General features: G+C 36.4%; 1 protein-coding gene and 1 pseudogene across 4 annotated transcripts; both read right to left on the reverse strand.

Moving 5' to 3' along the window:
* Positions 1-4,731: 4,731 nt before the first annotated feature.
* CCDC172 (coiled-coil domain containing 172) lies at positions 4,732-70,572 on the reverse strand. Of its 4 annotated transcripts, XM_078077073.1 has the most exons (10): positions 70,437-70,519; positions 69,860-70,003; positions 69,604-69,689; positions 46,020-46,136; positions 44,686-44,851; positions 35,566-35,667; positions 35,109-35,211; positions 15,623-15,710; positions 14,722-14,787; positions 4,732-5,214 (listed from the first exon to the last, which is right to left on the reverse strand). In XM_078077073.1, exons 2-9 carry the CDS (start codon positions 69,936-69,938, stop codon positions 14,752-14,754), a joined length of 777 nt encoding a protein of 258 aa, XP_077933199.1. In that variant the 5' UTR covers positions 69,939-70,003; positions 70,437-70,519; the 3' UTR covers positions 4,732-5,214; positions 14,722-14,751. The 4 variants fall into 4 exon arrangements, with proteins under 4 accessions (XP_077933199.1, XP_077933201.1, XP_077933200.1 ...); XM_078077074.1 differs by lacking the exon at positions 4,732-5,214 and having other exon boundaries at positions 13,065-14,787; positions 70,450-70,572; XM_078077072.1 differs by lacking the exon at positions 4,732-5,214 and having other exon boundaries at positions 13,065-14,787.
* Positions 35,723-35,845, reverse strand: LOC118538392 (U2 spliceosomal RNA; annotated as a pseudogene).
* Positions 70,573-101,905: the final 31,333 nt, after the last annotated feature.

Below are 101,905 nucleotides of genomic sequence, written 5' to 3' on the forward strand. Positions count from 1 at the left end.
CAAAATCCACTTAAAATCTGTGCATTTTATTGCATATGAATTACGTCTCAAAAAGTGATTTAAATTTAAAGAAAAAACAACTGCAAAGAAAAATATGTTTCACATATCAACACTATACTTTTACGCAAGCCAGAGAGGATTTTTTCCTTTAAAAACAAAAACAAAAACATGTACTTTTATTGAAGTCATCATAAGCTGATTTATATTGCCTTGTATGAGTCGATTATTAAATTTTAGGAACTTTGTGAGCCAGCTGTTAAGTTATTGTTATCTTGAAATTAGCCACAGTAGAAGCCTTTACAACAGTACATTACAAATCAGGGCTCCTCCCACCCCCAATGCCTCAGTGAGCTGGTTTACTAGCACACCACTGTACTTATGATTTATATTAAAATAAAGATCTACTTTGCATGTCATGTTTAGAGTTATGGTCAATAAACAAAGCAAACTTCCCAAAATATAGTTCTACAAAAATCATTTGTATTAATGTAGACTATCAATATCACCATGCCTGCTCCCCTTTTCTCCCCATCACGTGTGCTCCCAAGTAATAATTTCAACTCTTTTGGCTGTTCATTTTTTTTAATTTGCCTTCATGTCACTAACATGCTGCTGTTGCTTATTTTTTCAGTTTTGGCACTATATACTGATTTCCCACATGAAAGATATGAATTTAGTCTTCTTTCTCACAAAACATCTGCCACCATCACAAACACACTTCTTCCCACTCCTATCCTTCCAACATTGTGTTATACTTTTGGTTAGATCAATAGTCAGTGTTTAATATGATTATCAAAATATCCACAGCTGAGCTATCTAGTATTATGATTAGTATTACTTATACTTCCTTGCACAACTTTTTGTTTTCCCTGGAGTTAATGATATTCTTGTGGTTTATTTGCTTAGTTTTCTATGTACTTATCACTGACCAAAACTCTATCCAAGTTGTTTAAAATTCCTCTCAATATTTCCAACATATCAGGTATTGTAGCAATTCCATTTTGGGAATACATCTCTGGAGGTATTTTCATTTGGATTGGTTGCTCTCTAGGCCTGGTGCACAGCTATGATCCTGGGATTTATCTTCCCTGTATCTATAAGATTCTCACTACCTCTCTTCTGAATTTGGTAAACCAATTGTTAGATCAGTCATCCAAGTATTGCTGTTAAGTTCAAAGCATTCTGACTCCTGATCCCTTAGAGGTGACCTATTTTTCACTTTGCAACTTCATAGGATCTTATCTTTGTCCTTCATATTCTGAAATTTTGTGATGATGTCAGTTGGACAGCAGGTTGAATGATTCTGTTACGCCCTTAATGGGTTCTTTCCATCTAAAAACTCAGGTCCTTTAATTCTTGAAAAATTTCCCTTTTTTTTCTGCTCTCTTTCCAAACCCGTATTCTTCAGATACTGAACAAAATGAACTGATTCTTGACTCTTATCTTTCTTTCCTATTTTCTTCTTCTTTTTTTTTTTTTTTTCTCTACTTTCTGGGAGAGAAAATTGAAGATGGTTGTATTTAATAGCTCTATTTTATCTTTTTGCTCTTTCATTAAAAAAAAACCCCTCCTGCTAACATTTTAAATTTCATTTATTTTGTATCTTATAATGGCAAATATCTTCTCCTATCTCTCTGAGGATATCAAATACTTTCTAAAAGCTTTCATCTCCCTGAGTAATCTCTTCCAAGTTGCTTTTCCCCTATTTGTTTGGATAGGCCCTCTTCTTGTTAAAGGAATGTCTTGTGGATATTGACTGCTTCTATTTAAGAATGAGGCTGTAAAATGTTTTAAAATCTCTTTGGGGTACCTGGGTGACTCTGTCAGTTAAGTTTCTGACTCTTGATTTCGGCTTAGGTCATGATCTCAGAGTTGTGAGATCCAGCCTTGCTTTGGGCTCTGTGCTGGGCATGGAGCTTGCTTAAGATTCTCTCTCCCTCTCCCTCTGTTCCTTTTCCACCCCTACTTGCCCTCTTGCTCTCTCTCAAAAAATTAAATTAAATTAGGGTGGCTCAGATGGTTAAGCGTCTGCCTTCGGCTCAGGTCATGATCCCAGGGTCCTGGGATCGAGTCCCACATTGGGCTCTCTGCTCAGCGGGGAGCCTGCTTCTCCCTCTGCCTCTCTCTCTCTGTCTCTTATAAATAAATAAATAAAATCTTTAAAAAAAATTAAATTAAATTAAATTAAATTAACTTTCTGGACACATGGGTGGCACTTGTCAACTGTGAGTTTCACTCTAAGGTCATCTGGCTGGACTGTTTCATTGAAAAATTTCTTTCCTTAAGTCTTTTCTGTTGAACTTGTGAAATTCCTCAGAGAAGGATATTCCAATCTTTTGTTTGGAGTGGTATGGTTCTCAAACTTGAGTGTACATCAGAATCACCTAGACATCTTGTTAAAACACAGATTGCTGGGCCCCACCTATACAGTTTCTGAGATAGAGCCCTAAAATTTGCATTTCTAACAAGTTCCTAGACGATATTGAGGCTGCTGGTCCTGGGACCATACATTGAGAATATTGGCTGGCCTAGAGGATATAAATTTCATTGCCCAAATCAAGGCCTAGTTTAAAGTGTTGGGCTTACAACATTTAGAATGTAAGCTTTTCTTAATCCCTCTGTTTTCAGTAATTGTACTCTATCCTCAACAGTGCCCAGTACCCTCTGTCCTGAGACCTTCTGTTTTATAGTTCCCAGAAAATAAGCCTAAAATCTTATGCCAGAGCTGGGAGGGTGCTATTCTCAGCCTGAATGGGGACTAGGACCTGAGGATCTCAGTGTTTCTTAAACACACATCCAACCAATCCCTTTGTTTTCAATCCCACCTTCACTTCTACTTCCAGCGGTACATAGTATTGCCAGTTTCCAAGTGTTTTGAGAATTCTTTAGGGGCAAATCAAGGTGGTTTTCATCTTTTTTTCTGCCAGTTTGGGATCTACTTTCTCAAGTTTGCTAAGTCATCTCCCAATCATCCATCTACTTCCAGCTTCCAAAATCATACTACTATCAACTCTTCTATATCATTTTCTCTTTGTTCTTTAGGCTTTCAAAAAAAAAAATCATTTTACTATCATATTAGTAGAGTTTGGGGGAAGAAGCAGAGGTAAAAATTTGTGTTCAGTCCGCTGCCTTCAACTGGAAGTTAGAAAAGTCTTTAGTATCCAACAAATGATATGCCTAGATTAATTATATCTCAGAATATAAAAACAACAAAAGCAAATTGAACCATCCCCAAAAGTTCTGCTAGACTGGTCAGTTCAGTTGTTTCAGACTTGGCAAAAGATGTAAACTATGTTTGCATAGGACAATCTGTTTCACAGCTTCAGACTGCACCTCTCCCATAGCCAAGTGTGTCATGGGTCTGGGATACAAGCCAAACATAGGAAATTCTGGTGACTCAAAGCAAGAAATCCAAGTATATGAACCAGAAAGTTCATCTTTGCATATAAAGAACAACACTAAAAATATTAAGACCATGCTAAGGTACACTATCTGTTCCATACTGTCTTCTGCCCAACAACAATTAAAATGACTAGGATTTTTATACATAATGTCAGAATTATGCTAGTTCCTTTATATACTCTCTCTCATAGAATCTTTACAACAACCCAACACAATGGATATTATTTTACTCTTTTATTACCAGTTAGGTAACTGAATTCCAAAAGAATTAAGTAACTTGCCCAAGGCCAAATAGGAAGGGCAGAGCCAGAATGGGATTCTAAAGCTACCGCATGACCACTTTTGAAATTGGGTGAGTTAAAAGCAAATAAAAATATTTATCTTGAACACAAAACCAAAGCTGATTTCATAAGGCAACACAGTGTTCTTGAATTAAGTTTTTTTTACAGATTTGGAGCACATCTTATTTTGTGTTGGTGTGACCTATAGAGCACCCACCAGAGCAAAACTTTAATAGTCATTAAATTGAAGATGGTTATAATATATTTAATAGCTCTATGAATAATACACAAGAACAAGTTCATTCAAGATTATTATAGACATGTCTGTTAAGTCACTAGACAGATTTCTGCCGTGGGAAATCAACAGGACAGAAAAGCCTTCAGAGACACACACACTTTGTTCCTTATCATTACTTTGCAATATTTTCTTTTTAAATAAAAACAGATTCTACACATTTGAACGAACAAAGTGGTTTTCCCGAAGCATACTTTGAGGGTGGATATTTTAGCTTTAGTTTATAAAGGTCACTCTGAAGTTTTATGCTCTTTGGGGAGTCTTCCAAATGAAGATTTTTACCAGAGAAGAGAGATTCAGTGAGGGACTAATGGTCACATTTTAAAACCTAAAAAAGGGGACCGAACTTCTTTTATTATCCATGAGTGAAAGTAACCCAGGAAAACAGATAAACAAGGTAAGACTGGACAATAAGAGTAGAAGTGGAAAATAAGAGAAAAAAAATTATAAAAATGTGTTTGGAAGAAACTCAGAAAGGAAAGGCAAAGATGTTAACATTTAGGATGAGAAGAAGATGAAGGAGATAAAGAAAAAACTGCTTAGAACTGCCCACGAAACATCTTTGTTACAGGACTACGGGACCCACTTTGCTGGGAAGGGGAGAAATAACTCAATGACATTATGTTTTCACTTTATTGCAGGCCAGGAGATAGGCTACAGAATCATAAAAAGCAAAATGTCATTAACTAATACTAAATTTTTCATTCAATTTAAAAGGACTTACTAGGAAACCAAACACAAAATGTGCTGTACAGTTGAGAAGAAAGCTTAGCCTGTCTTAGAGAGCACAAATATTTCACTGATGTGCTAGGCAGAGTAATACCCCCTTCCAAAGAGGTCCACATCCTAATCTCCAAAACCTGTGAATATGTAAGTTACACGGCAAAGAGAAACTAAGGTTGTAGATGGAGTGAAATCTTTAATTAGCTGACCTTGAAATGAGGAGATAAGCCTAGTTTGCCCAGGTGGGCCTCAAAATTACAAGGTCCTTATAAGTTGAAGAGGAGGGCAGAAGAGGGAGACCAGGGAGACTCAACATGAGAACAACCTGGCTTGATGGGCTGGATGGAGGAAGATGGAGGAAGGGGCCACATGCCAAAGAATGTAAGCAGCCCCAGAAGCTAGAAGAGGCAAGAATCTATAGATTCTACCCTAGAGCCTCCAAAAGAAATGCAGAGTTGATGACATCTTGCTTTCAGTCCAGTGAGACCCATATCACACTTCTGACCTCCAGAACTGTAAGATAACAAATGTGTGTTATTTTAAACCACTCAATTTGTGGTAATTTCTCAGCAGCAATGGGAAATTAACACAACCGGCATGCCCACGTATGTAAACTCATCATTAGTCTTATCTTACTCTCTAAAGCCAGCCAGTCAGCCTTCACTCAACAGTGTGCACAGTAAAAATGAAACTGTCACCAGTTTTTGTTAGAACAAAAACTGACTCCGTTTTTCAGTTTCAAATAAGTGTATTCCCAGTTAAGCTTAATTAATGAGGTTTTATGAAAACAGAAATCAGAACTGAATTAAACATGTGTAAGTAGTCTGTTTCACACATCATCATCATTGCATAATACTGTTGTAGTTCGGCCAACTCTGATGCTTTCTACACTTGCAGAATAGATTAACCAAATGTCCTTCCCTAAGAAGAACTTCTTCCACTGGTTTGTATGTATACATAAATTCTTTAATTCTGGTAGTCTGTCATCAGCTATTTTTTCTATATGCTTACTCAATTCCTTTTAAAATGTTCCCATAGTACTGAGTATCCCCAACTTCCCTTTTAACAATATCAAGTTGCAACTGTGAATGGCAAATGGTAATTGGTTGTACTGAGAGCAAACTTGAATTTTTTTTTTTTTTGGAGGGGAGGAATCACCAGGACGAGAATTTGAGAAAGAAATAATTGTAGGTACCTAGTGTTCAAAAGTTAATATTAACTTATTTATTTATTTATTTGTTTGTTTCAAGTTTTTATTTAAATCCCAGTTAGTTAACATATAGTGTAATATTAGTTTCAGGAGAAGTAGGTTGTTTAAATCTTAGCAATCACCTTCCCTCACCAAGATTACTGAAGATTATTAGGGTCCAGGCCCATCTATAAAACTTAATCAACCCACTAAGTATGTGAAGTGGAAGTTAATCATATACATGAAGTCTTTCACATTTACTGGGTACCTGCAATGTGCAAGGATCTTTGATATGAGTTCGACATGCAAAGATAAATGAAAATTCTTGTCCTCCTATAGTTCACAGTCCAGAGGAGGCTAATAATTATATCACTGCTGGATAATACTATAATGCACATTTAGTAAAGGTTCGGTGGGGCACAGATGGCATCCTCAATTTGCCTGATGGTACGGGGAGACACTTGGCAGAGAAAGAAACACTGGTGCAGTATCTGAAAGGAAGGAATATTCTTATTCCAGTTACTTCCACACTTGCTGGGAAGGAGGAAGCTGTGGCCACCACTGGAGAAGAGGTAGTTTAAGAATCCCTGGTACTTAGTTAAGTGCTCTCTGCATCTATGAAAAAAAAAATCTCTTTGTTGCATCTCTAAACCCAGGCAAATTAGTACCTATGTATCCTGAATTGGGAAAGATAGCATTTATTAGAGAGGACTAAATTTAGGTAGTCCCGGGTTCAAATCTGCTTGGAAACTGTCACTGCATTATCTTGGTAATTTGCTTAGGCGTGCAGCCTCTGGTTTCTTGGCTAAAAAACAATCACCAACATTCCCATCTTTTAAGATAGTGGTGAAGATTCGAGCTGGTTTATGTAAAGCACCTAGTATAAGAGATCAAAAATGGAATTCTGAATTTGGACTCTAACACCAAAACACACGCAAGTCAAGTGTTCACAGATCAGGAAAAACACCAAACTCCTCAAGAATCACTGCCAAGTTTAACCGATGCCCCTCAGAAAAATCAGCAAAATGCAACAAAATGAAACCCATCTCCTATTTCACTGAAGAATAAATCTAGCAGCTCTGAGTCTGAATTGTTTTGCCATTCCCCACAACCCCTTAATAATCCTCAGGTAGACGTGCAAGTTCTGTAACCAAAAGGACCTCATCTTAGTCACCTTTGGTCCCATATCACAACTATGATTTCTTGCTCAGTAGCTGCTCATTTTTCACCTTAAAATGTAGAGATGTATAGTCAGTCTGCATGCATCGAAATGACAGAGATTATACATACTTGGACATTACAATTTAGAGTTAACAGAAACACCAAGAATATATCCCTACTAAATAATTTATAAAATATTTTATTTGAGAAAGAGGAAAATCACTCAAAGTCAAGTCATTCATTTAAGAAATAAGCTATTTGAATACATACTATGTGTCAGGCACTGTTCTATGTACTGGGGAGATAGTGGTGAAAGAGACAATTTCATGACACTTATATTCTAGTCTGAAAGATAGTGAATGTGACAAAATTGATAAATAAGAAAAATAGTAGGATAAGTGCTAAGAGACAAATCAAACATAAAAGAAAGGCAGGAAGTATCCGGGAGCCTACGCCATGGTGGTAGCCACGCTGTGATGACAAGAGCTCCCAGATTCTGCATGTATTTTGAAGGTAGAAACAAGACTTGGTGATGGATTGGACACATGAAATACTGTCAAATATCCAACTATTAGGATATTCTTGGAGTCAACAGAGATTCACCCCAATTTCCCTTCATCAGCAGAACTGTGCTAGAAAATATTTCAATCACTTAACTCATGAAACAACATGAATTCTGTAGATGATAAATGATAAGGAGATAGGAAGTTTAAAGTCAAGCTTTAAAGAAAACACATATCTGGTGATTAAAGGTGCTTGGCAGGTCAATTGCCAAAGATCTTAAGTAGAATGACTTCACTTCATTTGATGGACCAACAATTCACGAGTGAATCTTTGAAGACTAAAGACAAACACTAAATAATCAAGGTTAACAAACTAAGAAGTTGTATAATCAAGAATATGATTTTACACCAACTTTTCATGTGGTCTCAGAGCAAAAGTCTTATATTTTTTAACTCAAAAATAAATAAAGTGTCCTGATTAAACCAATTAGGTTCTTTTAACATTAGCAAAAGTAGAAACAGTAATATTACTAAAATTTCACTTTTACAGCCCTTTAACTTTATATTTTCTCTTGGATACATGTGATATTAATTTGAAAATTGGTATCATATTTAAAAATTATATATGGAACGACTGGAAATTATATATAGAAATTTAAAAGTTATATCTACATAGATGGGGAAGGAGGGAATAAAGGAAGGAAAGAAAGGAGAAAGGAAGGAAATCTCACTTGTTTATAAGGATTTGTCATTCCCAAACTTCCTCCATTTTTATCTCAACTTGTCCAAGGTGGTACCAAAGAAATCCAGCAGATGGCACTCATACATTTTTCTAAATATGGTGCTGAATAAAAACAGGATTGCTTAAACTTTGTATTTCAGACCAGAAAGACCAAATAAATCATAGTCAGAAGCAAATGCATTTTCAAAATTTTCTATTACCATGGAGAAATAATGCTTTTAAGCTACTCTAATGCACATTCATAGCTTGCAAGCAACTTACAATTTTCACTTCCTATTCTAGCAGCTGGTGGAAAGTAAGCATTCAAAGCCATTACCTGCCAATCAACAGCTTGATAATAGAAAGCTGTAAGTAAACACTGAGAGACCCACAAACTTTCTCCATGAAGGGATATGGGATCATTATTTTCTTCTAGTTTCCTTTGAATGCTTTTATTGGTTGTTCCACAAAGATAGGTTCTGAAATTAGCAAACATTATTACTGCCAATTTTTAGCTAAGTAAACAGAGTCTCAGAAAGAGTAAAAAATGAGGGTATAGAGTAATTCAACCAAGAAAGAATCAACAATAAATGAACTCAGTTTCTTTAACTAGAGAATCAATAATTTATACTTAAATTCTCAATTAATAAATATGGGTTAAATGAACAAGTTAATTCAAGCCGTATTTCAACATGTATTTATTGAACACTTCCTAAATTCCAACAGTTTCAGGCTTTGAGAAAAAAAGTGGTATGTAAGACCAACAACACCCCTGCTCTCATGGAACTTGTGTTTCAGTGGTTAGAAATAGAAAATGAAAAAACCAAACAAACAAGAAAGATATCAGAAATGACAAGTAGTATGAAGAGCATTAAACTTGAGTGTGTGATAATGTGACCAAGTGATTACTTTAGAGCAACTGTTTAAAGGAGGGCTTCTCTGAGGAGGTGACATTTCAGCTGACCCTTGAATGACAGAGCAGACAGCTGTACAGAGATCAGGAGGAGGAGCAGAAGAAAGTTCCTGAAATGATCCCAAGACCAGAGTGAGTCTGGCCTATTTAGAGAGCAGAAAAACAGTGTGGTTGGAGAGGAATTTTCAAGGAGAGTGGCATGATATGAATTCTGAGAGGTAGCCAGGATGGATGGATGGGTGGAAGGAAGGAAGAATGGATGGAAGGAAGGGCATGGAATAGAAGGGGAACAGAAAGAAATGAACAAGAGTACTAATTTCAGGTTAATCAGAGATTCTTTTATATGTTGATCTTTCTGGAAGTTTTCTATTAGTTCACAATCCTGCCTTAGCAAGCACTGAAAAATGAATATAATTCTCATTATTTGATATTTTAAGGTGCCATCCCTTAGGTTATCACCTTAAATTATCAATGACCTTCAGGGTAACACCAACAAAAATACATCTGTAGAAAGTGTAATAAAGTGGGATGAATAGGTATTAATTTCAAGAGATACCCAAGAGGTGAATCTTCAATAATACTTGAGTCTGTTTTGTACTGATTTGCCCTTTCCTCCTCATGGAGAGTAAAAGATATTCTTAGTTAATGATTTACATGTACTGATTCTGATTAATCAATGTTTTCTGGTACCAAAAGGGTGATTTAAATGATTCTCAAATTTCTCTTATCTTCTAATATTTACCTGTTGTGTAAGATTTTATAAGCAAATTTTCAAAAGCAATGTATTTTTAAGGTTGTTGGAACTGAGGCCCAAGCAATTAAACTGTAAATAAAGAGACCCACTGCCTTCTGTGACCTCACACAAATCAGATCATCAATCAAAATCTCAGTTCTTCCTGCAAACACTGGGATCTATGCTTAGACTCCAACTAGAATCTCAATAAAAAGCTTTGATTTTATTGGGGGTAAAATTGTTTTTATAAATATAACCTTGATATTTTACAAATTTTAATTGACAACAGAATTTAAAGCTGACATTACACTGACCTTAGGATTACTCCCATGTCACCCATTCCCAACCAGAAGTTTCCTTGTCTAAAGTCCACAAAAACTATCAACAACCACCCCCATTTAATGATGATTTGAATTTGCAAATACTTTCTCTCAGCAATCACAAAGGCATATCCAGAAATATTCATTAGTAATTGTATTTGCATCTATTAAATGTAGATTAAGAGGATTTTATTTTAACAAGATTTTATTTACCAACTAATTAGGATGACAATTTATTACAAGTATGAAAATAATTAACTTAGAATTAATAGAGTAGTATAGCTTTTCTGGTTGTAAGAAAGAAAGAAAATCATTTCTCTCCCCTCTATGGGCCTTGTTTTGCACAGCTACTTATATCAGTCATTGTTATTAATTTCACATTTTTACTTACTCTTTATTTCCCAGACATTTGAATTCTGGTGCTGTCAATCTCATAAAGGTCTTTTAAAGATAAATGTGCTATGTATCAAAAGCAGTTGTTTAAATAAGCTTTCAATTCTGACAGCTTTGCTCTTGCTACTTTTCATAGCAGCAGCTAGGAGAGCATTTTATCATCAGTCATGGCTTTCTTTGTCATGCTTCCTTTTTTTCCCTCCAATCAAAGTAAATATGTTCTTACAACTAGCATTACCCTGCAAAACGTTTCCTCATGTTTAATGAATGTGACCATCAGTTTAATGAACAACAACAAATAAACAAATGAAATTCCCATACTCCCTTATAGAACAGGGAGAATGATTACATTATTTCCTTTATATATTAGTCAGTGTTGTCTCAATATTGTCTTTTGGTCAAATGTCAGTAAAATAAATAAAAAATTAAAGCTCTTGAGGCATGGTGATTAGATCATTAGCAGGCCAAGCAAAAACTTACTTAACTTGAAAAGGTAATGTTAGAAAGTATAAATGCAGCTAACTGTACATTCTTAGCTCCGACATTTTCAAAGATAACTTCATCTACCCCGCTCTTCCATTAAAAAAAAAAAAAAAAAATCTGTTGTCTTAAGATAAAAGGGCCACAAAACTCCAAGACTTAATCCCTGCTTCAGGCTAATGACAAAAAATATTTTTCATTTTTTTAGTTCACATCCTGAAAAAACATTCCCTTGACAGAAAATGTTCTGAACTAGACTCTGAAAGGCAAATGTATTTGCTTCACTTCAGTTTTTCAGGATGACAAAGGAGAGAAGAGGAGTCAAGAAGAAACATAAAAGTTGACCTAAAAAAGATCTGTTTCAAATATTAAAATATTTTTTAGGACATTGAACAACTTCAAATTTCAAATGTTATGCTATAAATAAATATTTGAATGACAGAACACCTTACCCTTGTACACCCAGGATTAAAAATCATATCATATTTATTTCCAATCATGTCACTGAACTGCTACTGTTTTCTGGACTGCAAATAAATGCCTTATTCATAATAATGTGACACAGTTATGTATGATTGATTGGTATGAAATAGAAAGGGACTTTGTCCTCAGGGTACACTTAGAACAGGGCCTGTCCCATGCAAGCTCTCAGTCCATCTGCAGCCAGCCAGCTAAACGACCCTGCTGGTGAGAGACTCAGTAGATTTTTCACAGCATAATTTCCACTCCACAATAAATTACCAATCCCAATTGCCTCTCTTTTAAGACATTTCTAGATTTCAATTCATTATAATTCTATGACTTCAACCTTATCTTGGACTTTTAACAATCTCATCATGGTCTTTCAGGGTCCAAGGAGAAAAAAGACAGGCAGACAAAGTACTCCTCAATTTTTGTTTCTTTTACAAGAGAAAACACTACTATTGACAAAACAATGAGTAGTATAGAAATCTTATTGATTGTATATACCTTACAGCTTTTCCTTTTCTTTGATTTTTCCTTCCATTTCAATAATCAAGTCAGGGAAGGAAGAAAGGAATTTCTAGTCTAGTGGTCACACTCCACATCCTATAATTTTGTTGCTGTTTTCCCCCTAGCCAAATAGAGCCATTAATCAACAGGAAAAATATGCCGCAAACTACCTATATACATCCTCATATTATCCCCAACAGAGAGCTGAGAATTAGAAAGTTGCTCCTGGAAGAACTTCCGTCACAATAAAGAACTATGGTGGTGTGCCCAGAACCTGGGAGCACTCTTACTCTGGGTTAGTTTGAGCCTTGGCTATAACTAAGTATAAGGAAAATGTAGTGAATTATTTGCTTAATGAATGAGCATTCATTTAAGAACTGACCTTCTGTATAGCCAGAGTCTTGCTTCCCAAATAATTACAGTCAGTCTGAGACACATTTTACCCAGAAATTTCAGTTATTTTTCCCACTTAAGAGGTTTATGAATATGGTCTTAAAAAAACTAAAAACAGCCCAAATCTACTGCTGATATATTATATTGACAGTGCAGTTTAGTTTAGTACACTGTGATTTCTATTGATTGTTGTATTTCCTTTGTCCAGTGAACCTGTTCCTTTGATTACATTGATTCTAGTAGTCCCAGTTATTTTGTTTTTTGTTTTTTGTTTTTTTTTTTTGTTTTTTTTTAAAGATTTATTTATTTATTTATTTGACAGAGAGAGACACAGCGAGAGAGGGAACACAAGCAGGGGGAGTGGGAGAGGGAGAAGCAGGCCTCCCGCGGAGCAGGGAGCCCGATGCGGGGCTCGATCCCAGGACCCTGGGACCATGACCTGAGCCGAAGGCAGACGCTTAACGGCTGAGCCACCCAGGCGCCCCAGTCCCAGTTATTTTGACTTGGTATCACATGGGTAGTGCTTTATATCACTCTACCTTGTAGTGCTAAAATAATCATACATGTGATTGTTTAAAAATTAGTTTAAGTTTTAAAATATATGCATTTTAAAATAATGAAGATGCCGAATCTTCCATTTTTTTCTCAAATTCATTTCATATGAATCCTGATTCCGTTACTGAATATTTAATCCTGGTATCCTATATAATACACATATGAAAAGATAGTTGTATCTGTAAAGAGTTTATTCTGTATATACGTCATTGCATGTTAGTTATGCAAATATGTGGCAGATCTGTAGTTCACATTAATATTTAGCTACAAAACCAATAACGAAAAAAATTACTGGTAATTGAAAAAAGCTTTATGTGTAAACTCAAACTGTGTATTAATAATATAATACACATTTAATAAGTAGATATTCATGAGACTTAGAATTTAGATAAATGGACTAAAATAAGACAGAACTGAAGTCATGACTAATCCCAATAACCATTTCCTACTCTATATTTGCATATAAAATAGAATGTAATTCCCTGGTACCATTAATTTTTTTCTTCTTAGGCGAAAGTAATTTACTATCAAATATTTAAGGAAGCAAAATAAGAAATCACTTCTGAAAGTGCAAATTATTTAAACAGATGGCAATTGCTACACATCTCAAAGGAGAGTTTTGACTTTACTAATTTTTACAAAATAAGAGTGTAAAACAACATATATAGAAAGCTATACCAAAATAAACCTTGCTCTGAAACTAGACTACCTTATCAGTAGAGAGAAGATGTGTGTAAACATTTCATAGTTGATGTTAAACTCATTCAACTATAACCACAAAATAAAACATGATCCTAACATTTTGTACTCAGTACTTTGAAATATATCCCCAAACAGGTTTTGTCTCCTTCCGCACACCCACCACAATTTAGGGGCTTGTTGGACAGTTTCAATACACTTTTATAGAAACTAGTGAAAATACACCTATCTTCCTAGACAGGATGGCAAACCACAGAAAGCTACGTGATGTTGTGAATTTGGTGGAAATGCCAAGGTTTGATACAAACATGAGTTTTAGTTGCCATGTTTCAGTGAAAATGAATCCTGAGGCCCCTCAGGAGATTATGTACATCCCCAAGTGGATGACTTATTTCATTCTACCAACATTGGCATCAGGAAGAAAACTGCCAGGCACAAAGACTGGTGAAGGCCTCAGGTGCCCCAGACTTAACTCCACAGACACATCTAGAGAAAAGAGGAGAAAACTGGCTTTTGCAGATGAAAGGCCTCCTAGGACCTCTGTCAACAGACATCTTACTGATGAGAGAAGGATTAAAATGAAGTGAACATCTTTGTTGGTGGAAATGGCAGGGACAAAACCGAGTCAATAATCTGATCATTTCTCTCTCCCAGGGTTTGATTAGACCCCAGGTAAACTGCAACAAAAAATGAACAACATCAGAAAGTACAGATCAGTTTAAGGGTCAGGGGAGATAAGAAGCCAGAGAACACAGTATCTACCTGTCCTTTCTTCTTCCTTTAGAAACAAAATCAAACGCCATAAGGAGCTTTAAAGTTCCAGCAAGTAACAAGAGAAAAAATTACATTTTTAAAGTGCTAATATACCAATTCTAGATATCAACAACTTTGAACATTCTGGACTTCACATTTTCCACAAAAATCTGTTGTAATGGGCATCTTCGTGTATCTATCACAAAGATTTGATTCTAAGATACTTTCATCAAACCTTGGATAGTTTTGGTCAACTCTCCACAAGTTATTTGTTTTCCTGAAGATCTTTCTGTGCCAATGTCTGAAAAGAAAAATATAGTAATTATTCATGAGGAAAATTAAATTCCTAATGAAGGAATTCCATAAAGTTCATGTAAATTTAACACAACAATAACTGGGCATTTCTAAATTTTACTTTTGAAAGTTTTTATAAAAAATATAAATCCTGACATAAGCAATTGGGACATTTTAAACAAGAAATGTTTACAGAAAATAAATACGAACCAATGTAATGTACTAAATTAAAATTACATTTTAACATATTTTAAAGCTAGCTATATATTTCTTCCATTAAAATGGAGTGTGGCAAATACTGCATTCATTTTATAAACAACCAAAGTAAGAGGTTAAAAGCAATTTAAAGTGCTCCCACACAATCCGAAAATAAGTTTCCGATAATTGAATCCAAAGTTCTTGAGATCATAAAAATCTGTAATAAGAAAGTTTTAGGATCAAATATAATAAAAGTATAATTTATGCCTATCAAAAACAAAAAGCTTTTAAGCATTATGATAGTTAAACTCCTTCAGTGCATTAATCCTCTAATAACTGTTTCAGTCAAGAGAATGTTGGGAGGTCAGGTTTGGATTTTTTTTTAACTTAGTTTGAAATTGTACATATTCTCTTTGAATATAATTTGCTTTATGTAGCACCTAACTCTCCAGGAACTCAAAACATTTCAGGGATTTATATCCTGACCTTAGTTTTGTTCATTGTTGCTGTTTTATTTTTTGTATCTAGTAAAAATCCATGTGAAGGGCAAACCACTAATTCAGTGATATGTATCCCAGCAAACCCATTCTTGCTAGTAGGGAAAATAATGCTGAACAGAAGTTAAAGAATCAGTGGTGGCTTACCAACTCCAAAACTTCTATTTCTGTTTGGAGAGCTTCACAAGCACTTTGTATGTCATCTTCCTTATAAAGTTCTAATTCTTTTTTAAGTCTGTTTTAAAGGAAAAATTCACCCTATGAGTTCAGCAATAAGCTTTTATAATAATTTTTTTATTATATGGATAGCGGCAGATTTGTAGCTTCTATCATCAGAATTTTAACACTAAAGAATTTGGAAAGAAATTTTAATTCTCTATACTTCTATAAAGACTGTATAAAATTCTGAAGAAGTACAAAACTTCCATAAAGAAAATAAGGCAGACTAAATAAATAATAGGCAATTTTAGATTAATTAAAAGAGCAACATAGTTTAGTGGGGAAAAATATAGTACTGTCTGAAGAGCTCTGTTTTAGTCTTAGCCACTAACAAGCTGAAAAACCCTGGCTAAATCATTTAGCCTCTCTAAACTTCACCTGAAAAATTTTAATTACAGGAAAAAATGACCTCTGAGATTTCTTCTTGAACTAAAATTAAACATTAACCTTATAGTACACATATGCAATTAAAATATATTTTAATTTTAGAATGAGAAAGCAACATCAATATTTCTTTCTTCCAATTAAGTCTTTAATCCTTTGAATATTCATAAATTTAAAAAAGTATTTTATGTCTATATTTAATGTAAAAAAATAGTGAAAAAACGGTCTTCTCTTTCTAGCATTAGGGCTAATATTCCTTCCAAAAAGAAAAACTTAAGCAAAAGCCATGAACTGTGGCTGGAGAGGTAGAGAGCTAGGGCAGCGAGGCGGATGAGGCTGCCCTGAGGGAGCAACACTGATCTCACAAACCTAAGCCAACCGGGCCAGCCACAAGGTGAAGACCTGAACCTCTTCTGAGCTCCAACCCTTAAGGAAAGTCTGAAAGGGGCTCTAGGTCAGTGGCATTCCCTGTATACTAGCAGAGGCAAAAGAAAATCCTCTTTGAAGGGAAGTTTAACATATTTAGACCTACAAGCTTCGCACAGATCAAGAGGAAACCATGAGCTCACAATCAGAGATCACCAAGCACCCAAGAAGGCAAACCACCATAAATAAAAGTCAGCAGAGACAATAAACAATAACTTATGTCCATAATACACGAAGAACTACGAGTCAGTAAGAAAAACACAACACAGTGGAAAATGGGCATACCCTCCCCAAACACACAAACCTCTACCAGATCAAAAGATATACAACGGCTAACAAAAATAGGAAAAGATGCTCAACTTAATTAGTTATCAAGGAAATACAAAAGAAAAACACAATGAAATGTTATTACAAACTCACCAGAATAGCTAAAATGAAAAACAAGGAATTCCAAATCTTGACAAGGCTATGACTAAATGCCATAGAGGCTACTCCTTTACACTTGGTTGCAGAATGAAGATGACAAGTGTGGCTAACTCCCAGTGAACATGCATGTAGTGTGAGCGAGAAATAAACACTCATTATTCACTGACATCTTAGAGTTGTTCGCTTCTGAAGCATAATTTAGTCTAGGTCACAGAAAAAAATATAAAAAATAATTGGAGAGTCACCAGGAACTGAGCATTGAAGGCCACTAACACCCCAAAAACTAGAGGCACTAGGCCTCCTGATGGAAAAACACCACCATCTATGATATAGCTTTGCCAAAAAAATTCAACCTAAATTTGATCAAGTTTTTAGATCCAATTACCAATTTACAAAAAATATATAAGTCAAACAAACATGTTTAACCCTACAATGGGAATATAATCAACTATAAATCAATCCAAATCGAGGGAAGCCCTACAGGATAAAAAATTTAATTTCCTCAACAAATAAATTACAAGTTAATTGCTGTTAATTATTTTATGTGTAATAATGGACTCTAGTTATGTTTTTTAAAAGTTCTTATTTTTTAAGAGACATAATAAAATAATTATATGACATATATGATTTGCTTCAAGTAATACAGGAGAAAAACAAGTAGAGATAGAGATGAAACAAGATTGGCCATAAACTGATAACTGTTAAAGTTGCGTGATGAGTACATATGATTCATTATATTTTTCTTTTTTACCTTTGTATGTGCTTTAAATCCTCTATAATAATTCTTTTAAGAAACAGAGTTTAGCAAAGATAGTGGCCAACATACAAAAACCTGTTATATTTTCATGCACCAGCAATAAACAATTAGAACATGTCATTTAAAATAAACACACCATTTACAACAGCATCTAAAACTACAAAGTACCTAAAATTAAAACTTATCAAAGATGTGCAAGATCAATAAACAGAAAATCATAAAGTTTTATTGAAAGATATTTAAAAAGACAAATTGAGATATCCTAAGTTCATAGATGGGAAGTCTCAGTTTCATAAAGATATAAAGTCTCTCAGAAGTAACTATAATAATAAATGCAATTGTAACCAAAATCACAACAGATTTTCATGGATATGATAAATTGATTCAGAAATGTATGTAAAAAGCAAAAGGCCAAGTATAGACAGTATACTCTTGAGAAGACAAAAAAAAGACAAAGGTTGTCCCACCTTGTATCATGACTCATTATAAAGTAACAGTAATTAAATAGTTAAAATGGAATAGTATGCATTTAGTAGTTCTGAGTAGTAATGAACGAACTGACCAATGAAACAGAATAGAAAATAGAATATGAATTACATCCATGATCTATTATTATTATTTTTATTTTTAATACAAGATGTGACATTGTAGATCACTAGAGGAAGAAGAAACCATTGAATAAATGTTGCTGGGACAACTGGTTATCCATGTGCAAAAAAATGAAAATAGATCTTGTTGTACATATAAACAAAATCAATGCCATATAAACTAAAGACAAATGTGAAAGGCAAACCCTACAAATTATTAGAGAAAATACAGGACAATATCCTTTTGATCTTAGGTAAGTAAAGAGTTCTTAAGGCACAAAAATGCTAACCATAACAAGAAATGACAGATAATTTCAACCATATTAAAAGTAGGAACTCTACTAAAGCATAACAGTATAAAGAACTCCAAAAAACAAAACAAAAACAAAAAGCTTCATAAATTGGGAGAAGAGATCTCCAACGTGTAAAAAACAAAATCCAGAATTATGAAAAAACTAAAAATAAAAAACTTCTAGAAGTCAATAAAATCAAATACCCGAACAACCCAGTTGCAAAATAATTATGAGGCATTTTACAGAAAAGGAAACACACGATCTATAAACAGATGGAAAGAAGCTCAATCTCATGGGTAGTCAGGGCAATACAGATTTAGCCCACAAAATACCGTCTTATATCCATGAGATTGGCAAGAGTTTTAGTAAGTCTAAAAATAAAGTACTGAAGAAGATGGAGATCAATGGGAATTTTTATAATTTGCTAAAGTAAATATGAACTGGTTTATTCATTTTGGAAAATAGTATGTTGTTATCTTGTAAAGTTCAAAATTCATATGCCTTTACACACCAATTCTACCAGGCATATAACCTAAACTCTTACACATGTGTATCAGGATAATCACAAGAGCATTGTTTGTGAAAATAAAAACTAGAAATAATCCAAATGTGTATTAAAAGGAAAAAAACTGTGATATATTCACACATCTACGTTCAATAACATGGATGAGTCTTAGAAACAATCCAAAACAGTATCATACCATTTTTACAGAACTAAAAAATAAACAAAAATAACCAATATGCAGACAGATCATATATATAAATATATGGCATAATTTTAAATAAATCACAATGTAACAAAGAAAATCATATATAGGGAAATGGACTAAATGCAATATCACACATACACAAGAAAATGAAACAACGTAGGACAGCAATTACATCTGGAAGGAAGGGTATGGAATAAAGGAGGAGCCCATGGCTAATGCAAGTTATCGGTTTTAAGTCTAGTTTAGTTCACAGGTGCTCATTATATTATTACACTTTACAACTTACACATAATTAGGGAAGAAAAACATAATAATTGTAGGGATGGAAGAGGAAATAATACCCTGTATATGTGAACTTCATTGTGTTCTGAACTTTTATGAATTTAATAGTAAATAAGAATTCTGAAGGAATGCTCAAGTAGGAAAAATAGAACAAGTTATTAATTTTGAGCATTAGATGTTTACACAAGCATAAAAAGCCTTGTAATGAATATTTTTAAAGAGTAAGTAGAAAGTTAAATGGAGAATTACAATGTACTGTGGAGAGCTATACAATGTACTTCAGGCTTCATTTGAATATATTTATCTTTTTGAATAAAATGGTAGCGATCTTTCTTCCACCATACCATCCATTCTTGCTCCTCCTCCTTTTCATTTTAAATGAACTGCAGGTTCTGTAACGTTTTTCATGCCATCAGAACTGGGCGGTTGACCACTTTCCCTTCCAGTTAGCTAACCGTGAGAATGAGAGACTACTGAAATTAAGGAGGGCATTTAGAGCGAATTATTTCACCATTCAGCATATAATCAAACTGTAGAATTTAGATCTGCACTTAAAAAAAAAATTTGCTGTTGCTAGCTTTAAAAGAGGCTAGATAATAATGGTATGAATATTAATACATTTGCAGTTAGCCAAGGCTATATAATGGTAAGCAGATATCATGCTTCAGTGCATAGACTGATTGCCTACAGGAGTCAAGAAGGACTTCCTTCACCTGCTGCACAGTAACTCAGAGCAGTTTGCGTTGGTTATTGTCACCTTTCTCTGAATCATCAAATAATGACGAGGATGGGCCAATACTGCTAGTTAGTCTTGCAAAACTTATGTTCCGTGTATTTTTATGATTTCCTGCACATTCCAATTTTTTCCAGTTACTTCTAAGTGCTATAGAAAAGCCTTTACTGAAAGAACACTCTTTTTAGCTACAGAACTGGACACAAGTACTATTTAAGTAGGAAGAAGGAAAAATTTCACCCAAAGTCCTAGTACACAGACTCAAATGATAATAAAATTTAGGTATATTTTATTAAAAAAAACTTAATAAAAGAATACTCATTTTAGCTATAGAGCTGTACACAAATACTATTTCAGTGGAAAGAAGGAAAAATTTCACCCAGAGTTCTAGTACACAAACTCAAATGATATTGAAATTTAGGTATATTTCATCATAGTCTTTTGTTTCCATGTAATGGTGATTATGTAATTTTACTTCCTAGTTTTTTTTCTTTTGCTTAATGTTATCACTTACATTTTCCTCAGTTAATTACATATGCTATTAATACTATATAAGAGAAATATGTTGTAGTCCAAGTGGCTACACCAGAATTAACTTAATCATTCATGTATGGCATAGAAATTAAGTTGTCCCTATTTTTTTTTCCACCATAAATAACATTTCTATGAACACCTTTGTGCATCAAGTTTCCTCTGTACTTAGAATTATTTTCCTTCGGATAGAGCTTGTAAGTGTAATTTTTAGGTTAAATGGCATAAACATTTTTAAGATGCTTACAGTGATTTATGTACATCAAACTGCATTTAAGATATAGGCAATGTACACTGCCTCAGCAATGTATGAATTATCTCTGTAGCACACCCTTGCCAATTTTGATATGGTCATTTAAGAATCTCTTTCAAAATTTGATAGAAAAATGATAATCAGTGGTTTTAATTTGCATTTAATAGATAAACAGTATAACTGATTTACCATTTGACTTATTCGTCTTGGTATCCTTACTAACTTGTATAACGTAAGATACAAAATATGCAATCAATGCATGTTTGGTGGGTAAATACATGAATGAACACTATTGATTTTAGTGTCTCCTGACTGATTTTTTATCAGTTGATTATTTGGCAAGCTGTTATCCTTGTTTGTCATAACTACTATAAATTTCTCCCCATTTATCATTCCATGATGCTGAACTTCTTTGACACATGGAATTTTAAATCTTATATGTTAAGTGTATTAATTTTATCCTTTTTGGTTTCCTTAATCACACCAGAGGTTTACTAAGTAGTTCTTTCTACTTTTTGCTAGTGTTTTCCTGCTTAGAAGGAGGTAAAAGAGGGATGGGCCCTGCCAGCAATTCCATTATTTCAAATCCTGGGTGAGCTGAATTAGGCATCTTCTTTAACTACATATTTCCTCTAATCTTCCTACCCCCCTATACCAAAAGGGGTAGTTTGTAAAGGTAAACATATGAAAATGGAAAAAAAAATGTTTTCTATTAAAGACATGAGTGATTTTTGAAAATGATTACTTTAACATTACACGTGGCTTCTACAATAAACAAAATGATTTCAAAGTTTAGGGACATTTACAAATAGTCACATTTACATCAGAATATAACGTTTAAAATAATCAGTTGATTCCGTCATCAAAATTTCCCTTGTATTTACTTAGAAGTTTTAATAACTATAGTATGTGCCAAGAATTCACAACACAGGAGATCTCTATTAGCTTGAAGGCTACATAATCAATGCTATAGAGACACTTCTGTTAGTGAATAAATGATGAAGTTTTACTAGAAAAGATGCAGAGTCAACAGAAATATTCAACAAAATACATAGCTAAGAATAATCCCGGAATTAAATGGGGATTTTCATATTTTATAAATGGTAAAAAAAGAGAGAGATGGCATGGATTGGCTACAGGTATATAATTATTTGACTAGTATATTCCAGAAACTTTAATGCTGAGATCTTATTACACTTACCCAGTTTGAGTTCATTCTTGTTGATAGTACAGAGTACTGCAAAGTACCTGGGCATTATTTCCTCAGTGCAGCCGGGATAACAATTCTTATTACTTTACTAAATAATGCTTGTTCTAAATAATGTTATAGAAACACTCCCACAAGTATTTAAAGATACATGTATAAAATGTTTTCAATTATGAAAATTTAGAAACTCATATATCCGTCAGTGGGAGAAAGGCTACATCAATGCGGCATTTCCCTACATCGGCATTAAAAGGGAATGAAGTTGATCAGCACAAATGAACATGGGAAGTGTCTATAATATTTTGCTAAGTAAAAAGCAAATTACAGACCAGTAAGTCTGATCCCATTTTATGCTAAACACACACACAGCTCGTATGTGTGCTCTCACACACACACACAGATATATAAACTCTGAAAAGATACATGTCAAACTTTTAACAATGGTTACATGGGGTTTCTAGAATAAGGTAATAAGAGAGGAGACTTTGATGTTTTACATTTTCATAGTGTTTGAATTTTGGATTCAGTCAACATAGCCTAGTCTCATAATTTAAAAACACCTATATACATTTGGTAAAATAAAAAAATGTAAATGTGTGTAAATATACATATTTATCTGCGTATCTCTTAGAGAGGTTGGGAGTGTTTCAATACCATCTTCTTATAAATCGAAGGCCTTCTTATAAATTGAAGGACCATCAGTGTGATCTCTACAACCAACTTAACTGGATGACTTTTTCACTGAAAAGGCAACAGCACTGACTTACTACTTCATATAAATGCATTTAGAGTCTCTCAGTAGGAGGTGAGTATTAACTTTTGTGAAGTTTCCATTGCAAATATCTCTTCACAAAACCACACTATCTTCAAATGTTCAGAAGGAAAATCCCATGCTGTTGACTTTGCAGCTTCATTTCTGAAATAAACTTCCTGTTGTATTGAACAGGCACAAATAGTGGTTATAAAAAATGTAAAAGCATTCTAGAAAGAAGTTTCATGGGTAAGGAAAATGCCTGAAATGTTTCAAGTTGTCTGGTATGTCACTATTTGGAGCAAATAAAAAGTCATGATCAAGAGCTGTATTTTGGTGACCCTGGTGTTGGGCAATAATACAAAAATAATAGGTGTTGGGAGTTTGAAAGGGCCCAATATATAACAGTCTTCTTTCCTGCCCAGTTGAGAAATAAGGAAAGCAGAAGATATCACATTTACTACGAATATAGCAGATACTGGAGAATGAGGCTTATATCTACAAGCAAAGGGCATACTAATATTGAACCCCAGAATTAGACTAACTTAACACACACATTACAGGCACAATTGGATGCAACAAGCTTTCTCTTATGGATTCCTAGCACTTTAAAACTTAAGGGATAGAGGAGCAGAGAGGAACATACGCTCTCTGAGGCAGGCCAGCTTCTAAAGAAATAGGGAAAGAAAAGGGGCTGGGCTCAAGTTTACCCTTCCAAACTCAGCAGTCAGATTGAGTCACTCCTCCCCACCTTCCAAAAAGAAAGGAGGGTGTTGGGGAAAGGCTGGGAGGATTACACCTATAAAGCTTTTTCCACATGGAAGAAAAAATCAGGAGCGGAAAAAGAATTCCATCGGGCTATCCCAGTGGTGAGAATATACCACATTTTTGCAAACAACATAGAAAATATGTGAAAGACTTGTATCTTCTTTGTAGTCAAAACAAAATTATATGTAGACTCAATCACTGAAACAAATATTTATTGAACACCATGTGCCCTTGACTGTGCTAGATATGAGACTGATAGAAAAATGAACAGGAAGTAGGGGGACTTTCTAGCTGAGTGGGATCGATTGACACAAAAAACTATCATAGAATATGATTAATGATATAACAGAATTATAAACATACTCTCTTATGAACACAGAGAAAGGAACAGTAGAGGAAAGCTTTCATGATTTATTACATTCATTTATTCATTTATTTATTTAACACCTACTATATGCCAAGCTCTGTACCAATGTCTTAGACCACGAATATACAATGGTAAACCAAGTAGACAAGATCTCTCCTCTTGTTGAGCACATGGCAGAGACAGAAACTAACAAAATAAAGTACATAAGTATGTAATTACAAAATAGAATCTGTGCTATAAAGGAAAAATATAGGGTGTTATTAAAAAAATAAAAATAAATTTAGATCACAGGGTAAGGGAGGGCTTCTCTGGGGAAACATTTCAATTGAGATCTAAAGGATAGGGTATGATCCATGTAGGTAGGAGATAGGCAGGCAGAGGGGCTAACAGATTATTTGAAGAGAAGGAAAGGCAGAGAAAGAGGTCTGTAAGTGGAAAAAAACTTGGAGTGCTTGAGGGAGCAGAGTGAAGAGGGGCCCTCAGCTGAAAATAAAAACAAGGGAGGTGGTCAGAGGCCATATTGTGACAGGGCCATACTAAACACGTTAAGTTTTATTATGTGTGTTATGAAGCCATTGAATGATTTCGATGACATGATTCAATTTACAATGGATTGGCTGGTGCAAAAGTGGAGGAACAGGGAGAAGAAGACTGATTGCTACTGTGATCCAGGTTAGAGAGGGTGGTGGCTAGAACTAGGATGTTAGCAATGGGGAGAGAGAATTGGAAGGATTCAGGAAATATTTTGCAGGCAAAAGCAATAAAACTTGGTAATGGATTAGGGTGGGGTGAGAATGACGAGTTCTGTAAATAAATCAAAGATGCCTGCTACCTTTTAGATTTGAGCAAAACCCATAAAAAATGACATGTGAGCTGGGCCTTAAGGACTAAGTTAGATTTTAGCTCATGGAGAAGAAAGAAAGATAGAGGTATGAGGTCCTGTGGCATATTTAGAATTCTATAAATAGTATTCTGATGCACTAGTAGTTTAGGGTATGTGATAAAAATGCAGAGAGATAGCGTAAGGGCACAGATTATGAAGACCTTTGAATTCTCCCACCCAAGTACTAACCAGGCCTGACCCTGCTTAGCTTCTGAGATTAGATGAGATTGGGTGTGTTCAGAGTGGTTTGGCCTAGACAAGACCTGTGAGCCTCAGATAAGATTTTTGTTTTTGCTTTTTTGCTTATTTAATCAGGGCAACATCACTTCAGATCTATGTTTATATTAAACTGTTGGGAATTCAGGACTGGAGCTTAGGAAAGAGGGATTTAGGACAAATATTTGGAAACTATCTATATGTGATAACTAAAACCATTAGAGCATATGAGGTAGCCCATAAAGAGTATAAAGAAAGAAGATTCAGTGATTAACCTTTAGGGATCCCATGCATTTAAAAGATTGGTGGAAGGAGTCCAAGATGGTGAAGAAGTAGGAGACCTTAGTTTTGTCTGGTCCCAGGAATTCAGCTAGATAGCTATCAAATCATTCTGAACACCTACGAACTCAACTAGAGATCTAAGAAAAGAATTGCTGCAATTCTACAAATAGATAAGCGACCACTTTCTGCAAGTCTTTTTTTAATTTTCATTTTTACAGTTACATTCTATCCTTTTATTGTATTTAATTTTATTTTTGTACATATATAAGTATTTTTTCTTTACAATTTTGGGATCTAGTTTTCTAACAAACAGACCTAAATACACACAGGATCCAGTGTATTGCTCTGTTCTGTTCACCTGTCTGATTATATTCTTTTTTTTTTAATTTAAGGTCTCTTACGATTTGTTTAGTGTATATTTCTCTGGGGTCATTGTTGCCATTTTAGTATTTTGTTCTCTCATTCAACTGTTCTTCTCTGGGCAGAATAACAAGAGAGAAAAACTCACTTCATAAAAGAGAACAAGAGGCAGTACTGATGGCCAGGGATCTAATCAGTATAGATATAAGCAAGATGTCAGAACTAGAGTTCAGAATAATGATTATAAAGATACTAGCTGGGCTTGAAAAAAGCATATAAGACACTAGAGAATCCCTTTCTGGAGAAATAAAAGAACTAAAATCTAATCAAGTTGAAATAAAAAAAGGCTATTAATGGGATGCAATCAAAAATGGAGGCTCTAACTGCTAGAATAAATTAGGCAGAAGACAGAATTAGTGATATAGAAGACAAATGATGGAGAATAAATAAACTGAGAAAAAGAGAAATAAACAACTACTGGATTACGAAGGGAGAATTCGAGAGATAAGTGATACCATAAAGTGAAACAATATTAGAATAATTGGGATCCTAGAAGAAGGGGGGGCAGAAGGTATATTGGAGTAAATTATAGCAAAGAACCCCTCTAATCTGGGGAAGGAAACAGGCATTCAAGTCCAGGAGGCAAAGAGAACCCCACTCAAAATCAATAAAAATAAGTCAACACCGTGACATATAATAGTGAAACCTGCAAATCTCAGAGACAAAGAGAAAATCCTGAAAGCAGCCTGGGACAAGAGGTCCGTAACCTACAAGGGTAGAAACATTAGACTGGCAGCAGACCTATCCACAGAGACCTGGGAGGCCAGTAAGCACTGGCATGATATATTCAGGGTGCTAAATGAGAAAAATATGCAGCAAAGAATAATTTATCCAGTTAGGCTGTCATTCAAAATAGAAGGAGAGATAAAAACTTCCAGGACAAATAGAAACTGAAAGAATTTGTGATCACTAAACCAGCCCTGCAATATTAAAGGGAATCCTTTAAGCAAAGAGAGAGCCCAAAAGTAACATAGACCAGAAAGGAACAGAGACAATATACAGAAACAGTGACTTTATAGGTAATATAATGGCACTAAATTTATATCTTTCAATAGTTACTCTGAATGTAAATGGGCTAAATGCCCCAATCAAAAGACACAGGGTATCAGATTGGATAAAAAAGCAAGATCCATCGATACGTTGTCTGCAAGAGACTCATTTTAGACCCAAAGATACCTCCAGATTGAAGTGAGGGGGGTAGAAAACCATTTATCATGCTCATGGACATCAAAAGAAAGTTGGGATTAGATTTCAAACCAAAGACTGTAATAAGAGATGAGAAAGGACACTATATCATAACTAAAGGGATTATATCATAATCCAACAAGAAGATCTAACCACAGTAAATATTTATGTCCCTAACATGGAAGCAGCCAATTATATAAACCATTTAATAACAAAATTAAACACATTGATAATAATACAATAATAGTAGGGGACTTTAACACCCCACTCACTGCAATGGACAGATCATCTAAGCAGAAGATCAACAAGGAAACAAAGGCTTTGGATGACACACTGGACCAGATGGACTTCACAGATATATTCAGAACATTCTATCCTAAAGCAACAGAATACACATTCTTCTCGAGGGCACATGGAACATTCTCCAGATTATATCACATCCTGGGTCACATATCAGGTCTCAACTGGTACCAAAAGTTTGGGATCATTCCCTGCACATTTTCAGACCACAATGCTTTGAAACTTGAACTCAATCACAAGAGGAAAGGTGGAAAGAACTCAAATACATGGAGGTTAAAGAGAATGCTACTAAAGAATGAATGGGTCAACCAGGAAATTAAAGAAGAATTAAAAAAAATTTCATGGAAACAAATGAAAATAAACACAACTGTTCAAAATCTTTGGGTTGTAGCAAAGGTGGTCCTAAGAGGGAAGTATATAGCAATACAAGCCTTTCTCAAGAAAAAAGAAAGGTCTCATATATACATCCTAACTTTACACCTAAAGGAGCTGGAAAAAGACCAGCAAATAAAGCCTAAATCCAGCATGAGAAGAGAATTAATAAAGATTAGAGGAGAAGTCAATGAAATAGAAATGAAAAGAATAGTGGAACAGATCAATGAAACTAGGAGCTGTTCTTTGAAAGAATTAATAAGATCATTAAACCCCTGGACAGACTTATCAAAAAGAAAAGAGAAAGGAACCAGATAAACAAAATCAGGAGTGAAAGAAGAGAGATCACAAGCAACATCAAAGAAATACAAACAAATTATAAGAACATATTATGCATAACTATATGCCAACAAATTAGGCAATCTGGAAGAAATGGACGCATTCCTAGAGATATATAAATTACCAAAACTGAAATCAGAAGAAAGAGAAAACCTGAACAGACTTATAACCAGCAAGGAAATTGAAGCAGTAATCAAAAATCTCCCAATAAACAAGAGTTCACAGCCAGAAGGCTTCCCAGAGGAATTCTACCAAACATTTAAAGAAGAAGTAATACCTATTCTTCTGAAGCTGTTTCAAAAAATAGAAGGAAAACTTCCAAACTCTTTCTATGAAGCCAGCATTACCTTGATCCCAAAACCAGAAAAAGACCCCACCAAAAAGGAGTATTACAGACCAATATCCCTGATGAACACAGATGCAAAACTTCTCACCAAGATACTAGCCAATAGGATCCACCACGTCCAAGTAGGATTTATTTCTGGGCTGCAGGGTTGTTCAACATCAACAAATCAATCAATGTGATACACTACATTAAAAAAAGAAAGGACAAGAACCATGTGATTCTCTCAATAGATGCAGAAAAAGCATTTGACAAAGTACAGCATCCCGATTCTTGATTAAAACTCTTCACAGTATAGGGATACAGGGAATATACCTCAATATCATAAAAGCCATCTATGAAAAGCCCACAGCGAATATCATTCTCAATGGGGAAAAACAGACCTTTTCCCCTAAGGTCAGGAACATGGCAGAGATGTCCACTATCACCATTGTTGTTCAACATAGTACTAGCAGTCCTAGCCTCAGCAATCAGATAACAACAACAAAAATAAAAGGCATCCGAATCATCAAAGAAGAATTCAAACTCTCACTCTTCGCAGATGACATGATACTCTATGTGGAAAACCCAAAAGACTACACTCTAAATTGCTAGAACTCATATAGGAATTCAGCAAAGTCTCAGGATATAAAATCAATGCACAGAAATCAGTTGCATTTCTATACACTAACAATGAGACAGAAGAAAGAGAAATTAAGGAGTCAATCCCATTTATAATTGCACCAAAAACCATAAGATAACTAGGAATAAAACTAACCAAAGAGGCAAAGGATCTGTACTCAGAAAAGTATAGAACACTCATGAAAGAAATTGAGGAAGACACAAAGAAATGGAAAAACATTCCATGTTCATGGATTGGAAGAACAAATATTGTGAAAATGTCTATGATACCTAGGGCAATCTATATATTCAATGTAATCCCTATCAAAATACCATCAACCTTTTTCACAGAGCTGGAACAAATAATCTTAAAATTTGTATGGAACCAGAAAAGACTCTGAATAGCCAAAGGAATGCTGAAAAAGAAAACCAAAGCTGGTGGCATCACAATCCCAGACTTCAAGCTCTATTACAAAGCTGTCATCATCAAGACAGTAAGGTACTGGCACAAAACAGACACATAGATCAATGGAACAGAACAGACAACCCAGAAATGGACCCTCAACTCTATAGTCAACTAATCTTCGACAAAGCAGGAAAGAATACCCAATGGAAAAAAGACAGTCTTTTCAACAAATGGTATTGGGAAAATTGGACAGCCACCTGCAGAAGAATGAAACTGGACCATTTCCTTATACCATACACAAAAATAGAATCAAAATGGATGAAAGACCTAAATATGAGACAGGAATCCATAAAAATCCTAGAGGAGGACACAGGCAGCAACCTCTTTGACCTCAGCTGCAGCAACTTCTGGCTAGACACGTCTCCAGAGGCAAGGGCAAAAATGAACTATTGGGACTTCATCAAGATAAAAAGTTTTTGCACAGCAAAGGAAATAGTCGACAAAACTAAATGACGACCAACAGAATGGGAGAAGATATTTGCAAATGTCTTATCAGATAAAGGGCTAGTATCCAAAATCTATAAAGAACTTATCAAACTCAATACCCAAAGAACAAATAATCCAATCAAGAAATGAGCAGAAGACCCGAACAGACATTTCTCCAAAGAAGACATACAAATGGCCAACAGACACAGGAAAAAATGTTCAACATCACTTGGCATCAGAGAAATGTAAGTCGAAAACACAATGAGATACTACCTCATACTGGTCAGAATGGCTAAAATCAACAAGTCAGGAAATGACAGATGTTGGCGAGCATGCGGAGAAAGGGGAACCCTCTTACACTGTTGGTGGAGAATGCAAGCTTGTGCAGCCACTCTGGAAAACAGGTTCCTCAAAGGGTTGAAAATAGAGCTACCCTATGACTCAGCAATTGCAATACTAGGTATTTACCCCAAAGATACAAATGTAGTGATCTGAAAGGGCACATGCACCCCAATGTTTATAGCAGAAATGTTCACAACAGCCAAACTAGGGAAAGAGCCCAGACGTCCAACAACAGACGAATGGATAAAGATGTGGTATATATATATACAATGGAGCAGTACTCAGCTATCAAAAAAATGAAATCTTGCCATTTGCAATGACATGGATGGAACTAGAGGGTATTATGCTGAGCAAACAAGTCAATCAGAGAAAGACAATTATCATATGATCTCACTCATATGTGGAATTTAAGAAACAAAACAAGATCATGGGGGAGGGAGGGAAAAATAAAACAAGACGAAAGCAGAGAGGGAGACAAACCACAAGATACTCTTAGTCATAGGAAACAAACTGAGGGTTGCTGGAGGGGAGAAGGGTGGGAGGAATGGGGTAACTGGGTGATGGACATTAAGGAGGGCATGTGATGTAATGAGCACTGGGTTTTATATAAGACTGATGAATCACTGAACTCTACCTCTGAAACTAATAATACATTATATATTAACTAACTGAATTTAAATAAAAAAAAACACGTGGAAGGAAAAATGATAAAGAAGCTTGAAAGTCATGAAATCCTCATGGATAATATGAAATAAAAATTCAATCATAAGTAATCATATAATTATATCTAATTTTAGAGCATTTACTATGTTCCAAGCGCTGTTCTAAGGGCTTTATATATATTAAGTCATTTAATTTTTACTATAATCTTGTGAGGTAGATGCTATTATGAACCTTATTTTATAGATGTGGAGACTGAGGATAGACAAGTTAAATTGCTTGTACAAGGTTAGTAACCTAGTAAATAGCAGAGCTGGGATTTTAAGGGGTTTGTAATCTTAACCTCTATGCTTACTGCCTCTCAAGAACCCAAGGTTTATCATTTCTATCCTCCCTGAACTATATGAAAAAACTAGATCAGTCATAGTTATACAACCTCCTGGGAACTTCTTATGAATTAACCCAACCTTTGAACATCCAAATGGCCAACAGACACATGAAAAAGTGCTCAATATCGCTCGGCATCAGGGAAATCCAAATCAAAACCTCAATAAGGTATCACCTCACACCAGTCAGAATGGCTAAAATTAACAAGTCAGGAAATGACAGATGTTGGCGGGGATGCGGAGAAAGGGGAACCCTCCTACACTGTTGGTGGGAATGCAAGCTGGTACAGCCACTCTGGAAAACAGTATGGAGGTTCTTCAAAAAGTTGAAAATAGAGCTACCATACGATCCAGCAATTGCACTACTGGGTATTTACCCCAAAGATACAAATGTAGGGATCTGAAGGGGTACATGCACCCCAATGTTTATAGCAGCAATGTCCACAATAGCCAAGCTGTGGAAAGAGCCAAGATGTCCATCGACAGATGAATGGATAAAGAAGATATATATATTCCATTATATATGTATAATATAAAATGAAATATTATGCAGCCATCAAAAAAACTGAAATCTTGCCATTTGCAATGACGTAGATGGAACTGGAAGGTATTATGCTGAGCAAAGTAAGTCAATCAGAGAAAGACATGTATCATATGACCTCACTGATATGAGGAATTCTTAATCTCAGGAAACAAACTGAGGGTTGCTGGAGTGGTGGGGGGTGGGAGGGATGGGGTGGCTGCGTGATAGACATTGGGGAGGGTATGTGCTATGGTGAGCACTGTGAATTGTGCAAGACTATTGAATCACAGATCTGTACCTCTGAAGCAAATAATACATTATGTGTTTAAAAAAAAAAAAAAAGAAGAAGATAGCAGGAGGGGAAGAATGAAGGGGGGGAAATTGGAGGGGGAGATGAACCATGAGAGACTATGGACTCTGAAAAACAAACTGAGGGTTCTAGAGGGGAGGGGGGTGGGGGATGGGTTAGCCTGGTGATGGGTATTAAAGAGGGCACGTTCTGCATGGAGCACTGGGTGTTATATGCAAACAATGAATCATGGAACACTACAACAAAAACTAATGATGTAATGTATGGTGATTAACATAACATAATAAAAAAAAGTTAAAAAAAAAGGCAACTCTGGATGGTTCTAGAGATCATTGCACTTTTTAAGGCCGTATTTCTTCATCTATAACATGCGGATCGATGACTACCATATCTGAGGTTTAAGTAATATAGTGAATATAAACTGCAGTGTGTGTATAAATAAACAAATAAAATGCTTGGCACATAAAAAAAAAATGAATTAACCCAACCTTCGACTTAAGTGTTAATCATAGCAATAGTCTACAAGTTAGCTACCTTAATATGTTTAATTAATGATCCCACAATCTTCAAAATAGAATCTTTTAAATAAGTAAGCATCTTGGTATTTAGAAAGAGGAAATGATTACCTAAAGCAGAGACCATTAAACCACTGTGAATGTAAGTACTGGTTCTCTACACTAAAGGATGGCATCAAGATAGAGTCCAACAAATAATCTGAACATGGCAGATTAATTGAAAAAAGAAAACCATAATCATTATGAAAGAATTCCAATAATATAGACAGTATAAAATATGTGTAAAATTTTCTAATTACTAAAAGTAGAAACAATAAACTCATAGAAATAAACTAATATTAATTTTTTTGTAATTGCTTTCTTAACTGGTTAAAGTTTAATAAAAGTAGAAGTACAATTATAATAACCTTAAAATAAAACTGGTTCTCAACTGGGGACAATTTTGCCCACCCCTCTCTGCCCAGGGGACATTTGGCAATGTCTGGAGACATTTTTGGTTGTCAAAGCTGGGGGTGGGAGGTGCTACTGGCATCTAGAGTTTAGAGGCCAGAGATGCTGCTAAATGTCTTAAATTGCATAGGACTCCCCTCTTGCAACCAAGAACGACATGGGCCAAAATGTCAATAGTGCCAAGTTTGAGAAGCCCTGCTATAAAAATGGCATCTATACCAATAGCAGTTAAACCTGAAAATTTAAGAAAAAGACAACAGAATTTAGTATACATTTGAACACACAGATGGAAAATAATATTCCAAAATTTAGGGATAAAACCAACTTAATTTTGGCCTTCATGATATTGAATAAATGTCATATCGTTTCTTGCCAGTATTAGCTTCTTGTTATTGCACTAATTATAAGGCTTATGGCCCTATTTCCAAAAATCTTTATATTCAGTACTTTGACTTAGTTCTTTATACTTGAAATTACTTTTATGGAACATACCAGTAAGCAAACTAAACTACACATATCAAATAATTTAAAGTGGGAACTGGTAAATATTGGCATTTCATTTGATAACTACTAAAATGCAAAAAAATGACAATGTATATAGACGAATGTTTCTTTCTATTCAAATTTCTTCTGTCACCATCTGTGAAGGAAAAAACACTCTCTAAGAGACTTTGTGTGTTTAATTTTAACCCAGGGCAAATTTTTATGACTGAGTGATAAACCCACAAAACCGGAGTTCACATCAGAAGCCCTTATACTACTAACCATAATGATACCAATGGGTATTATCATTTTTAAAAGTGGAAAAAAATCAATGAGCAGACTGTCATTACAGAAACTCATTCTGCATCACACATATCACCCAAGAGATTGATATTTCATGCTTATAAAACTTAACATAAAATTAAATTGCAAATATTTTCTCATAATCTACTAAAATTATGGCCTAAAGCAATACACTGCTAATATGAAGCATTTGTTCAGCTCAAGTGGGCATATTTCTATATGATTTATGTAAAAGAAGGCTTCATTTGCTTCCCATAGATTCAGTAATGAGGTTTCTTTCCTTATATTTAGCCCAGAAAGTAGATGAACTTCTTTGAAATTAAGCCAGCAAATATAACATTGAATTATTAATAAACAATAGTAAAATTAACAAACTGAAGGTTTTCTCCTTGTGTGTATGACTATGTGGTTTCAAACACCAGCCATTCTTTCATTATCCAAATACATAAAAAGCAGCTCAATTTCCCATACAGAAAATACATTTCATTCTTTCAGCATAAAACAAATAGTAATAAATTTCAAGTAAAATAGTAGGTTGTGATTTTTTTTCCCCTGCAATCTGAAACAATAAAAAATAATTTCAACCATTAAAAAAAAGTTAGGGGGTGCCTGGGTGGCTCAGTCGGTTAAATGTCTGCCTTCGGCTCAGGTCATGATCCCAGGGTCCTGGGATCCAGCCCCACATTGGGCTCCCTGCTCAGCGGGCAGTCGGCTTCTCCCTCCCCCTCTCCCTCTGTGTGCTCTCTCTCTCAAAGAAAGAAAGAAAGAAAGAAAGAAAGAAAGAAAGAAAGAAAAAAGAAATCTATCTTTAAAAAAAGTTAGGAATAACAGAAAGGACAGTTGTGGAACCAATACTTTGTCTTAATCTATTGGGATGTGAATAACACTGAGTCCATGAGGTAAAAGAAAAAATTGATTTCAGTATTATCAACCCGATGCACTGTGAAACTTACATGTAGCACTTTTTAGCCAGTGAAGAGTTTTCTCATTAGCATACTTCACAATACAAATAAAAGGAATTAACATCTTTATCTGGAACTTAAAAAAAACTACACATTTAGCTTTATGCTGAAATATCTTTGACAACTTGAAAAATTAGCAGATTTTACACCAAAATATAATAGGGAATTCTTACCTTAAGCATTCAGCATCATTTTGAGGCTTTTCATTGATTTTTACTTTTTCTGCCTCTAGGTATTTGGTAGTACAAATGGCTTCATTCTTTTTATCTTCAAAAACTAAACAAGAAAATGCTTACAGTCTTCAAAAAAATAAACATAAAGAGTTAACTTTATTCATTCATAAGAACAATATTCTAATTTTTGGTGCTTTATGTAAAATGTATGCACTCATGATTCTTATTTTTCTACTTTAATATAGCAATTAAAGGCATAAAAAAGATCTCGACAAAATTTATGACATTAAAACTACCAGATCTAACACCGTTTATTTTAGTGTTTTACCTATTTCTTCTTTATACCAATAATAACACTGTACCAATAAGCTAGTGCAATTTGAAATAATAATACGACCCTGTTATGTGTATGTAACTATATTCATCAGCAAAATAAACTAGCTCATAAAGATAATACCTTTAAGTTTTCTCTGCACAGTAAGTAATTCTTGTACTAATTCACTCTTTTGTTTTTGAAGTTCACTTAACTGGCCACTATCATGTTCCATTGACTTCATTTCTAGAAACAAATAGATAAATAAAAGCCATATTTTAACCACTTAGGCTTTGCCTTGAATATGTCAGCAATTACTAACTTTTTTTGTGTGTGTAGTAAAAATTTAAGCAGCACATGGTCAATTTTAAACTGATAAAAACAGATACTATACTTGATCTTAGCCAAAAGGCTGAGAAGCGATTCATATGGTCAATTTTAAGCCCCAGCAGGCTTCCTTTGGCCATCTAGAAACTGTTTCTAATAAACTGACTAGGATTCATTAAGAAACAACGAGGTACAAAAGAATTAGTTAATTGATGGTTAGACTACCTAGAGAGAATTCAAAATAATGTAACATCACTAAGTAAAACAAGCTTCCCAATGAGATAATAAGAAAACTCTACCCTTCGTAAGTAAAGCATGTTTAAAATGACATTGCATAGTACTCACTATATGGCTACAAACTTCCACAATACTGCTAATATTGCTTCTTCTACCTAAAATATCTTTCCTCTCCTTATCCCCACAGCAAACTCCAATTCATCCTTTAAGATTCATCTCCTAATTTTTCAAAAGGTATAAAATAAAGTAGGACACAAAATTTATAACACACGACACTACATAACTAACTAACTTCCTTAATTTACAAAGAACTCATACAAATCAGTAGGAACAAAAATGTGTAGAAAGATGAACAAAGAATATGAACAGATAGTTCACAGGAAAATAAAAAGAAATTTAAGTGATCAATAAATTCAGAGAAGTAAATTCAACATCATGCAAAATCAAAGAAATGTGAATTAAACCAACAATAAAAATAATATTTTTGCTTGTCAGATTGGTAAAGATTAATGATAATACCCAGATTGGTAATGGTATAGAATAATAATATAAGAAAACAGGCACTCTCCTATAGAGTTGGTAGGAAAATTAATTAATTCAGTGCTTTAAGGAGTCTAATTTGGCATTAACTCTCTTAATATTTTCCTCTGACCTAGTAGTTTCATTAGTAGATTTTACCAGGCAAATATAGTCACAAAAGTATAGGGAGATATATACTCAGATAATTAGAGGCCCCTATTGATGGTCATGTAGGTTGTTTCCTGATTTTATTTTTATTTTGTTTTGTTTTCTTCTGAAATCACCACCAGTCCCTCCACCTGTGCACCATTTCCTATCTTCTCTGGGAACTTTACTTCTCTCTTGAATTTTCAACTCTACTTCTCCATGGGCTCTGATCAATCATTTAATATGTTCAAATATCTCCTGTCTCAAAAAACAGAAATGAAAAAAGGACAACACATAAACCACTAAAAGCCCTCCCCTGACTTCATATCCCCCTGGGTTACTGGACTGTCTCATCCAGAGAAACTTCGCTTAAAGGGCTTGTGGGCGCTTATGATCACCATTTCCTCTGCTCTCGCTACTCAACCCATTACAACCTGCCCTCTGTCCTTCCTTTTTTCCTACTTCCATCTGTTGCTTTCCCTAAAGATCACAAGGGACCACCCATGGCTGCTTCTTAGTCTTCATGGTTGACAATTTGGCAGCATTTAACATGGGCTGATCACTCCGTCAAACGCTCTCTCCCCGAGGTGATTTCCCTTCCACACAGTAATGTGTCCTGCCTACGTTTCACACTCTTCACTGGACTTTTTCTTCTTGCTTTGAAAATCCTGGTGTTCCTCAGGGTTCTATTATTTTCTTTCAATTCATTTTTCCTGGGTGACTCCTGAATTTAACAGTTTCAGCCCAAATCTTCCTCGGAGCTCTTGACTTATATACCCAATTTTCTGACATTTACACTCAGATCTGCCATTTGGTTAATTCCTGCCACCCTTCAGACCTCAATCTGAAAGTCACTTGTTCGGGGAGAATTTCCTTCACTCCTAGTCCAGGTTAAGTTCCCTTATTATATGTTTTCACCTCATTTTATACTTCTCCTTTTGAAGCAGTCATCAATTCATAATTATCTCTTTCATACTATTGGAGACAGAGCATTAAACAAAGTCCTGCCATTACAGTTTAAAGTTTCATATAAAAATGTTCTGATACATGTAGAGATGGGCTTTGTGAAAGTACAAAGACCAACAGTACCAGGTAGTATGGAAGCAAATCTATTAAAATAAATCCATATTTCTGGAAGAAAGGATACAAAATAGGGGGCTCCTACAGTATGTGTGGTATCAAGGATGCTTTCTTTATCACTTTTTTGGAGGAATAATTTACATGAAGTATATCCATCCACTTAATAGCATACAAATCTATGAGTTTTGGCTCTCACATACACTCATGAAAGCACCACCACAATCAAGAAACTGTGTATTTCTATCAATCCCAAAAGCTTCCTTTGCCCCTTTGCACTTTATTCATTCTGACCCAGGCAACCACACTGATCAGCTTGTTGTCACTTGCCTGCTTGTTGTCCCATACAGTTTGCATTGAATGTAGTATGTGTTCTTTCGTGTCTGGCTTCTTCCAGGCACCAAATCATTGATGTCCCATACAGTTTGCATTGAATGTAGTACGTGTTCTTTTGTGTCTGGCTTCTTTCAGGTACCATGTTGTCTGTGAGCAGATCTATTATTTTTTATCTCTGAGTATTCCACTGCATGGAATACACCAATTTTGTTTATCCATTTACCTCTTACTGGACATTTAAAAGTTATGTTCAGTTTTTGGCTACTGTGAATAAAGTTACTAAAAACTTAGTGTGGACCTAAATTTCACTTCTCTGGTGTATCTAGTTGTAGAATGGCTGGGTCATATGGTAAATGTATGTTTAATGTTTTAAGAAACTGCGAAACAATTTCCAAAGTGGTTGTACCATTTATTTTACATTCCCATCAGTACCATATGAATTTCAGATGCTCCACATTCTTGCCAACACTTCATATGACCAGTCTTTTTAATTTTAATTAAATGCATGTACAGTGATATTGCATTGTGGTTTTAATTTGTATTTTCCTGATGACTAAAGATATTGAGTATCTTTTCATATGTTCATTGCTCATTAGTATATGCCCTTTTGTGAAGTTCAAATCTTTTTCCCCTTTTAGAATCAGTTTTGTTGCCTTCTTATTATTAAGTTGTAAGAGTTCATTATATTCTAGGTAATAGTACACCGGCAGATATATGTATTGCAAATATTTTCTCCAAGTCTGTGGTTTGTCTTTTGATTTTCTTTCTTTTTTTTTTTTAAAGATTTATTTGAGAGAGAGAGAGAGCAGGAGCAAAGGTGCAGAGGGAGAGGGAGAAGCAGGCTTCCCACTGAGCAGGGAGCCAGATGCAGGGCTCGATCCCAGGACCCCGGGACCATGACCCAAGCCGAAGGCAGATGCCTAACCGACTGAGCCACCCAGGTGCCCCTCTTTTGATTTTCTTAATAGTGTTTTTTTCTTAATTTATTTGAAATCCAATGTATTTTTTTTCTTTCTTTTATGGTTCATGTTTCTGTGTCCCATCTAAGAAATCATTTCCTATCTCAAGATGGCAAAGATTTCCTATTATGTTTTCTTCTAAGAGTTTCATGATGTTAGCTTTTATGTTTAGGTGTATGTCCATTCTGAGTTAATGTTTAATATGGTGTGAAATAAGATTTAAGAATCATTGTTTTGCAGTGGATGTCCAATTGTTCCAGCAGCATTTACTGAAAAGACTTTCCTTTCCCCACTGAATTGCCTTGTTACCTTTGTTGACATCAATTGACCTCATGGACTCTTTCATTCCAGTGGTACCTATATGCCTATTTTTAAGCCAGTGACACACTGTCTTGATTACTATAGCTTTTCAACAAAATTTGAAATCAGGGAGTATAAATCTCTAAATTTTGTTCTTTTAAAAAATTTTAGCTGTTCTAAGTGATTTACATTTCCATATAAGTATTAGAATCAGCTTGTCAAGGCTTACTAAAACTTAACGGGATTTTTACTGAGATTCTGTTGAAACTATGATAAATTTGAAGAGACCCGACCTATTAACAAAATTGAATTTTCTAATCCATGAACATGATAGATCTATTTATTTAGGTCTTCCTTAATTTCTCTCAGCAATGCTCTGTAGTTTATAGTGTAGAAGTCCCTCACGTCTTTTGTTAAATTTGTTTCTATTTTTTTTTTGATGCTGTTTAAATGGCATTTTTATTCCATTTTTCTATTGTTTGCTGTTAGTATATAAGAATTCAACTGATTTTCTTTTTTTCTTTAGAGAGAGATAGTGGAGGGGGAGGGGTATAGGGAGAGGGAAAGAGAGAATCTTAAGCATGCTCCACGCTGGGCAGACCTGAGATCATGACCTGAGCCGAAATCAAGAATCAGACACTTAACCGACTGAGCCACCCAGGTGCCCCTCAACTGATTTTTAAATATATACCTTGTATCCTATAACCTTACCATATTGACTTATTAATTTTAGTAATTGTTTTGTAAATTCCTTATAATTTTCTAAGTAAACAATCATGTAATCTGTAAATAGAGGCAACTTTATTTTGTCTCATTGAAAAGGTTAAAATGGCTAGGACATCCAGAGCTGTATTGAATGGAAGTGATAAGACTAAGCATCATTGCCTTATTCTCAATCTTTGCGGGGTAAGTATTTAATATGTCACCATTTCGAATGATATTGGTATTCGATATTTCATCATTAAGTGTAATATTAGCTGTAGGCTTTTCAAACAAGTTCTTTATCTGGTTGAGAAAGTTCCCTTCTATCCCTGGTTTTCTGAGAGTTATATAGGACTGTAGAGATCCATTTACCAGTCCTCTTTTCCAGCCCTTTATGTGATAGCTGTCATATATGCATATGTATGCATGTATACAAATTGCCTCTGTATACATTATAAATTCTACAAGACAATATATTATTTGCTTTAAACAATCATATGTTTCTTTTAAAGTTAAGAGAAAAAATACGTATTTATAATTATCCATGTATTTGCCATTTCTGTTTATTTTAAATCATTAAATATGATCCAAGTTTCTCTCTGGTATTATTTTTGCTTCTACTTGGAGGACTTCCTTTAGCATTTCTTGTCTTTCAGGCATGATGGCAATGGAATCCCCTAATTTTTATTTATCTGAAAATGTCTTTTTTTAACTTCATTTTTGAAAGATATTTTCACTGGATAGGGAAAATTTTCTTTCAACACTTCCAAGATGTTATTCCACTGTCTTCTTGACTTTATCATTTCTAGCTACAGGTACATAGTCATTAGAGTTACTGTTTCCTGTTTTCAAGATTTTCTCTTTCTCTTTGACTTTTTAAGTGTGACTACTAAGCGGCTAGGCACGGATTTCTTTGAATTTACCCTATTCGGGTTTGCTGAACTTCTTGAATCTGCAAATTAATGTCTTTTAGAAAATTTAAGAAATTTTCTGCCATTTCTTCAAATATATTTTCTGCCAATTCTCTTTCCTCTCCTTCAGAGACTCCAATTACTTGAATGTTAGACCTTTTAAAATTGTCCTACAGGTTCCTAAGTTTCTAGTTTTTTGTTTCATTTTATTTTAATTTCTCATCTCTTTCAGATTGGACAATTTCTATTGATCTATCTTCATGTTCACTGGATTTCCTATCACTTCATATTCACTGGATCTCCTATCAGTTCCATTCTGTTATTACGCTTATTCAGTGACATTTTTATTTCAGATAATATATTTTTCAGTTCTAATATGCTTTTATTTTTTTTACATTTTCTATTTCTCCACTGAAATCACCTATATTTTCATCTATTGCAAGTGCATCTTCCTTAACTCACTGAGCATAGCTCAATAATAGCTGCTATAAAGTATTTCATAATTCCAATGTCTAGATCACTATGGGTTTGGCATCTCATGGTTTTCTTTTGACACTAGGTCACATTTCACTGATTCTTCAGAAGTCAAGTAATTTTGAATTGCATCTCGAACATTGTGAATATCATGTTGTGGAGACTGTGGATTTTTTTGATAATAGCCATTTTAATGGGTGTTAAGTAGTATCTCTTTGTGGTTTTGATTTCCATTTCTCTAAAGACTAGTGATGTGGCAGATGCTTAACGACTGAGCCACCCAGGTGCCCCAAAAGATCTTAATTTTAATGAAATACAATTTATCTATTTTTTCTTTTGTTGCCTGTTTTTGATATCCACGAAATCATCTCCAAATCCAATATGATGAAGTGTTTCCTATATGATTTCTTCTAAGAGCTTTGTTGTTTTACTTAAGTTTAAGACTTAGCTAATTTTTATATACTGTGTAAGGTAAGGGTGGTATCCAGTTTTCCCAGCTCTATATGTTGAAAAGACTATCCTTTCCCATTGAATAGTCTTGGCACTCTTATAAAAAATCATTTGACCAGATACACGAGGATTTATATTTAAGATCTCTATTTTATCCTGATTTTCTATATGTCTATCCTTATTCTAGTACCACACAATTTTGATTACTGTGGCATTTTAGTATGTTTTGAAATCAGGAAATGTTGAGTCCTCCAACTTTGTTCTTCTTTTCCAAAATAGTTTTGGCTCTTTGGGATCCTATATGAATTTTAGGATGGGTTTTTCAATTCATGAAAAAAATGCTGTTGGGATTTTGATAGAGATTACATTGAATCTATACATCATTTTGGGTAATAATGCCATCTTAACAATACCAATTTTTCCAATCCATGAACATGGGATGTCTTTCCACTTATTTGGGTCTTCTTTAATTTCTTTAAGTAATGTTTTATATGGTTTTCAATGTACAAGTCTTTTACCTCCTTGGTTAAATTTATTCTGAAGTATTTTATTCTTTTTAATACTATTATAAATGGAATTTTTTTTTCCTTTTTGGATCACTTATTGCTCATACATAGAAATGCAACTTATTTTTGTGTGTTGATTTTGTATACTGCAACTTTGCTGTATTTATTTATTAGTCCCAGCAGTTTTTTGTGTATCCTTAGGTGTTCTCTATATAAGAGCATTATCATCTGGGCACAGAGACAATTTTACTTTTTTCTTTCCAATGTAGATGCCTTTTATTTCTTTTTCTTGCCTAACTGATTTGGCTAAAATTTCTAATACTATGTTGGATAGAAATGGTGATATCCATGACTTTTTGCAGAAATTAGTTTTAAAGTATGTACCTATTTAACTTTGTATTCTAACTTGTTATTGAAAGTACACATCAATATCACCTAAGGGATTTTTAAAAAGTTATGTTCCCTATCTTCTCCCACAGATTCTGATTCAATAGGTCTTGAATGGGACTCAAGCATTTAATATTTTTTAAAGCTTTCCAGATGTGTGCCTCTGTCCTACACTCTCTACCCAAAGTAATTTATCTCTGAGAACCTTATTTCCTTCATCTATAAAATGAGACTAAAAAGTATAATCCTCACATTTTTTGAGGGTTTCATTATGTGGCAGGCAGCATTCTATGTGCTTCAGTATTATTTCATTGAATCCTCACAACAACCTTTGTTAAGGTCATGGCTACTAACCCCCATCTTTACAGATGGGGAAACCGAGTCAAAGAAAAGTTTAGCATCTTGCCCCAAATCACACAACTATCAAATGGTAAAATTAAGATTTAAATGAAATCAACAATGATATTAGCAATTATAATCTTTAGAATGGTGGTTGTTATATAGTATAAGCCTGATGAATATTACTTAAAATAGTAATTTTGTCATTACTATTACAGTGTCATATACTATTACTATTACTATTACTATAACTATTACAGTAAAGTTGTCATACGCAAAGCAAAACAATAAATTATTCATATGGATAGCTCCAAGTCAATAAAAAAGTTAAATGTGTTTATTATTCTCCATTTACTAAAGGCATCAAAGTAACAGTACATTTTAGAAAGGCTTCCATTAAAAACTAATTTTCCATTTAATATCATTTATATTTTCATTCTCTACTTTGACTCCCATTGACTCCAATCTATTACTACTGCTCTACTCTATGCTACTGCACTTGACATCTTCTGATTATCAAATTGATATCCTATTTTGTTTTCCACTAATTTGAGGAATACATATTTTGCTTTTGGTTTCTAAAATATTACTCTCTGCTGGTTCTTCTCTTGCCTTCTTTGACTACTCTGTCCCATTCTTTTTCTTTCTTTCCTTAAATGTAATGCTTTCCCAGTTTCTGGCTTTGGTCTTCACTCCTCATCTATGTTCCCTCTATATGTTTTCTCTGAATGATGTCACCAACTCCTCTAGATTCAGTCCCAAACCTAATGCTCTGGCTCTGATCTCTCTTACCAGCTTCACAACCAAATCTTCCCCTGCCACCTGGGCATCTTCCCCTATATATTCCATAGACATCTCCAACTGAAAATACCTGAAACAAAACTCAATCATTTTGTCCAGAATAGGCTATAGTTCCAACAGGCTTCTCTACCTCTGCTCTTCCTCCTGGTACCATATTCTACCCAATTTCTGACATATGGAAACTGGAAGTCATCCCTAACTTTCTCTATTTTTGTTCACATTAATCAGTGATAAAGTCCTATCATTATTCCTAAACATCTCTTTAATTTACCCTCTCTTCTCTTTGGCAATGTCTTTAGTTCAGGATCTTATCACAGATTGCAATAACCTGCATGCTAGGTTTCCTGAAATGAAATTCTCCCCACCCCACTGTGTAACCTTGTTTCCTAGTTTAAATTGTATTGATGGTAAAATGAGGATCATCGTACCAGTCCTACCCCTATTATAGCTTCTATCACATTGTACTATAAATACCTGCTTACATATTTGATTCCTCCACTTTTTAGTTTTATATCCCCATGACCCAGAATAATGCCTATCACATAACAGAGTAACAGATATTTGTTTATTGAATGAATGACTAAATGCTCATGTCACACCTACTTCTAAAGAACTTGAGACTGCTCACAATAAAAGATACATTTCCATTAGGGTAATTAAGATAAATGCAAAAGAATAGTATGCAATAACCAATTTACTTATGAAAAAGTTAAATTTCTGGAAAATTCACTGGCTCAAAATAAGTTATTTTCATTAATGACAGATAAATGAGGTGGCACTATATACTCATACCCCTCTTCAAAATGTTCGCCTGGTTTTCTAAGTCAGATATTTCAATCTTGACATTTTCTTTTATCAAAAGCTTTCTTTTCTTTGTTACTTCATACTCATTATTGAAGTGTGTAATTTCCTTAATAAATTTTTCTTCCTCCTCTCTCACTCTTTTCTTTGTAGCCCCCTGGAAAACAAACAAAAGATCAAATATAGATGTTAATTGTAATAATATTTTTCTTTAGTGATTTAAAATGCAATCATTTGGAATTATTAACAACAAAAATATAAAATTATACTTCCTGGTGTTATCACAAAAATGCTTTATTCCTCCAGCAATATTAATAAAAAAGTGAAGCTATTATATACTAATAACCAACTATTTCCACATGAAAGTTTTATCCTTAATGTTTTGGGAGTATTATTGAGATAGAAATTCTACTACTCGTCATTATATCTGTGTTTATTTATGTATTAACTTATAGCCATATATGGGTGCCATTTTGTCATTGCAATATAAGATTGGGTAAAATAATTAAATGTGCAAATGTGAAAATGAAAATCTATACTCAAAGGAATCACTGCTATAGAAAAAACAAACAAATAAGGAAATCCAAGGAAACCTTTTAAAATATAGACAAAGGAGGTAAAATTATATATTTATTTCTAATTCAGTTCTACAAAATAGTTCACATTTTATGAAACATCAACATGAAGATCAAAGAATTTCCAAAAACTCTGCACAATGATAGAACCTAAATATTGCTGTATTTTTCTATTTTTTCTAAGAAATGTCAATTAATAGTGAACTACATTGAGAAACTAGACATGTCATGTATAAGCACAAAGTCTGTTGGTTCTGACTTCAGATAAATATTTTTAATATTTTTAAATGTATTTTCTTTGAAATGTCAATTAATTATAAGTCACATTCCTAAACTGGCCCTGTCATTTAAAACTACTAAGTTTGTTGGTTCTGACTTAAGATAAAAAGATAAACAAAATCTATCTCTTCACCAAGATCCATAAATATGCCTTAAGTGTGAACCTCTCTGTCTTTCAAAAGCATTAAAACCAAGGTCTCAAAGCCTGAGCAATTCAAATCAGTTTCACTGGGTTTTTTTATGCTTATTACAATTGCAAATAATTTCTATATTGCATCCCTGCCAATAGAATTCTTTCTAACTATATTACTCTACCAACTGGTTTTAAATAGCACTTAATACTTTTCCATATCTGAACAGGACTATCTGCCAATATGCATACAGATAATTTTCTAACAGTACACCTAAGTATATCTAAATATTTTCAATACAGTTAGTAAAATAGATATTTCTAAGTGGCTGGAGGCTTACAAAGGTTTGGAGAAGCATATTCCTCTGGTTTGTAATTTCACTACACTGTCTTTCTAAGGCATTTTCATGAATTTTCCAAAGCTGTAAGAGGAAGGCTTTTTCAGAAAACTGCTGAACCTTTAAAGTGAAAAAAACAGAAATCAGAATAAAACAATTAGTTAAACATTCAGGGTGCCTTAGCTAACAGAACAGATCTACACAGTATAAGATATTTTCTGTATTAACCTTAAATGAAAAATAAAATTCACATTAAACATCTTATTTTATATGTACTATCATATATTATTTTATAAGTGTTCTACCATCACAAGTTTTATAATGTTTTCCCCCAACAAGACTATAGGCCCCTCAATGGCAGAAAATGTGTTTTCTTTTTTCTTTACAGTACCCAACACATTTCTTAGCTTAGGTATCAAAAGCTTTTTGACTACACATATTAAACTCTGCTTCAAGACAGCCTCAGTTAAAGAACAAGTTTCTATTCTCATCACTTATAAGGAAGACATGGATGAATTAAACATGTATACAGTATGACTAATAAAATGAGATAAAATCTACAAACCATAGGCAAAAACCCCGTCCCATGACTATAGTTATACTAAGAAAAACACAAATGTGCTAAAGTCCTCAAATGCTTTTTTTTAATTTATTTTTTATTATTGTGTTATGTTAATCACCATACATTACATCATTAGTTTTTGATGTAGTGTTCCATGATTCATTGTTTGCATATAACACCCAGTGCTCCATGCAGAACGTGCCCTCTTTAATACCCATCACCAGGCTAACCCATCCTCCCACCCCCCTCCCCTCTAGAACCCTCAGTTTGTTTCTCAGAATCCATAGTCTCTCATGGTTCGTCTCCCTCTCTGATTTTCCCTTTTCATTCTTCCCTTTCTGCTTCTTCTTCCTTTTTTTTTTTTTTTAACATATAATGTAGCATTTGTTTCAGAGGCACAGGTCTGTGATTCAACAGTCGTACACAATTCACAGCGCTCACCATAGCACATACCCTCCCCAATGTCTATCACCCAGCCACCCCATCCCAGAACTCATTTTTTATTTTAGTACCTCATTTGGTTCTAGTTAGCAAAAGACATAATAAACATTAATATTGGATATGTAACTATTATTTCATTTGGGCCATAAAGAATAGCATCTCCTGAGACCATGAATACTGAAATGAAAGTCAGGAAGCTTTAATATATAAAAGCTAAAATTGATGTCAGACTGGGAATAATCTTTCCTCTATATTCAGTACTGGCCCTCATAAGAAAGCATCACTTTTCGTTTGGGGCTGTTCCCATCTCCACAGTGAAAAGAAAAAGGAAATAAATTCAATTTAAATTGCAGAAAGCAAGATTTATGTTAGCCATAAGAACTTCCTGAAGGTGAGAGACAGGGTGTGAAATCTCTGTCCCAGAAGATATTGAATAGTAAAGAGCTTAAGAAGAGTCTAGTCCAGAGGCAAAGGGTTGGCCTGAAAGATATTTTGAAACGATACGGCTAAAAAGTCCTGGAAATATTGGCATTAAAAAAGTAACAGAAAAAAAAGTAATGGAAATAAAAAAGAAAATACGGTCTTGCATATATATATAATATCATGGCACATCTGCTCACACCTTCAGTACTTGGTGCTGTTCTCATCAACTCTATCTTAAGAAAGACATCAATAGAGAATGATGAAAGAGATACAATTTTCAGGACCAAAGAAACTCAGAAAATACTTTTAAAGTTGAGGGAAGGAAGAATGGGGCAGTTAGTTATTTTACTAAGAAGACAGAAATTAGAAATATGGCCAGATCTATGAAATCATATAGAAAATGGTAACAACAGCAAACAAGAGTATGATCATGAATTCTATCACATTTATTTAGAATAAGAAAATACTTCAGAGCTATTTAGTATTTATCATATAAATGAGAAGAAAATGAGTTCCAAAGAAGTGAAATTCGTTAACAAAGGTAAAATAATTAAGTATAGGCAAACTCAGGACTAAAATCCAGCTCTTCTGACTTCTTTTCTCCTAAATTAGGAATAGAACTATTTCAAAGTAACAGAGATATTTCTGGAACTAAAAGGGACTTTAGTCTCTGATAAAAGCAGAAGATGAAAGTAGGTAAGTTTGAGAAACAGAAAAATTACCAGAACTTAATGAGAGAAGGTTGCTTGTAGTATACACCTAACTCTCAGAGCTGTTATTCTGGACAGTAACCATGAATGCCTGCAAAACTGCTTTGAGACCAAATATTGGGCTGGATCAATTTTGGTTTAATCCAATAAGGTATGTCACATATGAATCAAAATTCCTGAATTCTAATTGTTTCCACCACTGATCTGTTGTGAAAGACCTATGTCGAAACCCAGAAATGAAGAAAATAGTACTTATCAGGCTAAAAAATTTTTTAAATAAGTCATAACTAAATTTATCATTCAGGTTCAGAAAAGCCTTATGGTAAGAAATAAAAAATTAAGGTGTCCCATTCCAGCTATCACCAACTAAGACCTAAAATTACCACTGTTCTCTTTCCTAAAAAAGAAAATAATTAAAGAGAGCTATTAGACAAGTTGTCATTTAATTGGAATATTTTACCATAATCTGAAAAATGAAACCTATATACCCCAAATGAAAAGTAGAGAACTATTCAAAAGCTTTATAAGAAAGGTATATGTGTAAATTTCCTCTTCCCCTAAACTTCTATGGGAATTATCATTTTGAGGTCTTTTCTGCTTCTTTGTTGTTGTTGTTTTTATTATTATTGGCCTGCTTCTCCTCATCATTCCCACTTTCTGTCTTATATTCTGTCTTTATCTTTTACTTCCACATTTTCGTCTTTAAATCAACCTTAAAAAGTTCCAGAGTCAGTAACTACAGAAAAATTACAGTAACACTAATTTTTAAATTCACTTAGGATCTGTGATGAAAACATTTAATATAAAACGGAATTGGCAAATAAAGGAAAAAGCATAATAGAAAAAGAGGCAGGAGTTTGGGAAAGCTCAAGTCAGTAAGAGCAGATGCCCACAATATGATGATTCACATGGTGAAGACAGCAGTAAGTTAGGGTTGCAGAAGCTACATGGGTCTATTATTAATAAGAGTTCTTTCATATTTTAATGAAACTGAAAGGACAAAGACTTTTGGATCTTCCCAGGTCCTCTCTGCCAAGTGTAAGCTGTTACCCTTAAAAAAACTGAAATAGCTTTTCACGGCCACCTATTTGCAGAATGTGTTTCTCATTATTCCTTTTGTTCTTGTTATCACAACCAATTCCTTAAACTATTATTCACACTCTTGTGTTTGAAAACCAGACCTACTGATGTGTAAAATTTAGGTAAATAATTTCAGATACAACCCCGAACATATTGCTATGATCACAAGACAAGGACATTTCACAGAATAAATTATCATGAGAAACATCTCTTTTGATGTAAAAATGATGGGTGGGGATCAGAATTGGAAAGATACTAGAAGAAATGTAAAACTGAGACTTAAAAATAATTTTAACTAAGGTATAATTGACATACATTGTTAGTTTTCACTGTACAACAAAATGATTTGATATTTATATGCACTGACAAATGATCACCACAGCAAGTCAAGTTACCAATTGTCACCAAAATTATAAAATCTTTTCTTTTTTTCTCGTAAGGAGAACTTTTTAAGATTTATTCTCTTAGCAACTTTCAATATCACTGACTATGGGCACCATGCTATATATTATGACCCAAGCACTTATTTATTTTATAACTGGAAGATTGTACCCTTTGACCCTCTTCACCCATTTTGCCCATCGCCCCAAACTCCTCCCAACTGGTAACTACCAATCTATTATTTGTATCTATTAGTTTGGTTTTCCGGGCGCCTGGGTGGCTCAGTTGGTTAAGCGGCTGCCTTCGGCTCAGGTCATGATCCTGGAGTCCCGGGATCGAGTCCCGCATCGGGCTCCCTGCTCAGCGGGGAGTCTGCTTCTCCCTCTGACCCTCCTCCCTCTCATGCTCTCTGTCTCTCATTCTCTTCTCAAATAAAAAAAAAAAAAAAAAAAATTTTATTAGTTTGGTTTTCCTTTGTCAGTATGTTTTGTTTTTTTAGATTCCACATATAAGTGAAATTATATGGTATTTGTCTTTATCTGATTTATTTCATTTAGCATAATACCCTCAAAGTCCATCCATGTTGTTGCAAATGGCAAGATTTTATTCTTTTTTTATGGCTGAGTGGTATTCCATTATATATTTACCTACAATGTCTTTATCCATTCATCCACTGATGGATACTTAGGTTGTTTCCATATCTTGGCTATCATAAATAGTGTTGCAATGAACCTAGGGGTACACATACCTTTTTGAATTCGTGTTCCCATTTTCTTTGGATAAATACCCAGAAGTGGAATTGCTGGATCATATGGTAGTTCTGTTTTTAATTTTTTGAGGAACCTCCATACTATTTTCCATAGTAGTTGCACCATTTACATTCCTACCAATAGGGCAAGAGGGTTCCCTTTTTACCACATTCTTGCCAACTCTTGTTATTTCTTGTCTTTTTGATTATAACCATCTTAACAGATATGAGATGATATCTCATTGTGGTATTGATTTGCATTTCCCTGACGATTAGGAATGTTGAGCATATTTCCATGTGCCTGTGGGCCATCTGTATGTCTTCTTTGGAAAAATATTTATTCAGATCCTCTACCCATTTTTAAATCAGGTTTTTGTGTGTGTGTGTATGTCCACCAGCTTTAAGAAGGCAGCGGGAGAGTGGGGCACATTCCCTGGCATCAGCAGGGCAGCTCTCCTGGAGAGTGCTGTGACTGTGTGCATGTGCCAGCCACTGCTAGCAAGATAAAGGGAGAGTGCAAAAATGGTGCTAGCAAGTCAGTAAAATGGAACAAGGTGGAGGAAGGGCGCAAAAATGGCACCCAGCTGTAGCTCCATCTCTAGAGACAGTCCCAATAGGCCCCTGTCCCTCTGACAGATGCTTTATAATTAGGAAATAAGTTTCTCCTTCACATATATGTAGTCTAGGTGCTTTTCAAACTGCTGCTTTTGCACTAGTTCTGGGGCAAATGAGTCTACCTATGAGCCTTTTAAGAGCAGAACCTTAGTTCCCTACAGCACTTTGGATCTCCTGGATGTAATAAGCACCATTGATTTTCAAAGCCAGATGTTTTGAGGGTTCATTTCTCCCCTGTTAAGTCCCAAGGGCTGGTGTGCCTGACGCTGGTGTGCTGAGATCTCAGGGAGAGGCTCCATATTTGTGAGCTCCCTCCTGATTATGGGTTGCTGTGCCAAGGTAGGAAGTGGGTTCTGCTGAGACTACGTCTCTGCCTCTCCCACCCATCTCAGTGTGGCCCTGTATGTTATCCTTCGTTGTGGAGGAATTTTTCAGCTAGTTTTCAGGTCTTTTTCCGAGGGAATTTTTCCAAATGTAGCTGTAGATTTGGTGTGTACGTGGGAAATGAGTTCAGATATTCCTATGCTGCCATCTTGAACCACCTCACAAAATATTTTTGAACGAATCTTTCCCAGTCAGGTTTGAATTGAGGCACTATCTTATATCCATGGAAGCTTGGACATCTTTCATAAATCAACACTTTAGAGACTACTAACTCTATATCCTAAGTTACCCAGGAATATCAAGGGGCTATAACAACAAAAAGAAAAGGGTAGAAGGTTCCTAGTAGCAGTAATACAAATTTCCCTTTCTCATCTCTCTTCTTACTCTGACTACAGATGAAGAGAAAATATTTGCATGCAGCCTTAAAGTTATATTCTAGAATCAAATAGCCAAGCTTTGTCAGAAAATATTGCTGTTTTGGAAAATTTTAATTTATAGCAGTGCCAACACTCTGGTTAATTCTGCTTCCCTCAGCAATAAAGATTTTTTTCTTTCCCTGTTTTATTCCTCTTGGGATATTTGATTTTTCAACAGAGCTTATAGTTTTCCCAGTGAGCTGACTTATCTGGTCAACTAGGTCGGTTTTCAGCATAGCCATGATTTGTGACTCTTCACTACTCTTGCTGCCTGGGTGCCTTTAGGTATTTTTCTACCAGAAGAACTTGAAAATTGAAAATGACTGAGAATTCTAAATTAATGCTTAGGTCTAAGTAAGCAAAGTACAAAGCTACCCTTTGTTGTGGTTGCTGTTGTTTAAAATATTCTCAGACTTTAGGAACTGACATTTTGCTGATTAAATGATCTACCCCACAGTGTAAGGCAACTTTACATAAGAGAGTTATGTAGATTTCACATTTTAAGCTCATAGCAATTGGGGGAAAGAATGTGTTATGACTATAATAAAAGACATTTTAAATGCTAGAATACATCAGTGGATATTGTATCAACAACAGATATTAAGGTTTTGTAAAAGAAAAAGATCTATTTTTTATAAATGTATTTCTTTTTTTTAATTTAAATTCAATTAGCCAACATATAGTACATCATTAGTCTCAGATGTAATGTTCAACAATTTATCAGTTGTGTATAACACCCAGATGTAGTACTTAAAGGAAAACTCACTATGACACAGGAATCCTAATGTAGGAAGCTTCAATATCAGGAAATATTAATCCTTACAATGGCTCATAAGACTTTTCATGATCTGCACTCCCTTATTCACTGTCCAACCTTATCTTCTACTACTCTCCTCTTCATTTACTTTCTCCAGCCACACTGGCCTCTTTGTTATTCCTCGGACATACCAGGTGCACTCCCTCCTATGACCTTTGTACTAGCTGTTCTCTCTGCCTGAGAATCTCTTTTCCCAGATTCCTTCTGGTTCATTCCTTTACCTCAGTCAAGTCTTTGCTCATCTCTCATCTTTTCATTGGAGGTTATTAGGATGCCAGATAAGACCACTGCTATTTAAGTTTGTTCTGGAAGTTTTTATTAATGCAATATGGCAAGAAAAAGGAATAAGAGATACAACTATCGAAAAAAAAGCTAGTACACAACTCTCTTTCATTTGTTTAGGCAAATGCTACTGTTACATACCTAATAAATCCAAATAAATCTACTGAAAAACTGTTAGAAATAAAAAAGAATCAGTAAAAAGGTTAGTAACAAATAAATATCAAAAACTAAGTATCTTTTCTAGTTACCAAAAATAAATAGAAAAAAGCATGGAAAAGATCTCATTCATAACAGTAACCAAATAAAGAATACACAAATAAGCTTAAAAAATATCTGAGACCTATATGAAAAAAAACCTCTACTGAAGAACATAAGAGATCCAATAAATAGAAAGATATGCTTTGTCCTTGAATGTAAAGATTCAGAGATGGAAATACACCAATTCTTCCCAAATCATCACATGAATGTAGTACAGTCTTAATTAAAACCCCAATAGTTTTACTTGTTAGAATTTGACAAAATGATTTTAAATTTATCTAGAATAACAAAAAAACCTGAAAAGAATCAGGAAAATTCTAAAAAAGAAACTGTCGTCCCAGAGATTCAAAGATATTTAGTAGCTAATATAATTAAGTAAATATGATACTGGTGCCAAAACAAACAGATTAATAGAAGTGTACAGACTATCTAGAAACAAATATATATGCATTACTGTATCATAAAGATGGTGCTTTTGGTCAATGGAGATCATGTGACATCTATCCAGGCAAAAATGGAGGAAGAGTCATTTTTATTTAAGATATTTAAGGAAAAAAAACACTGGAAAAGTACTGGAAAAACACACTGTTTAAAACCTTGGAGTGGAATAGGCTTTCCCAAGCCTGAGATGGATTTCAGGAACAAACAAATAAACAAAAAGATTAAAATTCTAGCAACACAAACATTCTAAACTTTGACTAAATAAAATACATCATAAAAAGCCAACCTACAAATAATAAAATTTGCAACAAATGACAAAGAAAGGGTAATATCTGTAACATATAAAAAGCTAGATGTCAATAAGAAAAAGGCATATGAATAGGTAAAACACATAGTAAATATTACCAATCAGTGAAAAAAATAAAAATATAAACAGAAAGTTCAAATTAAAACTATAAAAAGATGCCACTTTTTCTTATATTTGCCAAAAGAATTGATAATTTCAATTATAAGTGTAGTGAAATTATGGGAAAATAAACTGGAACAACTTTTCTGGAGGACAATTTGGAAATTATGAAAAGCCTTAACAGTATGTAACTATTGATAGAACAATTTGATTCCCAGGACTTTATCCTAAAAAAACTAAGTGCACCAAGATGCATGTGCAAGATTGTCATCACAGTGATATTAATCATAGTAATTTATTAATAGTAATAGTAAATATTTATCAGTAGGAAAGTAGTTAACTAAAATATGATACAGCCATTGAGTGGAATACTATGCAATCATTAAAAACTGCTTATTTAGATATATATTTACTGATATATGTGGGATACAGTAAATGGAAAAAAGCAAATGATTTCAGAAAAAAATACATTCACTTAAATAATTCTTAAAGAAGACCTATGAAAATATTAACTATACAGTGGAACTATGGATAGTTTTCACTCTGTATTTGACCTATTCCTATTTTTGGAATAATTTGCAATAAACACATACTACTTTTATGAAGAATTAAAACAATTAAAGCTAGTTCAATTCAGAAAAAAAAAATGTCTGCTGCATGTTCATCAAAAATAATGACAGGAGGCCCTTATACTTCCTGAGAATATAACCTCCTCTTCCAGTAGCAACATAAGCAAGTGCTCCTAATAAAGATGGAGAGGAAAAGGAGCTCATAATGAAGAGAAGACGACTATTTTAGAGGAACAATCTCATCCGTTTTCCTAAGGTGGCAGTCACATTATCTCTCATTCTTTCCTCTTTTCTGTCTTCTCTTGGGAGGAATTAATTAGAATTCTAACCAGGAAAAACTGGACTATATTTAAAGCCACGAAACTAGCCTGAATCAAAGAAGCTGAGGTAGGCAACCTTCAACTTATCTTGAGATATTAATTCAGGCAATAACAATTCATAAGACCACGTAAGTACCAAAGGCTCTACGAGTTGTTCTCAGCAACAGCAAGATCACAGGCACAGCTGTAGCCAGTTTGCTTTTGACCTCTTCCATTCACCTTTTTTGAATCCATCTGGTGTTACGGGTTCCATAGCCAACCTAAATCTAACCTGCTCAAAATAACCCCGTACTCCAAAATTACTCTTCCCCTTTTCCTCAAATAAAACTCCCATTTCCAAAGAACTGCTGATGCAGCTAGATACTAATCTGATTAGGGAAAGAGCAGTAATGCACAAATACTGATAGGCCAAGAACATTTGTAATGATACTTCTTAATCTGACTCACTCGGGAGATACTTTGAAATAAGGTGACTTCTATGCTATTTGACAATTCAGGAGGCAGTACTTTATCTTAGCTATCACTACATCTTCCTATTCTGTCAGGATATAAAACAATGGAATGCTGCAGGTAGTGATTTTTCATGTACTACTTTTAATGGAAGAACTATAAAATGTCACCGATTCTTTAAAATATAATTTTCCTCCTCATAATAAGAAAACTTGGCACATGAGCATGAAAAGATCATACCTCAGTCAAGTATACTACAAGAAACCGGATGGGGGATATTCACAACAACTTGTCAACCAGCAGCTTTAGCTTTAGGAAGATGAAGATAGTTCATTCTTTAAGAAGTCAAGCAAACAAGAATGGGACAAAGAACAATGTATATACTGTATCTGTTGGCAAGCTGTAAGTTTGGACAGTTCTCACATAACAACAGCATAAACCCCACCCAAAAAAAAAATACTGTAATGGAAGATAAAAAAATAATTACCCAAAAGCTTACAGAGAAAGAGTATTATAAATCTCTGTAATATATTACAGCTACAGGGTGCAAAGAGATAAATTTTGTTTATCAATTATGTGATGTCCTCAAAAGAGTGCAAAGGTATGTCCCCCAAAAAACAAGAGCAAGTCAGGACATAAGAGAGTAAGATAAAAAAAAAAAAAAAAGCAAAGCTGAGATAAAAAGGAAGACAGGAAATGAAAGAAATATAAAAAAGATAAGTAAGAGCCCAACACAGCTTTTAAATTTACAGAGTATTAAATAACAGAACCAACACTGCAAAAGATGGAATCAGTAATGTAAAGTATAAAGAGTTCTCCAAGGCTGCTGAGAAGATCACGGGTTCAGAGAACAAAGAACAAAGATCTTATAAGGAATAGGGGTACTCAGAAAAGAAATCACAAGTAATAGTTGAGGTTAAAATGGGAGGCTCACCCATGGTCTAAACAAAACTAATAGGTACATCTGTGAACAGATTTGGAATTAGAAGAATGAAGAAATCTGCACAACCAACCAGGGAAGAAAAATGAAAACAGGCTACCTAAAAAGGATTTTTAAAAAGCAGGCTGAGGGGCACCTGGGTGGCTCAGTCAGTTAAGCGTCTGCCTTTGGCTCCGGTCATGATCCCAGGGTCCTGGGATCAAGCCCCACATCGGGCTCCCTGTTCAGTTGGGGAGTCTGCTTCTCCCTCTCCATCTGCCTCTCCCACCACTCCCCCACCCCCGCTTGTGCGCACATGTGCGTGCTCTATCTCAAATAAATAAATAAAATCTTTAAAAAGAAAAATAAAAAAATAAAAACCAGGCTGATTTCAATATTTCTCTTCTGCATTAATAAATTTCAAAAATCAGTAGTGCCACTTACTGTGACAATCACTGGGTGCTGTATGTAAGTACTGAATCACTAAACTGTACACCTGAAACTAATATTACACTATATTTTAACTAACTGGAATTTAAATAAAAACTTTTAAAAAATCAGTAGTGTTAGATCTACATAATTTTCTAAAAACAGGTGTGAGCCAAGAATTCTGTATACAGACAAATTTTCATTCAAGTGTGAAAACAATAGAAAGAAATTTAAGATCTTAATGGCTTAGAAAATCCATCATGCACATATTTTCCCTGAAAATTTACTTGAACAATTATACAGATTGACCAAAAGATAAAAAAGAAATAAGAACCCAAGAATGAGGAAGTTGAAGCATTAAAAAATTTTAAAGTTAAAGAATTAAAAGTTAAGAATTCTGTTTAATATGGCAGTCTAAACAAATGTGGGAAGGACCCACTTTCTACTCAAATACAGAGAAATGCTATATAAAATAGAACTACCTTTAAAATAAGGTATCATTTACATAGCCAACCTGAAAGTAAGAATGGGAAATTGTCATGCCAAAAACAGAGAGGTGACTCGGGGTAAAAATGGTGTACTAGATTTTAAGCCCAAGGGATATCCTTGAGATTGGGTACAGGTGTTAGGGGCTAGGGTTTTAAATGCCCACATCAGACCAAAAGTCAAGACCAGAGGGTGCTGGAACTGGGCTCACTGGATAAAGTCAGGAATTGAGAAGTGTCTGTGCCAGCTGTGCAAGAGGAATAACAAAACTCCATTCATTGGTTTAGAGAAGCAGCATATAAATGAGCTGCCACCATTGCGCCATGAGTGGAAGGAGTCATCCCCAAGAAGCTCCAACCCCAAGCTTGAACGGTTCATGGATATGAGATTTCTGTATCTCTCACTCATGTACTGCAGAAATCCTAAGCTCAGAAATTAACATAAAAACTGGTTCTGAACAAGTGAAATTAAGGCCCTGGCAGCAGCAGTGAAACTGCTCCATAGGGACGTCTTTTTTATTAAGGGAATATGTGGTACCCCAAGGAAACATAAGCCCCGCTAAAGGTAAGTTCACAATAGAAAAATTTAAAGCTCATAAGAAAATACACCATTACATAAGAAAGCCATCAGATGAAACAAGCAGAATTCACAGAAGAGAACAGAAAACAGAATCCTATGAGAAATGTTTTAATTTATTCACTCAATAATATTTATTTAACACCCACTACAATTCAAGCACTGTTCTAGATACTGGGAATAACAGTAGTGAACAAACTAGATAAATTTGTATTTCTTGTGGAGCTTACATTCCATTGGGGGGAGACAAGTAATAAACAGATCGATATAAAATATGTCAAGAGGCAGTAGTGTTACAAAATAAAGGATCGTGAATAGAGAGAAATGGGATGGGGTGATACTTTTTTATATACTGGAGGTCAGGGAGGATCCTCTCCAGTAGCCATTACTAAACTTTTTGGTCTCATGACTTTTCCATCTTTAGGACTTCACAGTCTTAAAAAATTATTGAAGACATTTTTGTTTGATTGTTTTTGTAAGCTAGACCTATCAATATTTTCTGTATCAAATATATTAAAACAGAAATTTTAAGAAACATTTAATTCATTAAGAATAACAGTAAATTCATTGCATGTTTAAAAATATATATTTACGAAAAAATAGTATTCCCCCCCCACAAAAAATAGTAAGAAGAGTTGCATTTACATTTTTTTGCAAATATTTTTAATGTCTGGCTTAATAGAAGACAACTGGATTCTCACATCTGCTTCTTTACTCAATCTTTTTCAATACGTTTTTTGTTTGAAGTATAGGCAGAAAATCTGGCCTCACACAATATATTTTAATACCCTTTTCAAATGATTGTGGGTATGCTTGATACTGCACCCAAACTAAACCAATGACAGTTCCTTAAAGGTTAGTTGCAATGTGGAATCTGAAACTATTTCAGTGAACTTTTCACCTTCTGTTACAATAAAACCTATTGGTCTATGGTGCTTTCAGAGGATCTTTTATCCATGCATGGTTTCGTAACATTATGTGCTGCTCATTCAGGAACTATCGCTTCACTGAACTATTCAGATCCTCCAAACGTTAATACATTTCACAATATGATACTAAAAAATAACATTCATTAATGTCATCAACAAATTCATCAGAAAAATCTTTAAGTATTGGGAAAAATACTGTCAAGTTTATAGTGACAGATACGAGTCTTCCAAAATTCTAACTTTTGTTTGAAAGGTTGAATCTTATCATTGTCAAAATATTACTACTACTATCAGTTGTTTGCCTTTAAATGTCAGGGTCACTTCATTTTTGAGAAAATTTTGCCAAGTATTCAAGTTTAAATAACTACAGCCTGTCAGTTGTTCAAGTAAAAATGGTGTTCTAGAAAAAAAAAAGTCAGTTCATTTTGTAACTCAATCACATAAGTACTCTCCCTTGAGACAATCATTGTATTCTGGAACACAGAAGTACTTTATGTGAACTTCCCATTTCATCACATGCAGTATTAAAAACTCATACACACAATGGTCAACTTCAAAACAACCAAGGCATATAGTGAAACTGGTGGGTTTTGTTTTTTACTGTGGGTTTATGGCAGTGAAGAATGCAATGACTACTAGTACAGTTGGATGCTACTGCCTTGATTTGTGCGAAGGCACCAGAAGTTTTACTCTTCATTGCCTTTACTTACATCAATGTGCATGCAAGCACAGTGAAAATAGCGAATAATGCCTTTGCATCATTAAGAAAATAGTTCACAGACCTTCTGAAAGAGTCTTGGGGATGCCTATGGGTGCAGATCACTCTTTAAAAACTATAGCTCTCAAGTGGCAACTGCAACCTCAGGTAACCAACCACCAAGATTTGCATGTCTTGACGTAAAGGCTCACATTCCAGTGGAATGGCTGGCCACCCTGCTGAAAGAGACCTAAAAGAAATGAGTGTGCACAAAACACCCCTAGCTGAGGGAAGAAGCATTTCAGGCAGAGGAGACAGCAAGTGCAAAAGCCCCAAAGTCAAAGAATAGTTCGCATATTCAAGAACAACAGAACCCACTGCAAAGGCAAACACCCTGAGAAAAATAGACCACCCCCACGAAAATGCCCAGTGCTGTACTCTAAGGACATCTGGTGCCCTCATCTATTTTTATGCTTTAATTACTCGTGACAAATATGAAAAGTTTTTCTTTATAGAACCACAGAGAAAACATCAAAAGTTATTACAAACTTTTTTTAGAAAGGAGAACATCAAGAATTTTGAGTTTACAGTTAAGTTTATACACTTGAAGCTGTTTGATGCCAATTCTCAAATTAAGGTAGAAAGTCATTATGTAATTTATTTCCACTTATTCACAGTGCAATGTAGAAGTTGCTTAATGAATGTTTGTTGAATGAATAATTATTCAATGTGTGATTGGAGATATTTAGAAATGAGGAACACAGTTAATTGACTTTCTAAGAAATCACAAAAGGCAAAAAGGCAAACTTCTGAAAGGGCAATCTTTTGTGCTGTATAGTCTTAGGAGGTTAGCAAACTAAATGTAATCTCATGCTTTCTGCACACTGAGCCACAAACTTACTGTTCTTTAATTAGAGAACCCTTCTCTCCATTCCTGGAAAGGAAGCTTTTTTTTTTTTTTTTTTCTGTTGAGAACATTTCTAACATTTCAGGCTAAACAATTTACTTAGAGTAGGAAAGAGAGTAGGAAAGAAAAGGAAAGAGAAAAGAGAAAAAAAGAAGAGGGTAGGAAAGGAAAGAGAAAAGAGAAAAAAAAAGAGAAGAGAAGAAATAGGCACACTGGTGTAGATTTTATACAATTAGAAACAGTGCAGTAGATTTTCCACTTTGTGGACCCAAGCCAGAAAGTGTGCAACTTTTGTGATTTATAAGGACTTGCAAATAGAAAGGCTATCTGGCATACTGTTATAGGGTTTGCTCTAAACTGCTATTACCATGAAATATTCTTTGGATTTTCTTAAGATCATGAAAACAAAGTTGAGAAAAAGGAGTTCAATAGATGCTATATGTAATATTTTTCACTTCATTTAGAAATGTAATCATTTCAGTTCTATCAATATGAAGAGAGATCACTACTTCTCAGAGACCAGTGCCCCCCAATAAAAGAAGTGGAACCATGGACACGACCATTAATCCAGCAGCTCATCTTAAGAATAGATGTGCCAAATGGCCAATAAGCACCTGAAAAGATGTTCAGCATTAATGTCACTAAGGAACTTGAAATATAAACCAAAACCAAAGTATAAACCAAATACTGTCTCACATCCACTAAGATGGCTATAACACAAAAACAAAACAAATAAAAAAAAAACAGAAAATAACTAGTGTTGGTGAGGCTATAGAGAAATTGGAGCCCTGGGATACTGCTGGTGACAAGTAAGATGGTGCAGCTACTCTGCAAACAGTCTGGAATTTCCTCAAAAAGTTAAACCTATCCATACCATATGCCCCAGAAATTCCACTCCTGGATGGAATACCCAGGAGAATTGAAAATGTATGTTCATACAAAAACTTGTAGACAAATATTCATAGTGACATTATTCATAATAGCTAAAATGTGGAAACAACCCAATGTCTATTAACTGTTGAATGGATAAACAAATTAGGTATATCCGTACGATGGAATATTATTCAGCCATAGAAAGGAATGAAGTAGTGATACATGCTACAATATGGATGAACCTTGAAAACATGCTCAGTGAAAGAAGCCAGTCAGAAAAGGCCATCTATCATAAAATTCCACTTAAATGCAATGTCTGGAGACAGAAGTAGATTAGTGGTGACTTTGGCTGGTGGAGTTTGAGGGGGGTGGAGGGGAACTGCTATGGGCATAGGGTTTCTTTTTGGGGCGATGAAGATGTTCTGTAATTAGTGATGGCTGTGTAACTTTTTGAATAGACTAAAAAACACTGCTTTGTAACTTTCAAAATGTATCTTTATTTTTAAAAGTCACATAACAGCTATGTCCCCACCCCCAGCTTAAGAAATTAAACATTATGTGTACAGCTCAAGTGACCTGTATACCCTTCCCTGATTACATTTATCTTCCACCCCCCATCAGAGATAATCACTACTTGATGTTGCTACTTACCATTCCATGCATGTCATTATAGTTCACTATATATTTATAATCCCTCATAGATGTTTTGTGTGTTTTTAAATGGTATATACTTATGTACCTTCTATAGGTTACTTTTTTATCACAATACTATGTTTTAGAGATTTGTGGATTTTTTGGGGGGGTTATTATTAAGTGGCTTTTTCACAATGACATTTAGCACTTAGAATTCTGAGGTCATACTCCCAGATTTAGCAATCTGTTAAATGTCGTTGCCTACTTTTTAAAAATCAATTCAATCTGGTGATTCCTTCAAGCATCTCAAACTATCATCGAGCTCTTGTTCAAAATAAAGGAATTTTAAGTGCATGTAATAACATAAAGGCTTCTTAAGGACTCTAACATAAAACAACTCTTGCTTGACTGAGGGGTAACTTACAAGGGAAAACCTTGCATTATATTCTTTCATATATGATAAATCATACTAAGATTAAATGATAAACATAATTAACCTTACATACTTCAACCAATGACAGGGACTCTCTACATGGTCATTCTGGCTTTAACCACTAAAATACTTGTTGTAGACACTGTGGTTGCCTCTCAAACATGTATTCCTCCTTTCTTTGGTTAACTATTAGTTTTTGGAAACTTGTACCATCCCTAGACAGCTCACCGAATTTGGACGAATTTACTACCTTTGACCACAGTTACTGGTTCAGGGATAGTCACATGTTACAATTTGTGGATATGAGATGGAAGAAGGTATCCGATGAGGATAATTTCCTTGCTTTTCAGAGAAAGCTTCTATAAACTTCCTTCTCTCTCTCTCCCTGATTTAGAAGGAGAAAGCAGTTGTTGTTACTTACTTTTAGGGGAGTTATTACTTACTTTTAGGGGAACAAAAGGACAACCAGCATTCGGCCATTCTTCTTTATTAATAAAATCCCAATTTTATTCAGAGCAGTAATGCATCCAGCTAAAAAGTATTTACATTCCCAGGCTCCATTTTCCAAGGTTGACCATGTGAAAAATTCTAATCCTTAAGATGCAGCACTAAGTCCTTAGAGAGGACTTCCCTTCCACCAAAACAATGATAAAGCCACATGAGAAGTCTTTTGATTTTTATGCTCTCCTCTTCTTCCAGCTGGAACTCAAATATGATGCCTGCAGATGGAGCAGTACTGTGACTATAAGGATGAAAGCCACAAGCTAAGGATAGTGGAATAGAAAGAATGTACTGGGGTCTTTCACGATTTCCTTGAGCAATTTTAATAAATGGCTGTGGATTTCCTACCTCCATACTTTCTGTTACATAGAAAAAAATAACCCCTTATTTGGTAAAGCCACTATGGTTACATTTTTGTTATAAGCAACCTGATGCAATTCCAACTGATATAACTGTTGAATCAAAGGTTGGGTTTTCAAATATATAAGTCAATTGTTTCTCAATATGTTTAAGTCATTTTGAACTGAATTTCTATTATTTGCAACCAAAAGCACCCTAAACTGATAGAACCTTCTAAGGAAAGGGTGGTACTTCTGACTGGTCTCAACCCTCAGCGGCTAACCTGCTACCTGACTAAAATAGATCTGTACCAATGAGTAGCCCCTATGATTACAGGGAAGCTTCTGCAAACTCATGGTGTTACCTTGCTCGCATAAGGCCACCCAACTGTAAAAGCAGAGGAACAAAGAAATAAAACATTCTTATTAATAATTTCATTAAACACCTAAGACACATACTCATCAAAATTGTTGAACTAACAAAGCTAGGTGGCTTTTAGTGAACCATGCCTTTCGTTTCCTGTCACTGTCTCCAAACTTTCCTATATCCTCATCCTTTCCTTATTCTGTTCTTTACACTCTACTACAGCAGTTAAGAGTGAGGGCTCTCGGGGGTGCCTGGGTGGCTGAGTCGGTTAAGTGTCTGCCGTCAGCTCAGGTCATGATCTCAGGGTCCTGGGATCCAGCCTGGCATCAGGCTCTCTGCTCAGTAGGGAGTCTGCTTCTCCCTCTGTCCCTCCCCCTGCTCGTGTTCTCTCTCTCTCAAATAAATAAAATCTTAAAAAAAAAAAAAAAAAAAGAGTGAGGCTCTCTAGTTAACCCCATATACGTTCAAATCTTCCATCTATTACTTGCCACTTAATGCGACCTCGTGCAAGGTACTTAATTTCTCTGAGTCTCAATTTTCTCAAATGAATAATGGAATAATTCTCAATAATTGTGAGAGTTAATTGAGCTAAGGTTTGTAAAATGCTTAGCATAAGGCCTGATATATAGTAATGATTTGGTCAATACTATTACTTTTAGGGTTTTGGTTTTTTTTTAAGATTTTATTTATTTATTTGGGAGATCAAGGGAGAGAGCATAAGCAGGGGGAGGGGCAGAAGGAGAGGGACAAGCAGACTCCCCGCTGAGCAGGGAGCCCAATGCAGGGCTGGATCCCAGGACACTGGGATCATGACCTGAGCCAAAGGCAGACGCTTAACTGACTCAGCCACCCAGGTGCCCCTTACTTTCAGTTTTTACAACAGAAGAGGTATCTCTCCTCTTGTCGAAGGCTAGTTCTTACCTTAGGCTCTGGATCCCACCCATCCTCCTTCCACCTCCTCAGGGACTTTTAACTCTTGATTATATTTTCTCTCTAGTCTTTGTCTTCAACCTCTCTCTATAGGCCCCTTCCCACTAATATGCATAACAATGATGATGATAATGATAATGATGATACAGGAGATGATGGGATTTGAAGCATAGCTAGAAGTATCCTTTTTCAGGAGGAAGGACATCTCATTCAAGAAAACAGGAAGAAAGGGGAGATGGGTCTTCACACAGGCAGGTTTGAAGATCGGCAGGTGGGAAAATAAAAAATTTCCTGGTGGATGTTTTCTATTTTCTCTGAAACAAAAGGCAAAATTACCTCCTGAGAGTTAAGTAGTTCAGAAGAGAGGATAAAATGTAGAAGAGTGAAGGTTGAAATAGTCATTACAGAGAGTAAGGAATGTAGTAGAATTTCCAGGCAATGTAGAAGTCTCAGTTGAAGCTGAGGCTCACGTTAGTGAATACTGGATCCAATCTCCCCTGGAACTGCCTGAGTGCTGACATAGTAGCAGGTAATTGGTTCACTTGGAGTTGGAGTCTTGCCAGGGAAGTGAAAAAAAAGGAGAGAGGAGTCAGGAGGAAGAGTGGAATGACCAACGGTGAAATCTAAGAATAAAGAGGGAAATGAATACATAGGCAAGTTAATAATGGAGAAAGACAGAAATGGACTCAAGATCCAGATGAAATAAGAGAAGAGTGGGACCTGGGACCAGGTACCAATTCTAAGAGCAAGGGAGAGTACCCAGTGAATTAGTAGGATAACAGAAAAGAGAAATGGGTAAATGATGGTAGAACATAGCATGAGCTACCATAAGGAGGGAGAGAAATGTTCTGGAAGTAGCATTGGGGAATGAAGAAAACATCCACCAAACCTCTAGCAAGTACTTTGAGTATAAAAGAAAAGTCCTCTGGGGCGCCTGGGTGGCTCTGTTGTTAGGCGTCTGCCTTTGGCTCAGGTCATGATCCCAGGGTCCTGGGATCAAGCCCCACATGGGGCTCCTTGCTCAGCAGGAAGCCTGCTTCTCCCTCTCCCGCTCCCCCTGCTTGTGTTCCCTCTCTCGCTGTGTCTCTCTCTGTCAAATAAATAAATCAAATCTTATAAATAAATAAATAAATAAATAAATAAATAAATAAAAAGTCCTCTGTAGAATGGACTCCAGACTCAATAATATGATTGGCTATGGAACTGTACATATGATCAAAGTGAATGTAAGAGACAATATACCAAAATTCTACACTACAATTTTTTAAAAATCAGCTGTACATGTTTAGGACAGGAGGGATTTTGCTTAAAAGACTTTCATGTAAAAAAGTCAGAGACAGGGCAAACAACTAAGTGTAACTACCCCCAAAAGTGTCCTGGTCACAATTAATGAACCTATATATAGGAATGTGTAAAATTGTGATAAACAGAATTTCCATGTTATTTTCTAAAATTGGGATTAAATAATTCACATGTACTGCTATTTAAACAATGTTTGAGCGAAGAAATAATGTCCTTTTGTTTTTAAGTAACTTTTAATTAATAAAATTAAAGATGGATATAAATTTTTCTTGATGCAACTTTTACAAAAAGAAAAATCTCCATAACAAAACTCCATTTCAATATTATATATGATAATAATTTGTGATTTTGTTCTTTCCCTAATTAGGTAATAGAGTACGAACAGATACGACTTTGTCTGCTGGTCTGGGAGGGTTCCTAACTAGGAGGGTCCCTAACTGGGAGGGTTTTTATCAACTAAAAAAAAAAAAAAAAAGGAATGTGCACATTTTGAAGTAAAAGAAGCCACCTTAAGTTACTTGTTTATTTCAATATAATGAATTTTTTAAAAAAAATTCATGCCATATTATTTTATTATTGTTATAATGTTTACATAATAAGGTAAAATTGGGAGAAGAAAAATTAAACAAAATAGCTTTCTTCCATTTACTTTCTTTTGAGACAGTATGGTATTATGTTAGGTTTTATATAATATGTTTTTACAGATTAAATGCCCAAATTTTAACTATATACTATTTTTAAAATAAAAACTTTTAGATGCTTAGAAGAAACTACAAATGTTCTGTGAGTTCTTAATTTTGGATTTGCTCTGTCATCAATACTATAAAGCCTTTCCTTGACTATCAGAAGCTTTGGGTATTTGGGTAAGCATTAATGCAAATCCAGGGCATGTTCTTGTCTTTCTGTTTTCATATTACCAAACCTAACCAGCCATACTGTAGCTCTCCAATGCACAAAGTACTCATACTATATAATCTGAGACTTTTGCAACCATGTATTTTAAAGGACTCATCGAGCCCTGAAAGGCAAATGCTATCATTCAAGTTCTAATTACATGCTACCTGGGTTTTACAGAACAGAAAAAAAATGAGTACTGTACTTCCTAAATACATTTTTTGAACACAAGCAACTTCCAAAGTAAATGCCCCAAATATTATCTGAATGTATCACTGTACAAATAGCTCAAGCACTGGCCTATTCAAATTATGTTCTAGTTTCTCCCAATGCTGCTTCCACTTGATAAATTGGTCAATAAATGCCAAGTCAAATATTCAAGTAAATATATTTTCATTGTTATTGGCAGACATATAATTAACTCTGAGAATAAAAGATACAAGAAATCAATTTATGATTACTTCTTCAGTTGTTCCCATTAGTCATTTACATTATAATTGTGGTCCCACTTTAAAAATCTTTATCCATACACATACACACCATTTTGACCATATTATAAATCAAATTATTTCAATTACAAATTAGTATTGTATGAACTGTGAACCTCATATGTTAATTTTATTAGTAAGATACCATGTATATGAGCTGATCAAAAAACAACGCACATTTAAGAGCCTATATTAATTAGTAATTTCAGCAGATGTTTCTAAACAATGTTAAGGACTTGCTCTGTCTTTTCTCAAGTATAAATATTTGAGTCAACATTTTTTATGTATGTGTATTTAGCAACAAATTACATTTCCATTTTCAACAAAACAGGCTGCTAAAAAAGAAAATAGTACAAAGAGTAAACCTATTTTTTTTTCAAAGAAGACATATAAAGAGCAAATTTTTTTTTAACATTTGTTATCTGTCAGGTCAATATCTTCACCAATCCGGGAAAAATACATTTTGTATAAAAACTTACATAAGTGACCTTTTAAAAACTGCCCTAAACTAACTGCAAAAGCTTCAGATACATTATTATATGTGGATTTCGTGAAGAAAAAAATCTAAGATGAGCTCAAGAAATCTGTTTTAATAAAATATGTTGTCATTACTCAATTGTTACTTTCATTATGGTAGCCTAATTGTTTTTAATTATATATCATGGGCAAGTCATTTAACCTCTGTGTTTCCTCACCCATAAAAGGAGATTAATAATGGTGCCTCATCACAGGATTCCTGGCAGGGTTAAAGGACTTAATATGGGTGAAGCATTTAGAATAGTGCCCGGCATACAGTAAGTGCTCAGTGAGTGTCAGCTAAGCATTACCTAATTGTATGTTTTGCCTATTACTTCTATTAGCTTCCAGTTACCAATCCTTAAAGTATCTCAATTCTTTTTAAAGAAAAAGAAAGCTACATCATGACGTTCTTAATGCTCTGCCCTTCCCATCAGTTTATAGTGTTAGCAGCTACTTTATCTGCTACTCACAAGCAAAACAGGACCTAGGGTCTCATTGAGTAACAGTCCAAAATTCTATCTTAAAAGACAGCACCTCCCTATTATCTTACTATTAGTTCTCTTTAATTCATTCAAACACCAAAGTAAACTAGGTGCTAGGCGCTGGCTACAAGCTGTGGAAACAAAAGATGGTTAAGAAAAAAATTCCAGATGTGTTGCCCCCAAAACAGTGAGGGATACAAACACAAATGCAAGTAAGTACTCTTGTTTAATTGTAACATGGTGCCCTGAACTATAATAAAAAAAATTCTCCAAGCTGTCCGACGGTGGGCTTCACAGGTGACATTTGGGTAAGACTTGAAAGAAGAGCAGAAACTCACCAAGTAGAGAAGGGATCTATGACTACTTTTGTTCACAAAGAAAACTAGAAATTCCTCACACTAGGAAGTTAAAATAGACTTTTTTTTTTTAAAGATTTTATTTATTTATTTGACAGAGAGAGACACAGCGAGAGAGGGAACACAAGCAGGGGGAGTGGGAGAGGGAGAAGCAGGCTTCCCGCCAAGCAGGGAGCCCGATGTGGGGCTCGATCCCAGGACCCTGGGATCATGACCTGAGCCGAAGGCAGACGCTTAACAACTGAGCCACCCAGGCACCCCAAAATAGACATTTTTTTAAGCAGACATCCTCAAACAGATTTCCCATTGCACACAGCTTGCTTAGTTTATCTCTAGGTGTTGAACAAATACTTTTGAATGACTGTCGTCCCCCCTTGCCCCCTAGGCAAGGCCTTCATTAGGGCATACTTGGATGATGTTCTTAGCTCCCTTCCTCCCAGGGCTCAGAGAAATCTTCCTAAAACCACTTTTATCACACCACTCCCTGATCAAAAGCCTGGAATGGTTTCCTCCTATTCCCAGAAATCAGCTCTCTGCTCTGACTAGATTTCTCTCCCAATATGCCTTGGGCATATTTCCCTTTTGTTCATATCCTCTCTCTGCCCCAAATAACTTTTCTCCTATTACTTATTTCTGCCTTTCCAGAATTCTACCCACCCTTCAAAATCCTCCTTCAAGAAGCCATCGGATTTCCTTGCTTCTACTTAAAATAACATAACTTTTCAAATGATGCAGAAAAGAAAGATGCTAGTGAAAAAATTCTACTTCGGGATGAAAGAAATGTCCAAAATGCGGTAGAGAATTGAAAAAAAAAAAAAAACAAAAGGCAGAGACTCGTTGGAAAGTTACATTCCAATTGTTACATCACGCAGCACACTTCTTGAATTATTTACTATTCAAAACGTAGAGCCTGCACCAACTACTTATTGAACAATTATTTTTTCCAGTGACATCGGGCTTTTTTAAAAAGTTAACCATCCCGCAACATGGACAATCCATTCATTATTACTTAAACTGGTTCCTTTAGGACAAGTGCCTATTAGAATGAGTGTCCTTGCATTTGGAGTTTGAAATACTACCCAGCAATATGGCACTGCACTAACCCGCCCAGGAGTGTGCCTCCTACTTGAAGGACAACTGGTTAAATAGTAAAATATCTTCAAAAAGCCAAGTTCAAATAGATTTTTTTCAAGTGAGAATGCGCATGCTCTGCACGTCAAGCTACCTTAGATTCCAACTTGTTTTTCTCTTCGTTCAGCTCCTCGGTTGCTTTCTTCATATCTTCACGACATCTGTTTATCTCCGACCTTACTGGAATACAAATGAAATCCTTCAACATCTCTAACTTTCTGAAGTCCCCATGTCTGTGCACGTGGACAGCGGAGCCCCCTCCCTGCTCTGACCACGCCTTGGCTGCTGCCTTCGCTCTAAGCCCCCCCCTCGAGGAGACCGAGGCCGCAGAGGGCGACAGAAGCACCGACCTTCTCGGATCACGCGGCGACTCTCCTCGGCCTGATGCTCCGAGAAGATGATGTGCTGAAACAAGGACTCTAAACTCATCTCAGGCCCGGGCTCCCGCGGATCGGTTGACGCCCTTCAGGATCTGCTGGCGGAGTCCGAGGCCCCTGGAAAGCACAGGGAGGACGGAGGACCGCGCGGGGCTCTCCCCGGGATGGGCCTCCGCGCGGGGCTCTCCCTGGATGGGCCTCCGCTCAGGACGCGCGAAGCGGGGCGCCAGCCCGGCTCCCGGCCTTGGTTTCCCCGGTTCACTAGCAACAGACAACCAGACAACCGTTTATCCCCCCTCGCACCCTCTCTCTGCCCGGGACAGAAACTCTGCTTTCGTTCCCTGGCTGAACGCAGCTCCCCTCATTCGAGGACCCAGGCCCTCTCGGGGTTCCCTTCTGTGCCGGGGGCAAATAAAAATAGAGGCCGCGAGCCGTGGCGTCGGCGTCGGCCTGGGCAGCACCCCAGTGTGTGGCTGGCCTTTTCCTCTCCACCTCCTCTATTTTTAGGGAGAGGTCCTCATAATGCTCTGCCCCACAGCAAAACGCGTACTTGCTAACAATACCGTGGGCGGGAGACCTTCCTGCGGCCCGTGGCAGGTGCGTCTGCTCGGCCTCGCCGGGTGGGGACTGAACTACGGCGGCCCGTTGGGCCCAGTCTGCGTTCAGGCGCTTTGCTTTGGCCACATGGCCCCAAAGGGCTTAAGGCTTTACTTGGACTTGTGGTGATCTTTCTCCGAGGCGCAAACACCCAGCATTATAAAGAACTAAGTGCTCATGATTCTAAATATAAACTGCAACGTCTTATCCTTTGACTGTGGCAGAAAATGCTATAAATGTGCAACGTCTGACATTCCGTCTTAATCATTCTTTTGTAATCAGGGCATATCTTTTTAGTCCGCTTTAAAATTAATCATTGCCTTTTGTAATCAAGCTTCAGTAATATTAACACTTCAATATCTGCACGATGTGTGTCAGAGACCAAAGTGGTTGCTAATTAAAGCTTAAACATGAAAGGCACCTTTGGGACTTTTGCATGGGATTTTTAAATTAAAAAATAAAGCATTTTTAGTTTTAGTAGGCCAAAATTGTAAGATTATAATAAACATTTGACTTTTTTTCTGAATGTAGAATTGACACTGGCTAAACTTCAAAAAATATATATATATATATTTTTAGATTTTATTTATTTATTTGACAGAGAGAGAAAGTGGGAGAGTGAGAAGCAGGCTCCCCGCTGAGCAGGAATCCCGATGTGGGGCTCGATCCCAGGATCCTGGAATCATGACCTGATCCGAAGGCAGACGCTTAACCGACTGAGCCACTTAGGCGCCCCTAAAAAATAATTTTTAGTTAGATTGTATTAGAATTGAAAGAAAGTAAATGTGAATTCTGTCTGTCCCATCATCTGTATAAGAGTGTTAATTAATATTTCATTAATGCTGTAGTATATTGGGCTATAAGTTTTAACCTATTCCAAATTTCCACCTCAATTTCCATCAAGCCATGTATGCATAAAACTTAATTTTTGAACTGTATTTAAACTGTATTACAAAACAATACATACAGAAAAGTGTAATGCTGTAGAAAAGAATTACCCATAAACATACCATTCAGAAGCAAGTATTAATAACATTTTGGCTACTGCCTTCCAGCTAATCCTTCCCACCTTGCATTTTTCTTTTACAAGTTTGACAATATTGTGGATAATAATAATTATGATTAATATTATTTATTAAGTATATGCTGGGCACTATTCTGAACACAATGATTTTTACTATTACCTTTATAGTATTAGATGAGAAAACTGAGAGCAGGAAAGTTAAGTATCTTGCCCAAGGCAGCCTACCTTGTATATATACACCTTGTATATGGCAGAGCTAGAGCTGAAACCAAGAAATCTGAGATCAGAGGCCATGAATTTAATTTTGGATACCGCTCTGTTTTCCTTTGATTACATCATAAGCATTTTACCATTTCATTGAAAACTCTTCATGAATATACTTTTATATCTTCATAATCCTCCATCATGTGATGCATGTGTAAAACTTAGATATACTGAAATAAATTTGACTCTTTCATCCGTTCGAGGATGGAAAACAAAACTGAAATTGTGGCTTGAACCATTTTCTTTGAGCATTTGTTTGGAAGCTTATGAACTGTGCCACGGCGCTATCAAAGGAAAGGGCTTCCAGAAGATAAATTATATTACTAATTAATATCACTCCCTTCAGAATTATTTCCCGTGGACTTGCACAGGGGGCATCCTCACAAGGAGGCTGCTTTTCAAAAGCATGCTGCTCTTTAACATTCCAATTTTATTAGTTACACTCAAACTCACATTTATTATTTAACATGTTCTTTCTGTACTGAAAACTTGGCAGAGTGGAATTTAGGCAGCCTTTCGGGAGCCCAGTCGCCTCACTCACACAGGCATATGCAAGAGAGAACTGCTGGAAATTCTGGAATGGGGTTATGGGGAGAAATGGCTTCTTCATCTTCTGCAGTCTTCATATCACAGAATATTTGGGTGCTTTTAAATCCCAAGTTCAATTCTTCTCAGAGGCATCACCACTATAGACATTAGCAGGGTTTTTCCTTTTATTTGTTGAAATAAACATGATCTTGCAAGCTCACAATTCAAATTTTAAGTGGTTTTTTTGGTTTTGTTTTAGATTTTGTTTTATTTGAGAGGGAGCAGGAGCGGGGGCTCCCCTCTGAGCAAGGAGCCTGCAGTGGGGCTCCATTCCAGGACCTCAGGATCATGACCTGAGCTGAAGGCAGATGCTTAACCAACTGAGCCACCCAGGCGCCCCAAATTTTAAGTGTTTTATAATAAGGAGTAAAAGTAACATGTTAGGATATTAAAATATTATTATCATATACTAGCTTTATTCATATATTTTCTTCAGTAAGATATTTATTCTTGTAGATATACATGCTGATTACATTCTATAATATTCAGAGCAAGAGTAGCATTACTTCAATTTATGCCAAATAAAAATGGTATACGGCATGGTAAAACTAGGGCATACCATTTTTGGAAAACGGTATCTTATAAGTCTGAAAAAATGATTCATTCAACAACGGTTTAATGAGTCTCTGCTATTCATTCAACATTCACTCAACAAATATTATTGAGCATCTCCTATGTGCCATATTAGAGAAACAACAACAGGATTTAATAAAAACAGAACTACGTAAAAACTATTTTTCTTCCCCCGGATATTTCTAACCTCATTGGAGAATTATTATATTTTTCAGCATTTTGGCATCAGTATAAACGACTGCTTTCAGATGTTTCAACAGATGTTCTTCAGAAAGAAAGCCAATTATTTGCATTATGATACCCACATATGATTCTCAGATCTAAACTTTCCATCTGTACATGTTTCATTGAATTGCATACCTATGGAATATAAAAGTTAAGATCACTCATTGTCTCTCAACCTCAGACTTTTGTTCATAATAACTCTAGCACCTGGGTTATTGAGCCATTGATAATTGCTTTGCTAGAAGGCCTTACATAAGGCTATATTGCTCTTGTGATTTAAAATGCATTTCCTCTCCATTCTTAGATTGATGACTTCCCTAGGTTCTAAACCAGGCTTGCAAATACCCACTAGCCCAGGGCATATATATTGCAATGAAAAGAAGAAAAGTAATTCATTTATTTTATGTTTTTCTTAGGGCATCTGCCAAAAAGAAAAACAAAACGTAGGTTCAACCAAGTTTAACAACGATTTATTGAGTATCTACTAAGTATAAAAAAAAATCTCTGCTAGGTACTAGGGAGGATACAAAATTGAAAGGTACAAGCCCTGTCCTCCTGGAGGTCATCATCTATCAAATGGGATGTAGCATGCACAAATACTCCTAAGCAGACTGTATATGAGAGCTTCACCCTTGTGCTAGGGGAATATGGCAGAGGGAGAAAGAATAAGTCTGATGTAGGTGATCCGGGAGACTTACCAGTAGGGGATAGATATGAGCTACCTTTTCAAGGAGGGTGTAACTTCAATAGATAGCGAGTAAGGGATAAAAAAAAGCAGAAAGTTAGATGAAGCCAACATCTAGACGGTCTTTAACAATTTCATATATGTGACGGGGGACCATGTCATGTTTTCCAGCAGGTGAGTGGTCTGTCAGAGTTGCTCCTGCAGTCAATCTGTGGCAGTGGGTTTGAAGCACTAGAAAGGAAGAGAATAACAGCTAACATGTATTAATAACTTACTACATGCCATCCACTGTCTGAGACCTTGACACATCTTAATTCTCTTAACCAACCCAGTAAACTTAGAAGTTCAATGCTTTTACTTTTTTCCACATTACAATTGGAGAAGTGAGGCAGAGAGAACTAAGTAACTTGTCCATGGTCACATATGGTAGCAGAATCAGGATTTAAACCCTGATAAAATCTTAAAGCAGATCCTTAACTACTTCATTTCCTGCCTCCAAAAACTAGAGGCTGGAGAAAATAAGACTGTTTCAGCAGCTGTGTTTCATTTCAAAGCGGATACATTTCCTAAAAAAAAAAAAAAATGCTTATCATCAACAAGTTAATATCTTTTCAGAAGATATTTTTTGACTTATGGAATTTGGATTAGTAACACAATCTATGTTTAACCAATTAAAATCAAACATGATTTAAGGAAAAATAACTGAGAATGGATCATGTGTTGTAAATGCTTATTTAACCAGCTGTGTATCTAACATGTAAAACTAAAAATGAAATTTGTATACAAAGTATTATATTCAATTCCTAATATTTATATTAGTTTCCTAGAGCTGCTATAACAAAAATATCACAGCTCAGTGATTTAGAACAACAAAAGTTTAGTCTCTCACAGTTCTGGAGGCCAGAAGTCTGAAATCAAGATGTTGGCAGGGTTGGTTCCTTCTGGGCCCTCTGAGGGACAATCTGGTCTTTACCTCTTCCTAGATGCTGGTCCTTGCTGGTAATTTTTGCTGTTCCTTGATTTGTAGATGCAACACTCCAATCTCTACCTCCATTGTCCCTTGGAGTTCTTCTAGTCTGTCTCTGCCTCTTTTTCTCTTTCCTCTTCTTATAAGGACACCAGTCATATTGGATAAAAGGCCTACCATACACCAGTATGACCTCATCTTAAATAATTAACGTCTGTAATAACCCTATTTCCAAATAAGGTCACATTCTGAGCTACCAGAGATTTAGGATTTTAATGTATTTTTAGGGGGACACAAATTCAATGCATATAACAGACCTTAAAAGTTAAGTTGCAGGAACTAGTTATGATTTTTTAAAAAAAAACTTAAGTGGCTGATTTATTTCTATTACAATCAATGTATTTTCGTGTTTAGTGTTTATTTTAGACTTTAGAAAACATCTTGCACAATCCTTTTATTTCATAGATGTTAGCACGGAGGCCATGGAGGTTGATGGATTTCCCCAACATGGCACAGGCAATTGATGTCAGAGCTAGGTTTAGAACTCCTTCTTAATTCCTTCTGCTCCAATGAAAGATCTTTTTTGTTCACCAGTGGCTTTCAACTACTTCAGTTAAAAGAACTCCTCTTTTATCTTTTTTCTATATTGAACTTTCTAGCAAGAGTTTGAAGAAAGGGTAAAACAGCTGGGGTTCAGAGCTGGCCTGGGGCAATTCACCTACTATAGGAGCCCTTCCCCATTAAGGAGATTAGATAGATAGATAGATAGATAGATAGATAGATAGATAGATAAAAAGAGAGAGGTAGATAAATATAGGTACATATAGAGAAAACACACATGCATACATACATATGCATATATATATACAAATACACACATATATATGATAAAGTCATATATATAAGTATAAATACCTAAAGGTATCAATTTTATTTTCAGTCTTACACTTCCATAATAGAAATGAAAGTAAACTGTCAATTCTTAATTATTGATTGAGAAAAGCAAACTTGTTTTGGTTGTGAAATATACTGCATGAAGAAATTCCAATAACACGTTAGGAGTCATGAAATAGCAAACTCTTTGTAATTAAAAAGCTGTAGTGAAACTGGTGAACTTGGATTTTCACACTGTCAGGGTCAGGAGCCCAGCACAGGGTCCAGGAAGGCTTCCCCAGGTGCCCCGACCCAGGAGGTTAGCCTGTCAGCTCTGGAAAACAAAAATAAAACACAACCTGGAAACCACTCTTCTTCACCTTGTATAATTCATTTGTTTATTTAATAAATATTTATTGGGTGGACACTGTATGTAAGGCAAATAAGAATTTTCAATTACAAAGATGAATAAACAAGGGCCTTAAAATCTGGTTGTATCAAGTTGCAGTTTTCATGACAATAAATTTAAGTAGTTTGGGATTACACAGAAAGAATAAAAAGAGAAATTTAAGGCTTTTTTTTTTTTACCAGTTATTTGTTTTCATCATTAACACAGCCTTTGCCTACCTAATAAGTACATGGTTACTCGCAAATAAATGACTCTAGTTGTTGAATACGTTCAAATTTAAACCAACAATTAACATATTCTCTTATTACAATTTCTATGAAGATTTCTATTAATTTCAGGAAATTAGTCATAGTGACTATTTGGAAATTTGGGATACATTTTAATATTTCTATTGCTTTCTATGAATTATTCACAGCGACTCTTTGGAAAGTTTGAAAAAATGTAATGCTCATATATACATATAGGTAGATGAACCATAAATCCTTTTTCTTCTTAAAACAATTTGCTAAATTGCTCATTTATCAGGATGAAATTACTTTATGCTTCCAATGTTTGAAGTGACTTAGTGGCCTTCGTACAATAGTATTACCTTATAAAAGTCAGACACTGTCATTATTTTCCCTTCACGATGCCATAGACAGTTCAAAATGTTTTATCAGAGTTTACATGGCTCATAAACCTTATCTTTTATTTGACATTGCAAATGTGTTGATAGTGGAATATGGAAACTTTGTAAGGTGGTTAAAGGAAACAATTAATTAGCATTGAAATAAAAGAGCTCAGTAAGAAACATTTTATTTTTTTAAATTTTTTAATTTTTTTAGTAAGAAACATTTTAAACAGAAATAAGCTGATTATTTCATGGGTAATAGTAAGCAGTTGTGGAATAGAATTAAAGGGAATGCATACAGAGTGAAAGGAATTTAAATATCTGAAAACAAGTAAGGAAATATTGCAAATGTTAGAATTACTGAAGTTGTAATATACATCATCATTTGAAACTTGATGGTCTTGTAATTCCATTCCTGCTATATCTCGTTATTCTACTTATGAAACGTGTACATGAATAGGTTTCTTAAACCTTTTGATAATCTACCTTTACAATTTCCTTTTTCAAGATGTTAACACAGAGAAAAGCAGGAAAAGGCTGAGATCCTGCACTCTATTGTGCCTTAGCCTCAAGTGAATAAATGCAAAGATTGTGCACACAGGATCCAAACACTCGTAAAAAAGATTCATGGTGATATTCTTAGAAGAAATTAATAAACCCTAAGAGAACTTGTCAGAAGAATGTCCTAAAGATGATTTTATTTCGGTAATTGTTGTATTTTAAATGCTTTCATTTTCTTTTGTGATGTCTTTTATCTTACTTACAGATGCTATTACTCATAAAATATGATATTTCAGTCCAGAAGGCTGTAACTGTAAATGAGACATAATATTCTCATCTAGAAGTAGATAGGGGGATTCAAATCTCCTGCTTCCCGTTGTAAGCTGATTACTGCAGAGGTCAGAAAACTAGTTTCCACTTCCTTTAAGTGCCAGCTATGATATTTTACATAAATGATCAGACACCTTGTGTTTCCTTTTACTCGGCCCCCTGCATCTGGTTGGCAGCCTGTGTCGGTGGTTCACAAGATAACCTAGGAATTCCGTGCCTTGAGAGTGCTGAGATGACTTTAGGGTGAGGCCATGAGAAATGACCACAAACGTCATCCACAAAGTGTCCATTGCAGAAGTGCTGTGTACTGGGCTCTGCTACAACAGTGAACAAGATGAATGAGCTTTCTGCATGCATGGAGCCTGCAGGGCAACAAGCAACAAAGTATATACATTCATTAACTCAAGGCACACAGAGTAAGTTTAAGTGTAAACTATAACTGTGGGGCAAGCACCTGCTATGGACAGTATGGACAACACATTCCGGCTCTCACGAAGCCCCTATGTCAGGACAGAACTGGTGTCTGAGAATGGAGAGGACCGGTGGGATCACTGCACAAACCAGGTTGGTGAAGAGGTCAGGGCTGCATCATGCAGGACCCTGAAAGAAATGGAAGCAGTTCAGATTGTATTCAGAATGCAGGGGGAGGCCATAGGCAGATCTGTAGGAGACTGAATGCAATTTAAGAATAAGAGGGTGAACCCTAAGCACTGTTCCCTTGTGGAGATGTGACTTCACATCACTGGATGGGGTGTTGACCCAGGTCTAATGCTCAGGGTGACTGATACCTAGCTAGGTGACTTTGAGCAAGCCACAGACTCTCTTTTCCCCTGATTTCACCTGTTTTCAAATGGGGAGAGGAGAGGCAGGGTTAAAGAAAGGAGAAAATAGGAGAGATGAAGGGGGGGAACCCTCTCAATAGTTAGAGATGGAAAGTGCAGATAGCAAGTTGAGAAAACAATCAAACAACTAAGAATTTCATTTTTAAAAGCTCCTGAGAAAGAAGGAGCCATCCCAATCCACACCCTGGAAAATCCCAGTGTAGGACACATAGAAATGAGTATAGAATTCTATTAGAATCATTGCCTTGGCCACTTTGATTAAGAGTTAATATCAGGGACTTAGGGGAGAAAAATTCAAGAGTCATGCCAGAATCCACTCTACATCCATCAGATTCAGTTGTGCATAAGTGTGTACGAGCAGAAATCCATTAGTACACCCATTGTGACTGTAAAAATATTGAAATACTCCCATAGTGGTTGGTAAATAACCACCACCCCAGCCTTCCACGGCCAACTCCCACCACTGGGCGGTCCCAATTCCATGACCATCCAGATCTCCTACAACCTGGCAAAAAAGAGGTAACACTCAGCTTAACAAAGAGCCTCAAGGAGCCTGCTCAGGGTCAGTTCTGATTTCGCAGTGCCTGGGTCTATCTGTGTGTTGTCTTCTTGATGTTATAACAAATCACCACAACTTTAGTGGCTTAAAACAATACAAATTTGTTGTCTTACAGTTCTGGAGGTTATAGGTCCAAAATGGGTTTTACTGGGCAAAAATCAAAGGATCCACGGTCCTTCTGGAAGCTCTACAGGCTAATTTGTTTCCTTGCCTTTTCCGGCTTATAGAAGTTATCCGCATCCCTTGGCTCCTGCCCCTTCCTCCATCTTTAAGCCAGCACTGTAGTCCCCTAAAATCTCTCTCCTTCTCTGACATTTTTGCCACTCTCTTATAAGGATGCTTATAAGTCAAGATGCTCTCACCACCTCAAGATCCTTAACTTGATCACATCTTGAAAGTCCCTTTTGCCACATAAGGCGACATACTCACAGGTTTCAGGGATTAGGATGCAAATATCTTTGGGGGCCATTATTTTGTCTACCATGGTGGTTATACATTTTAAATATCATATCTGAGTGTATATAATACTCTACCTAGACTTCTCATAAAATAAAGCCAAGTGCATCACAGTCAAAATGTGAGATGCAGGGGAAAGAATCTGACTCATATAGAAAAAAAATTATGCTAGGTCCATATCTCAAGAACTTTCTAGAATACGGCAAACCTTTAATTTTCCTTTCTTGTTTAGTAGTGACCAGTATCAAATGGATGAAATAGTTAAAAGGAGAAAAGAGTTGAGGAAGTACACAAAGAAGGAGTGAGGAAGACAGAGGAAGAATGCGCATGCCACTCATCTGTCTGAATCTCCTGTGAGGGCTCAGGAGAGGAAAAGGACAGAACAAGGACCTTCAAGTGGATGGATCCCAGGGAGGACAAGACAGGATTTTAGAAATGGATGGTAGGATGGCACTAGGTAATATCCCCCTCTTCCAGGGTCAACTGTGTCCCAATCTGGGATACTGAAGGGCAAAGGAAGTGAAAAATGACAGTTTAAGTTTCTTCTGTAACTGAATGTTCATGGAACGACTTGGGATTGACTTGATGAGGCTGGGGGAAATTTTAAGATGAGCAAGGGACGAATCTAGTATAGTTTATCTGCTTTTGGGGGCGGAGCCATATGTGATGGGTCTTTGTATATCAGAGTATCTGGTATGCAATGGGAGTAAACGTCCTGAAAGGAAAGCCAGGAGCCACAATAGAATGTTGGCTTCATGAGGAAGCACCCGTTTGTTTTGTGCACCACCAATTCCCAGCTCCCGGAATGGTGCCAGGCTAGTTCCCATGCCTAGGAACTCTGCATTGAATAAATAAAGGAGAAAAATGAATGTATGCAAAACTGTGGTGTAAATAAACTTTTCGGTGTAAACAAGGAACATTTAAATGTTTGTTGTAATAACCAGGACATGCTAGAAACCAATACTCAGTTCAATGTGCTAACATTGTGATATACTCTATCAAAGCTTAAGTGATCAGGTGAATTGCAAAGGCCTGTATTCCTGCCTATAAATAGGATTGCCAAATTTAGCAAATAAAAATACAGGATGCCCGGTTAAATTTGAATGTCAGATAAACAATGAGTAATTTTTTAGTATAAGCATCCCAGGTATTGCATGACAACCTAGCTACAGAGCCATGTTGTATCATATTTCAGGTAAATTATGATTTGGCAAAAATGTTGTTTTTTAATGATGGTACTATAAAGGAAGCAAAAGGAGGTGCTTTCACTGGATTATGTTCAATACGAAGGTAGGGGAAGGTAAAAACCAGCTGTGTCATGTTGTGCTGTTTTAAGAGCATGCTTTTCTGTGAGCAAGTGCCCATGGAGGGGGACTGAAATTCAGCTTCTCATAAATTCTGCAGAGCTACCAGGGAACAGTAATCAACAAGGATAAAATCTGAAGGGAAGGTCAGTGAGGCAGGTAAGAGCTGCTGCATCCATATTACCTAAAGCACACAGCTCCACAGAGCAGGACCGGGAAGAGAGCCCGAGAGGAAGGAGAGAGTCATCCCGCGCGAGCCTCATTAGATTGCCTTTAGGAAAAAGTCCCCGTCTGCCCCAATAGCACTTTATTTTATGTGCACGTCGTGCTTGCTTAGTCCATAATATAGAGGTGAGCATGTTCCACGGACTAAGTGGTTTATCTTCATAATGCCCTGTTGCTGGTGAAGCAATTCACTGTTTTTCTCGGAAAGGACATGGTGTTGCTGTATTCATTTGTGCCTGATCTGAAGAATCTCTATCGATACTTTTTTTTTTCCATGAGGCATTTAGATGCTACCTGGCTGTTAGGCCTGAAAATACCAGATGGAGCTTGGGAGCCGTGCAGACACTGTTGTCATAGAAACAAGATGCTATCCCAGCTCCATGCAGCTGCCATCTTTTTTTTTTCCCTTTCACGGGGAGGAGTTCTGATAGGAGCAAATACTGATAAAATATAGAGATTCTCCCCCCTTCTTGGAAAATAGAGCTACATTTCCAGTGCTGCATAGACAATTTGTTAATGTGTCCCTCAGCTAATGGAGAACCTAAATCTATGGAAAAATGACTTGATTTCCAGGTCTTCTAATCGGAGTATATAAAACTGGGAAGCCCATGCTTTGATATCATCTTCTTCCCCTAAAGGGCAATGACGCATTTCTCTTATCCCAAAATGAGACAATAGCCTTTGTAGCCAGGGAAGCCTCAGTGTTGACATTCCTGGAAAAATGCAACCTAAGTGTTCACAATCACTCTGCAATGTGTGTACTCAGCACAGAATAGGGAGTGACCTCTCCTGGTCCTCTGAAGTGCCCACAGGAGCTGCAGAATGCTGAGTACGCAGGCGCGGTATGATGAATTCCTGTGGCTTGATGTCCAAACTGGAGGGATGCAGTTCTTGGCCACGGTCCCACACTGATGCCTTTTCTCTTTTGGGGTAGCTATGGCGTCCTCAAGGGCATATGACTCTGAGGGAAGTGCCCACCACAGATGGGAAGGGGAGTGGTGGTGTTTTCTGGACGCAAGGCTGCATTTGTGCTGGGAAACGGGTTAAATCCTAAAACTGAGGGGGTTTAGGGCAATGGTTCATGTACTAGTTTCCTACTGCTACTGGAAAAATGACTGTAAATAGTGTCTCAAAACAACACAAATTTATTATTTTACAGTTCTGAAGGTCAAATGTCCAAAATCTGTTACACTGGGCTAGGAAGATGTCAGCAGGGGCGCCTGGGTGGCTCAGTCAGTTAAGCATCTGCCTTGGGCTCAGGTCATGATCTCAGGATCCTGGGATCGAGCCCCACGTCGGGCTCCCTGCTCAGTGGGGAGCCTGCTTCTCCCTCTGCCCCTCCCCTTGCTCATGCTCTCTCTTATGTGTTCTTTCCCTCTCAAATAAATAAATAAAATCTTAAATAAATAAATATCTAAAAAAATAAAAAGAGGTCAGCCGGGCTGGTTCCTTCTGGAGGCTCTAGGAGAGGATCTTTTCCTGCTTTTTCTCACTGCCAGGGCCCACCTACATTCCTTGGCTCCTGGCCCCTCCTTCCATCTTCAAAGCCAGCAGCCTACCATCTCGCTTCCATCCTCACTTTGCCTTTTTCTGTTATCAAATCTCCTTCTGACTCCCTCTTAAAACAAGACTTGTGATTACATTTACAGCCTGTCAAATAACCTAGGATAATCTCCCCATCTCAAGAATCTTAATTTAACTACCCACAGGTCCCAGGGATGAGGGTGTGGATATTTTCGGGGGCCAATATTCTTTCTACTGCAGTTCCCAAACCCAGATGATCATCAGAATTACCTGGGAAGCTTTTCAAAAATAAAGATTGCCAGGCCCTACCCGAGGGTGATCCTACCAGAATTTCTCAGGGTGGGCAGAGGCCTGAAAATCTCTTTGTGAGACACTCTGTTTTCTGTTGAAAACTTCTGTGAAGGGCGTCTTCAGGCTCTTTCTCAAGCACATGCAGTGAGGATTTATAACACTGTGATTGGGTTTTCTGGATCATGCTCAGGGTCAATGAGTGTATGGGAGAGGTTTTAAAAACGTATTTGTTTGGAAGCTTGGAAGGTCATAGCATCCTCTGAGGTTCAGGATACTCCTGCACAATGGTTCTGGCAAAAGATGGTGTCACGTGAACTGGGCCCAGCAACTCTTCAGTTTCATGGTAAAAATACCCAAATTGTTTGTTAATGACTCCCTAGACCTTTAACCATATGAAATATGTATCTTGATATCTGGGATCAGCTGTTGTTCCTTGCAGAGACTTTTTCTCTTCCTTCCTAGATGCTTCCATGTGGTTCTCAGAGCTCCGAAAGTTGCCTATTTTGTCTGCTTCGAGAAAAATGGCTGTGGTAGAGGAAAAAACCCATACAGTATCTTTAGGAAAACTGTAAATATTTCATCATTTCTTACTAAACATACATAATTTACTCTGTAATGTAAATATTTTATGGCCTGCAACTGGCAATTTTGGAATATATTGGTATGTTTGGAGAATTGCGGTTCTGTTACGAATCCGACACTGCACACCCAGCTCATATTTAACTTATACAACTCTTTAAAAAGCATTTAACTCTTGGAATTAAGGAAGTAACAGAATCTATTTTTCAAAGGGGCCTTGAGGACCAGACTTAGAACCTGAGACAACACATTTTTTGTTAAATGCAGAAGCTGGAAGCTGGAAGAACCCAGGACTTCTTTCACTATAGGATGACAGCATCATACAATTACCCATGCCTGTGTGAATCTGATTTCAGACTGTGGGGAAAGGGACAGACGTGCCCACAACCAGCTCATTAGAATGTTCACGATCTGGTCGAGAGTGGAATCTGAGAAGAAGAGTTTTACCACACACAAAAAGGCAAAAGGCAGAAAAATCTTTCCCCAGCTTTAGGATCAGTATTTGGAGCTCTGCATAAGAGAAGAAAATCTTTTCATTAAATAAAATGGCTAGATGTCAGAACATTTAAGCCAGATTTTCAAATATGAACCTAAACTGTTTGGAGATTTTTTTTTTTTAATTCCAGTGACTCTCCAATATAGAGGTCATAGAAGCTGCCATCATTCTAAATTACAGCCCATTTCAGAGGTTGGCTGTAATCCAGGAGGTTGCATTATTCCAAATTGCCTGTCAAAAACTGTCAAAACACTGCCATTATCAAAAAGTAGTCCTTTTAAATAATTTTCTCACTCTTTTCCCTGAAACTTTGCTGGCATTGAACCTTAATATCATAGCTTATAGGCATAGTAAGTGAAAGCCTTTCAAATGAGAAGAGGGGGGAAAAAACATTCTAGGCATACAACAGCAACATAGGAAATTCTAGGCAGAAAATTGAGTCTAGTTTGGAAACGCTGTGATCCCCAAAGCAAAGCCATTGCTAATCTACATGTGAAACAGTAACCAAAGAATACATAATCATGAGGCCTAATAGCATGACTTTTCCCCCATGCTTAATACATGGAAAGAATTCTATAGTAAGTTGCTAAACTTCGTATTTTTCCTTATTTTCCTCTCCTTCCATACCAATTTTCCAAAGAAAAGTTTTGTATTTTCCAGATTACTGATGTCCTTTCCTTTCATTTCATAAATAGGGAAATTGACCCCTGACCAGCTACCTCATTTACTCAAGGCTTCAGATCTAGACTTAAACCTGTACTCTTTTTAATACACATTCCAGCTCTCTTTTTGACTTGGAAATCCATCTCCTTTCATCTTCTTTTCTTTACTTTAGACTTGACTCTACAGAATTCCCCTGCTTGGATTAGAAAAACCTACCCCCAAAAGAGCAATCCCTGCCACCTGCATTCTCTTGATATAGACCTTGATGCTAACCCTTCCATCCTCGCAAGGAATTTCAGCAACTATTTTGTTTAAGACCATTTATCTTTCAAACCATGTAAGATGACAAAATATTTTAGAGAGACTGCTTTTATTTTGAGTCATTACAATTCAAGCAACGAATTAGGGAATCAACAGCGTAATTCAGTCCTACAATCATTGTGACAGTCGTATTTGTCAACAACTAGTTTTCAGAAGAAATGGAACTCAGAGAAAATACATAGCTTCCAAATTCAGACAGAGATACACAGAAATATTTCTTTAAACCATCAGTAGTATATTATAGAGAAAATTTAATGTGCAGGTGAATTCTTTTAACAGAAAGACAATGGTTTGAACAAATGTAGCAGAAAGATATTTCAAAATAGATCTGCAGCTTTTGAGGATGCCAGTAATATATGTAATGGTGCTTGATCTCATTAACAAGCAGCTCAAACTCTGCAGCTACCATAAAATACAAATCATCATCAGCACATTCTTGAGAGCAGTATATCTGTCTGACCCAACTTCTGCTCTGCAGTTAACGATTTTGTTTTAACCCATAAAAAAGAAATTCTCATCATCTCCAAATTGTACAAATGGATTCTCAAAACAATACACTTGAGTCTAGTGTTCATGGTGCATGTTGTTCTATGTTCCACAGCAATCTCTAGGGTTTGGGAGATGTTCTTTTTAAATCACTGACAAGCCATTATTAACTCATTATCAACAATGACAACCCCAAGACCTTCCAGTGGGAGATTCCACAGAACCCTCCCCCTCATCAATAGAGCATTTTGTTGAGTACTTTGGGTTCTTTACCAGCCTAAAATATTTGAATTTGAGAAGAATTACTTAAAGAAGCATTTTCCAAGCTGTGTTTTAAGGAATTCCTAATATTCCTCATGATTTTATAGGCTTTCCTTAAAAAAAAGACAAAAACAATGATTCTGTATGAAAATAGGTTGAGAAATTGCATTCTGTGGTCACCTAGAGACTCAGGATGCGCATTAGTTTATTAAAGGTTCTGAGACATCCTGCAATGAAGAAACCTGATTTGTAGAGTTGAACACAGCGTTCTCAAACATATTTGTCCATGACCCTTTTTTCATGAAGCATACTTCACCATGGTAGGGTCAATGATGTTCTACAAAATACAATTTGTGGTTCAAAGCCTGGTATGGCTTTCTGTTTAGGTGGCTACCAGGCCTTGTCCACAGGCCACTCAGCTTTCTTTTGCAAGGATTTCCAAAAGTTGAGATTTTGGTTTGTGCTAGCATTCTGATGAACTATTGGTCACCAGAGAGACAGGGCATGAGTGTACGTTTTGAACAAAGTAAATCACCGGTAATAATTTTGCTTAAAATATAGGTCTTCCTGATAATAAAAATAATGAACATTTATTAGGGACTTAGGACATGTAGAGACACCATTCTCAGTACTTTGGGTATAAACTCATTTAATCTGTATGAACATACCCATATTTTTTTCTTTTTCAGATAAAGAAACTGAGACATGGCAAGACTGAGATTAAGTTACTTGTCAAGGTTATAAGCAAGTAAGTAGGATTCAAATTTAAGCCCCCAGGTCCCAGAATTCCAGAATTAGCTATTAGGCTAATAATACATGGGCACAAACATGCGTACACACATGCTCATTTTTACAAATGCGTAAGTGGGCTCATCTATGCACATTAATTCCCATAGACCTCTGTGTCCAATATGTCCTTATGTCTCCTTAGCCTGAGAATAAAAATAGGATTATAAAACAAATAGCACAGTACTGTCTCACTTTCAAGACAACAGCTACCGTTGGAAATGTCTTATGTCACCCTGCTCCCAGACAAGACTACGTGTAAGCACTGTAGCAGAAATAAGAGCTGTAATTCTCTTTAAATTAATTGATTTTAAGATACTAATCATGAGGGGTGCCTGGGTTGCTTAGTTGGTTAAGCGTCTGCCTTCTGCTCAGGTCATGATCTCAGGGTTATGGGATCGAGCCAGGCCTAGAGCCCCGCGCTTAGCGGTGGTGGGGGCTGGACGGGGGGGGAGTCTGTTTCTCCCTCTGCCCCTCTCCCACTCGTGTCTGCACTCTCTCTCTCTCTCAAATAAATAAATATAATCTTTAAAAAAAAAAAAGAACTGTTTCTAGACTCAAAAGCCCCCACTTTTGGTTGACTTTTTCTGAACTGAGCTTCTTTCTCCATTAAAAAATTCTCTCAACCTCACACATACTAAAGAAAGGTGAGAAGTCATTGCACGCATAACCAATGACCATTATAATGTCACTTGAAAAATTGACCTAAGAAACCAGTATTTAATTATGAATAGGAATCATGGTTTTTACCCATTCCGCAAAGTCATGTTTGTTTGATTTTGCAAAATCTAACATATCTATTGTGATTTTCCTATTAAATCTTTTTTTCTCAGATTTTATTATGAATACAACCACGGTGTGGCCCATTCCTGTTATCCCAACTTCATGTAGCTCTTTTTCTAAATTGTATCTTCCTTTTATACTTAATCATCATTCAGAATGATAGATGACCACAAGGAGCTATATCTTGCAACTGTTCAGCTGTTTCAATAAATCACAAACAGTCGACACATCCCTTTGGTGTACGAATCCAGCTAAAAATGAATTTAAATGGCAGGTTTGTGAAAAAAGTCATGGGAAAGTCTGTCCACAAAGTGGATAGCCCTGAGCACTATCTTCCACTGTTTATTTTCAATTTGGTATCTGTAATCAGTCATACTTTCATCCTTGCATATTAAATAAGATGAATTATAATGTTTGAAGCAGTTAACTATAAAAGCGAGGTATAAAAAGGTCTAATTTACAGCGCAGCCAAGTGAAAATTTTGTCATGACTTCTGTTTCCACACAAATTGATATTTTAGCTCCTTTGTAAGAGACCAATTCTAAGTCAAGAGTCCAACAAGCAAATATATTATTGTTTTATTTATTTATTTATTTATTTATTTATTTATTTATTTATTTATTGGGTTAAAGACATGCAGCACTGAATTATGTTCCTACTTCTTATGTGTAACATAAAGAGAATGTTCATACTCACTTTTGAGCTATGGACAACTTGTCTGCTACCCACACTACACTTCAGTTAGAAGCTTATGTATGCTACCCCTGTTTTATAAAAAGAATATGTAGCTCAAGCTTAAACGTTAAACACTAGCAAACTCCAAGACTTAATAGAATGACATGTTGTTTCTGAAATGTATTTTCAGAGAACAGGAGGATGTTCTGCCATGGGACAGGGGCTTTGTGTCGTGGCCTTTGGAGTTCAGTGTGACTATCACATTAAGATCTCCCCCTCCTCCTCAACCAAACTCATATAGTGCCAAATGACCATGGTTTTCAAAGAAGAGAATTCAATGCTTTTCTCAAGCAGAAAGCTTTTCAGGGAGGGTAAACAGCACTGAAGATCATCCTAGGTCCTCTGGTGATATCCAACACAGATTAATGTCCTAAGGACAGTCTGCAAATCATGTTGATAGAACACTTCGATGAAGGGACAAACAGATTACAATCTTGATATAATATCTACTTCTGTGGTTAATAGGAACTGTGGAGGCAATGTTTTGTAATTCATCGCTCTGTTGATTTCAAGATAACCCTATGTACCAGGCACTGTGTAAAGCATTTTTGCATGAATTATCCCCTTTTGTGCTCAAAATAACTCTATGCTGTAGATACTGCCATTATTCCCACTTTAAAACTGAGGTCTAGAGAGATTAAGACGTGTGTCCAGAGTTACGCAGTTAATAAATGGTGGTGCTGAACCTTGAACTGTGGTCTATTTGGTCAGTTTCTGCTCATTTGTGATGCGTTTTGTGGACTTTAAGCCAAAATTGCATCCCTGTTTAGATTTCTGCATACATTTCTCCCAAAGACTTGTTTTCACATAAATTCATAATCTCTTCCCTTGCAAGGCAAAAATTTAATGCTATTTAATCTTCAAAGGATGTGTTGAATGCTAACAAGCTACTCAGGCATTTGGGGAGATGGGATAAGGGAGGGGAGGGCGTGGGAATCAGTTCCTGGAGTTGCACTTTATTTTAATTTTGATGTTAGGAAATTCTTGAAAAATTATTTGAATAATTACCGTCATCCTACTACAACTATCTATTAAGCTCTCACAAGGCATCAAATGCTGTGAACACATGGTTTTTGCTCAAAGGATTTGCTCTTTGAAGTAAAGCCCTCCCTCACCCACCTCCCTCCCCAGCAAAGAAAGAGGAAGAGGGAAGAGGAGGGGGACAGAGGGACAGAGAAGAAAGGGTTTTGTTTTCCTTCCTTAGGAAGTCTGGTTTTTCCCAGTTGAATTCAGGTGCTCTGGTTTTTCTCTATGCTATTGAAAAAATAATTCTTCCATCACTTAACATTGTGTGGTCTCTGGAATCAAGGCTCTTTTTCTTACAAAAATGCAACAATGGCCAAATTTCCACAGCCTGGAGAAAAGGAAAGATTGAGACAGTTTTCTCAATAATTGCTTCAATTCTATCCCTTGCGCTAGCCATGGGAACTTGGCCAGCAACTATTAAAGAGATGTCCGTTGATTTCCCTCTCCCTCCTGTTATTGTTTCCTCTGCCTAAAATGGTGTTCTCCCTCTTCTAAGCTATCACACTCCCTCTTGTTCTTCAGGTCAGATGTCACCTCCCCCTGGGAAAACCTCACCTGACATCCCTTTCTCCCCACTTCCCTGATTACTGCTCATTCCCTCCATCCCCAGAAAAATGAATCACCTCTTCCCCTTTGCTCCTGTAACACTTCGTTATACCATTCCCATAGCATTAATCACTTTGTGTTATAGTTAGCTACTTGCTTTTCTGTGTTCCCCTGAAAGCTGTGAATGTTCTAAAGGCATGGAATTTTTTAAAAATTCACCAATATGCCCCCATAATGCCTGGTATGTAAGAGGTGCCCAGTACATCTTTATTTGATCAGGTTTGCACCAGAAATGGCCGATATACCACGTCAGCCAAATTCCAAGGGAAGAGAATTTTCCCCATGTTGATCCATGGCTCAGCACCGCATCTACATTTTGAAGCCTAGGTGCTCTTGAATGAGTTTGAGCAACATGCTTTGGATGAGGATGGGACTTATTTCAACTGGCTTTATGGGTGTCAACTGAATCAGAAAACTGAGATCAGAGAAAATCACCTAAAACAACAAGTCTTGATTCTTACAGTGGTTCCAATAGTTGAGGTGGAGTCTGTTTCTTACTTGTGTGTGGTAGAACACTTTCTTTTGGGGACTGCTTCCCTCACCCCAAATGCACATGGAATCAGCGGGACTGTCCATCATGATATGCTGCTCTACTTCTCATGGGATTGGGCAGGGTCCATTCCACTGGGCACAGTGATTGGTGGGTTGGGGTAGAGCCTTAGCAGAACCAATTGGTGTCTTGTTTCAAAATTAGATACAGATTGGGAGGGGTGTTGGGTGTTGGGGAGGGGAGGAAGAGAGAACGTGAAACAAAAGCAGAGCAAGACAGAGACAGATGGAGCCTCTTACTTTGTGAAATCATCATGGAAGCCCATGAACTAGACCAGTGAGAGGGGACAGATAGGAGTGTGGAGGAGAGAAGATAGTACACATTATGGGGTAAACGAGCCAGAAGAGTGCTCTGGGCCTCCATGTATTAATCCATACAAAACCAGTGTAGAGATTTTTAACCAGTTTATCCTTGCCAGAATGCCTGAAGAAAGGATTCCTCCAGGCCACACCAGCTCTCAGCAGCCCTGCCTGTCAGGGGTCTCCACGTGGTTACAGCAAGTATGGGAATAAACCCTTTGCAGAGGAAGCACAGCTGAGAGACAGAGACAAACACATTCCCGATGACGTCATCTGAACACCTGGATCCAGCCTTACTTGAACTCGCCAGTAGCATGCAAAAATAAGTGATCTTTTTGGACTAAGCTAGCTCGAGTTTGGTTTTTCTCACTTGCAACTGGAAGAATTCTGACCAATAGATTTTTCTAATATATAAATCTGCTTCTCATTTTCAGGTTACAGGCAGAGTACTTGAAGAGCAATGATACAGGACCACCGAGTTCATTTTGATGCTATATTTGACTGTTACTTTTGGGAAGACGTGACCTAAGGACAATTTTAAAGGAGTGGGCAGGTCAAGAGGGTTCAGAATCAGACTCTATTAGAGGGCATGTGTCACCTGTACATCCGAGGTTAGTTCCCAATAAAATTTCTTGCCTGCATAAATACATCCGGGTCCCTCAAGAGTGACCGCTTTGGCCTTCTAGGGTTTCCACTAAGCAATGTCAGTGCCTATGGATTCCGCCCAAATGTGCACTTCCTCTAACACAGAGGGAGTTTATATTCTGAGTATCTTGGTACTTTTCAAACTGTAATAAAGGTGCTTGGTAAGGAAGGTTTGAAGTTAATGAGATTGGTCTTAGTTTGCATTATTTTTTTTCTATAACCTAAAAACAAAACAAAACCCCAAACCTTAATAATTTAAAATGACAATTGACCACTCAAATAGTTCTCACATTTTCAATTTTCCTGTAATAGATCATGTCTCCATTGAAGTGGACTATTAGAGCTGCCTGAAAAAGTATTGTTTGATGTCTGTAAGCACAGTCAGCAATCAATAATTTGAAATTTGTACCATTTGTACCTTTAAGTTCTGGCACATCATTTTTTTATTTCATTCAATCTGCTTACTGTTGAAGAAAAAGGATTTTGAACCTTTGCCACAGAGCACATTTATGTGTGAAACAAGGTTCCTTTATATGGTGGGAAGTATATCATTTTGACGTTTATTTGCAATATTAATTGTATATATTGATTCCATTTTTTCAGAAATTGTAAATTCATTATAAATACCACCACTGATGACCTTATTTTGGTGAGAATATTCTTCCACAGAACTTGAAAATGTTTTGGAGTCAAGTCATGGATTTTTAAATTCAGAAAGACAACATATGCTGTAATATTAAATTAAAATTCCATAATCAGTTGTTAGTTCAAGGACAAAGACAAGCAGGAAATGCATTTAAAAAAAAATGTTGTCTCTTAGCTGTTAGATTAAGAATGAGTGACCTTTGCTATCAGCTCTTCTTTACTCATTTCTTGTGTTTGATCTTAGCCAAATATAAATGTAGTGTGGAAAGTGATCTTGAGCCTTTTCTAAGTGTCACCAGTGTTTTCAGTTAGTAATCATAAGAGCAGCTCAAGACCCTTCTCTGCCCCTCCCCAAGTATACTCCCCCCGCCGCCACACACAGGGGTAGGTTTGGGGTTTGAAACCGCTGCGTAATGATCCTTTCAAGGAACACTTGAGTTCTGCACACTCAGGAAGAAGTCAAAGAGCTGCCGCCCAAGAATCCAGGACGTGCCTTCAGAAAGAAGAAGAAAAATTTCAGGTTCCTCACAAGGGATGAGATGTTGTCAAAGTGTTAGAAGGGATATGGGATTTTGGCCGGGCAGGCAGGCTTGTCCCCCTGAAGGATTGCTGCCAGCCAGAGGGGAACACTCATCCAAGAGGATAGCTACCCTCTGGGAGAGAGAGAATCTGGATTCTGTCCTTTCACTCACTCAAAAGTGTAGGTCAGTTCCTTTATTTTGCAGACATGAGAATTTTTTTAAAAAATGACATCAACCACTTGAGTGCTTGCATTTTTATCACGCACCTCCTGGGGGATGATGTGATGGGCACCATGGTGGGGATGGGGGTAGGGAAAAAAAGACAGGACCCTTGCTGCTAAGAGGCCTCTAGTATGGTAGGGTATAAAGCAAATGTATAGGACTATAAGACCATGTAGAAGGAGACAAGTGCCTGCAGAGATATAGAGATCAAGTGCTATAAATACTTACACAAGAGGGAAGATTGTCTCTGCCCTGGGGAATTTGAGAAGACTTATAAAGGAGGGGGCGTTTGAATTGAATCTTGAAGGGCAAGTAAAGAGAGAAGGAGGGAAGAACATTATGCAAAGGAAATCACATGAGCAAAAGGCAGGAAAATCTATAGCATATTCAGGAAACATTGTTCCGTATATGTGGCATATAAAATATCTGGAACAGGCAGGACTGGAAAAGCAGATTGGAGCCAAACTGTGGCAAGACAGATCTTTTTTTTTTTCTAAGATTTTATTTATTTATTTGAGAGAGAGAGACAAAGTGAGAGAGCACGAGCAGGGGGAGGGGCAGAGGGAAAGGGACAAACAGACTCCCAGCTGAGCAGGGAGTCCGATGAGGCGCTCAATCCCAGGACCCTGAGATCCTGACCTGAGCTGATGTCAGACACTTAACTGACTGAGCCATCTAGGCGCCCAAGGCAGGACAGGTCTTAATGATGAAAACAGAATTTGGACTTTCTCTGCAGACACCGGGAGGCCACTGCTGTTGGGTAGGAGAGCCAGGGTCCTACCTAGGGTCTGGGCAGGTCTATTCAGCACCATTCTTCTTGCACAGGAGGATCAGGGCAGACTAGAGGAGCTGTCCAGGAGAAAGGCTGTGTGGGGTGTGGGCAGCTGGAATGAAAAGAAGAGGAACAATAGAGGAGACGTGGCAGAGGTCAAATTGTCAGGTCTCAGCCAGTGCCAGAGTTGGAGAGGCAAGAGCTGAGGGGAGGGCTGAAGCCCTGGGAAGGACAGGGTGGTAGGAGGTGATGAATTCCATGTTGGACACATTGACTTGAAGTTTCCGGCCTGAGATTGCAGAGAAGAGTCCAACAGACATCTGGAAATGTGTTTGGGAAGAGAGGATGGAGCTGAGATAAACACCTGGGAGGCAGCCACAGAGAGGTGAGCGTGGAAGCCCCGAGCATTGAGAGCGTGGATGAGAACCACCAGGAAAAACATATGGAGGGAGGGCCGGCAAGAGCCCAGAGGAAATGAACCTACAAAGAGAAAAAAAGTACTTTGGAAAACTGGTGAGTGCCAGAGAAATGCTAGCTAGTAATGAGGATTCATGGAACGAAAGGCTATTATTTGGAATGAAAGAGACCTCAGAGATCCGTGGATCTAATCTTTCCATTTGACAGGAAGCAGAGGCTCAACAAGGTTAAATTACAGCCAGCAAACAGCTGTATTCTGGGCTGTACTTAGGCCAAATTGCGAAGTAGGTAAAGCTTGTTGCCCTCCCTCCTCCTTTTCCCAGACTGCCCTCTCCCTCTTCATTCTTTAGAGTAACATTTAAAATAGTGGCAGTTGCTAAGCTCTTTCTCGAGACGTGACGTAGTGTACTGGTTTGGACCCTGGAGCCAGACTTCCTGGACTCCAAACGTGGCCCCTCTGCTTCCTACGTGTGGCACTATAAACAGACTCCCTGACCTTTCCAAGCCTCAGTGTCCTCAGCTGTGAGTGGGGTAATCACAGTACTTGTCTCGTCGTTAGTGTGGAGTAGTACTTGGCCTCTAGGAATAGCTACGTAAGCATTAGCCATTATTTTATGAAGTACTCTAAATTAAGGAACCATATAATTTATTGTTCGAACTGGGATGCTTTCGAGCAGTGCCATGTGGAGTCATATGGGAGTCTGAGGCAAAAGGAAAAATCCGTAAATACTGATCTTTCTTTTATTTAAAATGTTGGTGTTTCTCAGAGTCCATAGTCTCTCGTTTAATCTGAAATATAATAAAATTAAAAAAAATGTTGGTGTTTTGTTACCCATGGATTTTTTGGTTATTAATTTAAGTTTTTAAGAATATTGCCTTAAAATGCGATTGGTCTTAGTTCCTGAGTTTTTGGTACCCCTTAAATTTTGCATCCTAGGCAAAGACCTCACTCACTTCATTCCCCTAGTTCTGGCTCTGTGGTTGGGGTGATATGGAGGACTTTTAATAATTACGCAGGGACAGCAGGCATAAATCAGTACCATCCTGGGCACAATGAGGTCTAGGATTCCCCTTGCTCTCAGTGCACCATCTATAGAGCTCCCGTGTGTGTGTGTGTGTGTGTGCGCGCGCTCACGTGCACGTGTGTGACTTGTCTCCCACCAGTGTACATACTGCCTTTCCCAGGGCATAGCTGTGACCTCAGGACCAATTGGGAGCCACGTATGAAATTCAGGTTTGTTCTTCAAAAGGTCACTTGGAATTGGAACCTGGACCCCAAGCCACTGCCTCACTGAAACTGTTCCCCTGAAAGGTTGTGGCCTTAAACTTCAATCCTTATACCCTTGAAATCCTGCCACTAGGCCCAGTGAGAAGTTGATTCCATGAGGTGAAGATGACTAACAGCTTAGGATCTTACTATTTCCTGGGGGAATTACTTAATTTGAGGGAGAACATTAGAAGCTACTATCCCATAAGACTAAATAAAATAATGTACGTGAACTACCTAGCAAAATTGTGGACATGATAGATACTCATTAGGTGGTAGGTAGGTAGTCACTGCTATTATTTAATGACAAATAATGATATAATACCTAAATAGGTAGTTATCATTACTATTGTTGAATTGTACAAAATTGGTGGTAGTCAACAGTGTTTGACCTACAAAAATAACAATCTCACATCGTTCAATCCACTACTACTACTATTATGATAATTAGAATATTCGATTGAACGGTATTAAACTGCCAAGTGTGGGAGATCAAAAATGGTCAAGTGTTGGGCGCCTGGTGGCTCAGATAGTTAAGCGTCTGCCTTCGGCTCAGGTCGTGATCCCAGCGTCCTGGGATCGAGGCCTGCATCGGGCTCCCTGCTCCTTGGGAGCCTGCTTCTCCCTCTGCCCCTCTCTCTCTCTCTGTCTCTCATGAATAAATAAATAAAATCTTTAAAAAAAAATGGTCAAGTGTTGGCAATTTCATATGGTTCCACCTAGTAAAAGCCGTACATTATTGGTAACGTTGAATTAATCCAAAGGGCTGAGTAATTAACAATTGTTACATCGGGTAATCACTTCACATGGGCCACTACTTACTTTATGAATTAGAAAGCTCTTCCTAATTATATGCTCTACCATTATCTGCACAGTATCATTGCATTCATTCTACTCCATTCCACAAACATTGCTGGGGCTTCCCCAATGCACCAGGTATTGAGAGAACACTAATGGGCACTGGATGCCTGTCATAGTGTGGGTTTTGTCCAGAGCCCGGTGTTCTGGAGATTGAGGTTATACCTCCAGATTGTGTTCTGGAAGGTAGAAATTTCTGTTTAAGTAATTGCTTCCCATGGTGATTTCCCTATGCTAATAATTCCCAAGTTTTGTTTTTTTTTTAAATCTACTTTTTTTTAGCAGAGCCAGTGAAGTTATCAGAAATGATATATGAGATGGTGTCAGATGGTGGAGAGAGTGGTTGCATTTCCGGCTTTATTCCTCGTTCCATAAGATACAGCCCAGAACAAGCGGAAAGGAAGCCTACACACTTGATGTTGACTTGCTGACATACCCTGTGAGCCCCTCCCATCCAGACTCCCCAAGTCATCCCCAGGAGAAGACAGCATTTAAAAATGTGGAAGGATCATACTCTCTGGAAACAATATGGTTTAAGTTACACTGTGTCAGCCAGCATGACCTTTTTATGCTTGTTTTTGGAGAGAACTGGAGGGATTTGCAAATTCTTCCCTCTGTCTTTCCAAGTCTTCACTACTGACTTCTAGATTCTCTCCCTGGTGTGCTAATTCAGCCTCTCCTCGTGTACAAAGAATGTGGCCTCATCTGAAGTTCACCCAAAAGTAAGTGTTCTGGTTAAATGTGGGTCAAAAAACTGGGACTCATCAGCAGTAGAGGAAAATGCCCAGAAAGTCAGTTGCTAAGAATCTGCAGAAATAAACAAAATCAAGATTTTTTTTTGAACTCCCATTAAAACCAGTGAAGCAGTAACTGGGACATGATTAACTCTCAGAAATAGTGGATGGCAGATAAGCAGGTGTATGTGAGCCTCAACACAAACAACCTTGACTGCAAGAACTTCTTCCCTCGAAAATGACCAACAATGAAAACAGTTTCTAGAAAAGATTTTCCGAAGATGTTTCAGAGTCACTTAAAACAATATTGTGAGGCTCAATCTTTGTTTTACTGACTTATTCATTTATTTATTAGCTACAATTTTCTTTCTTTCTGTGTGTGTGTGTGTGTGTGCATGGGCTAAGCACATTTAAGATCTACCCTCTCAGCAAATTTCAAGGGCACAGTGTGGTATTAATAACTATAGGCCCCATGCTGTACTTTAGATCCCCAGAACTTTCTTATCCTGCATAACTGAACCTTTATACTTTTGACCAACCTCTCCCATTTTCTCCACCCTCCCACCTCTGGTAACCACCATTCTACTCTCTGTTTCTACGAATTTGCCTTTTTTAGATTCCACATATAAGCGAGATCCTATAGTATTTGTCTCTCTGGCTTGTTTCACTTAGCATAATTCTTCCAGGTCCATCAATTTGGTTGCAGATTACAGGATTTCCTCCTTTTAAAGGCAATATTTTATTACATATGACTACTTTATTTAATTCTCTTTCTTTCTGGAATAGAGGGACATGAGCTTTTAGAACTTTAAGTTAAAACCTCTGCTGGTGTTTGGTCTGAGCCACTGGATTCCTCAATTCAGAGACAACAGAATATGTCTATTTGCTTTCTCATATTCTATAACTTACCCTCAACAGTTTCTTTATTCGGGGCAGCATAGGGTTCTCAATTTCTCTTGCTCTGATGCTTGGTCTGGTTTGTCCTTACAGACAGGAGTAGTCCCACTTCTGAGAAAGGCACTTTTTGAAGGATAAGCTACAAGCTTCTTGAGGGACTGCTTTTCTTAAAAAAAAAAAAAAAAAAGCGAAGGTTTTATTTGCAATGTTTTGTTTTCATAATTGTTTTGCTGCCCACCTTCTCTAACACATAAATGTGTCTATTTTAAGCAGCCAGTAAGGTGCTTTTGCTTCTTCTAAAATTGCTATTCTGTGAATCATGTTCACCTACTTGTTCATTCACTGAATTTGTTTGAATCTCTAGTTTATTAAGGAAGCATAATATAGTGTGAGTTATTCAGTGCTGTGAGTTACTCAGTGCTGATGCTGAGAACTGATCAAATATGATTAAGAAGTAGTTCCTACCTTCAAGAAACTTGCAATCCGGTGAGGCAAAATCATCCATATACACAATAACCTGCAATATAAAGTAGACTGTGATAAATGTCATCCAAATTAAATGACTGAAGTGTTCATGAAAGCAGTCTTCTGGATTTCTTTGAGACTCCTGCAGCCTAAAACTTTAATCTCTGACTCAAACATTTAAAAAATCATGTCCCACCAGGCTTTTTAAAAAAATATCAGATCTTTAAAAAGTAATTTAATCTGAGAGACTTCTTCTATTTTCCCTCTCAAAGAACCACGGCTTTCTAGTCAACGTGTCAAGATAATCCTTATGGAGCATTGGTGAACTCTGGTAAACGTGAATCATTCTTAAATGTGAACACCAAGAAATCAATACCAATATTTCATCAACAACAAAAAGATAGACTAATGATTAAAGTAAAGATGTCTCAAAAACTCAGAAATCATCACCAGAAATAACTCAGAAATAATTCCCTCATGACTAAAGAAAAGCATTTTTAATGTCATCAGCTCAGGTGCCTACGGATAGGTGTTTAAGTATCAAATAATCCTTTAACATTCCCAGAGATCAACATGGAAGGAAATTATTGATATTGACAAGTGATATATGTGGATTTTGTGAAACAATTAACAAAATTATATATGGTAATAATTTCCTATAATTTCCTAGTGCTTGGCATAGTGTCTCGCTCCTTGTGTGACCTAGTGAACGGATGAATGAGGACACGATATTTTTTATACCTAGTAAGGTGCCTAGCATACAGAGGCTCTTACTCTTACACAAGAATGATTGACTAATCTCTCCTGTTTTAGGTACTCAACTAGGTTATGACCCCACAAAACAGTCCTCAGTGCTGGCGAGCACTCCTGGGGCAACTCCATCATCTCAGTATTTCAGGTAAAGGGGAGAATGCACACTTCACAGGGTTGTTGCTGTTACCGCTCCTTCACCTGATCAAGTCTTACTCATGCTTTGACTGTCAGCGTGAATGTTAATTCCTCAGAGAGGCTTTCCCTGACTCCTAGACCAGCATTGATCAAAGTCTGGCCCGTGATCCACCTGTATTAGATTCACCTGGATTATTGGTCAAAGTGCAGATTCCTACTCAAACAGATACTTGCACACCCATGTTCAGGGCAGCATTATTCACATCAGCCAAAAGATGGAAGCAATCCAAGTGTGCATCCACAGATGAATGGATAAACAAAATATGCTATATTCCATATATACAATGGAGTATTATTTGGCCTCAAAAAAGGAAGGGAATTCTGATACGTGGTACAACATGGATGAACCTTGAAGACGTTGTGTTGCTAGGCAAGAAGGGGAGGAGGAGTTATTCTATGGAGTTTCAGATTGGGAAGATAAGAACAGTCCTAGAGATGGATGGTGTTGTTGCTTGCACGATGATGGGAATGTGTTAATGCCATTGACCTGTGCACTTAAAATGTTAAGTATCAAAATGGTAAATATTTTGTTTTCTACCCTTTACCACAAAAAAAAAAAAAGGTAGGGGCAGATTCCTGGCTTCCCCTCTGGCCTATATAAATCAGAAAATTGAGAGGTGGGAATAGGGATGCAGCAGGGACCTGCAATCTCTCCAGGTGACTCTGATACAAAAGTTTGAGAGCACTGATCCAGACCACATCAAATTCCCTCTGCTCTATTATCTTCCTGGCAGTCTATGCCTTCACTTTATCATCATGCTTGTAATTGGCTCATAAGCTCCCTGAGGGCAGAAACTATCGCTGTCCTATTCAGCACTGAAGCCCCAGCAATTAATACAACATCTGGCTCAGAGTGGCCTTCATTATATATTGACTGAATTACTTTATTTGACCATGAGTTTCATGTTCCTTGTTTGTAAAACATAATAATTATCTTGAGTGGTTGGTATGAAGGTTTGAGAGAATACAAATGAAGAACCTCCCACCATGCCAGATTCATAGTAAGTGTTCAATTGCCAGAAGCTGCTTTATTATTATAATTATTCCTGGGAGGAGGAAGAGTATAATTATTCAGGGTTTAGATGGAGAGTTCCAGACTCAGAGGCCTACAGGCTCCATGCAAGTAATGTAATGGCATTCTACATGCTGGTTTTATACTATCCAATAAGAAATGGTGGGCACTACAGTGAACTGAACTTGTCCATGCTATATAAAAGAGGTTACCACTATTGACTCTTGCCCTTGGTCCTCTGTAGGTACTCAGGCCCAGAGCTACCAGATCTTTTGATTCTTTAAGAGAAGCTGAAAATACAAATTTTCATCTGCAATTGCCCAATATATAAAAGTCACATCATTATTTAAAGATTTTTTAAAACACTGTGCAAACTAAAAAAAAAAAACCCACATTTGTCCATAGGTCATGAATGTGTATCCCCCGATTGGCCCTAAGCCTGGGTATCAGGTCCCTAAGATAGACCCTCCTTCTACTGAAAATAGAACTGGAACCACTCGTCAAGATGATGCTCACTGGACTTCTGGGTTTAGGAGACCATCTACTTCAAATCAATCAAATCAATTAAAACTGGGGTGGTGACAGTGTTCTTATAACTAACCTATCAAGACATTCAAGGGTGTGGAGGGCCAGGATAGATGTCCACGGATGCTCAGAGCACTGTTGGCATTACTACCAACCCAAATGGTAAGGCAAGAGTGGGGGATCATGCTGTCTCCTTTTATTTCATTGTTTTCTAGTAGGTTTCTTGGTGAACTACTTACTGCCTTTGCAGTTATTTACCACAGAGGAAGACAAAATTATTTCCAACAGCTAGGGGGCTCTAGCAGTCCACCTTTCAGACACAAACGGATTTGCTAGAACTGTTTCAAATCTAAAAATGGATGACTTGGCATTGGCATCTCTAAATATCAATATATTAATATGATCTAAACATCATCCGATCATTTGTAAAATTACTGACATTCTCTGTCAAATATTATTTTCTTTCTTCACTTGTTCTCCTTCCCTTTAAATTTGTTTTTATGTAATTAAACCTCTTGATTTTATGGGGAAAGTGTTTTTTAAATTACGTAAATTAGAAAGTAAATTTTTTATTATGGTGGCACATAACTGAAATGCCTGGTAATCATACTAAGCATTTAGGTTGGTGTATTTTAATTCAATTCTTATCTACCACATCTAGGGAAAAATTATATATTGATACCGATAGATAAGAAAAATAAGTTCTCACTCCACAAAAATTACATAATTTGGCCATTTTAGAACCCAAACAACTTTTCAGCTCTTAGGGATGCTCAACAAAAGATTTAAATGGAGCATCTAACTTCTTTCTGCTCATCCCTCTTGCTATTTTTTCTGACATTTCCACTATCAAGACACTTAAATGTAATAAGTTAGCCTTAATTCCCAGTTTCTCTTTATTGTGCCCTCCATTCTGCTCTAGGACATATTTTAAAAGCACTTAGAGGCACTTAATGGGCAGATTTAGCAAAATCTTCATCCTGTTTCCACAGCTCAGTTGCATACAAAAGCCCGAATAAACTCTTTCCTCCTTCTGCCTTCATCCCCTAAAAATATTGATTGTGGTCAAGGGGGGGGGGAAGCAGAGGGAGATTTCTCTTATGTGAAAGCTACACAGAAAAAAATTTTTTTTGAATTGGTTCTTTTCAGATGTTAAATGCCCACTTCCTCTTTCTTATCAGCCACTTTAGTGCACTACTGAAAATAACAGTACTTAAACAAGTACCCACACATATCTTCAGTTTCCTGAACATCTCAAACATCACTGTTTCCCAAATATACTGACTTCAGGAAAATAGAAAATGCATTTTCTTCCAGACCCTTCTTTCCAATTTGCAAACCCAAGAGAGTTTAAGGGAAATGCAATCCACATGTTTCTGGCCATTTCTACTCAAATACATTCATTTAAAGGGTTCTTTTTTTCTTTTTCTTTTTCCTTTATGAAAGTGATTTGAAGCCTATGAAGCTTTTAAAATAAATCTTGGTACGCCCCACCCTCCACCTTTTTTTTCCCTAAGAAAAGGGAAGTTTCTTTGGATAAGATTAAATTAATACAAACCCTTCAGTTTCTTTGGATAAGATTAAATTAATACAAACTCTTGACTTTGGCTTCGAATTTAAGTCATTTTGGTTAGGGTAGGGGTTTCATACTCA

The sequence above is a fragment of the Halichoerus grypus genome, chromosome 7 (genome assembly GCF_964656455.1).
Source record: "Halichoerus grypus chromosome 7, mHalGry1.hap1.1, whole genome shotgun sequence".
In the NCBI taxonomy this organism is placed as follows: Eukaryota; Metazoa; Chordata; class Mammalia; order Carnivora; family Phocidae; genus Halichoerus; species Halichoerus grypus.

Coding starts and splice junctions, on each gene's coding strand:
- CCDC172 (XM_078077073.1), bottom strand. CDS start 69,938: ATGAGTTTAGAGTCCTTGTTTCAGCACATCATCTTCTCGGAGCATCAG. Junction 69,690..69,859: donor TCGCCGCGTGATCCGAGAAG/GTCGGTGCTTCT, acceptor TTTGTATTCCAG/TAAGGTCGGAGATAAACAGA. Junction 35,668..44,685: donor GGCGAACATTTTGAAGAGGG/GTATGAGTATAT, acceptor ATTTGTTTCTAG/AAATGAAGTCAATGGAACAT.